Source organism: Cinclus cinclus, chromosome 1, assembly GCF_963662255.1.
Source record: "Cinclus cinclus chromosome 1, bCinCin1.1, whole genome shotgun sequence".
Lineage (NCBI taxonomy): Eukaryota > Metazoa > Chordata > Aves > Passeriformes > Cinclidae > Cinclus > Cinclus cinclus.
Window position 1 is genome coordinate 137,576,504 of NC_085046.1, and position 144,179 is coordinate 137,720,682.

At 39.7% G+C, this 144,179-nt stretch overlaps 2 protein-coding genes across 2 annotated transcripts; one reads left to right on the forward strand and one right to left on the reverse strand.

The window, feature by feature from the left end:
• Positions 1-16,911: 16,911 nt before the first annotated feature.
• Positions 16,912-102,130, reverse strand: EIF3H (eukaryotic translation initiation factor 3 subunit H). The gene is made up of 8 exons (XM_062503563.1): positions 102,005-102,130; positions 84,247-84,403; positions 33,799-33,966; positions 32,209-32,308; positions 30,640-30,789; positions 22,495-22,615; positions 19,224-19,356; positions 16,912-17,174 (listed from the first exon to the last, which is right to left on the reverse strand). Exons 1-8 carry the CDS (start codon positions 102,122-102,124, stop codon positions 17,077-17,079), a joined length of 1,047 nt encoding a protein of 348 aa, XP_062359547.1. The 5' UTR covers positions 102,125-102,130; the 3' UTR covers positions 16,912-17,076.
• Positions 102,131-115,686: 13,556 nt separating this feature from the next.
• On the forward strand, positions 115,687-119,606 carry UTP23 (UTP23 small subunit processome component). Its single transcript, XM_062503574.1, has 3 exons — positions 115,687-115,874; positions 117,948-118,122; positions 118,983-119,606. The coding sequence occupies exons 1-3, from the start codon at positions 115,687-115,689 to the stop codon at positions 119,367-119,369; spliced, it is 750 nt and encodes a 249-aa protein (XP_062359558.1). The 3' UTR covers positions 119,370-119,606.
• Positions 119,607-144,179: the final 24,573 nt, after the last annotated feature.

Below are 144,179 nucleotides of genomic sequence, written 5' to 3' on the forward strand. Positions count from 1 at the left end.
GGTCTGCACACTGTCAGCTCTGTCAGGGCAGAGGACAATTAGATCAGTGTAAGGCACATTTGTAAAAGTGTCCTGACCAAGCAGAGCAGCCTGACAAGGACCTGATGCCCTCCCAAGCTTCTGAATCCACTGACCCAGAACAGAGGCAATCAGGGAGGCAGCAGCATGGCCAGCAAGCAAGAAACATGTGCAGAAAAACATAGCCAAGCCCAGAGCAAATCAGATGATGGTGTTTCTCCTGGTGTCTCCCCTACACCAACAGCAAACACATCCAAGAAGAACCTGTTATAAAAATATCATTCACAAAATTAGAAGACAAGGGGGAGGAAGAGGAGGAAAAGAGGGAGTTACTGACAACATCAGTCAGTCCAACAGACAGATGCCCACACCACTGCCATCCACCACCAGAAACTGGGCCAGGTCTTTATTTGCTAGGTTGGTTAGTTGGTTGGCTTGCTTGTTTGTCCTGATAATAATAACCTGTGGGTTTCTTCTTGTTCACCTTTTGGGTTTTCAGCCTTGAAGTTGAAACACTCTCAAGCTTTTCCTCAATAAACTTAGAGCATTACTTAGAAAATTGCCTCCTTCTCAGAAGAGTCCCAAGATTCTTCTCTGCTCACAGAAAATGATACTTAAAGAAAATATCAGCATCAAGAGCCACACAAGAAAATTGCTGCACCATCATTTTTTCAGTCAATTACAGGAAAGAACATATTCCTACAGGGCAGGTGAAGAGGGTTCCCCTCTCATCTGCTCCTTTGACCAAAAAAATCCCAATTGCTCATCTGTGAGGGATGATTTAGTTTTCCTTAGCTATAGGACAGGTAAGGTATGGGGAGAGTACAGAGGTCCAGTGCTGTTTCCAGCAACTCTGCTGAAAGTCATTCACTTGGCAGGGCAGAAAGGTCAGAAAGGTTTGCTCTTTGAGTAGATTTGCTGTTGCTATTATGAGGAATGGACTGCAAAGTGCCTGAGGCAAAACAGCAGGATGCCTCTATTTTAAGGAAAGTGTGTGTACACTAAGTATATAAACCAGATCTGACACCCAAAGCAGCAGCAAAATTAAAAGAAAATTAAAAGAATGATTGAATTTATGATTGAAAAGAAAAATCACTTTAAGATTAGGAACAAGCAAAAGAGAGCTAGCAAACTATATAATCCTGGTGCCTTGTCTCTTCCAGTGTTTGAAACAGCAACAAAAACAGCCATGATATCAATGTTTAGAATGCAGCACATGCCCCAAATGTTTTTACAGTGGCTGTTCACAAGCAGGGCTAAGCTCTACTGCAGCATAGCCAGATTTGTCACTCAGCCAGTTTGCCCATGGAACAGGATGTATGTACTGGAGAGATCAAGTACTACAGACCATCAGCCACTCCTGAAAACACTGGCCTGACCAAACAGACCAAAAACCCTGCTACTAAGTGGTAACCTGCTTACTGATTACCCTTTTACCACGCAGTGATTGATTTACCTTTTCTTTATTGTAATCATATCACTCACCTTTCCTAGGTGGGTATCCGCAGCTCTGTTGCCCTGGGAACTGTGCAGGTGGATGCAGGAAATCATTGAACTGTCACTGCTACAGGACCAGCAGGTCTCAGCCTCAAGCCACGAGCTGTGCACTGAATATTGGCACATGACATCTTTTTGAGTCAAAAAAAAAGCATTAGCATTTGCCCAAGACCTTGATTACAGGAATTAAGAGGGTAGTAATGTCAGTCAGTCCCTTCCCGTGCTGTACCCCAGCCCTGCACTCTCCTGTCAGACACCCAGTGCACCTGACAACTCCTCCTTAGGGCAGGTCGGGATTTTCAGTTTAAGTTGTGACCACCAAATAACTACTGACCCCAGAGTCCATGAGCTGTCATTGATTTGGCACAACAGAAAACAAACATCCCTAGAAAGACCCCACTGCTGGGGTACAGGGCAGCAGCAGGAGCAGCACACAGTCCTCTGCAGGGCAAAGTCATGCTGACCAGTCTCCTGACAGTTTCATCCATCCCTAGGAAGGAGCTTGGCTTCCCTGTGAAGCAGCAAGTTCAGCAAACCAAGACCACACTGAGCTGGCCTTGAAGTCCACCTCTCATGAAACTTTTTCTTCCACTGGGCTAGAAGAAAGCATCCAACTTTCAATTTCCTGCCTGCAGCCAGTTTGAAGCTGGGCCATATAAATGAAGTGTATTTTTTTTTAATGTTAAATTAAAAAATTCCTACATTAAATACAGAAAAATTATTACAGATGCTGAAAGGTTTCTAACGTTTCACCTGAAATGCACACATTGGATTAAATCCTTGCATGCAATGTCTGAATTAATGTAGATCATTGTTAAGAAACAATTACTAAATTTAAGTCTATATGAGAAAACCAGTGAAGGTGGATAATTGCAAAACAAGGCATGTAGGACTAGATAGGAACACAAATTCTACCTCAGCCACTTATCAATATCAAAGTGCTTCAGACAGAAGTGATTATTTCAGGGAATATATGTAACAGTACATAAATCCTTCATCCATAACGCCTCTGTTACAGCCAAGTTCTTAACAGTCATCCAACTCAGCATTGCTCTGTGGGGCCCATGGGCAATCCACAATCCATAAGGCACCAGAAGGTGGTCTGGGAACTGATTGCAGAAAAATAATTAAGAAACTAAACCAAAACACACACACAGCATCCCACGCAGTTGGCAGGCGCTTATGTCAGTGCCTGCCTACAGGCACCGCTCACTCCCTGGCTGCTGGTGCTCAGATCAAAAAACCCTGTAGGTCCTTTGATTTTAAAAGATTGAGAAATGCTCATTTAGCTTCTATGAAATAGAGGAGAGCTCTGACTTGGGCTACCAAAGCCTGAGTCTTCTCCCACTGAATCAGGAATGTGCCACTTCCTCCCCACTGTTCCTCCATCCCACAGAAACTACCAGCAGAATGTTCCCTGGCCAGTCACATACAAAATATGCCTCTCAGATTTACTCAAAAGTCTTACCCTGGTCCCAGCCCCATGGTCCCAACCCTCTGTTAGTAGCATTCCAGGGGCAGGACTCGGCCCACTGTGCCCAGGTGCCAGGTGGGCAGAGCTACCAATCCAGAAGTGATGTTGTTCCATCTGCCCTTGCAGAACCACCCCACCTATGATCCCCTGCCCAGAAGCATGATGAGAAATGCCTGACCCTGAAGAGTCTACAGGACAATGGAGTTAAACCATAGCTACAACAGAGAGATGCAGCTCATCCAGTAGCTAAATAAAAGGTGAAAGGATCCCATTATTCATAAATTTGGCATCCTGGCAGCACCAAATGAAAACAAAGGTTGAAAAATAAGAACTTCTAGAAATATTTTCAGGTATGACAGACTCTGTAGTTTTCCAGTGAGCAATTTTCATGACCCTGGAGGAATTATTGGGTATGCATGTTTAGCTGAGTGATAGATTTTATTAGTAAAGCAGATTTCTCTGTTGCAAAGTCTGTTCCAGCCTCCAACTAGGAGTAAAAGAACATTGTTTCTACCCAATAAAGAAACCATCATCTTATAACTGCCCAGATATAAGAAAAATGTAGTTCAGGGATTTTTTTTTTTAATTACCCTGTATTTAAAGACTTACCAACAAGAGCCCTGTTTCTCTTGTTGGGAGCTAACATCAAAAATATTGCCTGACAATTTTTCTAAGAGCCAAGAAAGTCAGCTAGTAATCATGTGGAGTTGTGTGGCCAAAGGTACATAAACTGGCTTCACATGGGACCAGCAGTAGATCGGATTGCATTGGGCAGAATGAAATAAAAAAATCCCAGAAGTCTAGTTTCTTTGGAAATGTACCAAAACTGTCTAACTGTACCAACCTGGCACATCATATGTAAAAAAGTGACTATTTCCTAGTGCAGTATATGGGGTGTTTTATAGAAGTCAAAAAATCAGAATGGCCTTAGTCTGACATCGTAAACACAATATACTGTAATGTCATTGAGAAACTACTTGTTGCCTACTTGCCCCAAGACTAATGCTGAAACTGAGCACACAGATCTACCTGCAATTTCCCTCCGAGCACAGACATGCCTGAAAAATCTCTTCAACATACAACTTGGAAATAGTTACAATAACTATGTAATAGTAGAACCCACTTCTGTTTAATTCACATATATTATTTACATTGGCCCAGGGAGTTTACAGCACTAGGAAGCAACACTAAGGGAATGACACCTTCTTGTGCAGCAAATCTTCTTCCTATCTGCAACACAGGTACCCTCCTGCTTGCTGTGACAGCAGGACTGTTTGCAGATACAGGTTATTCTTTCTCCCTGGGTCCCTCCCTGCCTGGGGCAGCATGGCAGGGACAGAGTCCACAGCCACCAGAGTAGGGAAAGCAGTTCTGCAGTGAGGCAGCTCTTTAGCTGGGGCTGGATTATCTGCTGCCATCCAAGAAGTAATTTTTCTCCCCCCTTTTCAAGACCAGGCCTGCAAAGGCAAGTCTGTGTGTAAAGGGGTTGCAGAAGATTAACAGGTGTCTCTACGCAGTTGATAAGGTTTAGGTTTTCGTGATAATAACAGATGCAATTCTGCTGTGCTTCAGGTGCAGATGGAGGTTTGACAACAGGGAGGGAGTTGTCATTGAAGCCCATGAGCCCAGTCACAAACTGCAATTCTCAAAGTTACTACATCCTTCATCTATTCATATTTAGCATTTAGATTAGATTATCTCTTTTAACAGGCTGCACTGTGTCTTGGAGTCAGTGCATCATTATTGCTGAATTAGATATATTATCTCCAATGTAACTTACAGATCACTAGCAGCCTGGAGGCACAAATCACTTAGTTTTCAATAATAAGAAAGAAGGGTAATTAAAAGATGTGGCAGGAAAAAAAATCTAACACAGTTTTATGCAAATCAAGGTTTCTTTAAACGCAAACCAGCATTTGTTAAGATATATTAACAAATATAGCTTGTGAACTCCTAAAGGAAAACACAATGACTTCATCTCTCATGTGAGATGCCAAGACTGCCAGAGCCAGAAAATGTAAAATGAAACAACATTTAGATTTGATGACATTTGCTCTAACTCCAGATACTAATCACCAGGTGTCCAAAGGCATGCAGAAAGGATAGCAAGAAACTGTGAGAAAGCACTGGGAAATCAATATGATCAACTGACTTGTAAACAGCACAGGACCTAAACCTGGAAGTTTCTGCCCACAGCTCCTGATGCCAGCTTTCAACACAACTTTATGTAGCAGCATCCTAGCAAGGGCAAATCAGTCCTGCTTGTAGCAAGAGTGTCTCCCACAGTTAATGGTCAGTAGATCTATGTGGTGACCCTTTTCAGTCCCTTCCAACCCAGAATATTCTGTGATTCTGAATCTGGTTCTAACAAAGACGGCCTTCCTTGCAAAAGTAATCGGGAGTCTAAATTCTATTTAAGACACTTGCTCCTAAAGTGCGAAGGTATTTCTGAAAATGGGAGTCAGGCACAAAGATTTACATGCTCTTCTTTTTGCCTTGTATGGTTATTAACTTGTAGCAATTAACTCGGACGCGTTCCTGCTGGTGCCTCTCTCCCCAGCCAGTGACAGTGGCTCTCACTGTTTGCTCTCCTCACTGCATTCCTCAGCTGCACCAGACGTCAGTCCCTTCCCTTCTGTTCCCTTCAGAAGAGCTAAAAGCTCAAGCTCAGAAGGTCCACAGCTCTTTCTAGCCTTTAGATATCTGTCTTGGGGCTTTTCCCCTTCTTTTGCCATGAAAGGACAGAGCACAGAGGAACTGAACCAAGCACAAGGTTTTTCAAGTTATCTGCTTGCTATTAGGTATCACTGTACAGTACTGAATTATTTATTCCAGCTTCTTAGGCAGGTGTGTGGCAAATTTCCATACAGCTTTAATGGGAATCAGATTGCCAACTTCAAACCCAAATTCTTCATCCTCACCACAGCATGACTGTGAAGTGTTGCTGAGCAAGGGCGGGGTGAACAACTATGTAGGAACAGACCGCAGTCACAGCTGGGAGAAGTATGTGGGTCTCACTTAATAAAACTTGATAGAAAATATTTGTAGCTATTAAAAATATCGACAAAGGCACGATACACTCCAGTAACCAACATGATTGTCTCACTAGGATAGGCACGTTCTGGATTTCAGATTTTGATCATCAGTGGGGACTCACTCCTCTTTCAGAGCACATGGGAGGACACGCACCTGCTGGCAGACTCAGGGGAGGGTGATACAGCACAGCAAGAGCACTCCTTGCATGCAGACTTGCTTTATTCCCATTTCCAGGTGTATATTCAGACTACCACATGGCCAGCATGAAGAGGCAGATCTCATCCATGCACAAAAGATACTGGAGGAGCTGGGATAGATGAGGGGACACCCTCAACTCCAGTGTGATCTCAGTAGAGGTACCAGGGGGGTGTGCATTTGACTGACAGTCTGTGTGCACCTGAGCAGGTAACCCTCTGCCTCCTCTGCAGTCAGTAGAGTTCAGGGCACAAACATCCCATCCAAAAGCAGGAGTCTTCATCTGGTCCCCTGACTGTCACACACTTCACAGAGAGGCACCAGAAGACCAGGTCCAACACAGGCAGCAAAAGACAGCTGAGATGAACCACTCTGGGGGCAAGCAATACACAAGAGCCCTTGGCAGGTGGTAGCCTCTAGATCAAAGGCAGCTTGTGTGGTCTCTTCAAAGGGCTTGCGCAGGCCAGCAACCAGCAATCCAGGCAGCCAGATCTCAGTGGTACCAGTATTGCTGGATCTGCTCTGGGACTAGGTAGTGGGATGCTGCCTGGGTGGTGGCTCCCAGCAGCGCTTCCCCTGCCAAGCTGATTGCTAAATACTCATCCTACCAACCCACAATCAGGACAGGTTTGTGCGGGAACCATGGGATGGCACTTTCTGCATAGCACGCTACAGACCTAGATGACCAAAAAAAACTTTAACCAAAGAGCAAGAAACATCCCTCCACCCCCCAAAAAAACAACAAAACCCCCCTCATTTCATAAGGAAACAACAGAATGCCTTTATTTGTTCCCTGCCAAAGTCAAACACAATTCACAGATGTTAAAATAAAATGGCCTCATTTTTACTGTCACTCCTATGTTGTGCTGATTGGTCAAAAATAAAGCCTCTTAAAAATTACAAAAAACTGGACAGCTTCTGGAACAAAAAATCAGATCTGAGTGGAAGAACAAAAAGTTGGTACAAACTGATAGTGTCTGAATTTGTTTCTTTTAATAGATAAATGTCTGTGATTATCACAAAAGGGGTAGAGCCAGCAGTTTCACTGAAGAGTCCTTGAGTGAAGGGTCCTTGTGGTCTCCCTAGGCTTGCACAGATTGAATGACTGCAGTGCTGGCATAGCTGCTCACCTTCCCAGCAGGGCACCAAGGGATGGGTGGGAAATTATGGTCTCAGTTATGGATGGGGAGAGGGAGAGCTGTGCCTGGATACTGGCCATGTTTGCAGTGCTGTAGCTTGAAAGTGTGCCAAGGGCAGACATGCCTTTATCACAGTGGAGCAGACAGAAGCATTCAGTACACCTGAAATCTAAGAGTTTTAATTTGAAACATCTCTAAGGGGGATTCAGTTGCCCAGGGTAGCATGCAGCCTTGGATGAAGCACATGCTTGGGAGCAACTTCTATCCTTATTATTCACTTAAATAAATTAAAAAGTAAAATTGAAATGGAAATGGAAATAAATGTGTAAAGGAGTTCCATTTTGGTCATTGTTTTGAGTCACAACATGGAGTTCAATACTGCTGCTGTCTCATCTGGATCCACCAAATTAGATGTTTCAAACCAGAATAACTACACTTGCAAATTGGCTCAATGAGCTGAGTATTGCAAAGAGTGCAGCAGTGAAGGGGACGTTCTGCAATTCTAGTAAAGCTTATTCTGAAAGAGACTCACAGACAAACAAAAATGGCAGTCACTTGACAACAGCAAAATGGTGCTGTGGGACATGATGGGTTTGGGAATACTGGTGAAGCAGTTGGCTCTGGTTTGCAGACATAAGTGGTGAGGACACATTCAAGTTCTTCAGAATAAAGTGTCATCTGTGAACTAATACTTGAGAAAAATGTTCCTGTTCCACCAAGTCCATTTCCACTTAGCATTGCCCTACACAGACACCTACTCTGTCTTCCCAGGTCACCAGCATAGTCTCACCACTTGCAGAAGATTGCTCATCACTGACTTCAGTCTGTTCATGTTCATATTTATACCTAGTCTGAGCTGCTTCCAGGCAGAAATCTTCCCACTTGGTAATATGAAAACCCACCTTTGCGTCTTCCCTGAATGTCTTGCTCACACATGGGCATTTCCTCAAGTCAATTGATTTGTTAGGGCAGGTAAATAGCTCTGTGCCTTCCTAATTCCTCCCGTTTCCTCTCCCCCACCAAGACATTCCAAAAGTATCCCCCCTTTGCTTACCCTCTTAAAGAACACCTTCCTAACCTGTATTTTTGAAACACACCCTGTTTTAAAGCTGGTCCCAGATCCTCTGCCCTCTGACATGCCAGGCTGGACAAAGAACAGGCACTCACTTCACCCAGTCCTCCCTGTAACCTCAGTGTCCTCCTGAGAAAACCACAACACTCATACAAATCCAAACCAAGAAACATGGACCTAAAGCAGGTTTTTCAACCCTTCTGTGTCAGAAATGACACATATTCTTAATCACCATTACCCTTGTTATATCCCCTTTGGAGAGTTCAAACTTCAATTCATGTCTTTGGCAAGCCAGACATGTCAGGGCAACCTGTGATGGGCACTCAGCTGGTGAACTACTAGAGAAAGTCTTGGCCTGGAGATGACAAAGCTTTTCATGACTAGTGTGAATGAAATCATTCTTGCAAAAAAAATTTAGAAGTTCAAACCAAAGGCTATTAGAATGTAACTTTTTGTTTTGTTTTTTTTCTTTTTTTTTTTTTGCTATCCACAATTTGTGATGAATCAGAAAAGGCCCTGTTATTCCCACATATACCACCCTTCAGTGATGAACAGGATTCAGGGTGAAAAGACCACAAGAAAGCAGAAGACCGAGGTACCTACTTGTCAGAAGTGTCTCCTCCTGTGGGACTAGAGCAAACATCTCTGCCCAGCAGACCACATAGGCTGTGTGCCAACAGCACACTCCATCTGTTCACAAACCACATTTTTGTAAATTGTCACACCTGAGCCTGCTTTTGTCACTTGGGAAAATCCATCTTCTTATCCCACTAGTTGTGGACACTTGTTCTTCTCTAAAGTTAGCCCTCTTCAGCTCTGCAAACCTCAGTTCTCTCCTGGCTTTCCCACCTTCTCTTTTTATTTTACCTCAGGCTCAGATGCCAGAGCATCTCCTTCCCTGCTGCACACACACCTCTTCTCCAGCACGAGCCCTGGCACTGCTGCCCCTACTTCCACTGTGCCCTGCTCTCACCACATGCAGGGAAGTACTGAGTAGAGCTTTATTACCAAAAGCAACAGGAGACTGCACTGAGAAATGGCATAGCCTAGCAGCACCTTCCAGCACTCATAATGAAAAACAATGCAGGAATTGATGGGGCCTAAAAGATTTTTTTAAATAAATAGTTTCTCTGTATCAGAGTCTCATAGGAGGTGGGTCTGGGCTTTTTTTGCCATGCTGAGCAATAGAGATGGAGAAAAGCGTGTGGTCATCTCAGGGCACAGCACAGAAGAGGCAGTTATGATCTGGAGATGAGAAGACTTCATTCAAAGGGACAAGTAAAGCAATTAATTAAGGTAACCTGGTGGCAAAAGGGCTATTATATGCGAAATAAACAACTTTAATGAGGTTGCAATGCTGGATTTATAGTCCTATCTTCATGTGCAGGACTTCAGGTACATAATTCCATTAGCACTAATGGGATGTGCACAATTAAAGCCCCGTACAACAAGATGAGACTGCTGCTATTAAAATAAGCCATGAACAAACTTCAAAGAGGTTCTCCCATTTAGCTCAGCAGAGTGATCCGAAAGAGAGAAGCTCATTTGTAGCTGAGCTGATCACTTTGCAAGGTGGTCAAGTATGAGCACATATTGTGAATTCTCTGTATGGTGGACATGAATGGGTTGGATGCCATTCCTGCCCCTGAAGGTGCATCCAGATCTCTGCCAGGAATAGGCTTCTGCTCTCCATGAATCGTCAGTAAAAGCATTGACTTCTGTCACCATCAATTCTTGCTTTCAAACTGGGGAGGTGCTGGCACAGAGGATATCCTGAAACTTCCCTCCCACTTGATTCCTTGGCACGTTGCAAGTAATGGCCACAGGCTGGGCAGAGTGGCTCAGGTCACAGACACAGTGTGTTCCCTGAGGCTCCCAGTCTGAGGGCTCTCTGTGCTCCAGCTAGCTGGGTACCACAATCCCCTGAGGTGACTTATCTCAGGCAATGATTCATCCCTCTCAACTACCTGCTCCCCAAGACAGCTCTGGGCTGGCCCATGCCCTGGCACAGCAGGTATTTAGCTCTGAAAAAAAAAGCATTTGGGGATTCACAATCAGCATGACACAGCACTGAAGACAGTTTAGATTTTCATGGGGACAAAACATTGCCTAGCACATACAAAATACAGGACCAAATAGCTTGGTATTTTAAACCTGCAAGTGTCTCACCTGTTCTCAGGAGCAGAGCACATATTAGACACTGAAGTGACAATAAGCCAGCTGAGACCCTACTTGTTTACCTGCTATTAAATTGTGCCACCAGGCAGCCATCTCCAGTTGAAAAGGGCAGCAGTTTATAATATAAGTTTCTTAAAAAAACAATGCAGATAATACACTCAGAATTGCTTTCTTGCCAGAGAGAGGTAAAAGCTATTTAAATCTGAATAATGCCATAGCATATCTGAGGGTAATGGAATAAGGTGCAGAGGCTGAAAGCAGAACTACAATGACAAAACATTAAATACCAGTATGACTTTAGGTATTATATTATGTTCTCCCAAGAGTTGTAAACATTCAGATATATGAAGCATTCAGAAAAACTGAATTGAACCCTTCATCACACCATTTTTTCCCTACAATATTAAAAATGTAATTTTACCAGAAGCCATGAGGAGTCCTATGTTCTTAATACACTTACAGATTTTTATAAGATAACATTAAAACTGACTGAACTGTCGTACACATTCTTGTTCACACTTAAGTCTGGTCTGAAAGCTGTTCTCTTCAGTTTTGCACTGTAATGCCTATATTCTTACATTCTTAATACTCTCAGATTTCAACTATACAAAGTTTTAACATCAACACTGAAAAGTCCACATTCACACAGAATCCAATAGTTTCATCATCAGCTTTAGTGGCAGCAGGCTTAAGCCTAGAAGTCTCAAATCTGATAGACATTAAAGAATGAGCAATTTTCCTGGTTAATCTAATTTAGCTAGCACAAGAACATTCTCTACAAGGCCAAGGATATTACTGGCAACTCAAGTAGCCACACTTACGAGGAAGCTACTTAACATTTTCCATTGTAATATTCTGCTTCAGGATAACTTTGAACAATTCAGGCTAAACATTCCTGATGTTAGCTGTCTGACTAATAGGATCTTTTTTGGGAAGTTTTAGCTCAAGGGATTCAGCTATTTCAAGGCTGAGGTTACAGAAAAGGGAAAAAAAAAAAAAAAAGGAGGGGGAAAAGGAAAACTAGAACTTCATATGAAAAGCTCTGGCACTTCCATAAGGTTAAGTAAGAGTTTCAATGTTAAAATTCAAAGAATGACCAAGGATGAAGGCTGACAAAAAGCACAGAGTATGACTGAAAATAAGTAACATGATGATTTAATTACAGAATTAAGAAACATAAGAAATTAAAATCAGGTACTAAGAGAGGGGAGGCAGAACAACCTTGTCTGGCTGGTAGCATTACAAGAGCAGAAGGGTTCATCCTATCTATGCATTTTGGCCTCAACACAGCTTCCCTGTTCCACAGGTAGCAAAGCAGCTCATTAACACCTCTCTGCTGTCAGGTACACATAGAGGTAATTGCATTGTGCTGCTGCTTTCCACTCTCTTGGCTCTCAGAGAGAGTAACTGTCTCCAATACAGCTTCAAATACAGCTGGCATGGCAGTCTACACAAATTCATACAGTAATTTCTGCTTTACTAGACTCTGGAAATCTGAGCCCTCAAGAGACAGGAAAAACCTGAATTGTCAGTGCAATCTTCATCCTGTTACTCAGTACACAATCTTTTAATAGCCTAATCATGTACTATTTTCTCCATAAGATGTAATAATCAGGCAATTATACTTCGATTCTCCAAATGACATCAAGGGCCTGCTGAGCATGGGCTGGATTGAGCACATGAAGTACTTTTAATGCATATGACAGACCACAGCATCTGTCTTAAGGAGCTTACACTCAGAAAATACAAAAGAGAGAATTACTACTTATTGTACTAAGGAATGAAGCACTGGGATTCAAGGACCTTCTAAGGGTGGTTATCTGTATCTACTGTATCTGGGTTTAGATAGGATTCCTGTTGGGCTCACATCTATATTGCCAGGCAGTTGTGAATGAAGCAGCAGTTCATATGTTTCCAATCAAGAAGAGCTGCCCTCTACATAAATTATTCACCCATGTCTATCAACAGCACTACTGACACTCCAGTACTTGGAGTGGCACATTCACAGCTAGGGCCTGGTGGCAGGCAGAGCTTGTGGCTGGTGAGCCACAAGACATGGACAAGCTTCTCTCCAGGAACTGGGGCTTGCTCTTTTGGGACTGCTAAGCCCATGGCCCAGGTCCTCTTTCACCTCCTTCAGTGAGGAATGCCCTTCTATATTTTGTAGGAGAAAAGCAAAGTTCGGTTGTCCCAAGAGAGGAAGCACCAGCAGTCTTCTATGAAGGGGATGAGAGATTTCAGATAGATGCCTGATTTCTACCACTTATTTAATATAGATGAAAAATACCATATATATACAAAAGGAGTCTCTTCTAGTAACACTATGATCTAATGAAAATTCTTATGATTTAAGAAATATTCACACCCACAAATGCTGACTTTTCTGCCAGCATGTGTAATTTGTAGACAAACACACAGCAGTCACTTTACAACCATGGAAGTGGTTTGGTACTTGATTCAGAAGCCTCTCATAAATTACCTGAATTTCCTTCAACAGCTACACAAAGTTAAAATGTCTGGCTATCCCCCCTAAACAGAAAATTTCCCTTGGAGAGTGGGGATTAATTAAATACTCACAGAAGTCTTAACAAAAAATCACTTTGCAAATGGGAGCTCTTCAGTTCCAAATAGCTTGTCTGACTGCACTCCACGTTAGCCAGCCCAGGATGGATGCTGGTGGTCCCTGTGAATGCAGATCTGCACAGCCTCCCCTTCACACACACTCTGTGCTATGCACAGCTGGTGGTGTCAGCATTAATGAAGGACGACGTTGAGCTTTTCTAACGAGGCAGAGCTAAGGCAGTCATGCAGTCTCTTAGTTCATGTGATAACTTCTAAACTCATTGGCCAAGGTCCTGAGCAGACCTGCAGGACATGCAGCCCGAGGGCTGGGAGCCACAGCGGGAGCGCTGGACCAGCACTCGCTCACAAGTGAGAACTCCTAGAGAGAGCATGAACATCTAATGTGGCAGTTGTGTGTAGGAGTCATTGTGAATAGCTGTTTGTGGTTGAACTAAGACCAAAAAGCCACAAGAAACCAAGCCCATGATTGCTTGTGCTCACCCAGATAACTGTAGAAAGTGCTTTTCTATGAACTTGAAGGGTTTTTCCCCCCCCCAACAGTACTAGAAACTTAGATGTCTAAGAGCATAACTTCAGGAGTCACATTAAAAATTATTAACTTTAATATGACCTTGAAGTGCATGTAAAAAAGTCCTTAACATCGCTGATATTTGCAATTGCTAATCATTTTGGAAACCCTTATCTTCATAGCCAGTAACAACGCATTTGCCAGACTTCTGTACAGCAATTATTATGATCATGCTTTTTTGCTTCTTTTTCCCTGTGAAAAAATAAGTAACTATCTGTGTGGAAATCACACATTTGGTCCAAAACAGAAACTGCTCATGTGTTAAAATTCTTGCTAGACAGACTAGCCTTGATCTACCTACTTCTAAAATACATAAATTGGTCATTATTAGTCAAGACTTCCCTTTCAAGCACATTTATTACCCCATCTTGAAAAAGGCAACTGTACTGCAACTGGTGAGTTCCAGTTATATAATACACTTTCCAGCCTTAATGCAATCTACAAGCTAATAATTAAATTTGCTAATGTTAAAGAAGCAAAGTGAAAGATTTGGGAACAAAAAAAACCCCAAAACTCAATCAGTTCTGTGACAGAGAATCTTTAAGTGCTGTTTTCAAACATCAGGATACACAAGACAAGCAAACACTGCATGTGTTATGAGACCCCTGAATCTTTCAACCAGATTTCAACTGTCTAACCTGAGGGATGTGGCTCTCCATCAGTTTTAGTGAGAGATAAGGGATGAAATCACACACTGAAGAGTGAAAACATGACACATTTTTTTCATATAAAACTCCATTTGTACTGGTCAAATTCAGAAGGGAAAAAAAAAAAAAAACCCAAAAGATTGATGTATGTATGTATGTATTGTAAGTAACACCACCCTCCGTAATGGAGAGAGACTGAATAAACTGATCATTCAAACCAGAATGGCAATCCTTGTTGCACATATTCATCTTATAAAGTTTGGAAGGCTTCAGCTGTGTTTCTGATGGATGAAAACATTGCTACTCTTCCTTATTTATTTTACTGACACTCTAATGCCTTTTAATATCATTGTGAAATAGATCTGGCCATTTTTCTTCACATATAAATGTTTGCTTTAATTGAATAAGACATCAACTTTTCTTTGATTAAGGAGCATTTTGCTTTTCTCTCAGTAAGGAGCCTTTTGCAAAGCTGTTGTTTTCAGAGAAATTCTCCACAGTTCTGAACAGTTCGCTACTGCTCAGTATACGATGAGTTGTGTCAACAGCAATCTGTTCTGTCAATAAAAGATCAAAAATAAAACATAAGCCCAACTTCATACAAACCTCCTTCCAGCAGTAAAGTTGACATTAAAAGCTTCTGAACTTGTCCCTCTGAACTAATCCAAAGAGCAGCACCACCATCTCTTGAGCAGTGCCATGGCTTTAAGGCCCCTGCAGCTGAAGGGCAGGGGCATGAGAAAGTTGAATTTGGGACCATATCTGACACCTTAGCAACTCAAACCTCCACCATAAATGGAATGTTCAGATCACAAAATGTAAAGCATCATTCCAACTGCAGGCAAAGCTTTCCAGAAGAATTCATGGAAAAGTAAATATAATGACAGAAGGCACAGGTTTCAGAGCAGAATGCTGGTTTCACTTAAAAATCAACAAGCTGTGGGCAAAATCTGAAGAAAATTAAAAGGCATCACAAAATTCAAGGGAAGAAATGCACGGGCATGGAAAATGAGGGATGTATCTCTCACCCCAGGGCTGTCAAACCGGATGAGACGCAGTTCTACAGAGAGCAATTCAATTCCTCTTGCTGCACACACTGCATATTTTGACTGGAATGTTATTTGCATCACCAGCTCCTAATGATGTCCTAACAGAGCACTCGGAGTCCTTTGGCTGCCAAGTGAGAACCATTACATAGTGCTTGCTTCTTAAAGATGCCTCAGACTGTCACCAGGCATTTGTCATATCAGAGATTTTTCAGAAGGCAAAAAATTGAGCAATATAGACCAACAAGATGAATTAATGGGCTCAGAAATTTGCAAAGTATAAAGAGCATAAACACAAAGATGTCAAATGTTCTTTACAAGCATTATTGGTTGCCAATGCAAATCCCATCAAGCATCCTTGCTAGCACCAAAAAAGGACACCTGCAACCTCACCCAGACCTTCTCTACTCTGCCCCTCTGTAAACATGTTTACATCTGCACAAACACTACCCATCCTTACATGGCAATTCCTTATACCCACACTGGCCAGCTCTGCACCCATGCCCAGACTTTGACAGGACACACAGGAGTAGAAATTATGCTTCCTAAATGTTTAAGTATTTGTGAGAACATCATGTGGAGCTGAAAAGAAAAAAGGACATGATAACCTGGGTAGAAGTGGGGGAGCACCCTGTGTTCCCTCCATATGGGCAGTCAGCAGCAGAATGCTTTACAGCTTAAATGGAGTCTGGTCCAACTTTGAGAACACCAAACTGAGAATGGAAACAGCACATCATATCGTGATGTCAAGGCAATGTCACACCAAGTATATTCAGATTATAGAAAAGATCTCCCATTTAGTTTCACTTTCTTTAAATATTAATGTTAAGGACTAGATTCCGATAACAGCTTGGCAGTTAACTGTACCTAAATTATTTAGTTAGTTAGTTAAACCAGCAGATGATCCAAAGTTTAGCACTTTTTCCTATGGCCTGTCCTGAGAATAACTGCGGTCCAGGACAACCAGACAAATTTAGACTGTTAGAAATGCTGAGATTAACCCGTTCTACTTTGCCTTGAGCTCAGTGGAAGCATGCACTATCCATTGCTGTGACTCAGGCAGCAAGAGGAGATGGGAATACAGCAAAATATGATGGGGACCAGACTCCACATCCCACTGGTTTTGTATGTTCTGAATGTTAAGTCTAAGAAATATTTGTGATACAGAAGGACCATTACACCAGAGCATCCAGATTAAAATAAAAATTAACAACTACCCCAAGTGTCTAGTATATTGCAGTTGTAACTTCTCAATCAAAATTGGGAAATCTTAAATTTCTTCTCTAAGACAGTTATATTGAACCTTTGTAATATTTGTTTTTGTTTCCGATTCCAAGTTAAATAAAATCTGTATTATTTGCTATGACTAAACAAGCATAACTGCCAAGCATTTATAAAACCTGAGTGACCACAGAAAATTCCAATTCAATAGGGCCAACAAGTAAGAAAGTACTAAAATATCATTATAATGTGCCTTTATTTTTCTTACAAGAGAATTCTACATAAACCAAGCAGACTCTGTTTTACAAGACTTTCCTCCCAATATAATAAATTTTCAAGATGATCATGAACAGTGTAAAGATGTAAATAACTCTTCATGCTGAGGGCTACAGCAAAGTTTCTTCAGTTGTTGTAATCCTGGAGAGCCTGAGCCATGAAAAGCTTGCCCAGGTTCTGCGCATTGAACTCCTTAATATTCTGGCAGTAGGTATTAATTTGACCTGTCAAAAGGAAAGAGTAAACCCTTGTCAGTTTTGAAATTCAGAAAGACACCCCAGAACATAATTTTTCAAAAGCCAAATGTGTGTGAACCACTGAGGATTTACAGAGAAGCCACTAACTCTGCTCAATTACTCCACACTTAGGAATTTTACATTTTCAGGATGGCCAAATATGTTTGGGAAGAAGAAACTAAATTAGGGGAACAGGTAAACTAAATTAGGAGTATGCTCAAAGAAACTCTTAATTTTCCAGCAATACTACGTAAAATTTCTGAAAATACATATGACAGTAAAAAGAATAATCAATTCTTGCTACTGAACTGAAAGCTCAATCAAATTAATTCTTCAACTTAGCTGCTCTAAAAATTCTACAAGACTGAATTTCAGTTCTGTTCTTATGCATATGCTTTCTCTATTAAAATATTTGTAAGAAATATTTTTCAACAGAACACTGAAAATTGTGCTGTTCCTCTCTGACATTCTGCTATCCTTTTTTTCTACCTAACATTTTGCTTTATTTGCTATTTCAAAAATAATCAGGGTATGAAGGTTTGTCAGTGTTTTACAAATCAAACATGCCCATCAAAACATTTTTATACTCTTAGAGCTACAAGTTATTTCCCTTGTTAGCTAGGAATAGCAAAACATGAAGCCAGTTTAATCAAAATTAAGGCTGTTTAGAAGGCAAATAAACTCTCGATTTAATGCGCTATTTGAAAAGTTTTTAAATGCCTCAGAGACAAAGAGCTAAGTTTTATTCTTTATCCACAAACTTTACTTCATCTAAGTTGAAGTGGATGCTTTCAATTCTTCCCCTGACTATGGTAAAAGAACAAAGAAAGAAAGAGCTTTGGCTGAAAACTGTCTTTTCCTTTAAGTATAATAATTTTCAATTCTTTCTCTTGTAACGGGTGATTCATCCTAAGCTTTCACTTTCATAAAACACACATCTACACACATACACTCTTCCATTGCATTTATAAGCTCTGCTAGAGCTGAGTATTTAAATACTTTAATGCTGCTAGGATTGAGTAACTACTAAAATCTATAAAAACAACAGGATTTTCTATAAGACTCTATAAGGAGTAATAAATCAAGAATATTATTCCTTCTAAACACTTATTATCATGTGAAACTATTAAATATGAAAATAATGATCTCTTGGTCACTTCAAAATTAAGTAATTCAAATACAATTTTTTTAACACCAAAGCACTCTGATGTATATTACCAAGATCTTGAATTTTCTCTCAAATTTTTGTACACTATTCATTGTTTGTTTTGTACAAAACAAGGTGATAGCTATCTGATCCAAAAAGCCTGATAAACAATTTGCTTTCTCATGACATTTTCCTAACTTATTTTACTTAGCAGGGCGCCTAGTTTGCTGCTCCCTGTTGACACTGTGAGGACCCAGGTATTTTTACCCTTCCAGGAAGCACAGGAGCACTGACAGTGGCTATGCCTGCAGCCACCAGTGAACTGAAGAAATTGAGGGGTGGCATCTCTACCTATGCTTTGTTCCCAGTTACATTTTCTCTTGTCTGGCAGTGCAAGACTATGGGGATAGTTTCCCTAAATCTCTGGCCATATAAAACAAAGAAATTATCTCTACTCTATTTGAAACTAAAGCAAGACCTTCTCAGCTGCTGCAACAACCAGTTCAAACCTAGAAATGTTATCAATGACTTGGGGCTGCTGTCAACTCCTCTGAATCAGAAGTTCAAGCCCAAACAGTTTATTCCTGAGTCTTGTCCGTTCAGCTCCCGAAATTCTGGAGCTGAGGGAGGGGATGGGGCATGAGCGAAAGGAGCAGTTACACCCATTCATGCAGAAAGCCTCCCCTGTGGAGCATTTCTCCATCTCTCCTTCAAAATCTCAAATTTAAAATATCAAGGATAGGATTTGGAATGCTACCAAGCCAAAAATATCACACCATAATGGCAAAGGTAATGAAAACTTAAAATGCTTTCAAAGGATACAACAGCACTTTTTCCCAAGCAGACATTCTTATGACAAAAGCTAAGTTGAAAACACTGCTAAACATTACCTGCAATCAGGAGTGACTCCATTCTTGGAGGTGGCTGTGGTGGTTTAAATAGCTTATTGATGTCCTCCTCAGGAAGAGGGGGCTCTCCTCGGCTTTGACGCTGTATATTTTCTTGCTGACGTCTCTGCTGATACTGAAAATAAAACAACAGAATCAAAATGCAGCAGGACTTACTGCAAAAAAAATTTCTTTTCAGATGATTCCTAAAAACCAGCAAGTATGTTTTAAAAATTACATTATTTAATGCAATTCAGGTTACTACAAACAATATAAGGAAAATCACAGTTTATTTCAATTCACTGGCAACAAGGCATTCCCCATCCCACACACACTGACACTTTAAATAAGCGAGATAATGGAGAAACATATAGTAGTGAGGTAGTGGGGTTAGCTTCTGAAATTTTTCAGAGATAAATACAGTATCTGATGGAAAGAATAGAGCATAGTTGATAAAGGCCTCCACCACCCCACACAACAGAGAAAAGCAAGGTTGGAATATGTAGGAATGAGAAGCCACCACCTCAGATAGTTGCACAAACCAGAAATTCTCCATTTTATGCAAGTTAAAGGCCAAAACAATATTAATGTAAGAGGGAAAGAGAACTTGATTAAATAAGGTATTTTAAGATGAAAAATATTAACTCTAAACTGAGAACAAAGTGGTGGCTGAAACCAAGCATAATGGTTCACTCCTCCATTAATATGCTAGAATAGCAGCTTGCAAAAGTTTTTCTGACACATATATAAAAAAATTTGTTTTCCGTACTTCTCTTTGCCATAGATTACTTAAACTTTATAAAAATTGAGACAAACATTTCTGCAGCTATCAGATAAACACTTCTTCTTGGAAGCTCATAAATGCAGAACTATGTGAGATTTCATACTGTATGTGGCAGCGAGGATTTAGTTATAAAGCTTGTCTTCGAAGTCCTCATATTCAACACAACAAAAAAGTCTTTAAAATACTGAGACAAAGAGTACAGAGTGTTTTCTCTCACTTACTTAAATGTATCTGTGATCCAATGAGTTTGAAAACAGTTCTTACTTGGTGGCACAATCAAATGAGGTAATTTTTTTTCCAGTAGTAGCGACAAATACATGTTTTTGGATGATGCTAAAAATAAAATCTGAAATGCCCATATTTGTATGTGAATTGCATGTAGTTTCTTCTTTCTTTGCATTACCCCATTCACTTCTCAGCAGTCTGTCTATTATTCTTTATTGAAATGGCTCACTCTTAATCACAATTGCTCCATTCTAGAAATGAAGTTACGACCACTAAGTATGCTGCAATAAGCCACTACTAAAGCAGCTATAGTTAGCAAAGAAATTAAGTGAGACACCATGGAACCTACTCTGCTCTGCTTTTCAAAATAAATAGATCCCCTTGTTGTTAACAAAAACCTTTGAAGTAAATGCCATCTTTCTATTCGAACTAGGCAATAGAGGGGAAAAAATTTCTGAAGATAACATGCATGAAGCTTCTATGTCCTTCAGAATTCCATGGTCAGGACAGACCATCGATCATTTGCTGCTTCCCTAAAATATTCCCTAGCTACACTTTACTTATGTGAAAAAAAGCAATTTTGATTTTAACATAGTCAGTGATGAGGCATTTTACATGAACAATAGGTGCTCTTTTTAATAATCACTTACTTTGTGTGGCAATACCCACAACATTTTATCTTAAAAATGATCTGGCCCATTTTCTGCTGGCCAATATTGAATCTTGCCATATCTCTGTCTGCTAGATAAGAGTTCAAATTTATTCTTCATGCAGGTATCTCCTGAGTAAGCAAGTAATTTGTTAACTTATCACATCATGTGAATTCTGTTCACCAAAATCTTCTCTCCAGGCTTTCAAATAATTCTCATAGTGCTTTTTTCCAATTTACCACCAACCTCCTACAGTCAGATAGAGCATTGCTTTATCTGTGCATCAAGAACAAAGAACATAATGCTGTCTCCAAAAACCAGAATAGCTAAGGTTGGAAGGGACCTCTGGAAATTACCTTGTCCAATCCTTCCGCTCAAGCAGGGTCACATAGTGATGTTCTTCATACTCAAGATTCCCTCATCAATTTAATTCTAATTCACTAATGCTATGGATTTTAAAGAGGCCCTTTGGCACCAGGAATTGAAAGTCAGCATCACCCAATCAGCATCACTGTTTTTTGATACTAAAATGCCCTTTTCGATCAGAGAACAGTCCAACTTCTTCACAGTCCACTGGAGAGTGTTTCTTTATTTCTAGATGCATGACTACATGTGATGGTACTAAGACGCAGTTTGATTTGGAGCAAAACTTGTAGTTCCACCTCTTCTTATTCCAGTGTCCATGGTGTATTTATAAGTTATTTTGTTTTATCACAAATCATTAATAAACATGCAAAATAGCAAAGAAAGCTAAATCCATGCCACATGTCACTAGAAGTGAATCAATTTGGTAACTGCCCAATGACTAACCCATTTTATAAATCTTCTCGTATTGGGTTTGTGTGGCAAGACTTTGGGAACAGGGAGGCTACAGGGGTGGATTCTGTGAAAAGCTGCCAGAAGCTGCCCCCACATCCAATATGGCCAACAGCAGCTGGCTCTGAGATGGACCCACCACTAACCAAGGCCAAGCCTCACAGTGACAGCAACAGCACTTTTGGGATAAAGCATTTCAGATGGGAGGAAAAAGGGGGGAAAAATGCCAGCCAAGAGAGAAGAATGAGAGTATATGAGAGAAACAGCCCTGCAGACACCAAGGTCAGTGAGGAAGGAGATTCCCCTGCAGCCTGTGGTGCAGAACATGGTGAGGCAGCTGTGCCCCTGCAACCCATGGAGCAGGGAAGGAATGTGAGAGGACCTACCCCTGAGGAAGAAGAAGGAGAGAACATTAGGACTGAAGTTGAGTCCAAAAAGTAGTGAGGTGAAAGGAAGGTGTTTTAAGATTTGGGCTCATTTCTCATCACACTACTCTGATTTGATTGGTAATAAACTAAACTAATTGCCCAAGTCAAGCCTCTTTTGCTTGAGATGGTAATTAGTGTGTGATCTCTCCCTGCCCTTAGATCAACCCATGAGACTTCCATATTTTTCCTCCCATGCCCAGCTGGCTTTCTACAGCATTTGGAACCCAGCCAGAGTCAACCCACCACACTGCTTAAACGGTGTATTTTTTAAAGATCTTGCTTAGATCCTAATTCATCTGTCTTGGATAACGCAACCCAAACTATTTTGTGGAAAAAAAATGCTCTCGTTTAGGTTTCTCCATGTTACCAACCTGATGTTTCTGCTGCTGCTGCTTGCTTACGTTCCTCAGGTAGGTGTTGTATTTAACAATGTCTTGGCTCATCTCATCCACTCTGTCCATCAGCAGCTGCAGACTCTTCCCAAGGTGATTACTGAAATACAAAAAACATTCATGAAAGATTAAATTTACTACTAAAAATAAAGATTTAAAATTTAAAATCCATTCTGTCTCTTGATCAGTATTTCTGCACTAATGGCACCATTTGCAAAATTTTAAGTTCCTGTTTATCTTTTTTCATATATTTATTTCATTATACTTTACAAGGCATCTCCTCCTCTAGCATCTTTGCCTCACTGCAAATACCAAGTTTAAGTGTTTTGTTCTTTCCAGTAACCTCACAGTAATAAAAAAAACAATGCCCTGCATAAATTTACAGTTATTAGAGATGCAGGTCATACATCTAAAACAAAAAGCCTGATGCTTTTGTGACATGCAACCTAAGCAACACTCCGGGAGATGTGCTCAAAGTATTTTGCTTCAAATTACTTTTTAGAATTCACTACCTGAATTTGGTTTTTCACAAATTTTTAATTATCTGTCTGTTAAATATTATTCTGAATAAGAATAGTTAAATACTCTTCAGAACTCCATCTCATTAACTAGTCTATCAAACCATGCCCGGAAGTTCAGCAGACATGGTTTGATCCTAGCTGTTGAGAGGGAGTGCTGCCTCCTGTCCAGCCAGCTCCACATTCCATACCACAGGCAACATGGAAGCAGCAGGCTGGGCGCGTCCAGTTCCAGTTATGCGATCTACTGCCTTGGCCAGACAAATGCAGTCTGTTAAACAACTTTTATTGTTACCATTTTTAGTAATAGATTCAGTATTTTGCAGGAATGTTCAACTTAAGGTATACCTTCCAAGTCAAAGTTTTGGAAGTTTTTAGGTTGGTGCCCATGGAGACATCCTCCTAAATTGTAGACAGTGTAGAGCAGTGAAAGAAGGACACTTTCTGCTCCCTATTGATCCCTTTGATCAGAAGCTGGTTTGCTGGCTCTGTTGTGCTACTTGGCTGAACACCAACAACTTAAAAGCTAAACTCCATCTTTCTCTTGCTCAATTGAAATCCACTAATATTCATGAAGTTTCTTTCCAATTATAAGTTTGGTGCACTTCGGTGTCAGAATCATATCCTTCAATCACTATTTCACCATGTTATCTGAGATTATTCTCTCTTCTTTCACAACACTTTCCTATCATGCTACAGCCTATGGATGGGAGAAACTGCACCTGGAAGACACAGGCATTAAGTCAAAACAGAACCACATACGCAATACTATGCACATCCCTCCCTAAGTGTAAATTATTCCACAAATCCATAGAACTCACAGCTGGAGATGGAAGCTGGTCATGCACTTAAGAATACCTGAAGAGAAAAGAGCTGGAGACACCCTCATCTCTGAGTGCAAGGACAGCCGTTTCACTAAGCTGCTCACTGGAACAAAGGTCTGCATCAGGAACTTCAGACCACAATTTATTTACAAGCCAGAGTGTTAAATCTCACTTGCGTACAGAGGCAGATGGTGAGGAGGATTTTAGCTCCACAGCAGCAAGAAAGGCGCCACTATAATAATTATTTTTAAACTTCTTGGAGTTTTTTTTTGGTTGAACATTTTAAGCACATGATATTTAGAACTGTGGAATACTGCCATGGCTAGAGGCGTGCACGTTTTCAGTTTTTTATACAGTTTATATTGTATGGAGTTAGTGTTAGAACTGGATATTATCAGATATGCCTGTGTAGGTACACACTAATAGTCTTGTAAGCTATGTACACAACAGAAATACATAATTATTTTACAGACAGTATCCATGTGAAATATAGCTGGTTACAAAGAATGATTTTATGTGAATCTCTTTGGGACCAGCTTAGTACAACAGAGCACAGAAACAGAGAGTTATTGTCAGAAGTTGCAGTAACACAGTGTTTGCTCTCATTGCTAGGGCAACAAAAAACAGATAACTTAAACAGATGTGAACTGAGACATGAAGTGATAAGTATGCTGCAAATACACGACCAGCTTTTTCCTCAGTTCTCATGTAGCTGATACCCTCTTTTGCTCCATCTCTTAAAAAAATAGAAAGACAAATAGGAACCAGTTTGTCAAAATGTGTATGTACAATCTCTGTGCAAGTTTTATTCAGCTGAAGTTTATTCCGCTGATACTTAGGAAGTTAGACCACATTGCCCCAGCCCATAACACTCATCATACACTTAATCTGCCCAAAGGGTGCTTTAGACACTCCATACGCTGTGCATTCCCTACAGAAGATCTCAAAGATCACACCGCCAGGTACCTAAATGCCCCTTATGCATCAATACAACTAAAAAAAGAAAATTAAAAAAACCAAATATATTTCAAAATGTGGTGCCAGTAAGTGCTACTTGCATCCTTACCTAGACTCACTTCCCTACAGGGCTCTGTGACTGTCAAGCGTAGACAATGTGGAGCTCAGTACCTGTATTTGTTGTTCTGGGGGGATCAGTAATAAAGAAACTGCAATTTCAATGGCTGCATTTCAGTCAGCAGATTCAGCAAAAGAGTCAATTAAATTGAGTTTACATTTAAATTAACAAGTAATGCAGACCAACAGGAACAGCTCTATAAAGAAAAACAGCTGGTGCTGAGAAACCAATGGCCATACTACATGTGTTTGTGGGGGGTTCTTATCACTACTTCTGACATAGTCCAGTGATCTGAAAGTAGCTGAGGCACAGTAATTATCCTCCCAAAGCCTCTTTTCAGTTTAGTTTCATCTGAAACAAATCAGGTCTGAGATCAAGCAGTCGTGATCATCTGAGAGCACTCTCGAATTGAGCTAGAAGACAGCTCCACCTTTAAGATAGCACCAAGAGACCACCACTCCTCTGGTACAGTGAATCTTCATGGAAGAAAACTATCAGCTTTCATACTAAGCATCATGAAGTCCCCCCTCTCACATGGGGACTGTGTTCTTTTTTGTGAAGAAATATAGATAATAAAAGAGGGGAGAAAATTAAAAATCAGAAAAATACCTGCCATGTGGATTCTTACACATCTAATGTAGAATAATTTAATGTAAGAGCACTCCTTCAACACAATTGTGACCAGAATCATGGATCTGTAAAGAGTGACCCATAAAACTTGTGGAAATTTATCATTTGAGACTTATTTGTGTAGCTTAGATAGCTCAATTAGAAATGCCCCAAAATAACAAACACATATCAACTGCCAAAGGGAAACTGTCAAAGCCTCTTTACATCACAAAACACACTAGAAACTATAGTCTGGAAAGCAATTTCTTGAGCTGTGCATTTTTGCTGTAACCCCAGCATGTGATGGGGTATAATTGTTGACCCACAAGGGCAGATATCTGATCAGGTCATTGACTCATTGTTTACTTCCTTGTTTAACAATTATCAAATACAAGGATCAATTAATTCTGAGGGTGAGAAGTAGAAACCTCTGAGCAGAGTAGCCTAATCTGCAGATAACAGTGATGGTCTTTCCTGTCTTGTTCTTCGTGCTGGTGAGCCCTGCATTTGGCAGTGATGCAGTCCAGCCTCCAAAGAAGGAGCTACACATTAACTGAACTCACAGCCTCACTGCACAAGGGCATCCTCTGAGGATACTGGTTAAGAGATCTTAATATAAGCCTTCCTCTTCCCAAGGGAGTGCTCATACTACCAGAGCCTCCCTTTGCAGATATATTTTAAGGAGAGCAAAGGTCCAGTTCACTGTTGCCAGCAAAGGCAGTTTAAGAGAGGCCAGCATCTCCCTCTTTACCCAAAGGTTACAGCACTCTGAGCTGTATAGATTCAGCTGTTTGCGTGGGCATGCTTCAAACTTGTTCAGTGAAACAGTCTACTGCAAATGCAAAAACACCCTCTGTTGGGGTTTCTATCCTTTTTTTTTATTTATTTTCTTTTTTTTTTTTTGGGAGGAAGAGGGAAAAGCTGAAACAGAGGAGTGGGAGTCTGACTTTTTCCATCAGACTATTACACAAAAGCCATATTCTGAAACATATGAGTAAATAAAAATCTTTGAGGGTGGGAGGGATGTAGAGATGAAATGGGGCTAGTGGGGAGAAACAAGGCAAGCAGCTGGGACTGGAACCTCAAACTGGCTCCACTTCTGTAGTATTCATAATGGGGAACTGCACATGAAGCCCATATTTACTTCAGCATCTTTAATCAGAAAAGAACTCCAGACACACTTGCTAAAGGTCTGAAACACCCAAAATGAAGCTTCAAGTCAGTCACTCAAGCCTCAAAGAGAAGCAGCAATTCCTGTGGCTCCCAGTGCCCATGCCCTGCTCACTAGTTCTGCCTGTCTCTGGGTGCAGCCCCCGCGTCTCAGCTGGCACAGCCTGGCCTGGGAGACTGTGTTTGTCTGCTCCTCTGAGACCTGAGTCACGCTGCTGCAGCCAGGCACTGAATTTTGGGCTATGCCAATTCTGAAGCTGGAGATGTGCAAAAAAGACAGCCCCCTAAACTTGCCTACAATTGCCATAATTGGACCCCCCTCACTTATTTAATTTTATTTTGCTTGTACCATGGCTAAGGAAGATGAGAACAAGGAATAGCAAGAGGAAGTGTTAGAAAATGCTGTATTTGCTGCTCATTTTTTCCACTTTCCATCAGCTCCACTGAGGCCCCTCTCAGTCACTGCTTTTTGGGAAAGATGCCATCCTGTACAGAATTTTCCTCCTGGTGGGAACAGTTTTGGGTGGATTAGAGAAGTACTGCTGGGCAAAGCACATCTTTTTGATTAAAAATTTGTAAGGTATGTTCCCACCACTTAGCAGAACTTGTTTTACATCTCAGCATTTCAGCCTGAGTTCAACCTGTGCTGTTTAAGAGGATTTTGTTTGAATGAGATATGTAAGTCAAGAGTCTTGAGTTCCATTCTGTTTTCTATTCTGACTTTGATGTGTGCCTTTGGGCAACGCATTTACTCTCTCTGTGTCAGGTTCCCCCATCTGCAAATTAGAGATTTCCATAATTATCTTAATAATCCGTAAAGTACATTGAGAGTTTTGAATAAGCAGTGCAATATATAAAGTTTAATACTGTCCTTAAAAGCCAAAGCAACCCTTATGTTACTTCTGCAAAAATGCTGCATCTGATGTTTGAAAAATATAACTGCCAAGTAGATGTTAGTGCAGTAAATGTTCAGCACATGTTTGCTTCTACTGACGCACACTATTAGAAAAATTGCTTGAGACAAATTGAGATATTATAGAACAACCCTATTACGAAGCTAGACCACAAAAAAGCTTTTTTTAATTTAAACTAGATCATCAATAGAATAAGGAAGAGATGGATGAGAATGAGAAAGTTGGTTGTAATTACTTCTCTGAAGATCTGGAACATTATCTGACAGGATTTTAATTCTTGAGTCTCTATCAAAAGACTGGCAGTACTCCAAAGTCTTCAAGACATTTTGGTCCTTAAGGGCAGCAGGATAACTTTGAGTAAAAGGCCTTTACTTGCTATTACTTGCTAGCCTTGTGCTAGTCTGCTTTCAACTACTTTGCCTAGAGTAAATTCACGTTTCACAAGAGAAACACAACTTTATGTCCAAAAAAATGAATTACTATATACAATTATCACAAATATACTTCAAATGGAGAAAGATACTAAGATGTAAGTAAAGTACCTCAAATAGGTAGAGCTTTAAACTCAGACAAGGTGGGTGACTGAACATGTGAAAATCTTGAGGAAGCAAGCTCTCCAGAAGAGAGGAACTATGGGTAAGTAATTTTATTGCCAAAATCATTGCTTCAGAGAGTGTAAAAGTTCAGAGATGCTCCCAAAATCCAAAACTTCAAATAAACAAAGTAACAACAAAAACCTGAGCAAAAAAAAAATAAACTAACAAAAACCCCCAAACAAACAGAAACCCCACACAATCAAGCAAAACAAACTAAGAGAAAAACCAAAAATCAAGGCCAAACACAAAAAGTAGCTCTGAAGTTACTGTCGACAACAGCAAAGTTAAGTGATGAAGATATACACCAAAATTAAAAGTTGCTTTCTGAATGTTTTAGCCTAAACTGCTGAAAGAAAAAATTAAGGAAAATGTGAAAATAAAACTCCATAATAGTGGAGGTTTGGACTCCCTACTTCAGGTAATATATTCTTTGACAGAGTAACCTTCGTAGCTGAATTCAAATAACAACTACCTAATATTTCAGCAGGCAGTACAAGTCACCTAACCTTGACTAAACAAGCATTAAAGTGCTTTAATTTGCCACCTGCTTTGCTAGTTATACCAATACAAAATATCATTGAAAGTAACCTGCCTGATAACTAAAAGCAGCTATCAAATATTAAAAAAAGGACACATGCGAAAACTTCCAAACAACTCAGTGGAGTAATTTCCAAAACTTTATCTCTTTCAAACCAAACTAAGCATCTTAAGTTCCTCAATGAGACCACATAAGCTTGAAAAATCTACCAGGAAAGTCTGTTTTTAGTTTTTTACTTCTCTTGTTCACCTTTCATTCCCTTAACTGATACAAAGACCAATCCAAAAGCCTGTCTTGCATCAGACGTTTAATACCAGAATGGAAAGTAATTTGCAGTTCTTATCTTCTACCTTGAGTCAAGACAGTGGCACACAACAGTTATTACATAGGACATAAAGCTGTGATTTGTGATCTGTTCAAATTGCTTTCCATTTCCAGAATTGTATTGTGTCACTAGCAGCAGCCCTTACTAGATCCAGGATGCCAGGTAGTCCCAACCCTTTTTACAGGAGGAAACCCAAAGAAACAATCAAGGGCAATGCTGTCAGGTAACCTGCAAACCTTCTGTATCCTCAGCATGGTCCTCCTTTTCATGGTAAAGTGATAGAGCTCACAAGGAATCAAATCATTTTCATCTCCTACATCCAGTGCTCACCCTCTCCTCAAATGGGAAAAGCTTTGTGATCTTTAACCATGGAAAGAAAATTACTCACAGAACACCTGCAGAGTCAAACAGACTGAGTACCTTGGCAAGAATTCTTCACTTCATTAATTCCAATGTGCAAAGTAACAACTTTACTGGACAGAATTATTGACCAAGTATTACTTGTGGCATTTGTAAATACCCCAGCAGAGTTCAACCCTCTATCTGTTTTCTCTTGATCACTTTCTCTAAAAGCTATCGGATTCCCCAAAATATCCACACAAGCTCAAGAAGGTAAAGGGAAAGTAGGGAAAATCTCTGCTAACTTGGGCAACATAGGGACCACAAGAAATACATCAATTAACTTCATCCTTACCTGATGGAAGAGGGAGGGGGAGCGGGAGAAAAAAAGGAAAAAGAAAAAAGGCAACTAAGATCAGAATCTTGGCAGACAATAATACCTTGATGCCAAAGCAGTGTTTTACCCCCAAAATCTATTAATGAACACAACCCAGCTTCTACATGCAACAAGATACACAAAATAATGCAGTATCTCGTTATTTTGGTCAGACCAATAATCCAACTGTATTGTGTTGTGTAAGATTTAAGAACCACCAAATTTTTGATCATACTGCTAGAAATCATGCCTACTTTGTTATCAAAAGTGTATTTTCAGGGCAAAGTGCTACAAGAAGTTGTTCTTAGACAAAGTTATGAACAGATCATTTTATAAACTCTTAATTGCTGACATCATGAATGCTGGCTGTCATGACAGTCACTGGCATTTTTGCCAGTTTCTCAGAGCCTTTACCATTTTATTTTCAAATTCATCCTGCTACCAAAGTAAAAGAAACGCAATTTCTTTTTTATTAAAATAATTTATGTAATTACTTAAGGAATATTTAACAAAACCAATCTTTTTATAGATCTATTGACCTGAATTTTCTGAATGCCCATATTTTCTTGAAGAAACTCACTCTTCTGAAAAATTTATACATTTCAAGCACTGCATGTGTATTAGGATTAGAGACTGAATTTAGTCCTTCAATCTAATGTTACAGTTTTACCATACAGCTTTTCCTTCAGCAAAAAAACATGAAGGGTAAAGTGTTAACCCCATTAAAAATCAAGGCAAAGCTTCCATGGACTGTAATGAGACTGGGATTTCACCCAAGGTGTTAAACTGTGGTTTGGGAAAGCGAATAAAAGTACATCCATTATTGTAACAAGTACTTACCTGCTAGCCAGACTGAGCAACTCATGTCTATCGGCTACTGCGGATTTCTTTTCCAGTTCCCACAACATCACATTGATCAGGTATGAATTCTTAATTACGATAGGTACTTCTTCAAACATGTTTTCATATGCAATATTTGCTTTCTTCAAGCTGTGAAAAACGTTATGGAATATTTACTAATATAAACAGTAACTCTCTTATTCTCTTTGTTGAACTGTTCCTCCAACAAACAACAATTTTGTAAAAATTCCTGATTTTCATAGTTCCACAATTAAACAAGAGTCAAATTTTGTTAAGAAAGCATTTGCATGGCTAAAACCTCACATTTACAAAGACTAGGAAAAGCTGCTCTAGGAAAAACTCTCAGAAGACAAGCAGCTGCCTTGCTTGTTAATAGAATACCTACATGAAAAAGCCTTCAGCAAGAGACTGTACTGACAGGATTAACTCTGCCCCTTCCAAAATATTTTACTGATTTTCCTGCCACCAGTGTTTCTTAAACAGAACTGAACAGCTAGCTACCACATGAAGCTAAAATATCTTTAAATATCACAACTACTACAATTAAAAACGGTTTTCCCAACTGCTGAATAATTAAAATTTTTACTGACCAAAAAAATTACATCCACAAAATATTGTAAGTTTTGAAATAATTAAATTCTGTGGTGAATATTAAAACATAAATTTTCAGTGTGCATTTTTTACAATATACATACAAAAAACTATTGCTATTGCTTTATAATAAAGTATATAAAGTAGACAGTAATACCTTTCATAAAATCTGCATATAAAAGCATGATTTAGATGCTTCTAAGGAAATACAGCCTTAACTTCTTTATATTCATCCTGCATTTTGGAACAAAAACTTTTTTCTTTTTGCCTCCACCCCCCCCTTTTTTTTTTTGACTGATCAGATTTGTTTGTTTATCATTGGAGTTTTAGAATACATTTTTCCTCAAGGAAGGGATTTTAACAAGTGTTTGTTGATTTTGCCATTGAACACCAAGCACTTGGAGGCAAAGGATGCTAAGGGCCTACATCTGTAACAAGTAGCTAATCTTTTGAAACGGAGTAATTATCCTACTTTACTCCAGAAGATGGTGTCCCCATGGGAGAGTTAATTTGGAACAAATTAACACTAGGACAGCTATTCCAGAATACCTGTTCTATTTTAATTCTCGGGGGGGGGGGGGGGGGGGGGGGGGGGGGGAAGAGGGAAGAGCTTAAAGACAGATCAGCTATTTCCCTCTCTCCATCTCTTTTTTTATTCTTTTCTGGGCTCTGTTCCCATGTACAGCTATCTTCCCCATGGTCCTTATAGCATGCCCTCTGATTAGCCCTAAACCCAGTTCAGGTTCTCCCACTTATGGAAACGCCCAGCCAGCCTTTCACACCTTCTCAGCCCACTGTGCCACTGCACCACTACCCCTGCCCATACATGTCCATTTTCCCCAGTACACACTGTTACATGAGATTTTAAAATGCAGCATCCCATAATCCCAGGTACTGTCCTGCATCCCAGTAACTCCCAGCAAATCCTATGAGAAAACATTCTTTGAAGTTACTTACGCTTCTGGAGAGAAGTCTTTTTCCTTGCAAACTTCCATCAGTTTGGGAGTCAGCCTATATGCTTTCAGTGACAAAGACCCTTGGGCAGTCTTAATAGGATCTATTATTAAAAATAGAGGGGAGCCTATTATCACCAAACCCAGACTGCCCTTCTCTTTTTAAGTATCTGAATGACATAAATGGGAGGACAATTACTAAGCAGTCCTAGTGAAAAAAATTAAGACAACAAACACAGAAAAGACATTATAGCAGAGGCAGTCCTATTGCACTGCTATGTAAAATACAACCAACAATATACAGTGATGGCAATTAGTAAACTCAACTTGGAGAACTTGGGGGGAATCCTGATCCACTCTACTCATATTATTTCCCCATTAAAGGTCCAATTCACATTTCCTTTTTTGTATGAATTATCCACAGAATTTACGTAAGAGTGACCTCATTTAAATAGAGATTCTTCCTTCCAGACATTCTGCAGAAAATTAAAATATTCATTAAACAACATTTTATATTAAAAAATGTAATTTTAAAGTAGCAATAAGCTAACTCAGCTGCCATGCTGCTTTGTGCATGACAATGTAACTGGTGTACACAAAGATTCCTTTTGCCTTGACATACTCTGCTGAATTTAGGGTGAAATTTTCTAAACAAACTGTTACATTCCTTGGACAAAGAAGCTTAACACTTGCAGCATGATAACAGCTGAAGCATGCCAACACCAGAATAAAAGCTGTGTTAACATTCATGTTGTCTGAAACTTAACACAGTAAAACTTTTAGCAATCGGTGATAAAATGAAAACCAAAATAGACTGAAACAAGTGGAAAATTCATCAAGGTCTGATGATGCAATGTTTCCAGCCAATATAAGTATACTTTAACAACTTGTTCTTTACTGTAATCCAATTGTTAACATACTGAAACAATTTTGGGGCAGCTCATAAGATTGATCGTATTCATTAGTATTTTTTCTGACAGATACTCAGGACGTTACATTTACTTCTCAGCTGGAAACTATATGCAAGTCTGCCAGATATGGCAAACTGTGAGTGTTTGGGGAGGGGGAGGCTATAAAGCTGTTAAATTGCCTACGGTTCTGATACAGCACAGAACATCTGGTCTGGAGAGCTTGAGGAAACACCATTAAATAGGCAGAAAGAAAAAAATCTTTGTGCTAAGAAACAGTCCAGGTTTTGTATGCTTCTGTCAGAGGTATTAAAAAAACTTGGCAATTCGTGTGATGATTGGTCAGTCACGTACCGAGCCAGACACGCTAGCAAGCGGGGTTTGTTAGACATCTGGTCAGGTTCCACCAGCCCCTTCCACGAGGGAGGGGAGATGAAGGAATAAAAATGAAGCAGCTACTCCAGCATTCCAAAACGTACACATCAGGGCTCTGATAGCAAGAAAAATAAACAGAAAGAAGGAAACCCTGTCTAGACTTAGCTGCTGCTGAGGCTGCCGTAGACACAGGGTTGGTATTTACTCGAAAAGGCCTGCCAGGCTACTCTTACAGGCAAAAGACAGAATACAAAAATAGTAGTAATAATATTAAGAGGGGAAAAGAGTAATAAAGGAAACCTCATACTAACCGTAAATGAGAACTACAGACTCCTCAATTGCATGCTGGTAACTGAACTGGGAGTCCAGGAGGGCACGGGTGACAAAAGAGCCATAGTATGTGGACTGGTACCAGCCAACGTGAAGATGATCAATGTTTACGTGGCGCAGGCTTCGCATCATTTCCATCTGGTATTGAACTGGATTAAATAAAAAATATGTTCAACAGTGTACACAATCAGTACTATTTAAAGGGAAAGCTTAATATTAAATGAGTAAATTGCATTTTATTTTTATTTTTGCAACTGCCTAGAAATTTGTTTACTGACTGGACTATCTTGATTAAAATCCAGAGTTTCCTTAGAGAATGAGAATAAGACCAGCTGGAGTAAGCAGAATTTTTTTCAGCTGCAATTAATTGCTAAAGTGATCAACAAACTGTTACACATCATTTACAGTGCGTGTTACCTTCCTCATTCATGAAAAAAAAAATCTGATACTGGGTTTCATTAAGCAGTAATGTTTTACCATTTAGTAACAAAGACTTTTTGTGATTAAAGTTACAGTACTGTCTGGAATTAGGTAACTTTTGGAATCAAAAGGAGAACTATTTAATGAATATATGAAATAGATTATAAACTGTGTCTTTTTCACAACATAAAACTACATTTTCAGAGCTTGGAGAATCAGCTATAGCTGTTAGATAGTTTTGACTGCATTTATTTCCAATTTTCAACACTGTTTCTTCATTTTAGGCATATATAAATGCAAAGGATGCATGCATGCACGTATTATTATTTATAATACACATTTATCTAAATACTGCAAGTTACTTTAAACAGTTGAGAACATATTTTCTGTAAGGCTAAATTTTTACACCAACAGCTGTTAAGTTTCACTGTATCAACATAAAAATTCTATTTGTATTAAATGCTTCATTCAAACAGATCACCTTCATGAAACAGAGTTCTATTCAGGAATATGTAACATAATCCTATCAAAAAGAACAACACACTGTATCATTAACCAGACCTTTTAAAAAGACAGCCTGCTGCTTAAATTTAAGGAAAGAGGTATCAGTGTGGTTATCAGATGAAACAACAATTGGAGCCAACTCATAGGAAATCAAATGCAATAAAAAATACACAATTTTTAAGATTTGTCTGCAGCTGCAAAAATTACAAAGTAACATAAAGATCTTGCATTTCTGTTAAATTTTTTCAAGGCTTCTCCTTGTACAGATGCAAATATGATATTCATTACAAAAGAAAGAAACAAAAATTAATTAGCTGCAGAATGTGTCACATTTTCAGACCCCACTTCATATCCTTTCAAAAGGGGGAAAAAAAAATCCACACATATTATTTAAAGATACGAGGAGACATTCTTCAAGACTGGACAAATATTTTTCCAACTTATCACTCACCCTTGCAGCACAAACTACACTCTGCAGTCTTCTGGCCCTTCTCATTAAATTGCTATATCTGACCGACTGTATTTTTGAAGTAACCTATGTACACTAACAGAAAACCTTGCAGACTTCTATCAGTATATGCTAGTGATTGCATTCTATACCATAGTATCTTAACAGAAATTACTTGGAATTTGTGTTTCATCCAGGGCACCATGATAATGCAGCATCCTGAAACTAATACAGCAAAACCTCCCAGGCTTTGTTCTGAAATGCCCTAACACAGCCAGTAAAGGAGAGGCCTGCTCCACGTGCCTGTCTCTAAACCAAGGCGAATCTGGAGGTGCCTCTACACTCTTCAGGGCAGCCTGCACAATTGATCAAGCAGCTATTTCCAAGTCAGAATGAAAATCTTCCCCCCTGCCAGACCTAAGCAATTCACTGTACTACTTCCAGAAACAGAGGCCAGGCTGAAGTTCCTTACCCAGAGCTCAATGCATTTGCAGCTCAGTGTTTGGCTCAAAAGCAGAGATCTAGTTCTAAGTTCAAAGAGGTTCAGTCCCTAAACTTTAAAAGTTTCTGTGGAATTTTTTGGAGGTGAAGATGGTAAGTTTCTTAGTTTTATAATTAAAACAAAAACACAAACCTCCTCCAAAACAAACTAAAAAGACTCCTGCTGTAACCATGATTTTGAATTGAAAAAGTATATGGTCCAGTTATTAAATACAGCTAGCATAAACTCTTTCGGTTAAAATAAACATTTCAAAGGTGTATCTGTGTGGAAAGCAAGAATGACTTGTTTTTCACATGGCTTGCTACAACATGATAACAAATGAAATTACAGTTAGATACTTCGTAGCCAAATGAAGTCATAAAGAAGAAAAACTAGAAAGGATTTTCAAAAGCAGCTGAAATGGATAAAAGATTTTGTGATAATTAAATGAAATTTAATGAAAAGTGGACTTTTAGATAGCTGAGCTAGACTGCTGCTTGCAGTGGCAATTCTCTTGTAATGGTAGACACTCTCAAAGTAGAGGTGGTCATATAATGAAGGGGAAAAGATACTTAAACATAGATTCCTATGAAATCATGCGGCTGATATATCCAGAAAGATTTCCCTCTTGAGAAGTGTAATATTCAAGAGCAGGAAAACATCCAGATCTTTTACAAACTTGAATAAAGTCATATCATGCTCTCAAAAGTGCTCTTCTGAGAGCTAACTGGTAACCAGGTTCCAGGACAAGTCCTTTTCTTAAACACATTACACCCAGAAACATGTAAGAGATGTAACATGATGTAAGAGATACTGTCCAGAAAAAAAAGGACTCACTGAAAACCATCCAGATTTCATGACAGCAATTCGTCCTCTCAGGACTGTTACCAGTTAGATGATAATGAAGGCAATAGTGGAAAAAATGTCAAAGAACCAATAAAGCATCAATAGCTAACATCCTTGCCTTGGGAAAACAACTGCAGAAATTAAAACATGATGCAGTCCCCACCAGGGAGAAATGGAAACTCTTTTAACCAAACATATATATTTTATAACATGTATTAGTAGCTAGATAGCTCCAACAAGCTGCCAACTTGCACAAATGGGTAACAGCCCCCAAGCTGCTTTTGTTGATACCGTTACCACTGTTTCTTTACATCGTTTGCCCAATCTACAGAACATCATATTTCTATCTAAAGACAGGGCAAAACCTCCCTCTCTCCTTCCATTTATTACTCAATCTGCTAATATTTGGGACAGTTGTGCACTTTTTCTAATGAATTCAGTGTTTCGTGTCACAGTCCCTCCCAAGCCACTCTGCAAAGCTGACACTGAGTAAACTGCTTAGTCTAAAGAGTGCCCAGAACTGAGGTGAGCAAAGCAAAGGGCAGGGGAACAGCCAGACCAGGATGCTGCCTCCTTCTCCCTCACATTTAGACAGTGTACCTACAATTTAAAACAAGCTATTTGTTCTGGGATATCCTTAGGATGAAAGCCAACAGCTTGCACTTCCCAGCCCTGCTGCTTGCACAGAGAACTTGCAGTTTCTCTCTCCTGAGTACCTTTCTGAGGTAGATTTTTTTCAACAAAAGATTCTCTCTTTTGCTAATATTAAAATGTTGATTTTTGTTAGTTTGCAAACAAATTGGGGGGGGGGGGGGGAGAGGAATTAAGGAAGCTAGAAAGCATTATAATAATTTGTCTAAATAAAGTGCAAAACTATATAATATGGGTGACTTATTTGAAAATCACTGACTTGTATGAATTTTTATTACCAAAATGTCTTGACTGAAAAATCTTGACAGTAAACTCTACTACAGTAATAAATACTGTAAAATATATTTTTTAAATACTATAGTAACATAAAGACATTTTCCTTTTCTAGGAAGTACTGCCAATATGAGAAGCTTTATCTGGGCCTTAACATATAGGACATAAATACCCTACCTTACCAACAAAAAACAAAACAAAAAACACAACAACAACAAGACAAAAAAATCCCAAGAACAACAAAAACAAAAATGCCAAATCAAATATAAATCAAAAAACAAACAACAAAAACCACACAAATTAACAAAATCAAAACCCAAATAACAAACAAACAACCCAACAGAAACCACAAAAATTAAAAATACATAATATATCAGATACAAGACCAAGAATTGAACCCTGATGTAATGGCCCATTCAACACAGGGACAATTCAGCCATGTTTTCTACACCTTAAAATATCAGGTCAATAATTTCACTACTTGAAAACTTACTTTGAGAACAGGTGAAATCAGCTGAAGTACTGAAAAACAGATCCATCATTATTCTAAAATGCAAATAAATCTAAAACCCTGGAGGTTCAAAAACAACTGGCAAATGATGCAAGTTTACTTATTACTAAATTGTTTCTTTACCAAGAAAAATTCAGTAGAATTCACCTCTCATGGGATCACATGTTGCTGAAATTCAGTCCTTAAACAGTCATTATTACCATCAGAGGAGATGCATTTCAGCCTGGCCACATTCAGACTATCAGTAAATATTGGGACATGTGAAACCTTGATCAATGGTGGCCTGGAGACAATATATTTGATGGTGCCTCTCTTACTCAAGGCCTTAATTTCCAAAAGATAATTTATGTTGATAAACCTTAATAAACTTGATTTTAAGAGCAGCAATCTACATGCCTCCTTTTTAAAAAGCCGTGCCCCATCGAAGTGGAAGGACTTAGTACCAGTGTTAGGTGCCACAGACTGGTTTTCTGCTGCCCCTCATCCAGCTTGCTGTAGTGGACCCTGTACAAAAGAGGTAACAACCAACTCCAAGCTATCAACCACTAACACATGCACAGCCTTTGGTCTGCCCTTCACAACTAAGTGTCTCAACCCGTGGTTCCCACATTTGTCCTTTAACTCTGCTCAAACAGCAGAAATTTCATGTGCCTTCAGGAGGGCAGGTGACTGGTTCAAGACCAAGGGGGACCTTTCATCCCTCACCTTCTACAACCTCCTCATTCTCGAGGATAATTAATCTGAGGATAAAAATTGTTTCCTCAAAGAATGCTGAGCACCCAAAAGACAGATGAACTAAAACTACCTAAAATTTACTCATGATTACACATGCTATCCAAGGGCATAGAAGTTCTGTCAGAATAGACAGCAACCAGTTTCTGTGCTAACACTTTCTTGAATTTAACTAGCAACAAGAACATGGCAAATTTTGGTTAATCTGGTCAAAATATACTGAAAAGCAGCCACAATATTCCTTTTATGGCACCGCTACTAATGTGGATAGTATTTTTAATGCAATAATTTATCTGTTTTGAAGTGCTACCATGTGGTAGCATGCATACTGAACAAGTGCTATACACTTCACAGCACAAAAAATTTGGGTTTTTCTATACATATTAACTTTGCCAAACCACATGTATGGTTCAGACAGTATCTTCAATTACTAAACCAAGTTAGCAGATGCTAGTTCAAGGAACCAACATATGTATTTGAAAAGAAGAAAAATTGATTTATTTAATTTAATTTAGCACAGAGAATTATGGAGACAACAGATTAATTCATTTCCCTCCACACACACAATCTCAATTAATTGTATAAAAAACTATGAATCACAATAACTGCATCTATTGATAACTATTCCTATTGTGAAGATACAAATAAAAGGAATACCACAACCAACTTGTTATGGTTAAAAAAAATACAACTAAAAAGAATGAGAAAAGAGAAACAAGAATTAATTCCAGCAAAGGCAGTATTTCATCTGAAATAGCCTTTAGATACTGTTGAAATATATTTCTCTGTCCAAAGCATGCACCACACATGCATACAAATATTTACGTATTTTTATCTATACCCAGCCACCTCACACATACACACTTCTCCCAAGACAAATGCACAAGCTCAGTAACTAAACAATTCTCCTATTCATGGAGGGAAAAAAAAATAAAAGTAAATATTGCCTTCCTCAATAATATTAATTTCCTCCTCTGAAATATCAAGTCAGTGTTACAAAACAGTGCTCTATTTTATGCACTTTTGCTATACTGGGCTGAAAGCACCTGACCTCCTCTAAACTTGGAAGCTAAGCAGAGGGTCTGTAGGTAGCTGGATGGGAAAAAAAATCACGTGAAAATAGGCAAAAGTCCAAGAGTCATAGTCATAAGAGCATAAAACAAAAAGCAAGTCAAAAGACTTAATTCAACCCAATTTTAATTGCTAAATTAAAGAATGAAAAAAAGGGTAGAACATATCTGGCCCAATTTCTTTTTAAGGAATTTTGTGTTCTAATGAGTTAGTAACTGTGGTAGAAAAACTAAACATACACAAATCTTCCATTTTCTGCATAGGCTATGAGATTAATTGACTAAAAATCTTTAGGAGTTCCCTCCATCTATGCCACCAACACTACCACTCTAGTAAGAGCAAGCCCAACCTCTTTCGAGTTAATGCTTATTACAGTAACTGAGGCTTTGCTAGTACCTTCATGTTTTTCTCAAACAAACAAGGTCCTTGCTTTTATGAGAAAGAATGAGAGAAACAGAAGAGGAAAGACTCTTAAGTAACACGCACACTCAGTAAACTCATGCATTTTTAACCTTGATCACAACTCAATGTTAGTTTTATGACAGCACTGTGTGATATTAATTGAGCTCTATGGAAAAAAGTACAGGACACCCAGAGGAGGTATCACGACCAGTAGGTGAACAGTGAAAAATAACAGAATGTAATAAAAATAAAAAACAACATTTGGAGTGCTTCTGTCGGGAGATACTTACCCAAGTGTCAGCATGTATCTCCAGACTGTTATTTATTTATTATTGTTATTATTTATTTTATTTATTTAGTTTAGCCAGCAGTTGTCAAGAGCAGTCCCCACCAGAGCTGATGACCACAGCCCTGGTATTAGGGACAGGGATAACTGTCCTGGGACACAGGACACCCCAGCACACTCAGCAGCGACTGCCCATGACTACCTTGCTACTTTACAGAGGTGGTTCCAAGCCATGGGCAAGAACAAGGACACAGCTTCTGACAAATCAGGGCAAGGCAGGAAAGGGCAGCTCTGTCACTGCTGGGAATAAAGGATGAGGAGGAGTTTTGAGAGCAAATAAGTAAAACAAGCGAACAGGGAGCACAGGGACGTGCGTGACAGGACAACGGGAAAGTAGCAAATGGAAGCACACCACTTCCTGCACATGTGCTGGCACTTGCCCAGGGTTTTCTGACAGCGAGCTTGGGGCTTTGGTCTAAGCACACAACCACTAAATTAGGAAGCAATCAAAGTCATCAACCTATTACAGCATTTTATTAACACACGAGCACACACTCAGATAAACCTTAGGACAAGCTAAATCTCACTGACCACACAATTCTCCACACAACTCCAGATAACAGAAACTTGCTCTGTTTTTAGATAAATACATCCAAGCCTCAAGATGGCTCTAAATAAGATGGGTAGGATTGCCAAGGTAACTTGCAAAATTGTATTCTAATGTATGCAACATTATTCCAAAGGATAAAAGCATTATAACACTATCTTTCAGAAATATTAAAAACACTGAGTTTTCAAAAGGCATTTTTAATTCAGAAATCCACTTTAAACTATCATCTTGAAATTAAAGTTAAGATCAAGCAATATAATTCAACTATTTTGTTGGCAATGATTATTAAGAAGAAATGGTCAAAAGAAAAAGCAGCATATTTGAAGGCTTTCTGCCATATCTCTGGAGTATTTTTTCACAATTATCTAGAAAGATCCATCTTCACAGAATCTTACAAACACTCGCCAATTAATTCTCCATCTCCTCCTATATGGAAGGTAAATATTGTTCTTGTCTAAGCATTTGGCTTACTATGCTACTATTTCTACATCAATTGAAGACAAATTTGATATGAGATTGGAATCTTTATCAAGAGAAAGTTTTAGCCTACATTGTCATGACAGCAGTAAATGGTACTACTAAAAATAGTATCTGTGCGACCTAAATCTTACTTTCCTTGTAAGCAAGCAAGTAGATGATATCTTATTTCCTAATAAACATCACATGCCTAATGAAAGCATCAACTATTTTCTATTAGGAGTGTATTCACATGAACTTCAGCACCCTGAAATCTTTACTTACACCAATTTTGTCCAAAACAATTCTGTGTTACAGTAACCCCATCTAACAAAACACATTCTTTAAAAAAGAACTGGCTTTTTAAAGTTCCCTAAGATATCCTTAACTTCAGGCAACAGCCATTGATTATTTCTTGTTTACTTTAGTGAGGCTACATTAACAGGTAAAAGCTCTTTCTTTACAAAATATCAACATATTCTTTACAGAATATCTATCTACCTTAATGCTACAAAGCAATTAAGCACACAATAACACAAGGATGTGTGGTGGAACTAATTCCTTTCCTACATAAATGTCAATCAGATTAATGTATTTTTTATGAAATTTTATATTATATAAATACTCAGAGAGGTTACTCAATTACCTGGAAAAATTTGGAAATATTTAAAGATTAATGAATTACACAGTCACATTTACTTTCTTAACACAGATTTTCATATTCAACAATTTGAAAGCAGAACAGGAACAGACTGAAATGGAAACTCAAAAATCCCTGCATTTTGAAAACCAGAAATTTCATACAGCATGCATCACAAGAAAGACAGTCTCATTTTCTTAATAATTTTTCAGTAAGTGAAGAAAATTTATGACTTCACATAAAGGGTTTGGGGTTTTTTTTAATTCCTCATCTCCCCCAGAAACACAGAAAAAAACCCCCATTTTTCTTCTTTGTAAAGCTTCAAAGTTTGGGATTTTCTACCAATCGTTGTTTGCATTGCTGAAATTCAAAGGGCAAGTGGGAAGTGGAGGGACATCTGCCACAGCTTATTTAAAGTCAAAACACCCATCCTGTTTTACAAGATACAATGAAGCAAGTGGTTTTCTGATGCCTTGGTATTAAATATCCACAAGCCTGTTTTCAAGAATTTCTCACACTGCTCCTGAATTTCAAGGTCACAAAACACAGTCTGAACACTGAAGCACACACAGGCCCCATACAGCAATTTCCCTGAATTGTCTTTATGGCAATTCATCGATATTGCTTATTTCTTCAGTTGAAAGTTACACCAGCTATTCTTCTGTGACCTCCATCAGCCCATCATGTAGGGATAACACGACTAAACATTTAGCAGAGAGAATCGGTGAAGTTCTAATTTTTGGCAAAACAGAAGAACATGGAAGCCACCCCCATAAACTCATCATTTGAATCAAAATTACACAAATATTTTATTAAAAAATAAGAAGATGACTATCTTCAGCATTGCCCTTACTGCTTCTTCCACTGGGGGCCTACTGTGCAGGGCAAGACCTGCCCATGCACCAGAAGGCCTGATGCAGTCAGCATCTACTGCTCCTTTCAGGAAGGCTGAAGGACTCTACACAACCCCCAAAATTCCCACTAGTTTTACAAAGTCTACCACTTTTGTCTAGCCCAGGTGCTGTTTCTTGCTGAGCAAACAGCTATGAAATGCCCATATTAACTTGTTTCTTTTCAGCAAGAATAGCACTTAGCTATCACCCCTCCTTTAACACAGCAACTAGGAGCCTTGTCTAATACCTAGATGAACACAATGTCACAAGAACGTTTCAGCTCTCCTCTTCCAACACTCTTAGAACTCCACTTACATGTCCAAGTAACACATCTCATTGAGCAGTCCAGGACACAAAGAGAGACTGAGACATCCCATCTGACCAGCTGAAACCTCTAACCAAGGGCAGCCTCACACGGATCTCTGCTCTAGGATCATCTACAAGTGCTTCTCATGGCTGTCAGCCAGGTCTTCAAGCCATGAGAAACACAACTTTAATTCACGCAAGGTCACACGAGTCAGTCAGAATTCAAGCTAAGCCCTATCCAACCAACAGATGAAGTGTCTTTTCAACTACAAGATCCAGTGTCAGACTTTGCCAAGCACTGACTTACAGATAAAATGAGTCAAGTCCCATTACTTTCAATCCCTGCCACAACAGAAATCTTTGCCCTTCTTTAGCCTGCAGGTAGATCAGAGTGACAGGTTCCCTTCTGGTTTAGTTCTGGAGTTAATGATTGCCACTACACAGCAGACACACATACTCAACGCAACTTATTAGCACTAGGAAACTCTTCAAATGAGAGGGAAAACACAGCTTATAATATCCAAACTCTAACACAAAAAATTCTTTAACATTCAGGCTTACAGAAGAGTAAATAAATAACCCCTCCACCTAAAGATTTCTCTAGATGGAGTGAAAGGTTTGTATTGTACATGTGGAGGCCAAGGATCCATACAGAGATGATGCCTAATGGGAGCCAGAACTGAGTATATCAAACAACTCCATTTTTTGAGGGGCACACTTTACACTAGGATTTTATTGTAGTATGATGCCTACCAAGATCTGTTTGCAATTCTCTTCATAATAGTTTTAAGTTTGTGAAATAATATGAAGGAAACGGACTTTAGTTGGGTTCAAAAGTAGAAGACACTGACCAACATTTTCTACAGAGCTCGAGGAAAAATATTTCATTTCAGAGGAAGACCAGGACCAGCAGTTCAAATCTTGTGAAAGCATTTGCCCCAAAGACTCCTAAATTACTGCAATTAGATCACAAGATATTTTCAGCTTTTTTACTAAGTCTTCCCTGCCAACCAACAGTCACAGCAGTTATTTTGGAAGCTGTTGGCTGCACCAAGAAACAACGGATTAAATAAATTCTGATAGAGACAGCCCTTTCCTGCATGTGAAAATCAGCCTCCTTTGCTCCCTAAATATTATGTATAATATTACGTGCATTTCAACATAACAGGTGATAGCATTAGCAGGGTATTGGAGATGCAAGAAGCTATATGGTGGCCATGTACATATGCTAGCAGGCAGCAAGAGCTTGCAGTGAGACATGACACTGACCAGAAATTCAGCATCCAGAACAGATAGCATCTAAATTTTCAACACATCTCATCCCATACAGCTAAGCAACGATGTTATAAAAAAGCCAATGTTATGCTTTATTAAGTGAAACCTTTCTTTTATGCCAATTCCAAAACAGAAATATTAAAAAACATCACTAATACATCACTGTACTGTTTCCTTACATGACTGCTACCACAGCAGCTATCGATTAATTAGTGTGCACAACATTTAATTAGTAAAAGAGTATTCAAGTACTTAAGGTTTTAAAAGCATACGGTTTCAGGCATAACAGCACAGAGTTTTAAATAACTCCAATATGATGCTTTAACACAGGGTTAGGAACTCAGAACACAGATGCCATGGAAAGCCAGCAGGTACAGCTTTGAAAGGCTCAGTGGCAGCTACCGCACCACTTTAACATAAAAACCATAAAAGTTCGGGTGACACACACACCAGATCTTGTTTTAACACACAGAGATCTACTGCAGTACCTAAACAACAATGGTTCAGTTTTCAGAGGCTTTCTACACTGATGTAAAAAAGTAAAACCTGGTACACCTGCATGGTGTTTCAACTGGTCAAGACAGATCCAGACTAACTGTGCATTAACTGTATTAACATTCTCCAAATCCCCAGACTCTTTTTATACCAGACCTCCAACTTTGTCTTGGATAACCTTCATAGATGGCTACTCCATGTCCCAATTTCTTCCCAAGGAAATCACATGGATCATCATCACTTACTGTCTCCTTTATTTTCAGTCATGTGTGTGTATATATGTACACATACACACATACTGATGTGAAGGGGGTGGAAGAAGACAGATAGAGAAAGAACACATACATACACACGTGTAAATATTACACATTTGTAAATATGCATTTAACCATGAATCAAGGTATATTTCCATGGTAAATGTTAATGCACATGACCATGCTTTTATACACATAGAAGAAGTGAGGTAAAGCCAACAACAAAATAAGACACTACTGCAGTAAGGAACTACAACACTGCACAGCATCTACTGAATGGCATCACCATTGGTATTATTCAGTGGAGTTTCTAAAGCCTAAGGTGCACTAGTAATGCCTGCATCAGTATCAGTTCTTCAATGTGTCCTCAAAAAAACAGTGAATTCAGGCCAGATTCAGAAAGTCTATTCCATAGCCCAGCAAGAGGAATAATAAAAGAGGAGTGGTTAGATACTTGACATATCTGACAGTCATGCCTTCACAGGAGCACCCTTTGACAGATAACAACTTGAGATTGTGCACTATGTTCAAATATAAAGATACCTAATAATTTAAACAAAACTAAAATCCATAACAGTTTAAGAATGTTTAATTTAGAAAATAAAGCTCATGGCTTCTAGATCGAGCTACACAAGACAGAGTCAGAATGAATTCCTCTTCTTTCTAAAGCTTGTAACATCATATGGCAGGATCTTGCAAGCCAAAGCTAATATTTCAGCAATATAGCACTTGCAACTTTTATACCTAAGTGTGGCTTGTTCTTTTAAAATAGCCAAGAACTGAACTCACACCCTGTTTGAACAGGCAGAGAAAGTGCTCTGTGCCAAGAAGGAAGTTATAAACTTAAAGAAGGTTTTTTACATGGGAAACAAGTTTGGAAGAAGAGGGGCAGATTCACTGCAATCAATTCTTTAATGAATAAGAGAAAAAGCACAGTACATCAGAGCTGGAGGCAGTAGGCTGCAGTTCCACTGCTTGCTCACCTGAAGGACTCCCTGATGGGGGCTGGACAAGTCAATTCTTTCCACTCCTGGTTGTTCTCTGAAGACTATAAATCCTTGGGACAGCACTCACCATTTATTCTGAACAAAGCCTCAAAGCACAACAGTTTAATTTGAGGAAGAGATGAATCATCAAATCATTTGGTGGTACCTATTTTTCACCGACTGCAAAAATGCCTTTGTAACAATATAATATTTACAAACTCAAATTATAGTTGGAGGGGGGAAAAGAAGAATACAGCAAGATTAATACTATCCAAATAGACTTCAGAAAGAAGCCACAAAGATGATGAGCTATGCAGGGCTGTGATCAGTAGCATAAAGTCCATCCAGATAGCGGTCCCTACTTGTGTGCCCAAGGGATCAATACTGGGTCCAATACTCTTGTCATTTTCATCAATGACCTGGATGATGGACAGAGTGCACCCTCAGCTAGTTTGCCATGATAAAAACTAAAAGGAGGTTTGTGCTGACTTCAGAGTGACTTAAACAGGCTTGAAAACAGTTCAGCAAAGGCAAATGCACTATCACAGAATCACTAGGTTGGAAGAGACCTTCAAAATCATCGAGTCCAACCCATGCCCTAACACCTCCATTAGACCATGGCACCAAGTACCATATCCAGTCTTTTTTTTTAACACATCCAGGGATGGTGACTCCACCACCTCCCTGGGCAGACCATTCCAGTACTTTATCACTCTTCCCGTGAAAAACCTTTTCCTAATATCCAGTCTAATTTTCCCTTGAGACTGTGTCCTCTTGTTTTGTTGGTTGCTGCCTGGTGAAAGAGACCAACCCCCACCTGACTACAACCACCTTCCAGGAAGGTGTAGAGAGTGATAAGGTTACCCCTGAGTCTCCTTTTCTCCAGTATCTCCAATATCCTGCTCCTGGGAAGGAAGAACCCCAGGCACCAGCACATGCTAGGGCAGACTGGAAAGAAACTCAGTGGAAAAGGCTCTAGGGTCCGAAATGGACATTCAGCTGAGCCATCCATGGACCCCTGCAGCACAGGCCAGTAGACCTTGGCCATCAGGGGAAGCATTCCCAGCAGGTTGAGGGAGATGATCCTTCCCATCTGCTCAGCCCTGGTGAGACATCTGGGGTGCTGTGTCCAGTTCTGGGCTCCTCAGGATGAGACATAGACCAACTGCAGTTTAGGACAGGCCACAAAGATGGCTGGGGACTGGAGTATCTGTCATGCTGAGAGAGCTCGAGAAGACTCAGAGGGATATTACCCATGGGCATGAAGATTTTGGAAATTCAGCTTACATATATGACAAAATAGCTTTTATGTCTGCTTGCTTTCAAACTCTGAGGAAGGACAAACTTCACAACAGGCTGTCAAGAGAAGCTGTAGAGCCTCCACCCTTGGAGACAATTAAAACTCATGAGTGCAACCAGTTCTAACTGCATTGCTTTGAGCAGGAGAATTGAACCAGAGACCTCTAGATATTTCTTCCCAAGCTCAGCAATTCAATGATTCTATGACTGGAAAAGATGTCTTAATAAGTTAGAATACAGTAAAGAAAAATAACAAAAAGAAATGCCAAACATTAATTTCAGTCATATAAAACATTATTGGTCCTTTTTTTTTACAGGACCAAGATCAAAGTTCTATTAATTGCTAAAATACCAGAATATAAGTAAACCAAGTTTGGCTTGAGTAAAATACATGTTTCTAGAAACAAACAACCATAGTGTGAAATCTCACAGAAGGAGATTTTTTGTGTTTCAAAAGCATTTATTTTCATTCTGCATTCATCTTTTTGTTAGTTATTAAAAACGTTAAAAGCAATTATACAGAGGATGATATAATTCTCAAAGGATTCAGCCTAAATGCTTTTTCAAATGCAAACAAGACACGACTCACAATAGGTGCAAAATCTTTGGTTAACAGCCACAGACTATATTTATTTTAGACACACTCACTGAATGTCAAAAATGTAACAGAAATTGTTTCAAAAAAAACTAACATGGGTAAGCCAGTCTGAAAATATTTTGTTACACAAACTGTGCTTAGATTTGCATCTGCAGCTCAATATGGTAAGCAAATACAAAAATACAGAACTGTCAAAGGACAAAAAGGAAACAAAGCCAAGGACTGAATAACACTGAACTGCAATGTCAAGAGGACTTGAAAATAGAGGCCGAGAGAATTCATTTTGTTCAACACAGAAACACAGCAGAAAGAAATGCAAACTAAAAAGCACCTTAGTACTCTGACCATGAATGTCCTATTTTTAAAGTTGCATTTCAATTAAAAAAAAAAAAAAGTGCTGCAGCCATCAAGAGCAAGCTCAGTAAATTCTCCTTAATAACAATATAACCAGAATTGCATCTAGATGGACTGCTGAAGACTCCTTCTCTGCAAGATATTGCAAAGAACACTATTTCTTGAAGTATTTCCCTGAAAAACCTAAAAATTTCCATTTGCCACAGTTACACATTTATACCAGAAAACAGTTCAAAATAATACAAGTTTAATGAATGGAACAGTGGCAACTTTGAGGTAACTGTTAAGGTGACAATTCAGTAAGAGTAAGTTCAATTTATGCTTACCTAATTATTTTAAATTACCCAGTGTATTTTATGCTATGTATAACAATCACAGTATCAGGTCCCAGCAGGAAATCTGCACACTTTGTAAGAAGTTTACTCTGCCTTAGAAGGAAGATGTTTATATGATTCTCAAGAGTCTCTAAACAACTACTTAAAAACCTGCAACTTGTGTTTTAAAGACCTCCTCCATATTTTATCATTAGAATATACTCAAGGGGACTGCAAAAAAAATTATCCTTCTTTTCAAGGGAAGTCTGAGTCCACGATGCTAGAGAGCCTTAATGTATCCACACAGATACAGAGCTTGTGGTGTATATGCACAAAGTCACAAAGTCCTTAGTCATAAAACACCAACCAAATAATGTTCATTGGTAGCATAATACAACAGGTTTTTTTTACTGACCAACAGATTCAGTTAGCTAGTAGTCTAATAAACTTTTTTTACAAATAATCTTTCTTCAATTCTTACACTTAAAGAGGTCAGGAGTCTTTAAACCACGTCCCAGCCCTTCAGCAAGTAGAAGATTCCACACAAAAAAATGTTCTTGCCAAAGTCCTGAGAGTTAGAAACACTCAACAAACTGACAATTGCACTACTGAAACTTCTCAGTGGGAAAGCTGAATTCACAATGGTTTCACAAATCCAGCTCTCCACCTGGGACTCAGCATAACCCAGTTCATAGTGAATGATCCCATTTCTGTAATGGACAACCACTCCTCCAGGGAGATTTCTAGGCAGCTGGCTAAATGAGCTATATGATCACCCCAGCACAACTGAAACTTTGCCCATTCCACTGCTGTCCTTTAAAGGGGAAGGAGGCCAGGGTCTTCTCTCCTCCTCTCTCACCAAAAGGTCATGTGGAAATCCAAGTCTATTCTCACAGCCTCCTTTCTCAAGCACTGCTTTGGAAGCACGAGGAAGATCAGGGACACTACTGTGGACTTAAAGACATGCTAATTAGCTTTTAAAACAGACCTTCAAATTCCTGGATGTGTCCTCACACTATTAAATGATCTTGATAAACAAAATTCACTAAACACATATAAACATTTCACTTGCTGGCCTCTACAATTTTCCTTGGTAAAACTTTCCAAACCATAGTTTTGCTACACTTATTTTTTGTTCACAGACACCAGACACACATCAACTTTTGAACAATGCTGTAACTCAAACATGGTAAGGGTGGCACAGCACAGGAGCAGCTGTGGATGCACAGAAGCCGAGTTTCTGATGCCCTATTCTGGACAAAGGTGAAGGCCATCATGCAAGGACAAAACCTGTGAGCCACACAAGTGGCCCAAAGATCCATTTCCTTCAAAAAGTATCAATTGCATCACCCTAAGGGATCTCCTCTTGAGATTCACAATTATTACTGAAATTGCTGAGGCTTCTTCGTCCAAAAGACTAATTTATGCCATGACAAATTCTAGCAGTAAATATGTAAGATATCAAATCACATGAACTATTAATACATATAGAAGTAGACAATAAGCTTACATAAACATACAAAATCCTCTCTGTTTAGGGTTACATTATCTTTACAAGTAAGCTTCGTCTAAATCAGATTGGATCATTTTACAAAAGTATAAAATATCCTGTGAAATACAATTTAAAAGAAAAATGTATTTGAGACATTACAATGGTTCTTCAAGTTATAGAAGATTTCCTTTATCTCCAAATACTCATAACATGTTCAAAATATATTCTGAATTCTATTTCTCACAGTGTTTGATATAAAAAACAAACCAGAAGGTTGCCCTAAAGATAAATGAAACATCTGGTGAAACATGTAATAAGCTTCAGGCTCACATCTGCTACTGAAGTTAGTATTCCCGCACCATAGCTACAAGCTCTATGCAAAGCTCTACAAGAATAACTGAGAACAGGCAGGATTATAGGAACACATTCCTCAATCTAAATTGATATTTCCTCTTCCATCTGAATCAACATTATGCTTCCATATGTATGCGCTAATGCCCAGCACTAACCCTCAGTGGAAAATAATTTCTAAAAGTAAACTCATTTAAAACCTATCCTATTATTTTATATCGTAAGGGGGTTTAGGCAGTTTTAAACAGATGCAACCATTTATCTAGGCATATTTATATACATAAATATATATAAATAAAGCTGGATATATACATATATATATATATATATATATATATAGTTTCAGTAGTTTTAGAGTGCAAGCAAACTTAATTCATCCATTTGTCATTACATTTGACAGAACTTACTGTCAAAATAACAAAGAGTAGACAGTAGACGGCACAGTTACTGCAATTATATAGAAGTGAAGCCCTAAGCATTTTCAAGCAGTAACTGATAACACTGAATGTAAGATATTTCCTAAGGAACAAACTATGTGTAACTTACATTCCTGTTTCTATAAGGAGATTGCTCAATATTTATCCATTTTTACCCATTCACTCCTAAACCTTCAATTTCTTCCATAAACAATGACAGCAAAATGTTTATATTTAATGCCAACATAAATTGCTTTGTATTTGTGACATTTTAAAAAGACCTTTTTGTGCCATGGAGAGTTTAGAAAAAAGCAGATATCTGCACTGCAGGGAAAAAACGCACTTACATTTTGCAACAGCTGTGAAAGATCAGTCCTCCGGAGAAACCGAAATGAACGGCAAACTGGGAAGTGTTTAGGAAATAAAATGTTTCCATCACCTCATACTATCATTCACTTACATTAGTACTGACGAAAGAGAGACTGGATTTTATACAGTGTTATAAATGGTAGGAACATTGCAGGCAGTGGAAACAGAACTGATCACTAAACAACATTTGATGACCAACAAAATTGGTCACTAAACAATTCTAACATCAAACCTGGGACAAAAAAAGCATAAACACCCAAGCGAGCATCTGGTTAGTCAGAAGATGATGAAGTGATATCCACATCAAACTTATTTTTCTTGGATAAAAATTTCATAGTAGAACTGAAAGTGATTAAGATGTTTAATCAGAGGAACATGGAAACTCTTTCAAAAAATAGATTACTTGGTAACACCAACTGTGCTGCAGAAAACTCCCTCAGTACAGTGCACTTTTCTCCCACTTAAATTTGCAAAAATTCATTAATAATAATAATAATAATAGACAACGAGTGTGGGTTTTTTAATGCAAGACATGGGAGAAAAACAGGGAAGAGATAAATGTAATGTGATCACCCAGGGAAGAGAAATGAAGGACTGCCACAGAAAATGCACCACTAAGGTCATGATGTAAATCATGAGCAATACCAAGAATCTATCCTGCAGAAATAGAATTGGAATAGAATATGCAACCTAGCATACCAAATTATTGTTATTTGTCTCCTGCTCCTTGACACCCTGCAGAAAAGGGGTGAAAGGTTGCAAGAGAAGAATGGACAAAGAAGGACCGCTTCTGACACAAGGAGAATCAAGGCATGGAGGGGGCACTTGCATTTGTTCAGATTTAAGAAAAAACAAGCAAGCCTCAGCTTCTCTCCCAAATAACTGTTGCAAATAATCCACCTTGCAATTTAACTGTGGAATACTCTGAAGACAAGTGTGATGAAAAAGTTTTTTAGAACTCAAAGCAGCTGTAGGGAAAAAAGCCCACCCTATAACCCCAAACAAACCAAAGCAATACAACCAACCAAAATGTTAATCTGATGCAGAGAGCCCTATGAAGCTTCCCTGCTAGGGCCTAGAAATCATTATCTATTTACACTGCCTTGTACATAATAGAGCAGTTTGGATGAATCTCAAGTATCATCTAAATGCTCAAGTAACCTGTCTGTTTTTGTGAGCTCAAATTTAGTTCTTCCCTTAATGAGTCATGACAGCTGCTCAGCTTTTTTTACAAGTCTGCAGCTGTGACACAGGTAATATTTTGCTCAGGCCTATTTCAGAATCACTGTATCTGACATTATCTGCATATTTAGCCAAGAATATAACAAGTCACCACAATAATGTTTACAGCTCTTGGTAATTTTATGATAAAATAAACTATGTGCTGTGTTAACAAACAAAGTAAAGAAGCCGGGAACAAAATTAGACTGTTTCATGCCACACTCAATCCTTTACCCTTCATCTGCTGCTGAAATGGGTGGTCCATACCCAATCCTCTTCTTCCTCCAGCTACATGAGCTTGATCAATTTGGATTCACTCTCCAGCAGATCAACAAGCTGATCTGACTCGCTCTGTGGCCATGCAAGCCCTAGATTCTGAACAGGCAGCCAAATGCACAGAGGAACAGTTGGGACTGCTCCCATCCCTCAGTTGACAAATTGAATCATGCACATTATGAAAGTTCAACTACAGGAAAAAAAAAAAAAAAATCACTCCTTCTAGAATTAAGAGCACTGTAATTAGAAATACCCAATCATTTTTTTCATTTTTTTTTCCTGCAATTCATCATTTTAAAAACCTGTCCTAAAAATATCAAAGAAGGGATAAATTACATATTACAGTTAATTTACCATTCTTGAAGCCATCCAACTTAATCAATACACTGTTGCTTTCAGGTCACAATATAAATGTCTTGGTTATCTAAGATTTGCTTTGCCAGGGGTGCTAAAATTACAAAATTTAACAGCCAAGAACATATTTAAATTAAACTCTACCTAAAAAGGTCTTCCTGCAGCAATAATCATTTGCTTCAGAAACAGCAGAGCAATGAAATGGTCTGCTCCCCAGCAAAGACTGCCCTAACAAGAGCTATAACAGATTAGGAAAAACGCCAGCAAGACACATAAGTAACATTTAAATAATTTAAATATCCAGAACTTACAGAATTGATCAAATAATGCATATGTACAGCCTTACTTTGTTTCTTACAGTTGTGAAACTGAAAAAATATTGTAAAACTAAAAGCAAGAGCCCTGTGTCATTAACTGGAAACTTGAATTCACAGAATTTACAATGTGAAGGAGAAATCCACAGTCAAGAGTGCCTTACATACCCACACAGGATTTATGCAGCAAGCTATTAAAAAGGAGCATCAGAAATCCAAAACACAAATCTTCTCTTAACAAAAAAAGAAATTAACAAAACCAGCAACTAAACCACTCACTTCCACTTGGAAAGCTGTCTAAAGAGTAAGCATTTGCTTTGTCATCTAAAACAGGCATTTGAGGGGGCACCATGTATCAATACAAGAAGTATTCTAATGATTAAAGGTCCAAATCAGTTTCAAACAGGAAACCATGCAATAGAACAGTGCATTAATAGTCAAGGTCTTCAGGCTTCTGGTGTTAGAATTACTGATTTGAGTATTTTTATGTAAAATTAAATTAGGAAATAGTTTCTGAAAGTTCTATCACCAAGCAGAGTCGCAAGACTTGAAAGCGTTGACCTATCTTGCTTTAAGTCATTCTGCAGTCTTCTCTCTATCCTGCAGTTCAGGAGGGAGGGAAGGAAAGGGAGGGAAGGGAAGGAAGGGAAGGGAGGGAAGGGAGGGAAGGGATTCTATTCTTGGCAGACCAGCAAAATAGCAGACTAACTAAAAGGCTTGAATACCAGATCAAGTCCCCAAATTGAGTTTGATCCTTCAGACTGGATCTCAACAGGATGTTCCCACAGCACCAGTTAACACCTCCTCACCCTTTCTAGGCAAGTGACATGCTTAGGCACCTTCCTCTTCCATGAATTAAGGTTCATGGAACCTTCACCAGCTCAGGCTTTATACAGACCACTGAATCACCTTTTACTCATTTCGCAAAACCTCTCAACATGGTTTCTGAGTAGAACAGCTGATAAAAACTAGCCAGTGTATTTTCTTCTAATTATCCCCAGCTGCCTTTCTCCCTTGGTTTTATGTTCCCTACTGCCCATTTTCATTTCAATCCAAGCAAGCTTTACTTTGCATAGAAAATCCCACTGTGCAACACATCTGCTCTTTCTGATATGTAAAGCTCACTAAATGTACTGCTTACAATCAATGTGGGGTATCCTCCCAAGTTATCTCCTAGACACATTCTTAAAAGAAATCAACTGCAACTTGAAACAGCCATTCCTATGCACAGGATCCACAAAGCAACACATAAACAATCCAGTCTCTTTGGTATCTTCCTGTTTAAAAATCATTATAACTGGCCTTCCTTTAGCTTTGATCTGCATATTGATAATTTCTTCATATCAATTCACAAAGACAATACAGATTCAACCTCCTATTCAACTGCTTTAATACACTAATAAAGAAGGCTGGAGGGGAAAGGAAACACTGCTGTTGTCACAACAAATATAAGTTTCTCTCTACTTTTAAGCTTTTATCTACGTTTCCATTTTCTGCATGTAAATATTCCTTCAATACTAAAGGTTCATTTCCATTTTGCTATTCTCACACTTCCCATCACCTTTTGGCATAATTTCAGCTACATTTTTTACAAAAAGCACAAACACTGCCGACTTTGCTTATGAAGAGTTGTCAAAAACCAGCTGCAAATCATTCTCACTTTTCTTTGAGGAATGACTCCTCTGTCAGGATGCTCGAGAAAGCTTGATAAAAATCTATTAATTTATCAGGTCTATTTTATTGCTAACACTCAAGTTACTAACACTTCCAAGCTAGTGAGCATGGCAGTTGGTGCATTACACAAATCAACATGACCGCACTTTGGTTTACAGGTACCTTGACAGAAATAAGCAAATGTACAGCAACCCCTCTGGGGCCACTATTCTAGTGCTGGTTTTACCTGCTACACTGAATGGATGCTGCAGCGAGGACAACACTTTACTAGGAACTGAAGAACCCATTTACAACTTGAGTCACTTAAATACAATTTATGGGAAAAGACTGAGTTCCATGAAAAAGTAGTGAGTAGCTTACAAATTACTCTAAAAATCCTCTGAGATACCCAACTTCTAGGCACATTAAAAACCATCGGAGAAAACATGCTTAACAGAGACAGTTCATTAAACTGAGTATTTGAAAGGCTGAGGTACTGCAGGAATCCAAACACCAGAACGATTTTTTAAAAACTGTTTCAGCATATAGTTAAAACCAAAACAAAACACTCAGGGATATAGGCCCCTCCATCTCACCACAACACTGAGTGCAATTACAGTTTAAAATCTGCTTAAACAAAGAACTCATGAAAGGTTTTGCAAAAAATCAGACCACATTAGCTAAAGCACAAGAAAAACTTGATTAAGAGCATGTACATTTTTGTAAAACAAATGCGTTATCCTAAAAGTTTATACATTGGAAGTAGTTCCTGTGTCTAGCAAAATGGAAGATATCTCACCTTATCATCTCTTTACTTGCATATTTCTGTGAGGGTGTAACACAGTACTGCCTTATAAACTTGGAATGAAAAATATCATCTCCTCCAGTAAATACTTTCAACATTTAACAGGTTGAAACATTTAACGCAATTGAGTTTTACCATTTGTTGTTTAATTCTGATCATTGTTGCGCTTTTTTTTACGGCCAGATAACAGGTACCTTCTCATCCTAGGGGGAAATGTCAATTGAGATTTCCCCTGCCACCAAATTAGCTACTCTCTAAGAGAGAGAGAGTAAAATTACAATTTTATAAATGCAAAGTAAGAACTAGGGAGATTTGTTTCAATATAATAAATTTGGCCATTGAAATATTAAGGGACATTCTCAAGCTTCTACCCCACCCGTTTTCCACTTTGTAAACTGTTCTCTTCATCTGCAACAGCCCACACTAACACAGCTGCTACCAAGAAACTCAAAAAATCAGAAGAACCAGAAAAATCTGCATGTTACCTTCATGCTATTTAAAACAGCCATAAAAGGCATCTGAAAAACAGTAGGATTCCTTGTGCCTGTAGTGTTAAGTGTGATGAGATGATGGTCAATATTCCATTTGCCATTGTCCTTTTCCTCAATTAGGTGAGACTAGTGGAATTTTCAGAACTGGGTAAAGTAGCTGGCTTATTCTAAAGAAATGCCTAAAATCCTGCTTTAATTTGCCCATTGCATGGAACAGTGAAATTACCAGATTTCATCTTTAGTGGAATTGTATAAAAAAGTAATTGAAAATCTGTTGGGTTTGTTTGGATTTTTTCCCATTGGTAATAACTGACTGATACAAATTACATGGAAAAAAATTAGGAACCATTAATTGCACTTAGAAAAACAACATGTTAAAATATTTCTAAAGACTTTACTTTTCCTCTTTTTCAGCATCACAGTAAGAACCACAAGCTTTATTTATTTTGGAATGACTTAAAATCCATTTTTCTCTAGCTGGCTATAATATTGTCCAGTCTTCTAATAAATGTGAAGTATCTTTTTTTCAATAACAAATTACACCATCTATTAACAAGTCAGCTGTTTCTCTTTCTTTTTCAACTACCATGAAGGCCATCCAGCTATAGTAATTTACTGAAATGTATCATTTATTTACTTCTAAAGAAAACAATACACCTACGATAAGCAGCAGAGCAGATTGCATACACTGTGACTCTTGTAACTGTTCAGGTCTTGTTCCCCACTTGGTTTTACAGCAACACATTTAAAATATCTCAAAGAAAATTTTTAGAAGGCATGTTTCTGTTGGGAAGGAGGGAGAGCACTGTTTACGTGCCCAGTTTTCAGACTAATTATGTTTAAAATAAAATCTAGCCTGAAACAACAGAATACCAGTAAGTATGGTGTGCCAAAAACGTATACTACCATCTGACAGCACCTCAAACAGATTCTAGTCATTAACTTCATATGTGTCCTGACGTGACAATATTTTGTATATTTTCTTAAGCAAGTGAACTGTTTAATCTTGTTTTCTTGAGTATGTTTGAAGCAAACATCTTTCCTGGTATGCAGATAGATCACCTTTCAGAATATGTACAGAATACACTAAGTTTTTGTAATCTGTACTTTACATGTGGTTTTTGTGAAATACTGTCTACCATGATGGAATACACAATGATAAAGTACTTCTAGTAATTTATAAAAAGCATACAAACATGTTCCTCTGACAAAAAGGGAGCAATCTGATACGGTTTGGCCCCTCACATGAAGATCTACCTAAAGCTCAAATAATTATAGATTTCCTATCCAGTTCCTTCATTTTTAAAAAAGTAAAGCCATGGTTTCATATGTAGAGGATTAGTCCATGAAAGCCTGAGGAAAGAAAAAGCTTAAAAAACTTTTTTTTTTTAACAGAAGACACAAACTGAAAATAGAAATTACTATTAAAATACAAACCACCACGTTCTAGAATAGATGCCCACATTTTCATTTTGTAGTGTTTTGTAGTGTTATCAGATTAGGTGGCACAAGGCAAAGATTACTATCCTCTTTTCATAAAAAACATAGGTTATTACCAATTTATGGTGATATATATTCTTTAATGTCAGATGTTCAGCAATTGTGTGTCTGGGAGCCACAGAAAAGCCTACATGAAACACCTTATCTGCATTTCTGGCATGACTAAGGGAACATATATTAGGTTTCCATATGGAAGTTCTCTCTTACATTAACAGCAGGAGTTATTTTTAAAAATGACACATTTCCCTCAGTGTCAAAAACTTGCAGGCCTCAGGGTCTCTTGTGGAGGTAAAATAATCACTTAGCACACAGTTCATCAATTTTCTCAAACGCCGGGTTTTATACATTGAATCAAATCCTTTGATTTTTACAATGCAAAAAATAAATTTACCCATTTCAGCCTTATCTTTACAGAAAGAGACTATACTAAAAGACAACACTCTGCCTTTTAATTTCTACTTCCCATCACCACTTCACTCACAATAACATGGAATTACAACTCCCACTACAGTAAATACACTGTTTCTTCATGTATAAATTCTTTCTCCCTCCACTTTTAGCCAATTTAATGCCCTATTTCTTTCTATTGTCCCTGCTGCTTAAGCTTTGCCTGTTTACTCATGCAATTCTCACTGAGTAAACACAAAACTAGTAAATTACCATCTTATAAACATAAAAGTGGTACGCTATCATCTTCTGCATTTCTCACTGATACGTTTTTTGCCAATCCTTCTTTGCCTATTTACCACTGGGGACTAGGGCTATTTCACCTAATTTTTTCTCAAAAAAGATTATAAAGACATTATTTTCCCTGTTAAAACTGTAAATAAACACTACCTCTTAGTCCATTTAGGATTTAAAATTAGGACCCCACTTGGCTTGTTCAAGTCCCAGGATGTAATTGGCACATCTCTATTCCTTAGCAGAATGGACCTAATACTATTTCACTGTTATGATATCAATTAATTACTCCATAGTATCCATTATACAGAATCTTATGACATCCATTACATTTGTAAAAATTACTTATTACCAACAAATACAAGGACACCTATTTTCACACAGAAAAGTTTCCTAAATAATGAAAATGTATTAATTTTTACAATATAAATTAATAAAATGTAATCTTTAAATCAATATTGAGCTGCAGTGAGAATACTAGTGTTTTACTCTTCTTGGGAGTAAAGTCTAATTAACTTGCACTAAAAGTAGCCAATTCAATTTAAAAAAATAAAAATAAAATCTCTTCCTTTAGGGTTAAATCATTAAATGCTAAAAACTCCATTTCTAGCCCACTGTGAAGGGAAATAGTAAATAGCTGTTTCAATTAGGTCAGCTGGATTATTTTCTGTAAAGACAATAACCCACTGCACGTAAGAGCTACGTTTTCTTGGGCACTATTATTTTATAAACTGTTTTGCAGAAGATGCATACAAAATAGATGTATCTTTCAATGAAACACCAGGCTTTTAAAAGAAGTCTCTTCCTGTTTCTGGGATTTTCTGCATATCTTAAAAATAATTGTGTAGAACAACCAGGAGTCCCTACTACTTAGCAGGATGCCAATTTAAAGGAAGGAAACAACATGTTCTTTTGCCAGATTCCAAATCAACTTGATGTGCAGGCCAGGAACAAAGAACCACCATGCTCTAAGATAACAATTTAATAAAATTTGTGGCATCCGAAGTAGCAATCTTTACCTCAGCATGACATTTGCAGGCATCAAATTTAATAAAATGGCCCCAATAAAAGCTAATCAGAAGTGTTTAAATGGATTGGCAATAAAACAAATTTTATGGCAGCAGAGTCAGTTCTCTTCTGTGTGACAAATGAACTGAGCACTGAAAATGGGTGATGCATCAGTACCATTTCAACAATGAAAAACGCATGCTAGTCTGACAGGAGAGAAATTGCACACAGGAAGAGCACAGAAAGGAGTAAAATACCCAGAACACCATGCACTTTGTACTAACACAGAAGAGAAAAACAACCAAAGGGGTTTGCTTTCCTTCAGGACAACCATAACTTTACCTAGGCTACAGAAACAGGTATTCCAGTAACGTCTGCTCTTTAATTACATGCCAAATCCAGAACAAGTATTCAACTCTAGAAAAGCCACGGTCAGAACGCTTGCAGGTATCCTTACAAAAGACAAATTTTTCTCCACTCTCTACCACGCCAGTTTGAACACTTACCAGCATGAACCTGTGAAATTTGTAACACACAAATTGTGACCCTAATTAACTTTCTTGGAGTTGGACGATGAATTAGACTGAGCTGGTTAATGTTACGTGTATGCTTACATTACAGCAGTTTCACAGACTCTTTTTCCACAGCAGAGGGGCTGGAACTAGGTGATCTTTAAGGTCCTTTCCAACCCAGACCATCCTGTGATTCTACAATTTTTAAAAACAGCATCAGCAGCTGCACTTGGCTCAAAACCTCTCAACTTGTTATTTGAGCTTAAAACTGCTAAATTCTTTTCACAGGCAACAAGCAACAGGACAAGAGGAAACGACTCCAAGCTGTGTCACAGAAGGTTCAGGTTCAACATCAGGATGAATTTCTTCACTGCAAGGGTAGTCAGGCAGTGGAATAGGCTTCTCAGGAAAGCAGCGGAGTCACCATGCCTGGAAGCGTTCAAGGATTGCATGGATCTAGCACTACAGGCTATGGTGTTCAGTGAAAGGCTGGACTCAATGACCGTGGAGGTCTTTTCCAACCTTAATGATTCTAAGTTTTCTCCTTGGAAACAATCCATTACCCTTCTCATCACAGCAATCACCTTGCGACACCTAAAAAGTTTCTAAGATTGTCTTCTGTAACAAAGACAAGTTTTGTACATCTGTTTCAAAATACTTCTCTTTAAGAAAATAGGTAAATTACATTCAGCCCTAGCCACTCTTATTGTAAGGAAGAAATACTTTCTAAATGAGATGGAGATCAGAAACAAAAGACAAACAGCAGGTTTAGGGTAAAAAAAAGTAAGTAAAATTAATCTATTTTGAATACTTCACCTCAAGATTTTGCCTTGCAGCATAAGATGCACTACTAAGAAGTAGAAAAAATAGTAGCCTATTAAGAAGTAGGAAAAAACCCTACTTTATCTTGTGAGGCAAAGCATCTGAAGTGAAAGATTAAAGCCAATTACCAGTTCTGTCAAGTCCACAGTACCTTAAGAGAAAATCTCATTTATTTTTTCCTTTTTCTTCTACAAAGCTGAGGTCAAAAAATGTGTTCTGCTTACTGAGTACATGACGATTATATTCTTTTTTCTCACTACCTTTGACTGTCCAGTGCCTTGAAACTAGAAGAAAGTCACTACTAATAATTGGGACACGTAATATGGTAATCATGTTTCGTGATGTGGGGAGGTATGTACACAGTGTCCATTTTTATCCTTGCATACCTTAAATCAGAATCTATGTTGTCATAGTTTAAAAAAATTCTTAAGTAGTTCTCCACCTTAATAGTTACTTGAGTCGCCCTCCTGAAGATAGCTTTTCACATATACTACTACAAAGGATACAGCCTAGAGCACTATTTCCCTTAAAACACAAATTTCATTTTCATATGCCTCTTTAACCAATTACTTGAGGTATCCTTTCCTAGGACATACTTAATCTCTACATACTCCTGTTTCCATAACCAGTGTGGACAAGCAGGAATTTTACAGACATGGTTAAAATAATAAAAAAAAAAGCTCTGGTTATTTAATTCATAACATGAACAAAAAGACCAATAGGAAGGAACTAGAAGTTTACTTTGGGTAACAGAGAAGTGTGTACATGCACTAAGAGAGAAATGCAATTTTATCTAATGCTCATAAACTCTTACAGAGACAAAGCCATGCCTTCATGGCAGCATTGTTTGTTAGTTACTTTTTAATTCACCCAGAATTGCCCAACCACCACCAGCAAAATGCATATTTAGCTTCAAGCGTGGCAACTCAGGTACTACAGGATTACTGGTTTATGATTTCTCTAAGTGACAAAAACAAATGGGAACATATGAAAAATGTATTTTGACACCTGTATTTTAAAAAGAGTGGGAAGAAAGTCAAGACTTCAACTATATTCATGGTAAAACTCTGCTCTTCGGCATTTAAAAGAGACAGACAATCTGCAGTGTTTATAACTCAAGTAAAAGATCTTGATTTCCCTTTTCAACAGCAGCCACCTGTAAGACCACAGTTCAAAGGGCCACAAGGAAAAAAAAGCACAGGGAAGGAACTCACACACCTGAAGAGCGGGAGGAACAAAGAGAGCGAGAATCAATTATGGCCTTTTGTATAGGGAAATGAAGTGTTGTGATGCAAGACATTCCAAAATTAGTAGGAGATGAACTTCAAACATTTCTGCCACAATGACACAGGCATCCCAAAAAAAGTCACTTCAATTCTTCTATGCATCAGCTTCTTTAACCATAAACTAGTGATAGTTTTTACCTCACAGAGGGGTTATAAGGCAATTAACTGATCATAAAGCATGCCAAGATCGTCAAATGAAAGGTGCTATGCAAGTGTAGGGTATTAATCTCACACTCCACATACAAATCATTCTCTTATCCCACCTTTTACCTAGTGTTGGCAGCTTTACAACCATTAAAACTCTCTACTACACACATTGGCTCAATTCCTTGCAGCAGACATCTCAGACACAGTGCACTTTTGTGGTTCAGCTACCTACTCTTTCCTACATAAAACAGGGCATTTGGTTCAAGACATCTGCAGCTTCAGGTAGACTGCCCAAACACATAGCCTGCAAGCTGGATACAGAATGTGTTTTTGGCTACAGTACTACAAGAGCCATGAAACTTCTGTCAGCTGCATGTAACATGCTGCTAGATACCATCTAATGAGCATGGAAGCTGTAATGTAGAAGCAGCAAAAAGACCACCGGCCACCCTTGCAAATTTAACTTTTAACTGCATATTTTTCAAAACATGCATTAGTTCAATTACCAGTCAGAATGCTTATACTTCATTCATCATAATGTTACTTAAATAACATAGTAAATGGGGATTCCTTCTAAATTAATGAAACAATTTTGAGATTGGAACAGACAGTAACATAAGCACTGGAAAATTCATACTCAGGATCACTGGTGATACAGATCCAGCAGAGGTGGCGGAAAGGACAGTGCAGCAAAGAGATAGTGGTTTTATCAGCCTGGTCTGCAGGTCAGAAGATCAAGTAGAAAAAAGGTTTCCAAGCAGGAAGTGCAGGGGGAAAAGAGCAGCAGTGCAAGCAAGGGCAGATCTGTTCTATGTTAACAGGACAAGCTGGGGGAAGGAAAGAAAAAGATCAAGGCAAGAGACAAGAGAATTATAAATCAAATGTAACCTTAATGCCATAATCTGGACAGGGAATGGGAAAGACTTTAAAAAAGAGGTGACAGTAAAAATTGATTTACCATAGAGTGATATTCCAAACAAAAAGATGGAATAAGACACCAAACACTTCAGAAAGCTAAAGAAAATACAGTATTTGCAAGGTTTCGGATAGAACAGAAGAACAGTTTTGGAGTCTGCACGTGTGGATGACATGATGACAACACAGCCATTTCAAAGACAGCCTGGGACACTACGAAGGAAATGCAAAACAAGCCATAATGATGATCAAAGTTACACAGCACTGGCTAAATCCATTTTAGTCCTGCATTCACTATAGCTTCAAGTTATGATTTAGTAGTATAAACAAAGTCTTTTTTTTTCCCTTCCATAGCACAGAAGTGCTTTGCAGTTCCCTGAGCCTGAAACCAACATCCTTTTCTATTCTTTTCTTCCAAGTCTCTTTTGAGTAACTTTCTCTTTTCATAGAGTGAAAAAGATCAATAGCAATTTATAGCATTAGCAATAGCATTTTATAGATGTCCAGTGTGCTATACACCACTTTTCTACAAAAAGAAGCAGACATATACCTTTACATGAGTTCTCACAGGAGAAAAGCATCCTAGGAAGAAAAGTATCAACAGGATTTCTAAAGAGTTAATACTTTTTAAATTACAAGACTACTGATGTGTTTAAAAACACCTGATCAAGTATGTTCTTCATGTCATTCTATATTAATTCTGCACCTATGTAACAAAAAGTGCGGAGGCCAGGGTGGTCTTAAATTGCAAGAGTTTGAATGTATATATAGACAAAACATATTTAGTATTAGTATAAATTTCATTAAACTTCTAGTTATTCATCCATGTCTATAATTCTTTAATCGCTTTTAGGCACAACTTGATAAAATGAGAATGGTGGCCTTGTGTTAACCAAGATATGACAGTGATCTTTGAGACTGGAAGGTGTATTAATTCAACACTTTACAGAATTACAGAAGCTGAGTTGGAAAGGACCCACAAGGATCCAATTCCTGGCCTTGCACAGCACATCACCAAGAACTCCATCCTGTGACTCAGAGTATTGTCCAAACACTTCTCAAACTGTCAGTGCTGTCACCACTTCCCTGGGCAGCATGTTCAGTGCCCAAACACCTTCTGGATGAAGAACTTTTCTCCTGATATCCAACCTAAGCCTCCCCTGATACAACTTCAGGCTGTTCCCTCAGGTCCTGTCACTGGTCACCACAGAGAAAAGATCAGGGTCTGGCCCTCCTCCTCCCCTCAAGAGGAAATTGTGGCCTGCAATGAGGTCTCTCTTCAGTCTCTTCTTCCCCCAGCCAAGTGACCTCATCCACTCCTCATATGGCTTCCCCTCAAAGCCCCTCAACACTTTCTTTGCCCTCCTTCAGATGTTCTCTAATAGCTTAGTATCTTTTTCATACTGTGGAACCCAACACTGCTCCCAGCACTTGAGGTGGGGCCACCTCAGCTCAGAGCAGAGCAGGACAATCCCTCCCTTGCCTGGCTGGTGATGCTGTGCCTGATGCCCCCCAGGACAGGGTTGGCCCTCCTGGCTGCCAGGGCACTGCTAACATTTGGTCCACTTGTCATTGACTAGGACCCCCATTTCCCCTTCCATGGCACTGCTCTCCAGCCTCTCATTCCCCAGTCTTTGCATACATTCATGGATGCTCCATCCCAAGTGCAGAACTTGACACTTCCCCTTACTGAACTTCATAGTGCTTGGGATTACCCAGTCCAGTGATTTGTCAAGACCTCTCTGCAGGGTCTCCCTGCCTCTGAGGGAGTCAACAGCTCCTCCCAGTTTTGTATCATCCTGCAAACTTGCTCAATGTCCCTTGCAGTCCTGTGTCTCAGTTATTTATGAAGATGAACAGCACACAGCCCGAGATGAAGCCCTGCAGAACCCCATGAGTGACAGGTTGCCAGTCTGATGTCACCTCATTCACTATAACCCATTGTGCCTGACCCATCAGCCAGTTGCTCACCCATCCCATGTGTTTAACTAGCTGTGTGCTGTCCAGAAGGATCTTCTGAGAGACAGTACTAAAAGATTTACTGAAATCTAAAAACTCTACATTAACTTCCCTTGATCACCTAGGTGGGTTACCTTGACATGAAAGGAAATCAGGTTTGATATCAGGACTTTCCTCTCATGAAGCCATGCTGGATGTAACCTACGACTGCACTGTCTTTCAGGTGTTTTTCAGTACCTCTCAGAATATTTTCTTTAATTTTGCCAGGCACTGAAGTGAGACTGACAGGTTCTGGGCTCCTCCTTCCTGCCCTTCTTGAAAATCGGAACAATGTTTGCCAGCTTCCAGTTAGGTGGGACCTCTCTGGATTCCTAAGACAGCTCAAAACTCAAGAGAGGTTCTGCAGTGACATCAGCCAGCTCCTTGGGGATCCTTGGATGAACATCACCAGGCCCCCCAGGTTTTTAGGGACACAGCTGGAGCAGCAAATCCTGCACAGTTTCAGCGTCAAATAGGAGTTGATCATTCTCTCAGTTAACGTCCTCTAGCTCAGGGCACCCCTGGAAGCCTCCTCCATGTTGAAGACAGAAGCAAAGAATGCATTAAACACCTCTGTCACTTCACCTGTTTGTGAGGTGACCATCCTCATCCAGTAACAGGACAACTTTATTTCTACACTGCCCTTGATGCTAATGGATTTGAATTAACCGTTTATTGTGTCCCGAAGTTCTGCCCAGCTTCAACTCCAACTGAGCTTTGACCACACAAATTCTCTCCTTACAGAAGCAAGCAGCACCTCTGTATTCTTCCCATGTGCTTCCAGTGGGCATGGGCCTTCCTTTTTTACCTTATTTCCAAGAGAAGATCCCTGCTCAGCCAAGCTGGCCTTCTTCCTCCCCTGCGTGAATTCCAACATTTGAGAACTGCCCGCTCCTGTGCCCTTAGGAGGTGGTACTTAAAATGTGACCAGCAGTGATGGACCCTAGCACCTGCAAAAAAAATTTTCTCAGGGGACTTCACTCACTAATTCCCTGAGCAGCCTGAAGTCTGCTCTCCTCATGTCCAGAGCTGGGGTTTTGCTGGCACTTTTCTTCCTGTCAACAGAGATTTTAAACTTTATCACTTCTTGGTCAATGTGGCCAAGACAGCCACCAATCTCCATTCTGTTCATGAGATCCTCTCTGTTGACAAACTGCAAATGAAGGCAGGAATCTTTCCCTGTCAGCTCCCTAAGGATCTCTTCCATAAAGCTGTTATCCAGGCTTTTTAGGAATCTTCTGACACAGGTTGTACCAGCTGTGTGATGCTCCCAGTTAATTTCTGGCAAATTAAAGCCCTCCATAAGGACAAGGGCAGTTGACTTGTAAGTGTCCTTAGTTCCTCAAAGAATAAATTCATCAGCATCATCATCCTGGTTGAGAGCTCTACAGCAGAGTCCTACAATGACATCTGCATTATTTGTCTGCCCTTTGATTCTCACACAGAGACACTCAATTGTGCCACTGCCAACTGTGAGCTCCATACATTCCAACAATTGTATTATGTACAATGCCAACTCCCAGCTTCTTCTGCCCTGCCTGTCCCGCCTGAAGAGCCTGTAAGCATCCAACAGTGCACTCCAGACACAAGACTCATCCCACCAGGTTTTGCTAATACCAGTAATGTCAAATCTCTGGGACTGGGACAAAGCCTGAAGCTCCTCTTGCTTGTTCCTCATGTTGCATATATTAGTGTAGAAACATTTCAGGTGTAGTAAAGTGTAGTCATAGGCAACACCTGGTAAAGCAGATTGGGGGATCCACTAGCACTCCTTTCCTCAAGTTTCACCATAGAGCCCAATTACTCATCACTGGCAAGCCCTGTTTGTTTCTTTTTCCATTCCAAGCTAGTTAAAAGCTCTAACAATGAGCCCCATTAGCTCCTGTGCTAGAGCTCTTTTTCCTTCGGAGACAGATGCATCTTGTCAGGTATTAGACTGGGTGTTGAGTAGATCATCCCACAGTACAAAAGCCCAACATTTTTTCACTGACATCAACCTCAGAGTCACACGCTGGTCTGATGGAGCTCCTTATTCCTATCAGTATTATTTTTCATTACCAGAGGATCAAGGAAATTACTACCCACACTCCTAATCCTTCTACCATTCACCCCAGGGCCCTCAAGTCTCTTTTGATTGCCCTCAGACTTCTCTGTTATTTTGTCACCACCACCTTGAACAACTACAGTGGATAATAATCAGAGGGCTTTACTAGACTGGAGAGCTTCCCAGGACTGTCCCTCACCAGAGGCCCTGGGAGACAGCAGACTTCCCTGTGAGTGGGGTCCACTCTGCATATTGGGCCACCTGTCCCCCTTGGAAAGGAGTCTCCTATTGTAACTACCCCACTTCTTCTGTTAACAGAGATCACAATGCGGGGTGGAGGTAGTGCTGTTTTAGGAGACTCCATTATCCTGGAAAGACCTTTGCTCACCTCATCACTTGTCTGGCTTTCCAGTCCCAGAGCCTCACACCTTTGCAGAAGGTGCCAGTCCTACTTGTCAAATTCCAAGGAGGAATATTCCACCCGCTACGTGCAGAAACCTGCTTCCAACCTTCCTCGTGAACAGACCCTTGACTAACAGTCCTTTGACTAATTACCCTGCAAGGTTCTGAATGCACCTGCTTTTCCTCTACAATGGAGTTTTAAGACTCCCCAGAGTCTGGAGACTGCAGTGTCTCTGAAAAGAACCGGTCAATCTCTTGCACCTTTGCTGACATACCATGCAGCCTATTCACTTCCTCCTGTAGCTCCTTCACCTGGTGACACAGCTCTTAAACCACAGCACACCTTCTGGAAAAGAACTGCTGGCCCGAGCCTCGGGGATAAGTATCACTCCTGGCAACCTGTGATCTGGAGAGTTGCAGTAACTGTAACTGTTAGCTGTAATTTTCAGAAACACAGGAATAGGCCTTTACCTGAGCCAAGGATTTCCAATACCTTACTAGGAAGTAAAACCAAAAATGTCTACTTCAGCTAAAGGCCCAGAACATTAGCAACACCTTTCCTAAAAATGGCCTATCCAAAAAGGTGCTCTCAGAATTGACAACCACTATTTTTATCCAAATTTACAATAATTTTATCAATATGTTTCCATACTTCAAACACACATATTTGGCTGAAAGACTTAGAAGTATGGTGGAAGTAACTTAATGAGTTAATGGAGATTGGGAGTGTATATTAATATTATGCTTTGACACTTGAATGTAAGAATTGACCATTAACATTTGCTTCTTTTTCTCAATACCTTTTTAACATTAAGTAGAGTGCCACATTTGAGACCTGATCCAGAAAGAAATAAACCCACTGATGAGAGCGAGAGAGCTGAAAGTCTCTTAAACACACAGGCTAGGTCCAGACAACCCCAGGCAGTGACCATCTGTCCCCATTTATATGGCATTTCCCAGTTCACACCTGTCCAAGTGAGGGCTCGGCTACAGATCTGGCTGGAATTGCTGCTGGCATAAAGCACAGGAGCAGGACCCCAGCCCGGAGCGCACGGAGGCACCAGGTACACACCAGCTGGGCACCAGGTGCACTGACAGCACTTCAGTTCACCAAGGCAGTCCAGCATCTCCTGGGGACACATGATTAAAGAGGTTCACTTAAGCTTTAAAAGTGAGTACAAGTATAGTCACACAATGATGTTTCCTTCTGAAGCAAGGAAAAGTGAAACATGCAGGAAGGTTACAGACAGAGTGCAGGTGCATGGCCTGAAAATACAGACCTACTGCTCTTTCAACTAAGATTGAAGTACTTCCTTGAATGCAAAAAAGTCAGTGGTAAAACTTATTTAAAATTTAATTATTAAACATTATTTGTTCTGAAAGAGAAAATGTGGATGAATGAAAGTTACTTGCTCATATTTAATGAATTTCAATATTAACACTACAATTGCTAAAAAAAAAAATCAAGAAAACAACAGATTTTCCAATAAAAATATATATATATATAAGCTTTAAGTTTTGCATGCAATTTGGAAACCAAAAAACACACCAAAACCAGAAACTTAAAAATGGGGAGGATTTGGCCTATTTCCCCCAAATTTGCTCTATTTCCTACTAAAATTACTCATTCTTATTTTATAAAGTAGCAGACCTTAAAAGACATTTGGGCATAACTCTCTGTTTACCATGTTCATATCAACTACTTTCCTTTATGTTAAAAAGGAAAAAAACTGCAACACATACAACTGAGTAAAATGACAAATAATTTAAAGTAAAACATTATTTCTTCTTTATACTATTCTGACATACCTGAACTATAACCGCAGAGATGTTTTCATGCAAATGTTGGGTTTCCATTTCATAACTGTATATATTTCCAATGAAATCAAACCACCTTCACATCAACCTCTGCACAAATGAAGATTTCCACATATAGGAGGGTGTATGGAAAATATTACTAGTTGATCAAATTACAGTAGTTGAAATGCATCAGTTTCAGTAATTAAAAAGTCTCTTTCAAATTCAGGATAAATAGGATATCAAAATCATAGGGACAGAGCTACAAGTCATCTGATAGCCATTTCCTCCCATTACACAGTGTTTGTAGCAAACATCTGGCTATCGTATCCTTCATGACCTCCCCAGACTTCCACTCAACCTGCCCTACTGTACCACTTCTCTTATGGTGCTTCACCTCAGGACTCACCCTTAATACAAGTTAAACCTGCTGCTTCTTCTTGCAACCATCCCGGACACAGGAAAAATTCTTGGGCAAAACCATTTTTCTTTACAGAGATTTAATCAAATGTCTCTTCACTCTCTCTACACTGAAGAAACTAAAAGCACACAACAGAGACAGTCCTGATTAAGAACTACTGTCACCATTACTATAAATCACTAACTGTTACACAAATGTAATACTAAAAAAGCTGGGGGGGGAGGCAGGGGAGAGGGAATTTTCAGCAGCAAATAACTTGTCAAGAAAAGCAGTGTCGTTCAAGGCTCAATAATATGCTCAAGCATCCAGGACCAAACCAATACCCAGATGCCACCGAACAAGCAGCTCTCTTACCTCTGCCAATCAGCAAAGCCTCAAAGAGTTATAACCTACACAACTCCTATATAGTGATGGCCTTATTTCACATCTGCAAAACTGAATCAAAATTTTATCAACAGAAAGAATAAAAACAGATCTTTCCCCTATTCAAGTTCAGATCGATCAGATTTTATTAATTATTAGCAAGAATGAGCAGGATCAGAGGCTGGATCCAAGTGCTCCTTCTTTCATGTTGAAGTGCCATTTAAATGCAAGAAGAGAAAGCAAAGGGAAATCTTAAGGAGACACAATGTCTGCATTGTGAGTGCATGTGTGCAAAGGGCTGTGCTGGGAACCCAAGGGGGGGTCAGAAGTGCACTGCAGAGCTGTGCACCAGGCCTACAGCCATGCCTCCTTGTGACACCATCTCCTAAGGGACACAGCTGCACCACACCAACACACACCACCTTACAGACACCTCCATCCAAGGTGACAGCACCCCATTCCAGGTAAACTCTGTCTGCTGCCAGCACCCCTGAGTTATTACCACTCTGTCCATGGCATGATGTGTCCCATGTCTGCTGAAAGTCATCTACTGCTCTTTCAGATTACAGGTCTTGTTTAACAGGTGCTTTGGTTCCCAGGTTGACACACTGAACTAGCATTTCTCCCATACCAGTTTCCCATTTGAGTACCGTCTTGATTTTTGCAATTCCTCTTTGTATAGTGTCAGATTAACATCTAAATCACAGTGATGACAAGGAACATTGATGTTGTAAACAGACACCTCTTTAAATAAAGTTGTGATCAAAGCATCGAGTAGCCCAATAAAACCCAGGTGGCTCTAGCTTATCATATGCCATAGTCATTATTTCAAGTGTCCCATTTAATAGATTTCCAGGTGTCAACAAAAGGTTTGTGCCAGTTCTTTCATTTCTGGCTCTGTTTATATATCTGGTGCATTTTGATAAGAGGGTCTAACATTTAAAAAAAAAAAGGTTAAAAAAATACTAATTTTAAAATCAGGCATTTCGCCATAGTTGATCAAACCACAGAAACCAGTGTGTCTTTGTATTGTTCAACATCTACATAAAGCTTAGCTAATTACAGAGGAATACCAAATGACTCATGTTTGCCATAGTTCTCTGTGGGCCAATGTTTAGACAAAATGTCCAAAAAAAATTAAAAATTTAATGTGAACTTTAAGAGATTTAATCTGTAAGTTTCATGTAAAAACACAGTCAAAATTTTTAACTACTTATGGAATTACCTTTAAAATTACTATAAACTCTGACAGTAAGCAGGCAAAGAGAACAAAAAGCTGATTTCACATTTATTCGTCATTTAACTTTGCGCTTTATGTGTCCGAATACATCAATTAATTTTTCACTTGAAACATCATTACAAGAAAAATGCCTTGGAAGATCTGGTCAAATATACAACAGAGCCCTGTGAACAGCAGAAATCTTTTTCAAATGTCATTTTAAAAAGTAAAACTAAGTGCTTAAATTTCTGCATTTAAGGATAGAGGGATGTTTTGATTTTAATTCTACAGTATTGCATCAAAGTAGAATTTTACATGGCACTTCCTCATCCCTCACCCTCTCAGTCATCATTTTAAGTAGTTTCTTGCTTCCCCTCTATGCACGTTATTTTCTGACCCACTATTTCAACTTCTTTTCATACAAAAGGGAAAATTTTTGCATGGAAATCAGGTTTAGATGTCAAATATTTCCAAAATGCTATGACATTTCACCTTCTAAACCCTCACTTGCCTTTCGGTCATAACTGAAATTTCAGTTTCCAAATTAGCCAGGTAGAAATGCCAACAATATTACACTGAAAGCCATTAAGAACTGGACACCTAAACTCCTCTGCTGTTTCTAAAATGTTTGAGCAAGTATGTGTTTGTATAATGCTCAGGACACCCAGAGCCAGCTGACGCCTCTGGGCATGAGCACAGTAAAGCATAAATCAGGTCACGCTTCCTAGTTTGAGAGCTACACAGCTTTCAGGGTGGAAGCACTAACCTCATTCCAATTTACATCTAAACATTTCTTACTCCCACTCCTTATTCCATCTCCTCAGCATTCCTCATATCTTCAACACTCGGTGCCTATTGGAAACCATCACTGCCATCAAGTCTAGTAAAGTGACCAATCCCAAACCCATCTTCAACCATCCTTTCCTCTAGTCTTCCATCACTAACGCACCACCAAATGAATTTAACACTGAACTAATCTAAAAAGAAAGCATGACAGAATTAAACTATGTATTAAAGTATGCATGTATATATATATATATATATACACACATATATAAGCTTGCAGTCAGACGTTTCATTAATTTTTTTTTGTTTTGCAATTATTTTTTCTATATCTGAGGAGAACTGTGTTGCACCCCTGTCTCTCTTATACATGACGGGATGTATAAGATGTATGTAACTAGACAGTAACAGACCAAATCTAGAAAACCATTCTCAGCTACACGAACCACTAGGCTCAGAGGACGAAGACCTCCAGAATTTCCTCAGTAAGAGACCTCCATTTTCACAAGTGCCTGCTGTTCTACTGTGTGAGAAAGTCTTTCGAGCCCCAGTGTGTACCAGGAGTGGCACCCAGTGTCCAAACTGCATCCTTACAACAGCGTCTTCAGTTCCCTTCTCAGCCTTTCCTTGCTCCTTTCTCCCTGGCTGCAGTTACAGAAAATCAGCAGTTCTCTGTTTAAACTGCACATATATTCCAAGTAAAGTAGTTTACACACAATTTTTGCCAAACTGTTTGAATCAACTGTGCATAGATAAATGAAATTTTCAACTATTCAGTGTGGACAATTATTAAGTCAGGTAAAATACTTCAATTAAGCCATATAGATACAGATTTAAACTCTGAATGAAATCAACATTTGTGTCATCTATGGTCTTAGAACTATACTCAACAACTGACTTCACAGTCCCAGGATGATTTATTCTTGATCACTGGCACTGCTTTAATAGTCCAAACTAATCTTCCCAAACATGTTTTCTTAGAACAGAAGTAAAAATCGCTAAAAGAATTGGGAGAAAAACCCAAAACAAAAAAACAAAGAAACAACAAACAATTTTCATGTTTTGCAGCTATGTAAGATTTTAAAGATCATCTACTGTGCTTGGCTAAAATGACTGAGTAAAAATGAGAAAACAAAATTATTTTGTTCTTCCCAAAATTGATCAGAGGGATAACACTACTTACTTTTAAACAAGATTCAACACATGGAGTAAATTACAAAGAAAGCTTCTCCCAAACTGCTGCAAAAGCTACAATTTCTAGCTTTTATTTCTTTCACTATCAGAGTGGAAGAAAAAAAGATCAAGATAAAACAATTTTTATAACAGGTATCCTAAAACATTAAACAGCTCTTATTCTATCCATAGGTAAATGCACAGTGGAATAAAGGAGCAATACAAATCAGTAAAAAGGAAAAAAAAAAAAAAAACTTGGGGGAAAAAAAAATACCCAAAAAAAATTAAGGAAAGAAAGAAGACATACTTCCTTCTACATGTGGAATTCAAATTGCCAACACCCCTTTCAGTAGTTTTGCCAAACCAAACTTTACCTGGTCAGTTTTCCTGTTTCATTAATATCAAAACCAAACCCCCACCATAACATCTCTCCCTCAAACAGTGCAGTGAAGCACTATCTGCCTCAGGTGTGCAAGCTGCAAGAACATTACAAGGACCTCTTCAGGACTCAAATGCCTTGCAGCTAAGTGAAATTCTGAGTTCATTAAAACCTAGAAGATTAGATCTCAGCTCTACTGCAAATATCGCTAAAGAAGCTTTTGTTTCTCAACCAAAGACACAAACCTGGCACAATGTAACAGTTTTATGGAGAACTTCAAAATCCTGATGTTCAGTGTATGTAGTTCTTCCCTTACCCTTCTGATTTCTCTGCTGCATAAAAGAACACTACAAAATCTACAATACACACCAGATGGATCAGGTCTTTATATATAAATATATGTATACACACACACACACGGACACCGAGTAGCATGTTCAAATCCTTCAATTACATCCCTGGTAAGATTTATTTAGTTTCAACGAGACTTCTACTTGCAAAAACACACACACATTGCACAGCAAATACATCTCTTGTTAGGTGCCTAATATGGCCAGGGAAACCATTTTGATTATCCTGTGCCCGCTTATGCATTGTCCTACAAAACAATAAGATAGAACAGCAAGAAACTAGCAATTAGGAGAGTCGAAATGCACATCGGGAATCACTAAAATCCATGCTAGCCAAGTCAGGAACAATATGACTGATGAATAGGCCATATTATACTAGGATTGTTAGCAAGTGTTAAAAAATTATCCTTAGCAGATGTCCCTTATGACCTAAATATATCACACAAAGAACATGCCTGTCTTGTTTACTAAAAAAGTTTTAAGAGATCTTTCCATTTTCATTACTGACTAGAACTCCACACGTCTGCATGTGTTGGCTGTAAATACATACAGAGGATTTATCACACTAAACTTACAAAAACATGTAAGTATTTTACTGTAAACAACCTATTTTCAAATATATTTTTCTACTGCATGAATTTACGCTGAAGCATGTAATCCAATAAAAGAAATCAAACTGTGTATTCAGCACAGTGAAACAAAAGAAAGGTGCATACTACTGCAACATATCAACTGATACACCACAAACCAAAACAGAGTACATTTCTTCAGTTAGATGGGTGAGAGCCTTATCTGCAATAAATAGATTTTGTGGTTGCAGTCAGTAAGGAATTACATAAATTTAAGCTACTATACACTATTACACGTGCAAATATGCACACCCTGCTTATCTTCACCAGAGCTTTAAAGAAGTTTTTACTTTCTTAAATTTTGCTGATATCAAGATTCTATGCACTGGCTTACTTTCGAACTACAGAGATAAGCATGATTTGCTCAGCTTGAGCTTTCTTAGCTTCTCCATATATTTTTGACTGCACCACTCGATTTCACAACACATATTAACCATAAACAACTAATGTTAACATAAAGATACAAACGTAAAATCCATTAAGGATTTTTCTCCTTTTTTTATCAAAGACTAATATTTTTAGAACACCTTTAAAGTTCCGTAATTTTATGAAAAAATTCTTGTAGCTCTTTAACTCCGCTTCTGCAGTGGGTTTCCCGCCAGCAAAATGGATTTCGAGCCTGTTCCTCAAGTATTTAATTCCAAATTCAGTCCTGAACCTTGGGCCAGCTTCTTGTCTCTACTTTTACATCAGTAAAATAAATGTGAACACCATGAACAAAAGAGGTGCAACTAAGGTTTCGTGTGTACTATACCTTGAGTATGGAACATTTTCTTAGAGAATAATGATATGTAATTTTTCCACATTATGCAGTTGATAAATCCATAAAACATTATTGAACAAGAAATAAGAATGAAAATGATTTTTCACCATTTACTGCTACTATTTATTCCAATCAGCTTATATTACCTTACACACAGATGTATTGATTTGAACTGCTTTTCAATAGAACTATAGGCATTTCCTTAATTTTAGCTCTCCAAAAAAAAAAAAAAAAAAAAAAGAGGATTTTTCTCATTTTGCTGTGCTTTCCTTCAGCTCCCTCAAGTTTATTACAGCATTCTTTGGGAAAGGAAATGGCTAAATACTTGCATTAGCAAAAAAGGAAAGGAGGGGGAATGGAAAGAGGTAATAAGAAGGTGTTAAAAGAACTCTCTTTTCCTCTTGGTCCAGTCCCACTGGGAAAAGAACAGATGAGCACAGAGTCCAACTGTATGGCCAAGGCTGAGGGGAACCACAAGGTCCACAAACAATTGGTCCCTTAAGAAAGGACATGCTACAGACTGAAACAAGACATGCAAAAAGCACAGAGTGTGATCCAGGCAGTCCATCTGAAACAGCCACTCCTGTACCACATTGTCCAAGACCATGGAATAATAATCAAGGATGAAGAAGTAGAAAGTTTTTAGAAGGAACTGACAATGCTATCTTCACAAGGTTTGGGCCTCCTTCTGGATGAAGCTTTAGTTCCTCCACACACAGAGGTAGATACAAGGGGAGATATTTAGTATATATATATATATATAGACATACACACATACACCCACACTTTCATTGTTTCATTACTTATCTGCTTCTGTGCTCTTTTGTCTTTAGTCAAAGTCGAGCTGATTATATTAGCACCAAAAAAGTTAAATTCAGAATGGCTCATTTGTAATATTTTACCAAAATCGAAGGTAAAAGAAACTGGGCTTTCATATTGTTGAAAATATAAAAATTAATGAGTTTCTGCAAGTCTTATAAAATTATAATATGAAATATCCACATAAAAAACTATATTACTGTATATCATGATTTGAAATAAAGAATACGGCTAAGATAGAGCACCAGCTATGAAGCAAAAACTCCTGGCTTCAAGATGAAATCTGCCATATTATGAAATGTTTAAATGCATAGCTGAGTTGGATACAATCTCCCAGCTAATTCTAATGCTGCTAAAAAACGGTTACATACATCTAACTTACCTACCTCTTAAAACATGTTTCTCTAACCTCATTTTCAGGCTAAGTAAGTGAATATCATTAAACACAATTTTCAGTAAAGTACAGCATAGAAGTTTATTAAGTATGGTAACAATATCCCTGCAACTGCAAATTATGGGAAAAAAAAATCAAGAAACCTACAACAGATTTTAGGCTAGGTTTTTCTGTTTAAAATTGCTCAAGGAAAAATGCCATTAAATATGTTTTCTCTTAAAAAAAAAAGCTAAGAGCTAGTAGAACATTTTGCATTTTAAAACAAATTACACTAACTTCTTTTGCAGCAAAATTTTAATGGAAACAGATTTAAATAAAACGTTAATATGCATGATACTATAAACAGCAAAATTATTTCTCTTTTTTGATACAAAATTAGATGCTGAACAAAAGGATTAACCTACCACTTTACAGCACTGCCCCTACAGTAAAAATCAACTTGAAAATCCAGAAATGCAGTAAACAAAGCATTTCAGGCAGTTTATGCAATATTGTCAGAAGAGGGATAGTTGATATGCAATTTTTAAGTCTGCACAGTCCAGTAGTATAAATCCCCTTAGATAAGCCAAGGAGTTCCATCACAAGTGCTGCCTCCTCTTTCTTAGTTATGCGTGGTAGAATTGAGAAGCAGAGAAGCAAACCCGCAGAACAAGCAAGCTCCGGTGCTGCTCTTAGGATACACACACACCGAAGTGTGAATCAAATTCTCCCCATCTGCACTGAGCCTTAGAGCACACAGCATATTCAGGCTGACTGAAGAACCGAAAAAAAAAAAAAAAAACAACCTTGAGTCAGGACAGTCAACGCACTTTGTAACATATTTTCTGGATTCGTTTCTGTAGGATTACAAGCACTTTATCCGATGAAGGTACCGGGCACCCCTGCGCTGCCGCGGGCCCCGGCCGGGAGGGCGGCGTGGGCCAGGGCCGCTCGCTGGTCACGGGCGCCCTCTGATGGCGGCTCCGCGGGCACGGGGGAGAACACACGAGGGGACACGGGACGGGGGAGAACACACGAGGGGACACGGGACGGGGGAGAACACACGAGGGGACACACGGGAGGACAGAGGGCGGGGACACCCGGACAATTCACTTGCCTCGGGCAAGAGAATAAAAAGTACTCTGTCAGCACTTGTGATTACAAAACCATCCTGTGGCATACACAGCCGCATCCGATAGAGACAAGTACCCGCATCCGCACACCCAAGGCACGCTTCAGCCCGCACCCGGTAAAAGCAGCCTTTTATTGGGATTTCTTCCTTCTTATCCATTAAAGACAAAAACCTCCAGTCATTACAGGCAAGTCTGTACAGTATGATAACTTAGGCAAAATATTTAACAGGGTGCATTGCCTGCTACTCCACTGAACCATCACAATTACACAAACCATGCCAATATTGGCTTCCTTTCAGGAAACAAATCAATGGCTTGCACTAAGGACAGGTAAAGTACAAAATAATTCAGGTGTCATTAGAGATTTTATTAAAGAACCTTGAATATGTGAAACATCTTGTTAGATAACAACTAAGCACATAATAAATAACATCTTTGTCCATCAGTAAGTATATTACAATACCAGGTCTGGCAATCCACAAAAAAACCATCAAAGATCAGATAAAATAATTTGAGTGCTTAACTGACCTTCGACCCTCTGTCATAATCATCTGAATTCTTTATATAAATTAAACCTTAGTGAGCCTATGGGTTACTTCACACATTCATTACACCCAAATTATTTTAAAAACAAAAACAAAAACAAAACAAAACCCTTAAAATTCTGTATCCTTTTTTACATGGAGAACAAACTGTAACTTCATAAATGCATGGACAAACCTGACAGGCTTTCTTTCACCAGCACTAATTGAAAAGTCAACATATATATAGTATGGCTTTCTTTCTAAATTACAACAGGCCTAACAAAAACATGGATGAGGTAGATAAATGGATTACAACTGGAACCAGAACCAAGGCTGTGATTTACAAGTTTTTGGGTCATCTGGTTCTGTCCTCAGTGAAATAAAACTCAAATTTAATGTAACCTGATTTCTTCATTTCATAAACATTCCATTTTCTTACAGTAGAAGACAACAGACATGAGCTACGACTATTATACCTAGAGAGAATAAACCTATACAAACAAAAAAACAAAGACCAAGAAAACAGCTAAAATTGCAGCTGGCTATTCAGAACATAGTTACAGTCACTGCTTGTTCAAAGTCTGTCATGCAACAATACAAGTGAAATACAAGACAATAAATACAATGATAAAACCTTTGATCTAAAATGGGAATAAAACAAGAAACACTGACAAAATCTAGCCTGGACAGAAAAGGAGATGAACCAACACTGCTGGGGGGCTGTGATTTAATGACACCATGACTTCTATAGCAATACTAGCAAAAGAAATCAAGCTTCAGAGTCCATTTAGACCCTATAGCATCTAACAAGGCTTATGAAAGGTGCAGAAAATGTCTTAAGGGAGTAGCTGATGGAGCTGTTTGTTCAGTCTCAAGTAGAGGAGGCTCAGAAGGGACCTCATTGCTCTCAACAGCCATCTGAAAGGAGGGTGCAGTGAGGTGGAGGCCAGACTGTTCTGCTGTACCTGCAGTGAGAGGATCAGAGGTAAAAGGCCTTAAACTGAGACAGGGGAGATGAAGATTAGGTATCAGAATTTATTTTTTTTTCAGTGTTAGGATAGTCAGGCACTGGAATAGGTTGCTCAGGGAGGTGGCAGGGTTACCAGCCCTGGAGGTGTTTAAGAGGTATCTGGTGCTGGGTGATGTGGTTCAGTCGTTACAGTGGTAGTACTGGGCAATGGCTGGACTTGATGATCTTGTAGTTTTCTTCCAACCATGATGATTCTGTGATCCTACCTGAAGCCCTCTGCTTCTGCAAGGACCACATGTTGCAGGTGAGTGAAAGGGCAGCACTGTAGGTTAGGTTGAGCAGTTCAAACTGCTGCTATCCCTGGCCAAGTAAAACACTGAATAAGCACTATCTATCTATGAGCTGTGACACCTTTGTCCACATGCAACTGCACACATTTGAGGCTAAAAAACCAGTGAGTTTGTGGAAACATTGCACTACGTCATTTCTAGTTGTTACTGAATGATTACACAACTAAACACTACCTAAAGCACAGAAAACCAAAGGTAATAGAATCTTTAATCATCTAGCTAACTTTGAACCTGACTACCAATATGAATCTTCTGAAGCAACAAAGAAAAAATCATGTTGGGAGATAGGGGGAGAAGGTATCAGCTTTCCTTCTGGAGCATTTCAGAGGGAATCTAATAAAAGAAGAAAAAACTACAACCTTATAGAACTTCTTCTGATGTATAATTATATAACTGTCTCAAAGTTTCAATTGGCATACTTACCACAGGACTTATTATCTTAGCTTTGTAATAACTAAGTTACTAAAATACATCAGACTAAAATAAATCCGTTTTGAAATAATGTCTCACAACATCTATAATGAGTGACAAAATGTATACTTCAGTTTTAACTCTTGGATTTCCAAGAAGGGAGTATAAATTTCCTTTAAATGGGGAGAAAAGCTACTCAGTGAAAAGGACCAAAGATAAAATCAATAAAGTCCAAAGGATTAAACTTAATATGTTGCTTATAAATAAAATTTATAGACATGAAAAATACATTTATTTATCAGGAGGAACATATAGAAAATAAGGTTTTTAGCAAACCTTAACTGAAAGACAGCAGAACTATGCTCAGACAAAGGCTTGGAACTGCCCTAAAGTGAAAAGACTTTTCAGAAAACTACCCTCATTAAGACAAGCTGGAATACTGCATCATTTCACAGAAGTACCAAAGCCAAAAACCTTTAGAGCAGAAACCTGATTTTTCCTAAACAAGAGTTGAATCTATGGGGTGGACGACGTGAAGAAGGGGAGTCAGGCAGCACAGGAATAGGGGGCTGTATGTGTAAATCACTGAAAGTATCTTAATGAAATTAAAGATCAGTGCTTTGAAAAATAAAGTCAATGCCTATGAGGATTTAAGTGAACCAGCATCAAGGAAACACAACTATGTGAAAAGTACGTGCCTAATCAAAAGCCCAAAGTGCAGCCCTAAAATACTGAACATTCACATTGAAGCATCTTTTGCTCAGGACTCAACAATTATTCTGCAATTTTCCTCCATTAGCTCACACATCATCAACCAAACTTCACCTACAGATTTCTAACAGAGAGCTGGGTCGAACCCTCTCACCCCCACTAAAAATCTCATGCTGCAACAGGCCAACCTAAGTGTTCAAGAATTCCCTGACAGGAAATCTTACCCAAAAAATTGCACTTTGTTAAAAGAATCCTAGGAAGACAACACTGCAGGAGTAACTTTGTAAGATGAAAAACACCTGTGGATTCATACACGGCAGACAGCCTGCCCATATTTGCAGTAAGAATTACTTGAAGCTAAAAAACCTCTCACGTTTTCTATAGCTTCAGAAATAGTCCAATACAAGCTACATTAAAAATGTTCTTGCACTAAAAGAACAAGTTCAGATATGTTCTTTAAAAATAATTTTTAAGTAATTCTGTTACAGCAAATAGTCAAAAATTGATATTATCTCAGGCACTAGCAGCAAGAGACAAAATGGCACAATAACAAAAGCAGAACTATGCATATCTGAATAAATGGCTTTTGTAAGCAAGTTTAAATGCATCTTTATCAAGCTGATTTTAAATATCATGCATACCTATTTCAAGTTCAATTTAAGGATATTTTCTTAGCACTCTCAAAAATGTGTTTTGTATTAGATTTGCACAGCTTAAAAGAGGAAAACATTCACGTAAATGTGTCTTGCCAATTACCCAACAGTTTACTTGCTCAAATATTACCCTCCTGGACAAAAGCTCAAATTCTCTTAACAACAATCACGTCAAGACCACTAAGGCCTACACTACAGCAGAAGACGATGCAACACCATCCTGACAAAAGAGCACAATGTTATCATTCTGTGTGACAGCAGTGCTGAAGTGCCAAAGCCCTTGTATTTTCTCTCCATTTGTATGGGCCTGAATTTGTGCAAATATATAAAGCCAGATAGGGTACTGAAGTAACACACAAATCTTAGGGGGAAGGAGGTGCCTTGTTTTCTTTGGTTTTAAGCATGCTGAATTTTAACATTCTGGCACTTAACAAGAGATTTCTCTACTTGAATTATCTGCATCTAGAAGAAAAAAGAATCTTTTGAAAATCTGGCAGGGTGCTTGCACAGGGAAACACAGCTCCAGTGAAAACAAACAAGGGGCATTTATAAAACATTATTGTTTTTCACGCAAGACAGAAGACAAGTCTGAAGAGCCTAAAAAGATAACAAAGGCTCAAGCTAGCAACCTCAACAGATATTTTGTTTAGGTTTTCATCTTCCCGAGGCTCTACCACATAGGTTAAAGAGCTCAACAGACCCCTAGTAAAGCAGAATGAACACGAGCACTTTGCATTTCCTAAATGGTTCCGTCTATTTAACTGTATTTTACTGAGAAGAATACAGAGGCAACATCTCTGTGATCCATGTAGTACAGGCTAGAGAAGATGGAAACCAACAGGAAATTCTCCTGAATTGGCTTACAGTGTTCAGCATAGCTAGCTCCCCTGACCTGGCTGCAGACTGCCCACCACTGCCAGAGGCAGCAGCAGCCTCACTGCCACAGGCTCACTCTGGACAGAGCCTGCTCTGCTTTCTGTGCCCACAGCATAGGAACAGAAAGCTGAAAAGCTAATGGGTCCCAGGTGAGGGAAGCTTTGCCTTTGGACCTTAGTTAATGCCAGAATTATTGCTTACTTGCTAAAAAAAATACTTGTATACCAAAAATCACTTTCCTGGAATGAAGTTTCTCCCAAATAAGAAGAGCTGAATCCTGCATACCAGATCACAGGCTTACAGCTCAGCATAGGAACCATCCTATGGTGAGCTGAATCCATCTCCGACACTGAGAAATTAGTTCCAATTCTTGCTCTCCTATCAGCTACATGGAAATAATTCAGCTATTTTCTACAGAAAAAATGAAGCATGGCGTCCAATTAAGAATTTAGATTACTTCGATCCTTTGAAGAGCTCCAGAACAGAAGGAATCTTTAAAACTTTTTTTAGGCTTTAGTAAAATATAGTTCTGACTCAAGCACCATGTTATTGTAGGACAATTAAGATTCCTTTTGGCTCCACACTCTTTTTTTCTTTGAGCTAACGCTATAATCCCACAAAGGAAGCAATAAACAGCTACAAAACCTTACCAAATTGCAAAGAATTCTTAATATTATCTCTGCTATAAAAGCAGGGTCCAAGATTCTTTTGTTATATTAATTTAATAATATATAATCTCATTAGCAAGAAAAAGGAGTTTATACTTACAGATTAAGTGATCTTGCTCAAACTGAATCATCAAAACAGAATCAACTGCAAGTACTTTGACTATATTGCCTCTTTAGTTACTCTTGAAGTTAAACTGACTCTTTATGCCCTAATAAAGTTTTTCTACTAGTATCATTAAATGCACACATGCATACTTACAATATCAAGATCAGAACTGCAAGTCTTTTAAGTTTGATGTCATTCAGTGCCAAGCCAATCATACTAACTTACAGTGTCAGCAACAAAACATCACGAGGACCAGCAAAAAGCACTGAGACAAACAGAAACCACCCATGATATTAACCATTCTAGCTCACTTGGAAAACAAAATGATCACCCAGACTTCAAGTTAGCCAAAGCCTCTTAAAACTTACAAAGCTCTGCTCTCCAGGCTTTCAGTGAGTACTTAACATACAAGTAAATCCACAGAGAAGCAATCTATGTGCTGAGCTACATCCAGATGTGTATGCATGCACACACATACACAGCCATCTCCACAGAAAGCTTTAAAGTGATTATGAATTACAGACAGGAAACTAATGTAATTTCCTGTGTGGACAGCCTTATCCTAAAATAAATGTCCATATAATACAGTATTCATCCCCTATACCTTCCCTTATACAGACAAACTTTAAATTGGATATTCAGGATGGCACTTCAATTAACCCGCTCACACCTCAAGCCACACTAAAATACCACTCTGAGTACATACAAGCTTCTACTCACTGTGAAGGAAAAAAGTCCTTTTTAGCCCATACAGACTTTCTTTTTAGCCTAAGTTTTGCAAAACTGCAACTATTACCTTCATCGAAGTCTGCATCGTCTTCTGTATGCTGAGGGAAAGGGAAGCAATTTGTGATTTCAAGTCTGTCATCCACCACAAGACCAAGCAGCACTCCTTGGACCACTTCATTTCCCTGTCCTTCTTCTTGGTAATGTTTAATGATCTTCAACACAACCTACAACACAAAACAATAAAATCATAATATGCAATGCATTATTTTTGTCCTCAAAACTATGTATCTGGAATTTTAAATTTGTTGCACGGATTAGAGCTGGAAACCAAGTGAGCCATTGGCTTAAGCACCAGCAATTTTAATACAAGTTGAGGAACAGACAGCCATCCTACTATGACAGGGAAAAAACAAGACTGTTAAATGAACCATCAAAATGCAGTTCTAAACCAATTTTCTGAAACACACCCTAAAATGAAATATTGATCTTTTTTACTTTAGCTTGTTGATTTTAACTGTGAGCTTTTAACAGTATCTTACAGGCCCAATAAGCCCTCTCTTGAGGGAAACAATGCACAAGAAACTAACAAGCCATCTTAAAAAACTATGCAGAAACAGGTAGGAATATTTTTAAAGATGCAGATCACATAAAATTTCAATTGCATTAATGTTGCAAAATACATCTCACTGCAGTTTTATTTCAGATGATAGTTCAAGTTATAAAATGTGAGTGGTGTGTCACAGGGTATTCAAGAAAAATCAGTGATAAAAGAAAAAAATACACAAATTACTCATAATATTTTTAAGAACGTAATTCCCACTTCCTTCCTTAAATCTGAACTCTACAATGAATAATTCTGACGAGATGATACTGTAAATTGGAACAGTATGAACAAAACCACTCAAAAACAGTCAGCCATTTGCTAGCAACACTTCACACTTAAATAACATTTTATACTCAAGAATAAGAACTACAGTAAGGTAAGACACTAACCACAAACATTGACTTGAAAGAATTTATGCTTTGTCCAGTGTAAGAGAGGCTTATTTTGCTAAACCCTAATCCATCCATTCAAAATTCAAAAGAAAGTGTCTGATGATTATGTTTGCCTTAAAGCAATACCACTTAAACATCTGCTGGCAAACAGAATAGTTTAGTAAATTTCAGTTCAACTGCCCTTGGAACAGATTTGGTACAAGTACTGGCTCTTAGTGAACATTCTACAGGAGAGAGAATAAAAAAAGAAGTTAAACTCATACATCAGGAACAGGTATCTGGCCCTAGCTTTCTCCTTTGTGGATTAGCAGATGTCACTTTTTTTAAAGCACCATTAATGTATTAAAGTACCACAATACAGATTAAATGAAAGAAAAATGAGACTAGAATATAAATTATTTACAAATATGCCACCTTCTTGGGCTGAAATGGGAAGAAAACAAGCTTCATACACAGCCTACTTGGAGGCAGGGCAGAGAGGGTAAAACTGAAAAGAAACATCTATTTCCAACTGAGTTGGATTTAAGTATCAAACTGGACTAACAGCCATTGATTCCTTGTTTATTTACAGGATCACTCGTGCTTCCTCTTGCATCTTAAGATATACGTGCATTGAAGCTTCTCAGTCATAGGCAGAAAACAACATTTTACTCCAAGAGACATTCACATCTGTCACTCAAGTCCTTTGAAGCCACATCTTTTTAGCCAATTTGCTAATAAGGTCTACAGAGCAGAGAGACAGAGATGAGATGTACGTAGCCGAAGTATTTCAAGGGAAAACAGTAAGGAAATCAGGATCAACAGTCAGTTAAGCAGTATTTAATATTGATGGAAGAAGTACAGCAACCACCAGTCTGAGATCACCCGGATGTAGAAGATGAATGTACCACAGTCAGCACATAATATTCAACTTGCATTTAGCATAAAGCTAACGTTTACCATATATTTGCCATAAGCCCTGTCTTCCACAGTCACAGAATCCATAACTACTATAAAACTATTCTCAGCATCTTTACAGTCTTGTAAGCTTCACCTTTTCCAGTATTTTTCTCATTTTCTCTTGAGCTGTCTATGCACACTGACTATCCCTGTTAATGTGAGGACTGTTTGCCTGTTTGATTTCATTCCAGGAGCATTTGTGATACGATGCCAATTTGCTGCAGCGTTTCTGATGATAATTGCTCACAGAAAGCAGCCACAAATGAAACAAGCATGGGCTGTCACAGAGTATCAATGATTTTTCAGAGAAAGAAAACTAGGAGTTCAAAGCTCTTAAATGTTAACCAAATACCCCAGTACACAATGAAGTTATAACACAAGCCTGCACTTTTCAATCTCCAGCCTGAAGACCAGAGCAGACATTATCCAGGGAGATACAGACCCCAGGGATTTAACCCTACCTGTAACCTTGTTTTCCAACAGAGTCTGAAAAAGGGAGCTGAGTTCATGAACTCAATACTCCAAATTTCACAACCATTAGGACACCGCAGAAGTTTGTGTTTATGACTGCACTGGAAAATACATTAGCTACTGAAATCACTTATAAAAAGATGCATCCAATGACACAGGATTCTTGTTTTCATTTTGTTCTTTGTTCTGGACAGTTTATTTAGCACAAAAGACAGCAGTCTCTTGTACAGCAGACTCTTCAACTCAAGTTTGAAAAACCTGCCACCAAAATACTACCATATGATCAAGCAGGAAATGTGCTCTGAAACTTGTGTTTCAGTACTAAAAACAGACCTTCATGCGTAAAGCAGAACTATTTCTCTAGTAATAACATCACCTACAAGACTAAAAATGTCATTTCCATTTGTTTGCTAGTCTAGATGCAGCAGGAAGAGCTAACCACTATGCTAACACCAATGCCACGACATTTCTGACTGAATGCACAAACCAATACTTCATACTGAATAAACCACATATATCCAAGAAAAATGAGCACTAACTTGTATCTAGATACTTCCTAAAAGATGTTGTTTGTGAAGCATCAGAACAGAATCAAAGTAGTTATATTGGTCTGAAAATAAATGTAGTAAGTGTTAGTATAAATAATGCAAGCAACACAGAACACTGAAAAACACCAATTTCTCCAAATAACACTTAAAAAAATCACAAAGAAATCTAAATGCCATAAGCATCTTTCAGTCAATGCTGATTCATTTGCCAAACACCATTTATAATTCCCCTCCAACCATTCCCCTAATAGAAGATATTGCCCTCTGTACAAACTATGATTGTTGTTAAATACCCAGAGACCCTTCATTGCTATGCCACAGCTACATAAAACTAACAGTACCAAAACCAAGCCACATTTTAGCTGTCACTTAAGTGATGCAATTGTTTTTAAGGAGAAAATGTAACAAATAACAAAAAATTCCTCAGATTTCTAAACTCTAATACCCTGAACACAAGTCAATAATTATATGCAGCATGATTTAGCAAATCAGCATGTAAGAAATATTTAGGTACACAACAACTCTTTAGAAAAGAATATACAAGTAACTCCCAAATAAAACTCAAGAGTCCCCCAGCCTTGTAAATTTAGTGTTCAAAACACCAAAGTAATTTCATCACTTGGATGTAGCCACTTGTCAGATTTTAATGATCATTAATCCTCAATTAAAAAAAAAAAACAACCTTGCAGTTCTGCAGTGTTCCTCATCTTCAAATCTTCAAAACATTGCTCAAACATTAAGAATAAAATCATACTAAAAAAAAATAAAATAATTTTAAAAGCCATTCTGAAACTATTAAGAACATCAAAGATACATATTTTAACTGCATACTGCCAGATTTTAAATTGGGCTACATCCCAACATCATAGCTGTTAATTTCAAAAATTTGTACCTCACTACAGAAATACGTGTAAGATGAACCCGCAACTGAAGTATCGTGAGATTTTGGGGGGGGTCTGTGAAGATCCCACTGTAGGGATGTGAATATACCAAGATGCACATTTCTGCATTTATCTAAAGAGAAACAACAGCAAATCAAAGCACTGAGGATTCATTTATGGCAGCGTTCCAGAGAGCTGAACGTCACCACACTGACACCAGATTTCCAGTACCTGTGCTGTGTCTTGCACATGTGAAATCAAACAAGAGAGAGCTTCTGTTAGCCCACCGCATACATGATATATGTAGCACACTGATCTACAGCCTTAAATTAAGTATTTATATCTTTTTAAATGCTTAACATTTTTTGCTACCCAAGAAAGCTTTGTGGTCACAACCACTAGCATCAATTGCCAGCATCTGGTGAAGAGGATAGGGAGAGAGACTAAATAACTGTGTTATGTAGCTGGTTTCAGCATTAATGTGGAAGGTGCCATGACACTCACATCCTCTCAGTACTTAACACTACTGCAATGGAGATCAATATTTAGCTTGGCAAAAGGGTCTTGAAAGCTGTGACTGCTTATAATGTGTGATCCATTTTGAATACATCCATATCACATATGTAGCCTTCTCCATACAAATTCTTAAAACTCAAACCATTAACTTTTATATTCTATATTATTTTATATTATTACTGACTCAGCATGAGCAATTTTACTTAAACTCATAGCATAAACAAAATTCAAGAGAGAACTGATAGTGCAGTTTTGTAAATGGATAGATCACAATGTTAGTCATTACTAACAATGACTCAGGCAACTGCGTTAACCTCAAAGATGCCTAGAATCAAATTCTTCTTAACAAGTTGAACTCTTCAGCAATTTATATCCACATGAAGACATACCACATTTTACTCTAATTTAGTGGCCATGTCTCCTTCCCCAGGTAACCCTACACCAAAAGCAAATCTACAGCTGGTGTTGTGCTGAAACAACCAATTAGCTACGTAAAAATGAAATTTAATTAAACAGTTCTGAAATCCTCAAGTAAGCATGGAATAGCTTTGTTTTTAAACAAAGACTTGGTAGAAAATATTTTAAAAAGCCAGATATCATGAAACACAAGCAATGTTAACATTTTAATAGTTCCAGATGAGGTTTTTACACACTACAGATAAGTGCTTATCCTACACTTACAAAAGACAAGTTCTGGAAGCTGACCAAGCAAAAATTTTTGCCTCAAGCTGATTTGTCTCCTGGCTACAGCACCACTTGATAAGACAATAACAGAGACTCTCAAACTTTCCTGCCAGGAGAAAAGGAACACTGAAGTAAATTAAAGATATCATTGTAACGATTAAGAGTAAGAAAACATATGTCTGATACATGACATGCTCTTCCAGATGATTAAGGAGACAGATGTTTATAGACACACATAAAAAATTCCACCTTAATCAGTGCAGTCCACAGAAATGCGTTCTGTGGAAAGAAAGCACTGTGATAGATAACATGTCAGAAGCACAGAACCAACAGGTTGATACCCTGGTCTCACAGCTGTTGGATATGAACCTTCATGGCACAAGAGTCACCACCACATCAAGTCATGGCATGAGTTCAACACTAAGCTGAGTTGTATGGTTGACAGTCCTGAAGGATAGGATGCCACACAGAGGAACCTGGACAAGCTCGAGAAGCAGCCATGGAAACCACATGAGGATTAGTAAGAGCAAGGACAAGGTGCTGCATCTGGCTCAGGGCAACCCCAGTGCCAACACAGGCTGGGGGAAGATCAGATGGAGAGCAGCCCTGCCCAGAAGGACTGGGAGGTGCTGCTGGATTTGAGGCTGGACATGAGCTGGAAATGCACACTCACAGGCCAGAAAGCCAAAAGTGTCCTGGGCTGCATCCAAAGCATTGTGGGCAGCAGGTTGAGCAGGTAATTCTGCCCCTTCTATTCTGCTCTCATGAGATCCCACCTGCAGTGCTGCATCCAGCTCCGGAGCCCTCAACACAAGAAGATCAGAGACCTGTTGGAATGAATCCAGAGGAGGCCACCAAGTTGATCAGAGGGATGGAATACCTCTCCTGTGAGGAAAAGCTGAGATCTAGGCTTATTCAGCCTGGAAAAAAAAGGCATTGGGGTGACCAGACTGTAGCCTTCCAGCACATGAAGGGGAGCCTACAAGGATAATGGAGACGATTTACAAGAACATGTAGTGACAGGAAAAGGGGGAACGGCTTCAAACTCAAAGAGAGTGGTTCTAGATAAGATATTAGGAAAAAAAATCCTTAAATGTGAGGGTGGTGAAGCACTGGAACAGGTTGCCCAGAGAGGCTGTAGATGCCCCATCACTGAAGGTGTTCAAGGCCAGACTGGATGGAGCTCTGATCAACCTGGTGTTGTGAAAAGTGTCCCTGCCCATGACAGGGGGGCTGGTGATGATTCTTAAGGTCCCTTCCAACCCAAACCATTCTATGAAACTAAATATTAGGGTGAAACTGAATTTTATATATTATACTAATCTCAAGAAATAAGACAATTGCCACTGATAAGCACAGAATTCACTTAAATGAATACTCCACCTTCTCTGCAGAGATCTTTGAATTTTTCTAGATTCTCTTATTGAATAGGACTGCATTTTTGACCATTCCTAACACGATAGATTTTTTGTTTTCTTCTGCATACTTAACTTTAGAATAAAAGCTCTTAAAGCTGTCAAACCAATTTTATCTCAGAAGAAGTAAAGGAAAATAAATTAAAAACAGTTTTCCATTAAGACCTTCAACATCTTAAAGTAATTGTTTTGGCAGATATCTTCAGTCATAACTATGTTTGGTGGCCAAAAAAAAAAAAATTAATTCCCTGAGAAGTAATCAAAAAGATACTTAATCTAAACAGAGGCCAAGACTGAGTAGACTTTAAAAGCAAGGTAACTTCAGAAAAATGTTTTGAACACCAACTTCAGAAATAACAAGCCCTAGCCTTCACTGCTTTATCAAGCAAGTGTAGCAGTCATTCTTTGGACAGAAGACCTCAAACGCCCCGCAATAATTTACTTTTATCTTGACTTGCTAGAGCCTAAGCACCAACATTTATAAAGTCTTTGTAAATACAGTTCTCTGAATAGTAAGCTTACATTTTATGTCACTCAACAGCTAATTCAACACCAGATGTTAAAATCTTATTTCTGAACTTGACAGAAATTTGGGGCTTACAAACAACAATTATATAGGAAGCATAACAGAATGATGCATGCCTTTTCATACCATCTCAATTGGGTACAAATATCAAAATATCCTTTCAACAACAGATGTTTCTTGGAGCTGAGCCAAAATTCACCAACAATGAACAATATCTATTGATCTGAGGTGGTCCTCAAGCAGAGGATGCTACATATATTTTCACAGTGAAATTACACATTATAGGAGCCTGTCGATTTTGTCTCATGCAGGTCCTGAGCACCAAACCATTGTGGAAATCCATGTTAAATTGAATGGAAAACAGGCTATCTTGAACTATGGGTGGACTGATGTTACATGCTTTTGTACTATATTACTATTTTTGAGTATTAGGAAGCACATGAGAAGCATCCAAAGCTTTTTGTTCCCCGAGTGTCTTATTACATCCTTCAGTAAGATAACGCTCATTTTGTAAACATCAAGTCTTCAGATGACTTAACTGCATGAGGCAACATCAATAGCCTTTCTGCTTCACAATATGTACATGAGGCTAAAGAAAACTACCCAAATCATAGCATTATTGATTTAACAAGTCTTTTTTGTCACTTGTCCTTGATTTAGGAACCATTTCCCCCCTGTAATTACAGGAATCTAGATGGTTTTCCAGATTACCTCTTGCTTATAGCCATCTCATTTTCCTTCACCATTTGGTTGGGGCTTTTTCCCAACAGGACAAAGAAGGTGGTAACATACATACACAGCAATAAGCCAGACAGAGCATCCCTTGTCACTTTATCCTAGTAAGTGGTTGATTCAAAGTACAATTTTGAGTCAGTGACAGGCCAAGAAGCATTTTATCATGTCTTCCTGAACACTGACTACTTATGTGCACTGCTTGGGGCACGGCTGAAAAAGCTGTACCTTGCTTACCCTGAAGCTTAGTCTAGAAAAAGTAGACATTCCGTTCATTTTTTCACTTTCTGGGCAAGAATAATCTTGCACAGATTATGTGTAGCTCAGTAGCATGCTCAACACAAACTGAAAGAAAAGCTTCAACCATCACCAAAAATGCCCTAGAGAAAATACTTCTGAAATACCTGCTCTTTCAGTTGCTTTATTTCTCATTTTAAGAAGAACTGCTTCCAAACTGCTGCAATTCAAGAGCTCTAGAATCTCCCTAAAAGCAAGAGAGAAAACCATTCCAACAAGAAGGAGCCCTCCCTTCAGTGACATAGCCTGGCTGCACCTTCCAACAGCTCCTGCTTCCAGCCAAGGTGCTTGTTCCCACAGTGCAAGCCCAGACTCCTACAGAGACTGCCAAGTGATTGACACACATTCTGTTCACTCACTGGAAGCAAGCTCAGCTGCTGCAAACATGGGTTAGCTGCTCACTCATTCTATTACTGGGATACTTTCAAAGTCACAAAGATTTAAAAAAAAAAAAATCACAGCCTATAAAAAAAGCTACTTCAAATTACAAAAATCGCTGATTTCATGTAAAACCAGAGACACAGAACATGAAAGAGACCATTTCTCAACACCTAGAACTAAAACTGGTTAATATCCAAAATATGAAATGGAAAAGACAAACTGAGACAAGACTCCACAGGTATGTGGAGTTCAGATTGAAGAACTGAAATAGTACGGACACAAAGCCTGCTTCTGCACAAGTACAACATTAGAAGGAAAGATTACTGGGTTTTGGCTAGGGGCATGTTGGGTTTTCTTAGGCTGTGGTTTTCCTTGACTCTGCCAGGAATTTATGTTCATCAGCTAATGTCTGGTAGATACCATGAAATATCTGTTTAAGTCATTTATTTACTCATGTCCAAGTGAGCTGCTCGTTCTTGCAAAAGGAAGCAGTAAAACATAAACTGCAGTACATCAAAGGAAAAACTAATTAAACAGTGGAGAAAAGCAAAGGTTATTAAAACACAGAAAAATACTAAATGTTAATCAAGGTGGGTGTAACCAGACAGACCAATCTCTTCTTCATTTTTGTCCCACTACAATTGAGTTTTACAGCAGTTCAGGTTAACAGCCATCTCCAGGTTAATCACAAGTCATTAGCACACTGCAATATTGCCCGGGTGTAAGCAAAAACGCACCATTACACGTGTATTGAAACTCCCCATTGCTGTGTTCACGCGCTGCTAAAATGTAGTTCTCTGCAATACAAGGTTTCATAACACATTTCACAGTACATGGATTCATGCACATTCCCATGGAAACCATCAAGGCCACAGGCACTGCAGAATCACTTCCTTATAGGAACACTTCCATAAGACAGCCCCAGGACCTCAATCATGAGTGAGCAAGGGCATTAGACATTATTAGCACACAGTAAGGAGGCAGTGATAGGGATGTAATGAGATTAACAGCCAAAATTCTGCTGGTTGCAAGTGGGAAGGAACATTTCCCCAGGACTAATTAGTATATTATTTCTTCTATTTCCTAAATCTCACTGAATAAAAAACTTTTGAAAACATTCAGTATTTCAGGCAGTTTTTGCAAATTGCCAATACAATTCATATTTAATATTTCTAATGAATTCTATATCTAGCCATTATTTCAAGAGCAAAAGCTGATAAATAAACTGCTTCAGAGCACAACATATGGAAATTATATAGAAGCAGTAGAGACAGACAGTTTCAATATTTTCTGCTCAAAATACTAGAGCTTTACATTTATACTTCAACATACATACGTTCTGTGTATTAGTGAATCACCACTGTTCAAAATTCATGGTGCTCACCAAGCAAGGAATGTATTTCAATTATAAGGTTTTCTTCAGCATCAACTTCTAGCAGCTTCCTATAAAAAGATATAAAGATGACAGCAAAAAGCAGCAGCAGGAATTTTACTTAACAGCCTATTCTTTAATCAGATTGTGCCTGACTGCTACCATTTTGAAGCTGAAGAAAAACTTCAAGACAGTTACCTTAAACTATTTGACCTTCAAAAATTAGCAAAGTAAAGCAGACTTAGATGGGGAGGAGGGAATGGGGGCTCATCTGAGACTACTGATCATTTCCAAAAATCATACCCTGCACAATGAAAGTGGAATATGCTATTTAAGGGTGTGGCCTTAAAGCATGACTTCCATATGCATTCAACAGATGCTTACAAGTAACCAGTAAAATCCCCACCAGACATGACTTCCATATCATTTTAATGATTTATAACTTTTTGCACAACAACTTTTTCCACATTGAAACACTCAACCTTTCTGGCAAACACTTGCTTATGTGCTAAGGGGCTGCAACAGAGACAGATCCTCATACTAACAGCTAGTGCAATCCAGAGAACCAAGCCTACGTGGAGTCTCAGTTTTCCTGCTGACTTAGAAGTATAAAATTGAGGGGAAAAAAAGCCCAAACCATAAGTGTCAGTTATTGTTTCAGCTTTCCCATCTTTCAAACAGAAATTTGCCTTTGTATCATCATGTGAACACTGTCACATGAAAATCACTTCCAGAAGAGTTCCATATCTAATAACAGCTACTGTGACAATGAGATTAAGAACAACCATTCTAATTTTAACACTGACAGTGCCAATGGAGAGGGCAGTATGACTTTCAAATTGCTTCCAAGGAGAAATGACAGCTCCAGTAAATATCCTATGTCTCATCTAAAGTTTTAAAAGCTTAAAAAGAGTTTTTGCATTTATAATAATGTAACAGTAAAAAACCCCAACACCTAAGTATTCAAAACTCAGCCATACATTGATGAAGAATTTTGTCAGACTGCACACTTTTCTCAGGTATGCATGAAAATACCCCCAAATATCGGTAAGTGACTCACACTTCCAAGTTCCTAAACACCAAAGAACTTGCAGAACAGGAAGGGGTATGCACATTCCTTCTTGCACAGATACAGGCTCCAAGGAACAGGAAGGATGTGCAGCAAACACACTGCAAAGCAGGATACAGTGTGTGAGCAGAACAAATGCAAAGACCAAGAAGCCTTACATGCTCAAAGCAACATCCTAACACTCATTTTCCAGAAAAAAAATCCAAATATTTACAAAAGAGAATTAGCCTGCTATTGCATGCATAAAGCAAAATTCAGGTATACCTCCAAATTCCAGTGAGTAAATAAGCCCATTAACTTTAAAATTTGATTAAGCCAAATGAAATTAATAGAATGCTTATCTGAAATAATTATCCGTATACAAGTCATTCAAAAACATTCCCACACCTATGCTGAAGTAACTTTGTGTATGCACATTACAAAAGACATCATGAAAGTTAAGATCTATTGTCTTGGGTTTACATTACTGAATAATCATACAAAATACTAACAAGAATATTTATTATACGAGCCTGAATTTTTTAGATTTGGTACATTAACAATTTACTTTCTTTTATGTTGATATGATTCTGTTATGTGGTAACCTAATTAAACTGCTACACACTGTTGGTAAAGCCAGTATCACATCTCTGCAATCTTAATCCTGATGGAAGATTAAAATAGTATTTAAAAAAGTATGCTCAAAACTGTATCATCACTGAGAAGGTATTTTGAGCTTGTCTAAATACGGAAAAACAACACCCAAAGTGACCATATCTAAAAAAATATCTCTGGCAAAGAAAGATTAATAATAAAATACTATAGTAACAATAAATTGAAGATACCTTACCCTTTTTCAAAGACTAGGGGTCAAAGAAAAAAAAAAAATCTTTTGCTCCTCTTCCTACAAGGCTTTTCATATGGTCTGTGAGATTTATTTAAAAGGTGGAAGAAAAAGTCCTAAGACCGAATATGGGAGTTGCTCATTTCATACACACCACCAAGGGCCTTTCAGTATCTGCATCTGCTGGGTTTCTCCACGGGGCCTGCAGTTGGCTGTACATTTCCCTCACCTACATCACACTGAACGTCAGCTGCAAAGCTCTAATTCTCTTCGAATAAACTGAAAACCAAAGGAGAACATTTAGCAACATTCAGTGCGAAAGCAGACATAAGGCACTGCCTCGGCAACAAAGCCATCACTGGTCACCTCCCAGCACGTGGAGTCAAAGTTAACATCAACCAGGAAAAAGGTAATTATTATCATCTGCTGCATTTTAGATGTAGACTAAAAGGTAGGAAGTTATTTGAAAGATACCTGGTGGAAATACTCTTGTCCTCAGTACCAACACAATCAAATGGGAATCACAAGAGCACGATCACAGTTTTCACAGGAGTTATGAATACACAATTACCACACCAGACACCAGCTCAATATGCACAGAAGAGGGACAAAACACCTGAGAACTTCAGCTGCTAATGACAGCAGTGTAGAGGGCAACACATTATTTCTCTTTGCACGCAGCAAAAGAAAAGCCTGTTTTGAAATAAGATTTCCCCCTTAAAAGTCTTGAAGTGTAACACTGCTCAAGACATTTAAGCCACCTCCACATTTAGATTAACTCCTTTTGTCAGCACACTAGTTTCATGGTATGAAGCGATACCAGATGTTCCTTTCTAAATGCCTCACTAGGGTACACTTACCATGACACTTCGGAGATGCTGAGTGCACCACTGCACTCTTACAAATCATTTAAAGTTTGTGCTCTGTTAGCACATTTGCACTGCTATCCACTGACAAAACGCACTGAAATTTGCATTCTCAGACTCACTGCAGTCTAAGATATTTCACTAAGCCTGAAAATTGTGATATTCCAAGGAGGCTCCCATCCTTTGAACTTGCCAGCACACATAATGCTTTCTTTTCTGAATTTAAGCACAGACTATATGTCAAAAGCTCCCTTCTGGCTTAGATTCATGCAACTCATTGCTAACACATGAAGATTAACAGAATATAAAACAAAGTCCTTCTGTCTTCTCCATGGTTCAAGGTATCCATGAATACATCAAGCCAGTATTCAATTCACATACCAACTCTCAGAGCCAGCATAATGTGATCTAATTTTTTAGGGAAGTCGGTCAAGGAAAAGTTAACGAGATTAAGCTTCAACTTAAAATTCCATTTTAATGCTTTTGGAAGACACACAAAATACAATACAGCCTGAAGGACCTTATATCGTAAAATACAGCTCTGCAATGTCAAGAAACTCTACAAGTAACAGCAGGCAGAACCCACCACTGTGCATTCTTGCAAAGTCTTCAGAAACGGTAAAGAAGGGATTAAAAAAAAAAACACAAACCACAAGAAATGCTAGGAAAAGCACAATACTCACAACTTAAGAAATGTCAGAGATTTCAGCCAGTTCAATAAAGGCTTCACTGGTACTACAAAATTACTCAAACACTGTGGAAATTGGTTGCTTTCTTTCAAGAGTGTAAAAAGTTATCATTTTAAAAAGCGCTTACACAAACATTTGCCAGAAAAGTCTTAGAAACTGATCTTCAGTAACCATGGTACCTTATTTCATTTACTGTGATCTAACATATCATTCTGAAGTGCTCCTCCCTACGAACAGCTGAGGATACAGTCCAATGTACCCAACCCCTCCATGGCAAAAATGGATGGAAATAAAAAAACAAGGTACAAGCAACTTCAATATCATAACTATGAATAGAGTAGTTACTGAAGAAGAATCCAGTAATGATGAGGTTATTTTTAAAAATGTAGTCTCACATATTCTTATCTATGCTTTTATAAATCAATCAATCAATCAATCCTCTAGATACACTTACCATAGATAAGAATACAAACCACTAGGCACATTACACCGTCACCAAATCATGGATAATGTAATGAAGCTTAGAGTGACAATCTTTGATTAAATCAGTGGTATCTGACACAAGAGAATGTGACACTATAACCACACTGGTGATGGTGGTGCACAAATGCAGACAAGGCCTCCAACTTTTAACTATCTTCTTGACATAATGATGTTTTGGCCAACATATGTTTGTATTTACTATAAACAAACTTACAAAGATATCTAAGGTTTAATGGCAATTTGTTACTAGTATTAAGGCTTCTGCACATCAGCAGTTTTGAAGATAGAAGAATGGAAACCAATAGGCATTTTGAGAAGCCTACATAACACTTTTGCTACTTCCTACAATATGTAAATATTTTGTGCAATGGACGTAAGTGTAAAAAGAAATCATATGCAGTGGTTGAGTAAAAAAGAAACCTTAATTCCCATTAACGGAATTATAAAAGCAATGCACATATCAATGTTTTAGCATTAGTCAAGAATCTAGTTATATTACTATGCAAGAGATGTATAAGCAAACCTTTTTCAGTCAGCTAACTTTCTGAATCTGTAAATAAATGCAAGGGTGAGATTTAAAAAGAAAAAATAATTTTGGAGCTTAAAAATTGAGAAGAATTTAGTGACTTTTACCTTCCTTCCTAGAATAACCTCATGCAAAGATTTGCAGAGAATGAAACACTTTCCCAGTAAAAACACAGTGCCTTGTAACTACTCTGAAGGCAAATGTGATTAATAAAAACACTTACTGGCCTAGCAGCACACTTGCCTCGCTAAGAGCTCCCCATCTCCCATCTCACAGCTGCTATTTTCCAAAAGAAAGTTTCCATACATCCATCACCAAGATATTGGCAGTCTGACACAACCCACAATCCACCACATGTTATCTGGCTTTGGATATTAATTCAATCTCTGAATGACAGACTTTGATCCTGATCTTGTAAAAATGCTACTTACCCTACCAGATCTTATGCCTTTGAATAATACACCAGTTCACTTCTGCCTTCACAGTTTTCTATGTTGCCTGATAACACTACTAAAATCATGAGAAATGCATAAATGTGCCAAGGAAGTCCTCCATAAGTGTAATTTTAGACAGTGTAGTAGGGTCAGAAGTTTCACTAGGAAAGTATTTTAGAGAAGTCTCCAAGATCTGACAGAGATCTAGAATCTTCCCTTACCCTAAAAATCATTCAAAGGAATAGTTATTTCTTATGTTCTAATATCCATCAACTTATAGTTAGAAATTTATCACACCTTACTGAAAGAAAAGACTACAACATCAGTGAACCAAATCTGATTAATTTCAGCAGCTGGATTACAAAAAATTTGGCTCCCACTGAAGAACTCCTAAAATACAAAAAAACTGAGTCCAAAAAATGGGTAAGCAAATTATGGCATTGCTGTACAATTATTTCTGACAGCTTGTGATAATCACAGAATCAGAGAATTGTTTACACTGGAAAAGATCTCTAAGATCATCAGGTGCCACCATCAACCTAACCCCACCACGGTATTCACAGTGAAACCATGTCTTTCTTTAAGTGCCATGTCTTCATGTTTTTTCAAACATTTTTAAGGAATGGTGATTTCACCACCCTGGGCTGCCTGTTCCAATAGTTAACCACCCTTTCAGTAAAGAATTTTTTCCTAATACCCAATCTAAACCTCCCCTCCACCAACCTGAGGCGATTTCCTCTTGTCCTAACTATCACTTGTTATCTTGGAGAAGAGACCAACCCCACTTGGCTACATCCTCCTTTCAGGGGGTTGTAGAGAGTGATAAGGTCTCCCCTGGGCCTCAGCGACCTTCCTGTAGCAAAGAGACCGAACCTGAACACAGGATTTGAGGTGCAGCCTCACCAGTGTTGCATACAGGGACAATCACTGCCCTGGACTATCACTGCTGGCCACACTACTCCTGGTCCAGAATAGGATGCCACTGGTCTTTTTCAACACCTGGCTCACGTTTGGCTGCTGTCAACCAGCATCCCCAGGATCTTTCCCAGTGGTTCTCTACTGTAAACCCAAGCTTTCTTTGGGCTACTTGACTGGAGAAAACATCATGGAATTTCTATTCAAATTTCTATAACAGGAAGCAAATATAACAGGATGCCAGTATGTGGCACTTAGTCTGATCTTTTTGTCAGGATGGCCAAAAACAAATATGCGAATTCTTACATCTCATCTGAAGAAAAAAAACATTTTATAATCTGCTTCTGGAGGGTTATTTTGTACCCTGCATTTTCTTATTTCTTAGAAAGACTAGACCACCCACACTGGACCCATTTTCAACCTAAGTTTATTTATTAAGAAACTGAACAGATTAAAATAAAAACGCCAATGCCAGGATGCTCTATCTGTACCAGATTTTTTAAAATGGCCCAAAAAGTAGATATTGATGCATCATTACATATTTATGTTTTAAGGTAACATCCTGACATTCAGAATTTCTTTTCATTACAAACACTGGGGTCTTTTTTACTTGACTATTCCTCTGAAATACCAAGCTTTTGAAACATATTTTCACATTCTCACACAGAGAGATGACTGATGCATCTTCTATTTTGCAGACTCAAAAGCAACCTACCTAAACATGCTTCTGCTTTCAAAGCAGACACATTTTAAGGATTAACTGTGACACTGCCAAGAGATGAGACACCAGTGAAGAGAAAGAGAACACCAACTCCCTTGATGCCCACCAAAATTCAGAATTCTTGGCATGTAATCACTCTGGTCTTCATCGAGATGATTGATGAAGTCTTGCTACTTTGTGAGACCAGACAAGAAATTTTATCCAGTGAGGTATCAGAAACACTTCAGAAGAATTTCGGTAAGACTTTTGAAGGACTTATAACAAAAGCCACTTTGTTTGCAAAGCAAGCAAATTTATATCAACATTTCTCTCCATCACAGATGTCACAGAAGTTTATGAACCAATGCCAATGTCCTGAGAACATTTTGTCTAGGAGACATCTTCAGGCTGAAATCTTTCAGTTTCCAGTAAATCACCTCCCTCTCTACTGACTCCATGTGAGAGGCACCACTGTGCTGTACCAGAAGAAAACACAAGGAAAAAAAAAAAAAGAAAAAAACAATTGTAAGCATTTGCTGGACTGTCAGAAGCAGAGCATCAGGGCCACTCACAACTGAGCTGAATCAACAGCAGCTCACAAAGCAGATTGTACATCTGATACAGAAAGATCAGGAGCAAAATAAATCAAATTTTCCAGTTGTTATCAAAGTGTATGGCACCAGACTGCAGCAGGAGCAGCCTGCTATCCATGCTGGGTTTTTGGGAACATTTCACAACTGGTCAGTTTTCACCATTCCTTGAAAATGCTCCATGCACCAAAGCCACAGGCACACAGATAACTGGACAGAACAGCGCAGAAAAAATGTGACTCAAATTTTCTCTTTCACACAAGCTACTATACACAAATTTTTCTTCCTCTTCCTAAATATTTAGTATATTGTATATCTCCAGGATAAAAGCTGAAGACTACCACTAATAATACCAAGCAGGCTTCAAAGCTTGTCTCAAAACTATGATCTTCTTTCTCATAACAAGGGTAACAACTCTCTTCTTCACACTTCAGCTGTACAGTGTTCTGTTGGCACTTGGCAAAGATACTGAAGTAACAATGTTTCTATTCTTAAGAAGTATGGGTCATTAATAGCATTACCAGCTCTCTAAGACCTGAACCAACACAAAAAGAAAAGCAGCAAAGCCAAGAAACAACTTTCAGTAGATATTCTTCCACTTTAGGCCTTCATTGACTGTCATGTGGTATATGAACGTGAGGTATGAAAGCCGAAAATAGGAAGTCCGGGCACAGGGGCGGCGGACCTGAAAGCTGAAATGGGACATTTAAAGACAATTCACCCTGCCCTGCTCCGGGCTTTGCTTACATAGGGCGGGAGCCGTTCCCCTCACCAGGGGCGAGCACGGGAGGTCTGGCCACAGCCGGGAAGCCGGGCAAGGGTATGAAAGCGTTCTCGCCCCACGGGGAGCGCCGGTCCCGGCAGAACACGAGGCTCCGCCGCAGCACCGCCCCACGGACAGGCTCCGCCGGCGGCTCCACGAGGCCACCCCGCCCATCCCCCGCCCGCGGAGGCCCCTGGCCCTGTGCTCACCAGCCCGTCGATCTGCACTTGCTTGACGGCCGAGTCTCCCGCGGCAGCGGCTTTGCCTTTGCCCTTGGCGGCGCCGAAGCCGCCGCCGGCAGCGCCTGAGCCTTCCTTGCGCGACGCCATGGCTGCCCTCGCACCGCCGGAAAAGGAAACGAACCCCACCGGAAGCGGCGGCGCGGACGGGACGGTGCGCGACTAAACGGCCCCGGGTGGAACGCGGCGGTGCGCGGGTGGAGTCCGGCATTGCGCGGTGCTGCCTCAGGGTTCCGGGCCGGGGTCGGCTCGGTCTCACGGGCCCGGGTGTGCCTGAAGAGGCTGCGCCCTGTGCCCGGTCCCTTGTGTTCTGTACCCTCTCCCTTGTGCTCTGCACCCTGTCCCTTGTGCTCTGTCCCTTGTGTTCTGTACCCTGTCCCTTGTGTCCTGCACCCTGTGCCTTGTCCCAGCTCACCTGGCATGGGACAAACCGAGACAGCCTTCCCTGACAGCTTTCCTCCCCACAGAATCGCAGAACCATTTACTTGGGAAAAACCTCCAAGATCTTCGAGTCCAACTTATGACCAAACACCACCTTGTCACCTAAGCCACGGCACTAAGTGCCACGTCCAGGCGTTTCTTGAACACTTCCATCGATGCTGACTCCACTCCCTGGGCAGCCCGTTCCACTTTTCAATCGCCCTCTCTGTGAAGAAATTCTTCCTGATGTCCAACCTAAACCTCCCCTGGTACAGCGTGAGGCTGTGTCCTCTGTTCTAGTCACTTCTTCCCTGGGAGATGAGGCCAACTTCCATCTGGCTACAGCTTTCTTTGGTTCCAAAACATGGAATAAGTAAAAAAAAAAAAAAAAAAAACTTTTAAGAAAGGATGTTCTTTGACATCTGATCTTTGTATACCTTCAAGTCTAATCAACAAGAAAGGAGATTTAATCTATGAATTAGATAGCAGCTAACAAGGTCTAAGCGATGTCCAGGTGTTAGAAAGAAAAAATATTTGTTGCCTTGTTAAGGTTTAGTGCTGAATATGCTTCAGTGATCTGAGACCTAGGGGAAAGTTAACAAAGAGCTTGGGAAGAAGGATGTGCCACTGACAGTGGACACAAAGAATGCAGAATTTATGGGCCACAAGGACATTTGGCAGAACTAAACAAAACTAATAAGGACAACTCAGCAACTGTGCTGAAGCAGCTCCCATGGGGTAAAAGTTAATTTCAGCAGGGGAAAATCATTACTCAAGAAGCCCACCAACTCAAAGGAAGAGAATGCAGACTAATTAACATGAGAAGCAAAAGAATCATTAACCAACAGAAGACAGAACACAATAAGAGAACTAAGTGACTTCTAATGAATAAACCTTAGTGCCTTTGCTAAAATGCATAAATAGTGAAAAGTTTTGGTAGTCATGCTGGCTTTGTGGATTTGCCATCCAGCACCTCTTTCTGCACAGAACTGTAAATAAATCAAGTACCTCAACTCTGTGTGGATTGGCTTCTTGCACACTCTTGCGCACCGCTGAAAGAACCTGTTTGGGCAAGAATTTCAGGGAGATGTAGAAAGCAATAAGGACCCCCTTGAGCCTCCTTTTCCTCATGCCACACACCCCCAGCTCTCTCAGCTGCTCATCAGAGCTGTGTTCCAGACCCTTCACCAGATCCATTGCCCATCTCTGGACTCACTCCAGCTCCTGAATATCCTTCATGTACTGAAGGGCCTAAAACTGAGTACAAGATTTGAGGTGTGGCCTCACCAGTGCCAAGTGGAGGGGAAGGATCACTGCCCTGGTCCAGGTGCCAGCTGGCCCCTGGCAAACCACTTCTGACAGCCCAGGAACCTCCATCTGTGCACTTCCGTGGCCACCTTGGGCAGTTCTGATGCCACAGGGGTACGAATTCCCAGCCCTGTTGCTGGGCCAGCCCTGGGCTGCAGTGAGAGCTCCCCCACATGGTTGACGAGACTCTAGTCTTGAGGGAGGATTTACACCGAATAAACCTGCATGTGTTGAGGAAGATGTACTTCTAATAAATTTAAAACTTTGTGTATTATCTTTACAAAAAGCAAACTGCTGTGGAGTGACGCAAATATCTGTCCTGAGCCTGAATAATGAGGCATCAGTGTAAAATCTTAGCATTACGCAAATCACTGAATTATCAACTTCTCATGCAATTCTCAGGAACAAGTTCGTGTTGCATTAAAACAGTTGGTTTTGCTTTGCTGCTCTATTTTGTTTGAGGTAGGGTTTTTTTGTGTGCTTTTTAAATTTAATTTCAAATTTTACTCTTCAAATTCCTTCTGAAAAACGCAACAGGCGGTGAAAGGCAGCCCTACAAACCCCCCAAATCTGTTCAGACACTATGCCAAATATGTAACTTCATAAAATACATCTTTTCAACAATGTAGTTAACAGTAATTTCCAATTAAGGGTGAAGAACATATTTATCAACACCAGTATTAAAAGTATCTGTATTTGCCTGCAGACACAGACCAAACATTTGCCTGTTCCTATAAAATTATTCTAACATCACTTAAAACTGTCCCTAGCAGTTGCTTGTGTTGGTGCTGGAACAAATTCAGGCAAAGAATCTAGTATAATAATCATCCCATCAAGGCAAAACCTATCCTAAATGCCATGATATCACTGACTAGAATCGCATTGACTCTAACAAGAAATCTGGACACCCAGCTCTGCTAAGGACACCTTGTGATCGATGGAGGGAACCCATCAGGATCATCGAGTCCAGCTCACAGGGCATCCCCAAGACTCACACCACATGCATGTGTTGTCCCAATGCCCCTTGAGCTCTGTCATGCTGTGACACTTCCATGGGGGGCTGTTCCAGTGCCCAACCACCCTCTGGGTGAAGAACCTTTTCCTGATATCCAACCTAAGCCTCCCCTGACTCAGCTTCATGCTGTTTCCTCAAGTGCTGTCACAGGTCATGAGGGTGAAGAGATCTGTACCTGCGCCTCCGCTTCCCCTCCTGAGGAAGCTGTAAACTGCATTGAGGTCTCCCCTCAGTCTCCAGGCTGAACAGACCAAGTGACCTTAACTGCCCCTTGTACAGCATCTCCTCAAAGCCCTTCATCACCTTGGTTGCTCTTCTTTGGATGCTCTTTAATGGTTAAATATCTTTTTTATATTGTGGCACCCAAAATTGCACTCAGCACTTGAGGTGAGGCCGCCCCACCGCAAAGCAGGACAATCCCCTGCCCTGCCTGGCTGGTGATGCTGTTCCTGATGTCCCCAGGACAGGGTTGGCCCTCCTGGCTGCCAGGGCACTGCTGGCTCATGGTCAATTTGACATCAACCCCCAGGTCCTTTCCTTGGAACTGCTCTTCAGCCTCTCATTCTCCAGTCTACACACACAGCCAGGGTTGCCCTGTCCCAGGTGCAGAATCCAGCACTTGCCCTTGTTAAAGTAAATCTGATCAAATAGTTCTAATTAAAGAAAACAAAGAGTACAAAACAGTAGTATGGCAATACAGTGATTTTCAACTCCGATCCATGGATTGCTGGAGACCCTGTGGAATACTTCAAAGATGTTGTTGAAGGGTATTTAAATAGAAAAGCATACCTCCTGACAGTAGACGCACAGTACTTTACCACTGGCAAATTCTTAGGGATCTGAAAAAGGATGAAAACTCCTTGATAATACTAATGTGATGTATTATCCTGGGCTATGAAGTTTTTGAACAGCAAGTCATTGTAATTTTTTTTAAAAAAACAACAAAAAAAACCCCCAAACAAACAGAAAACCAAAACCAAACCAAACAAAAAACCAACTAGCCAACAAAAAAAAAAAAAAGAAAAGAAAAAAAAAAACACAAACAAAAAAAAGCCCCACCAAAAAACCCAAACAAGTAGCTACAGCACAGAACATCACCATGTTTAGAGATATTGCTGTGGGCACACAAAATATCCCTATTCAAGGGACTGGCATAGGACTCACTACTTAATGCACTGCCAGAATAATTGAGTCAATGTTGTTAATTATGATTAACATGAAAAATGAAAAACAAATATCAACTTTCGACTTTATAAAACTCACAAAATCACTGCAGGCAAGAGGCCATAAAAAATTTCACCATTGAAAATTCTGAATTCTTGAAAAGGAGGCCACAAAAAGGATGTCAGTCTGAAGAATTTAGAAACATTGCCTAAGCTACTAAGGAAAACCACAAAACAGAAGAATTTAATCACAAAATACTTTAGAAAATTCAAGTAGTGCACAATCTCCATTAATAATTTTTAAATTATACTCTAAATCAAAAAACAGCTGGAACCAACCAAAACCCTTTAATTCCTCAGTCCTGTTTAAGTTAAAACTTTGGTGAAACTGAGGTGTGTCATATCCCCCAAAGCACCTCTGCACCATAATAGGGCTATGAGCAGAACTAGAGTTGCTAAATAGAAATTATCTGATTAGGGTTCAAAGATATAATCCTTTCCAAATCGTCAGACTGACTTTACCTTAAGGGCTAAACCAACCTGAGTTTCATTTGTGTATGCTGCAGGCTAACACCATGCACCAGAGATGGGCTAGCCTGCAATGACTTGTTACCACTTGGTAAACAGGTCATGTCTGAATTCTGTGTTTTTCTTCCTTGCCCTCTCAGCAATTCCAAGTATTTATAAGCATAATGAATACTTTAATTTCATTATCACAAAATGTAGAGGGATAGGGAAGAATCACTTAGGATACACATAGCAGTCTGTACTTGCACTGAGACATAACAACACCCAAATACAAACTTGCACAAATAACTAGACTGGTTGCCTAAACCAACATTAATTATGTTAAGAAAATAAATAATTGTTTTCAGCAAAATAATCACCTAAACTCACTGGCAAAACATTCTCCGAACACAATTAAAATTGCCTTGTAATATCTTGCAGTTTACAGAGGTTGCAAATTCAGAAAATCTCGGTATTTTGAAAGAGGTGATGTACTCAGGCTCAATATTTCAAACATGGAGAAACACAGACTTGTGGCACATCTCTCTATGAATACATTGGTGACCTTTTTCACTGTGCTACAAAGGGAACGTGCCTACGCTGCCTCGGCAGGCCAGTGCACTGCTTATAAATGAAGAAAGAACCCAACATTTTTCTGAGTAAACTAAAGCTTGTATTTGGGAGGAGTGTTAAGGCTGTAATTAATCCTCCTGTTCAAGTATAAAGCTATTCCACATAATTCTATGCTTGGCATGGCCTTTGCTCCTTTTGAAATCCCTTTCTGACTCACAGGACACCTTTTGATAGGAGCCTCTCCTTTACATACCCCTCTCATACCCCTTCAGAAGAGTGAAAATCCTAATGACAAGAGGTCCTTCTGTATCTGTGAAGGTATCTGTGGTGGGTTGACCCTGGCCAACAGCCAAACACCTACTCAGCTCTCATCCCCCAGCATGAGGGGAAAACAGAAGGATGGCAAGAAGATTTGTGAACAACATTTCCGAAGCCATGGAACAGACAAGATCTCTTAAATGTTTGTTCTTTTCTTTCCTTTGTTTCCCCCCTCAGAAAGATTTAACAGGGACCCTCATGTCTCACCAGCAGAGCAGTTTTGCCAGGTGCATGCCTCTGTAACAGCATAGAACCTATAACTGTAGTTATGTTCAGCAGCACTGTCTGCCACATGCAGGGCAATTCCAAATCCCAACTCCAGCCTCAGGAAGCAGCCTTGTCTATAAGCCTTGTGTAATTCAAGAGTTTCAGCTATTTGTGTCCTGCTGACCACAGCAATTTAAGACTCAGAGAAATAAAATATCCCCAGGCATACCAACCCATGTTAAGGTAGGTTCTCCCTGATAAATGAGACAGCACTCCATTCTCAATTTGTTCAGGTATCACTGATCACCAGCTGCAACTCACTGAAGTCAGGACTTTTGCATACTTATTTCTACAGCCTCTACAACATTCTGTTTCACTGACAAATAATCACCTTCTGAAGTGTCAGGTATTCATCTAATGTTTACTACATTCCACAGAGGAGCTCAATGGGAAAATTTAAGATCAGGCTACAGAAATGCATAGGCATTTTGTGCAGATGGATTTTTAATTATTATTATTTCTCACGAGGCTAGTTGTGATTTTAGATGTTAATGATACCGATGCTGAGGTCTAGTCCACTTTTTTTGTCTAATTTTCTTCAAGACAATCAAAGTGAAGGAATTGGTTTTATTTTTGCTGGTTGGTTTTTGGTTGTTTTGTTCTGTTTGTTTTTTTTTTTTAATTTGAAGTGGGAAACTGAAAGTAATAAGGTGCAGGAATGATAGAAAAATGGTAAAAGTGGGAGGTGCAACAACATAGAACCCCTGAGGGACAAATACCAAATACAATAAGGAACTACGGGACTAGAATATAAACTTGGAAAATTCAATTACTTTTCTGTAAGAATGGAGGTTTCAGAGGCCATGGAAGGCTTCAGCCATTCTGTTACACAGGCAACCTTTTAGCATTTACTGGACTAGAGGTATAAGCATTATATTAAAAAAAAATGGACAGCAGCATAATAAGGTATTTCTGCATGTGAAAGAAATATTTAAAAATGTAAGCTCTTTCCTTGGGAAATTTGGGGATTTTTTCAACACTCAGTTTTTTTTCTCTGCTTTCTTCAATAGATGTTTTCCAATAAGTGTTTTTATTCTTGATAACTTTTTGTTTCAGGTGTTTATAGGTATTTTTTATTATTAAAAAAATAATTACTACAGAACTTACTTACTTACAGCACTTACTACAGAACCTCAAATCCATTAGCATACAGCTAACAGGAACAAAAAAATGACAAAGGAATTAATGATAAAATTGCCTAATTGAAAATGCATTTGATAAAACAAACTCAGACATTTTAAGTGCTAATTTTGGCCTGTAAAACAAGGACAAGGTGTTTCACAAAGTTACTGTGTGTTTCTAAGCAGAGCTAGACTCTTTCTAGAGAAAATTATGTACATGTAGGGAGCATATGTGATTTATTGCCATGCTGTAAAAATGCCACTTTTCTGTTCCCAGTAAACTGATTTCTCCCTGAAATCAATGAAAAGGTGAAAAGATACATATAGCTTCTCAGGCAACTGAATTGAGTTTTCTGGCATAGATCAGAATTTTGGTCATAAGTTAATTTCTTGTAGGTAGGCTTCCCACGTAATTTCTCTTTTGATGTCAATTTGTTCAGCCTTCTCTTCATAATCAATTAATCAATTAATTGACCCTTCTGATTCTTGATTACACACAAGCCAACCCATGATGAATATAACATACCTTCTCTAAGGAGAACAAGAACTGAGGAAATGGAAATAAGCATATCAAAAATCCAAATTATTTTATGTCTTCTGAGCTTCCTGTCATGTCCAAGGTAAGATCATGTAGGTGTTTAAGAAAACCAAAATGGACTTACATTTACTTTGTATCAGAAATAGTAAAATGGGGAGAGGGATGTTCTGTTCAAAATGAAGCAATAGGCACAAGAGGAGGTGCAAAGCATCACTGTTCTTCCCCTCTCCCTACCTTGCACGTCAGGTATAGGATAGTCAGGATTTCATAAGGTATCTTCCTCTCTCCTGTGTCTTTCACAACTGACAAACTGAAGTTACAATTCCAATCCTGGGAACTCCATGAAGACATCACATTTTTCTACATTATGGCACTTTTACATCCTTCAAGGGCTTCTACAAGTGAGTTCAGAGCAGCAGTACTGCAGTATGTCACACGTGGTGCAGAATGGCAGCTGACTGGTGCAGATCTTGAGGAACAGTGCAGGGAGGGAAGGCTGCTCCAAAACAATGTCCTTGTGTGTCCTTACAAGAGCATGAAACCAGCTGTTTAACATGTACATCTTAAAGTGCAGCATCAACCAGAAATGCTGCATAAACTAAAAGACGTGCATCAGAGATGTGAATCTATTCAGAAAGTTTAGTTACATTGGATAAGATCTGATTTTGTTCATCTTTCATGTGAATTTAGCTCAAGGTCAAAAGAAAATGGCAAAGCTGGTTTAACATCTGAGGAACTGTCAAGAATCCTACTGGTTATTTTCATCCCTATAATTTCTTTCAGCTTAATAAGAAAGGTAAAATTGCCTGCAAAACCTTTATTCTCCAGAGCATTGTCATAATACATGCTACTATAAGCAGTCACTTAAAACTTGCATTGATATTCTCTGTATTTTATTTCTTACCCTTGTGAAACTAAATATGATGGTCTCTACATTAAATGTGTGTTTCCTATGATAAATTCAAAGTTTTAAAATTTAAAAGACAGTTAATGTGGGACGTACAGTGATTGGTACTTACAGTATTTAAGCCAGAAATCATTTTCTAGCTACAATAATGGTAGAGTCAGAAAAGCAGAAAGCTTTGTCATACACAAAATTCTCATCTGCTGAAATCATATCAATCCATGAAGGAAAAACAGAACTTGTCACAGCCATGGTTACTATAAATCCAGATACTGCATTCCGATGAAATATCAGAAAAATAGGCACTGTAAAAGAAGAATGCACATGATGAAAACTAAAATTCAAAAGCTCAATACCAGCTCCAAGGCAATGAAAGGAGGGGCCAGCAATGAATAATATATACATTCTCACAAATATGATTTAGCAGTAAATGCATCTGAATCTTCTTCTGTGGCCTATACATAGCCCAGAAAAATAAGTAAAAAATACACCTAGGAAAATATTTTCAGATAAACTCCAATAATGTTTTATGGCCTGTGTTTATTACAGTTTGGGTTTTTTTTAATGTTGAAATTGAAACCTTACCCTTTTCTTTTTTGTAAATCAGTTCATTTCTCATATTTAAGCATGGTGCTAAGGCTTACTGCAGATAACCACTCAGCACATTTGCCCAAAGCAACACATTCAGATTAAAAAGGTCTGACACAGGAGACAAATTCGGGAGAACCAGAAGCTATTTTCTCAACAAGCTACAAACATTTAACAAGTGCCAGCTATTAAGGGAAATCCTTGTAACTAGGCCTACATCAAAGCTCCTTTGATAAAGAACAGCTTTCACTTCAAGTAATCCATGTTACAGCAATTTTGTTATTTAATTCTACTACTGCATTACCTAGCACTCAAAACCAGAGCTGAACTCATTTATAAGAGATAGTCTGCTCTGCAAAGAGCTAATTTTCTGTTGGAGCACATTTTGTGTGCAGTGTGCCTGGTGAAGTCCAGTTTCCTGTGATGCTTTTTCTTGGAAGTTCAGCATGATCTCCTCCCACTTTGGATAAAGAAAGAAGGTCTTCTTCAGTGACACCTTTTTTCATAAATGCTGTCTATTTACCTACTAAGTATTAATATTATTGATAAAGACAAAGGAACAGTTTTGTCAGATCAGAACTGTACCCAGAAACCTATATCCTGTCTAGCAGAAAACAAGGACTTGTATTTCAGAATAAGAAGTTCCCCATTCAAATTCTGTCTCCTGTCTTTGGACAAAGCAAGTCACATTCATAAGGCAATGTTAAAACAACCTCCACATTTCTCCTCAGGCTCACTTCCACAATGACACTGCTGGTAGGTAGGCTACTGAAGATGCAAGTGGTTTGTTAGTTCTTCAATAAAATGCTCACTTAAAAGCAAATAAACAAACCCCCAAAGAACAAACTAAAAGAAATCCAAAACAAAAACAAACAAAATCCAAAACCAAACAAAAGACAAACAAACAAAATCCAAAACCACCAAACCTCCCAAAACACTAGAACACTCAAAACCCCAAATTCAAAGTATTTTGGTGGTGCAGCCAGATAACTGATGAAACTTTTTAATTAAAAATACATTGGCTAGAAAATTCTAAAACAGAACGTTCCCCTGAGGTTTATGACAAGCTTGCTGTGCTACTTACACTCTTTGTAAGGGTATGTGGAATGCTAAAGTATCTGGTTCAGTGCATTTGTTCAGTATAAAAGACAAGAGGGCAAGTGATATATGAAACACACACAGGTGCAAAAAAATTGCTGAGTAAGTAGATGGTAACAAAGACAAGAGTGGGGAGCAGAAGTTTTGAGGCCGTTAAAGTAGCTGCCCAGAAAGACACTCCGAAGAGGGTCTGTCTGAGCTTTATCTCTGGTAAAAATAGGAAAACATGATTATCCATGAGTACCACAAGATATTTCATGGAGTGTGTAGGACTGGGTAAAATTTCTTATGGGATATCAGCAGGAGTCTGCAAAATTTTCTATGGGATGTTCACAAAACTGGCCAAAGGCAGGGAGAGGAAGGATCAGGGAGAGGAAGGATCAGGGAGGATCTAGGAGGACACATAGGAAAATGAGATGCAAGGGGACTCACATGTGAGCTGGCAGCATTCAGTATGCTTGTCTTTCTGAGCTCTCTGCCTGATCACAGCCACCAGTCCTATCTTTTTTTGAAGCTAGCTTCTAACTTTTTTTTTTTTGCACCTAAGTATCCTGTCCCAGTGAATTTAATCCTGTGGATGTGTGATCTGCTATCAGATTTAAACTGGATTATCCAGTGAGCAGGAGACACACATACATGCCAGGGTCCAGGCACAGGCATTAGATGGACAGAGGGACCATGGGGATTTGTGACTGAGGGTGTTCTGGTGAGTACAGGGAGTGAGGGTGTGTGAGTGATCACCTGGCCATTTCAGTCCTGTTCAGCTGGAGAGGGGGAGCAGGACTTCACTTTCTGAACTTGCATTATGTGTCACTTCTGGTAGAGCTCTGTGGCTGTCTCTGTTAGTCTCCTCTGTGTGTGCCACGCTTGTCCAGGACACATGGGAGCATGAGAATCCTGCTGGATCCAGAGAGTGTACGTGGATGGATTTCAGCAGCCAGAAGCAACAAACCCCAGGTACCAGAGATATCTGGATTCAACACATCTCATAAGATCCCTAGGTTTATTTTTTTAAAAAATATGCTTTACAGATGGCTCATGGGAATAGTAAAAGAGCTGAACTTGAAAGAAATATGGTGAATTTTAGTTGATGCAAAATCCTGTCAAAATATGAAAGAAAATGATGAAAGAACTGTACTTCTCTGTACTGCTATACTAGTCTTATAGACATTATTTTGAATATTTAAAATTAAAATATATATTTTAATTGCATAAATATGAAATACAATTTACATAGTTGTACTGGAAGTAGTTTATCATCCAATTAATGCCATCTTCTGACCAGTGAAGAAGGAGAAATCTGTGCTGTGTTCTGCCTGCTAACCAGCCTTCTGAGCCTGAAAGTTTCTGCTTTCCTATTTTCCACATTCTCTACTGCATTAGTGTGTGTCTCTGAACTTCATATAAAGTGTTAGCAAATTCTCTTCACAGAGAGAGGCAAAACAATCCTTTTCCAGCCCAAGAACCAAGGACAACATTGCAGCTTCAGTCCCAAAAAGTATAAACAAGAACAAATTGGGGAGAGCAATCTGTGAGAATGGGACTTCATAACCCGAAGCTGTAATTGGACAATTAACCCCAATATGTAAATTGACCAAAACTTATAAAAGTGTGAAAACTCGTGACACACCATCCATCTTGGGTGGAGCCACAGCCAGGCTCTTGTACTGCCCAAGGTGTATCATTTGAAGGCCTTTTTAATGAATAACTACTTTATTCCTTTAACACTTTCTTTTATTCAAGGCATCAAACATATTCCACTATACCAACTGCATTACAACTTATCTATGATGATACTATTTACCAGGGGAACAGTATCTCATCACAATGGTATTTAACACCCTACTCTGGACTATATCTTACTTTGCACTTAGTTAAAAAACTAGTTCAAGCCTTAGTTATTTGTTTTGCATTTTTATCTCCATTCTGTAATAGCAGCTGTTATCACTGGAGATTCCTCATTCTAGCTGTGAGAAATGAGATTCCTCATTTCCACCTAGGGTGTGGAAAGTGTTCTTAACATATAAGTGCTTGTCTTGGGGCAGTTACTTAGTTATCATCACACACACACACTTACACACACACACACACACACACACACACACACACGGAATGCAAAAACAAACAAGCAAAAACCTACTTGAAGAAAAATTAATTCCTCTAGTAAGGTTTTACTAATGAAACTGTGCAGTTAAACACGGGAACTGGATCATCATGGCATTATGGAAACACATCAGCTACGGGACTGAAGTTTAATGAAAACCTTTATATATGACTATGTCTAATAATGAATTCAATATATCACTTAGCTCATAATACGGCATATATCCATGTATGTCCATGATACTGAGGAACACACAGAACTGTCCCCTGAAGACAGCTGGAAAGGAGGATTTAATGGTAGAAAATACTGTCAACAGCACAACTGGATCCATGGAAGACATTCTCAATCACCTGTTCTTTGCACTTTTCATCCTAAGCGCTTTAAAATATTTTCCAACATAAACATTTAAATTTCTAGAATAGTAATCAAATCCTTTATTTTTCACTTTCTCTTGGCACTAATTAACTTGCTTAGAAACACTTATTTTCCACATCTATTTGCTAGCAAAAAGGCCAATATGACAGCTGGGTATTTGCTTAAATGACCTTAGAGCAGCCTGACTGATTATGACAAACTGGGAGGTGCTTGCCATACTTTTGCTTGCAGTACAGTTGTCCCAGGCAGAAAGATGTCTCCTGTGGAACCTGCACAACAAGACAGATGTCTCCAATCATAATTTTAATGGTGTTAAGGTATCACATCCTCTTGCCTGCCTAAGACATGTATATTAAGTTTGGTTTCTTAATGCCAGATGCCTGGTGTGTTCATGTTTTGTGTTGGACAGGGAGGAATTTTTGCACTTTTGCAATGACAGCTGCATCCCCAGATTGCAGTGCAATTAAACTGTTACGGAAAAAAATTATTAAAATGTAGAATATGTACTTTTCAATTTCGGTTTTGTGCACATTGAACACAGATTGATGTAGCCAATACAGGCAAACAATATAAACAGGCACTGACTAAGCCTTCCTAAGTACTTCTAAGCCTTCCAGGTAACAAGTGTCAGGATGAGAGGATGTAGTGTTAAGCTGTGCCAGGAGAGGTTTAGATTGGACATTAGGTGAAATTTCGTCACAGAAAGGGCGATTAGACATTGGAATGGACTCCCCAGGGAAGAGGAGGAATCACCTCTGGAGATGCTTGAGACTGAGCATGGTACTCAGTGCCATAGTCTGGTTGACAGAGCGGTGTCAGATCCTAAGGTGGTCTCGATAACCTCAAAGTGCTTTTCCAGCCGAATTGATTCTGTGATTATGTATGCTGATGTGTGATTAAACTACAGTCTCTCGACAGCAACTGTAATTTTATCAGTACAGTGAACTAGCAAAAACCAGAAAACTCGGCATTTCTGATCTTAGCAAGCAGCAGGAGCCAGCACAGCACCGCAGAACAAGGGGCAATGAACCAGCACTGAGGTTACCCGTGCGCAGAGCTGGAAGGGCAGGCGGGACCCTCCGGGGACGGGACAGAGACGGCACGGCCGGTCCCGGCTCCCCGGGGCAGACCCCGGCACGGCCGGGCCGGTCCCGGCTCCCCGGGGCAGACCCCGGCACGGCCGGGCCGGTCCCGGCTCCCCGGGGCAGACCCCGGCACGGCCGGGCCGGTCCCGGCTCCCCGGGGCAGACCCCGGCACGGCCGGGCCGGTTCCCGCTCTCCGCTGAGGCCCCGCCCGGGCCCGGCGCAGCTTCCGGGGCAGCCGCGGCCGTTCCGGGCTGCAGCGCGGGCGCCATGGGGGTGACGAGACAAAAACACGCTAAGAAGATCATGGGCTTCTACAAGCACAACTTCCAGTTCCGCGAGCCCTTCCAGGTGCTGCTGGACGGCACCTTCTGCCAGGCCGCGCTTCGCAACAAGATCCAGATCCGGGAGCAGCTGCCCGGGTACCTGGACGGCGCCGCGCAGCTCTGCACCACGCGGTACGGCGGGGAGCGCGCTCCGGCCTGCGGGCCCGGGGGAGCAGGGGGCGCTGGGGGCTCAGGGTAACTTGCAGGAGGTTGGGAGCATCCCTCACACCCAGCTGCCTTTCCGAAAGTGGCAAGAACTGCGGGGCCAGCGGTAGCCCCGCTGTGTGAGGGAGGGAGGGACGGGTGAGTCTCTCCCCACCCGCAGCGTCTGCTTGGCGAAATGATAAGAGCAGGGGCAAGCTGGGGGTCTCCTGGGCCTGGGGGTAGTTCCTGCCTGGCTGGAGCTGCAGCCTGCCAGTGCCGGGTTGTTTCCAAAGGGAACAAGTTCGCAAGGGAGGACAAGGATGGGCTAAACAAAGACATGGAAATAAAGCATGCACACTACATACTGAAGTTGCTTTAAGCTGCTTTTGTTATTACTTGATTATGTATATTGTATATGTTAAAATACAAAAATACCGTTACAGTGTATATCTGCAATAACAGAATAGCTCACTGCCCAGTATGGAGGCAAGTAGTGAAAATACCAAGATATATACAAACACACTGAGCCTTCTTGTACAGCATATGGAACTGGACTGCTCTTGTAAATAGTAAAAAGTATTGAGTCATATCCTTACCTGTGAAAGGCTTGGGAATTGCTTTGATCCAAACTCTTCCTATCATGTTGAAATAGCACTTCTTGCTGCTTTTTTCAGCAATATCTGTTGGTCATTTTGACCAGCTTCCACATAGGCCAGCTTAATGGATGTATTTTCCCTGCTGTCAGAACACTGAGTTGCTGAGACAGCACCTGTTATGAAAAGAGCCTCGCAGGGGCTCGGAGGAAAAATGAGCTGGCTCACTGTGACCCCCAGGTCGGGTCAATAGGGAGAAGAATAGGAAGAATAGGGAGAAGAATCCCCTCCCTCACCTTGCCTGTGCTGCTTTTGATGAAGCCCAGGACACAGCTGGCTTTCACATTGCCAGCTCATGTTGAGCTTCCTGTCCACCAGCACACCTCCCAAGTCACTCTTGTCAGGGCTGCTCTCAATCCATTCTCTTCCCAGTATTTGTGCTTGGGTTGCAGTGACCCATATACAGGACCTTTTGCACTTGGCATTGTTGAACTTCATCAGGATTACACAAGCCCATCTGAAGCGTGTCCAGGCCTCTCTGGATGGCATCCCTTCCCTTCAGAGCGTCAGCAGCACCACACAGCTTGGTGTCTATGGTAATCTTGCTGAGGGTGCACTGGGTCCCACTGTCCATGTCACTGACAAAGATGTCAAACAGTGCCAGTCCCAACGCCAAGCCATGATGAATGACACTTGTCACTCCATTTGGACATGGAGCTGTTTACTGCAACTCTTCCAAATGCAACCCTCCAGTCAATCCATATCCACCAAGTGATCCATCTGGCAAATCCATGCCTCCAATGTAAAGACAAGGATGTTGTGTGGAGCAGTGTGAAAAGCTTTTGTTTAAATCCAATTGGGTGGCGTCTGCTGCCCTTCCTTATCCATCAGCATTGTAACTCTGTCACAGAAGGCCACCATATTTTTCTTGATTTCCCCTTGGTGAAGCCATTATGGCTGTCACCAGTCAACTCCTGGTTTTCCTCATGCCTTATACACTTTCCAGGAGGATCCTGGAAATCTTGCCAGACACAGAGGTGAGACTGACTGGCCTGTTGTTCCCCAGATCTTTTATTTTCATTTTTAAAAAATTAAATTTTCTAGTTTTATAATATGTTGATTTAAAAATAAATTAAGTTTAAAAAATAATTTTATTTGTTAAGTAGTGGTTCATATGCTTGGTGGTATCCGAACATGAACTAAAGGACTCAGCACTGTCACTGATGTGAATTATTTTTAAATAATTTCATATATCGTAATTTTATTACTGGTTAATCATGTTTACAGCCAAGGAAACCTTGCTGATGTCTTGAGATGGGCTTTCAGAGTTCTGGATACCATTTACCGATCATAGAGCCTGAACAACTGGGCACTACTCATTCCTAAGTAACTCACATCAGCCTTTTGCTGTTGTAAAAAAATATGAGGGTTTTTTTGTTTAAAAATTATTGTCTCTTTTGATTTTCAGATGTGTTATAAAAGAACTTGAATCACTGGGAAAAGCACTGTATGGAGCAAAATTAATTGCCCAGAGATTTCAAGTTCGAAACTGTTCTCACCATAAGAATCCTGTGAGTGGTTCAACCTGTTTACTCTCCATGATTGAAGGTGGCAACCCTCATCACTTCTTTATTGCTACACAGGTAAAAGCTCATGAGAAATGTAGTTCCATTTCTTTTGAAGGGATGCTTTGAGACCTAAGGAAAAAGAAGCCTACAGTAATCTCGATTATGAGGTTTTTAAATAGTTTGTGGGAATTAATCATGTAAAGCCTTACTTGCTCTTTAATGTATTTCCCAGTTACAAAGCAGAGAATCTTTTCTCTTATTTGAACAACTAGATTTTTTTGACTTTGTAATGATAGTGTTTAGTTTAGCTGAAAGTGTATAAACATACTGACTACCTACTGACATGTAAAAAACAACTCATTAATTTGCATATTGCTTGTGTGTGCTTCCCCTTCCCTGAACTGTGCTTTGCACAGTAGTCTGAAGAAATTAAATTAAATGTTAACATCCATATAACTTCAATTTTAAGAAATTTTGAACTAAAGAATAAATGACTATACAAATAAAACAGGTTATTGGGACTGCATGTATAAATGCTATACAATACATATAAAATAGTTTATAGTAGAATTCTTCATAGTTATGTAAGTTACAGGAGTTTAAAAATTATTTATTACAGAAAAAATTATGTTACTTCTTGTGGTGTGGTGGTCTACATAAAAGTGAGTGAAACTTCTTCCCTCTAAAAATGTATGTATGCATATATACGCAAGAAAAAATAAATGGGTAAATTTTGCATCAGAAGTACAGCTAATCAGGAAAGAAATTGAAATTTAGTTGCTCTGAAAGGTACTGCTATGTAGATCTGCTAGATTAAGTTTCTTATCTTTTTCATAATGTAATTTATCTTCATAGTTTTATATTAAAAGTGGGTGCATTTGAATTGCAAATACAATTTAATCTGAAAATATTGACTAAAGTATTTAATTTTGCAGGACCAGGACTTATCAAACAAAGTGAAAAGGCAGCCTGGCATTCCTCTCCTCTTTATTATTCAGAACACTATGGTGCTAGACAAACCTTCTCCTAAATCCTTGGCATTTGTTCAAAAGTTGCAAACAAATCAGCTTGTTCCAGAGTACCAAAAACAAAGTATTGTGGAGCTTAAAGAAAAAGAAGGACTAGTAAAGCAAGAAGGTGAAAAGAGAAGAAAACGCAAAAGGGCAGGCGGCCCCAATCCTCTCAGCTGTCTGAAGAAGAAAAAGAAGAAAACCCAGGAGGGGCAGGAGCCTTCTGCTGAAAAGAAGAAAAGAAGAAAAAGAAAACGAAGTAGAGTTAAAGCAGAAACCATGCAGTCAGTGCAGAAGAATGAAGGAGAATAAACCTATCTTTGTAGACAACACAGAACTTGGACATTGTTTGAACTTTTTTTAAAAAAAGATAGATTAATATGCAGTCATATGAAATTGAGTTGTTAATATTAAAATTTATTTTTATGAGGTGGTACTGCTTATTACTGTATCACAGTATTTGCAGGTTATTGTCCTAATAATTTATTCTGCTATTTAGTATTGGGTTTGTGATGAAATATTTAGGAAACCTCATATTTCATTATTCTCTCCAGCATCATGGTCTGTGTTAAAATTCACATGCTATGGAGCAGTTTTTTAGAAATACTTCTTGGCTTTCATATGGATTTTGGTGGGATATTAGATTTCTTTCTAAATCAAGGTTGCTGATCTTAATAAAACTAGTTTTTACAACTGGCCCGTTAGCAATTATGAAACTGACCTAAAATAACACAATAGCTTGCCCTCAAAAGCCCTGTCCAGCCTAAACTTCTCTGTAAGTACCATGTGAACCAATACGTCTCTTGGTGTTGATCTTTATTTATTAAGAAAATCTCACAGGGTATGCAATTGTGTTGGTATTCCTGATATTGTAATGGCATCTCTAGTCTTGCCTATTTCACCTGTGGTTTATTATTTATTTTTAATAGGAAAAATGCAGCTTAAAAATGCTGAATCAAAGCACTGGTAGCACCCAATGCCATCTCAGTGTAGCAGAGCTGTGCCAGACTCCTGGAATACGAACAGCTGAGGGTGATGGGCCTTGGGCCCTGATGACTGTTCTGTAAGGTTAGGAACAGAACAGAGCTGGGTTGGAGGAGAGTTGTGGTTTAACCCCAGCTGGCAACTCAGCCCCAGGTAATCATTCACTCAACTTCCCCTGCCTTGGGATAAAGAAATCAGAAGGGTGAAGTGAGAGAATTCGTGGGTTAAGATAAAGGCAGTTTAATAAGGAAAGTAAAAAGCCATGCAAAACACAAGCAATGCAGAAAAAGGAATTCTTTCGCAGCTTCCCATGGACAGTCAGGTGTTCAGCCACTCCCAGGAAAGCAGAGTTCCATCAGGTGTAATGGTGACTTCAGAAGACAAACATGACTCCAAACATCCCACCTTCTTTCCCAGCTTTATATACTGAGCATGATGCCATATGCTGTGGAATATCTTGGGTCACTTGGGATCAGCTGCCCTGGCTGTGTCACCTCCCCACTTCTTGTGTTCCCCCTGCCTACCTACTGGTGGGGAGAGAAGCAGAAAATACCTCGACTCTGTAAGCACTGCTCAACAATAATGAAAACATCCTGACATGTAAACACAAATCAAAAAACACAGCTACTGAAGAAAACTAACTACCCCAGCCTAAAGCAGCACAAGGAGAGAGTTTCCAAAATTATTTAAAGTCTCTGATTTTCTATAATAACTATTGCTTCCTATGCCTCCTTAAATGTTTGGTGGCATTAGAGACTGAAGTGAGTGACCGAAATGACAGGTATGCGGCATAGCATGTGCTGTGGCATTAGTGTGCTCTCTCAGTGTTCCCAGTCATGTCTTGCCAGATTTTTAACTTTTCTCAATGCATTTATTCTCAACTGAGATGTTCTTAAAAGGAAAGCTTTCTGCTTCTTGACCTACATGGGTTTAAGCTGTGTGTTCTAAACAATTCTTCAGCCTGCGTATCATGCATTTGCAAAGTGGTTCTCATGCATTGTCTGCACAGATTCTTGAATGTCTTGAGTACATAGCTATAATGTATGATGTTTTCTGTTGGCTTTTCAAATTTTACAGATGTTTCATGGAGTTTGAGAAATCAGCTCAAGCGATGGGAGTTGGCCAGTCCTAGCAGACTGTGCGGGATCATGTCTGCAGAGGGTTCCCTCTGGCCAGAACAGGGAGATGCATGGTGTGCTCTGCTCACAGCACAGGACACTGCTGCTGCAGAGCCCCAGCCCAGGCCTTCCTTGCAACACAGCTGCTAGGAGCAGACTGTGCCTGCATTGTTCTGTATGAGAGACCAAAAGCATCTTTGGAACAGACTGTTGGAGACACAAGCAGGGAAGGAAAGTGCTACAGTCAAGATGAAAGCTTTAACTGAAATTTAAAACAGTCACGCTCATCATGGTGTTGTTCCCACATTGATTACTGAAGTGAGTCCTGAGTAATTAGTAAAATTTAGTAACTCCTAGAAATACCTTAATGCAGTATATTTGTTTGATGTATATTATCTTTCTCAAGCTGTCATAGTCCCTATACCTTCACTTCTTTGGGCACAGTCCCATACTAAAGTAGTTTTGCTTTCCATTCCTCCATAAATACTGCTTATATTTCTTCCCCTCCTGAAAATCACCTGCAGATATCATTGCTGTAAGACAGCAGAGTTGGTTCACCATCAAAATCTCATTCTGAGTCAAAAAGTATATTAAAACCAAGTAACTTTACTAAAAATACTGGGTTTAAAAATAGAGCAGAAAACACCCCAATTATTTACAGTAGTCCCTTTCAGTGTCATTGAAACACAAAACTTAAATACACCTTTTTTAAAGACTGTGAACAAACACAAATATAATCTCTGTAAAAAAAGTGAATATTTTAACAGTCCTCTAATGACTCCCACCTTAAGGAATTTAAAACAGCATTTATCTATTCCTTAGCATTTGAACACAAACTGGCTCCTGGTATTACCATTGGGAAGCACTGGAGTACAAAGGGAGTGAGCTCTAAAGAGAAAAACTAAACTTTATCTGCTGCATACCTGCAACTCTCCTGCTGAGCGGTAAGTAATTTGTGTGTGAGCTTTGGGAGAGAGCTCCTGCCCAGGCAGCAAGCAGAGGCAATCAGACCATGTGTTTCACCGCTTTGAAATTTGAAAGAGAAGCCCACCTAGTTTCCAAGTGAAGTGAGTTCTGCAGGCCAAAGCTGTCTGGCTGTGTTTACACCATTACATCGGTAACCCTGGGAGCAGGAGGTAACACTGAGCCCAGCTGGCAGGGCTGGCTCTGGCTCTGGCTCTAGGCCTGTGAGAAACGCCACTGTGGGAGTACCCACAGAGCCAACTCTGTTGTCATAGATCTTCACGGACTGCCCAAAAAGCCACTGTCTTTATTTATCAGTACAAAGTCTGGAGTTGTGGCCACTACTCTGCCATAGACAGTGTTCCCAATTTAACTTTTCTTATGAAGTTTAGGATTATTTTGCACTAGGTTGTTAGAGCATCTGGTTTCAGTTTTGAAACTACAGAAGCCAGAGGTAAATTCAAAGGTGCTTGACCAAAAACTTCTTCGGGGTTATTGATTTCTTTTGATTTTCTCTTTTCTCAGACAGTATAAAAATATGTCCCAAATCCTAGGCAGAAGCTCACTAAATCTTTTTTTGTTTGTTTGTTTGTTTTGTTTGTTTTTTGTTGTGTTGGTTTTTTTGGGGGGGGGTGTTTTGGTTTTTGGCGTTTTTTTAAGACAGGGAAATAACCAGTGTTGTACAATACAATGTGTGCTGCATATGCAGAGTAATGGAGGAAGAAAACAATAATACATCAGCCACAGTCTGCAGGGCATTAATGCTGAATTTAGGATGGAGTCTCATCTACCAGCAGCAGAAGATATTTACCTAGACTGCCTGCCAATTCAATTGGCTGGATTTATATGTTAACATGACCCGGTACTGTACAATAAATCACTCCCTGGGCATCAGTTAATGACACTAAATAAATGAGTTAATTAGAAGCTTCTGGAACCTGGGATGTTTATGAATCATTAAAGTAAATATGAATATGGTATGACTTACGGAATAAATACATTCTAGTGGTGAAAGGAAAATAGGATGTCCAGATCAGTCCTGCTCATTTGTTTTCAGCTACACTGATACAGTGTGAATGACTTCTCCATCAGCTTTATAGTGTTCCTGGAGTTTCCTGAACATGTTCTGTCAGATACAAGATGAAAAACATCAGAACAATACCATTATTTATATTCATTGCATCTTTCATACAGAAGTTTCACAAACAGCTACTGTATATTTCATGCCTCTGTGCGGGTGTAATATCTCACACAGGGAGCAGCCAGAGATACGGGAATGAACAAATAAGAGCCCCAGCAGGTGTTATCATTTACAATTTAAGGGAGAAAAATTGCAGTGTTCTGAGAGAGAATGACAGAAAGCAAAAGTTTTTTGTACCCAGAGAGTCAGAAGTGAGAGAGAGACTGCACCTTGTGATTTAGGAATGGCCTAACTAATGCCAGGAAAGGAGCTTGTGATGTATTTCTGGTAATTATTATGTCTGTGCAGTCCAAGCCCCAGATTTGTCTCAGAGAGCTCAGCTGTCTGTGCACAGAGGCAGGCATTTTGTAAAAGTTGCTACAGCTTGTTATAGAAGAGAGAGACTGGGTTCCCTTGGGGGGACTTTGTTTTCTGATTTCTTCTCCTGCAGTTGAGAGGGAGAGCGTGCAGCTGTGCTCTGTGTATGGATACAGGGAAACAACGAACCTGTTAACAAGGGTCCAATTAAAAACAACCCAGAGCCGAGAGCTGGAAGGAAGAAAAAAGACAATATATTAGTCACTGAGATTTAAAGAAACCAAGAAAGAGAGAAAAAAAAATATATACGAGGAGGAAAGAATTGATCAGCAGTGAAAGGTGAACTAGAAATGGCTCAGCAGTCAAGGAGAGTAGGGAACAAAATAATAAACCATAAACAAGTGTTCTAAAAAATCTTTCTAATTACCTTAAGCAAACCTCATTACCCTTTGTGGCTCAGTTTCTGCTTTTTCAAACCAGCGAGCTGAACTGACTAAACTGCTCACAGATCCTGTGCTGATAGCCCAAGAAGTCCTGCAGAATGTCAGTCTTATGCCACCACTTTGTCTCTATGGTTTTTCAATATCACTCACTGCAGTACTGCAGGTTTGAAGCCAAATCATTCTGGTATAAAGTTTGCCTGACCTTGCACATGGCTCACTGCCCAGCATGCAGATATTACATCCAGGAGCAACCCTACTCATGCCATTACTGATAGGGTTAATTGCTCCTGAGGGAACTCAGAGCAACACTCTGGGATAGCCAGCCAGCAGTTCTGGCATGGTATGGCTTCTTTTTAAAGTCTGATCTCCTTCCAAAAACTTAGTAGGGGACCTCAAAAGTTTCTTGCTGCAGTCTTGACTTCTGGTTGATCCAGAAAGATCTTGTTGCCATGTTAATTCCTCTGGGGCCAAAGATGCTACTGATTTGACTCTTCAGGGTGGATACTCTTTCAGACTGTCTTGGAGAAACACAGGAAATTTCTCGCTTAGTAAATTGGCACACTAAGGCAGGCAGGTTTTCAGAAAAAAATGAAGAAAATACTTTCCTACAATTTCTGTCTCCCCCTTTCCACCATGACCTCTCTTTCAGCTTCGAAGAATACAAGCACGGCTGTTCTGAGATGGTCCAAAAATCTGTCTCAGCCAGCATTATGCTTCCAATAATGGCTGAATGTTGTTCTCAGGAGCAGAATGAAAATTGACAAAACATCTTCTTGGTGCTTCCCCAAATGACTTTCCAACTTTCTTACAATTTATTACAGAGCTCCTGACCCAAGAAAAATATTTTGTTTTTAACAGCAGACAGTGAATTTCTGTTTCACTTATTTGTTCAATCTCTCCTTGAAACCATGTAAACTTTAAGCCTCTAATTTTCTATGGCAAGCAGTTGCATAACTTGAACACATCTTATGAAAAATACTTTCATGTATGTGTCAGTTAAGAATCTACTGGCTACCAGCTGGCCCTTATAACAGGTAAAAGTTTAAGCAGTCATTCCTTAGTCACTCTTCCCATGCCACTTGTGACTGAATAGACATCTGTGATATTTCCCCTCATCATTTCTCTTCCCCTCATTTCTCTTTTCCAAGTTGAAGTGTCTTCTGCATCACAAACAGCAGTACCTAAAAGGAAATCAGATTTCAGCTTGGTCAGGCACACTTGAGAAAACCACAGTCTCTGCCTTCTGATGGATGTTCTTCAAGGAAGAGTGTGGACAGGAAGAGTCTTGTGAGAAAAGGTGCAGGACAGGAACTCTGCATTCAGCTCTTTCTTTGTCACAGACTCCATGGGTGCATGAGCTGAATGCCACTGCTCTTGAACATACCTTGGTTTCTTGCCAGTGGAATGATGGTGTATGTGCTTCCCTGAGCTCCCAAGCTCTCCAGAGACTGGCATCACTAGCATTCACAACTCAACTGCCTACTGTGCTTGTACTATTCGAAGAGCCCAGTCTTCACCCAATACTCAATAAATTGTAAATATAACTCTGCTGCACACTAGGCTTAGGATTGTATCCCTATAGAATAAGGTAGAATCATAGAACAGCCCAGGTTGAAAGGGACCTTGAAAGATCCTTTGGTACAACCTTTTACAGAACAGGGAGCCTAAATTAGATTATCTAGCACCCTGTTCAATGATGTCTGAAAAACCTCCAGTAACTGGGAATCCACCAGATCCCTGGCGAGGTTGTTTTACTGAATGATTGCTCTTTGTGTAAATAATGCCTTTTTTATGTTGATATGAAGCCTCTGTCAATGCCACTTGTTCATGTTGCCTCTTGTATTCTCCATGTAGCTTTTTGTGAAGAGGCAGTGTCCTCTTGTAGCCACCCTTTCAACACAGTGATGAGCTCTCCCTAAGCCCTCTCCAGGGAAAAAAGACCTAACTCTTTCAGTCTTCCCTCACAGAGCAGGTTCTGCAGCTGATAATCTTCATGGCCCCTCTTTGGACCTTCCACAGTCATATCCTTCTTGAATTGTGGGGGCCAGAACAAGACACACTACTCCAAGAGCAGCCTGACAAGCACTGAGTGAGATGGTGAAGATCACTGCCAAGTTAAACCCCTGCAGATGCAGTCTAGGATCCAATTTACCTTTGTGGCTGAAGCCACACACTGCTGACTGGCCAGCTTGTCATCCACCAAGACTCCCAGGTCCCTTTCAGTGACGTTGCTCCCCAAGCACAGGTCCTGGCCTGTTCTGGGCTCTTTGGTTATGTTGTCCCAGGTGCAGGACCTTGCACTTGTCAAACTTCATGCAGTTCTTGCTCTCCCTCTCTCCCAGCCTGCCCAGGTCTCTTGTGGGATATCTCTCCCTTCTGACATGTCCACCTCACCATCTAGTTAGGTGTCATCAGTAAACTTGCTGAGGCTGCTTTCAGTCCCATCATTCAGAACATCTACGGAGATGTTCAGTATCATGGGGCTCCGTGTCAATCCCCAGGGGATCCACCCCTGATTTCCATGACTTTTCAAATATTATGGACAGTGGCCTTTCTCTGAGAAGTAGCTAATTTTCCTGCCATGTTTAGCAATGGTCCTATGTCTTATCTGTGATTCTGCTCATTAATCGTGTCTGAAGACTCACTTCTTGTTGTTCTTGACATCTCTGGCTAATCTCAGATCTAGCCAAGCCTTAGCTTTTTTGACTGACACTTTGCATGCCCTGCCATGGTTCTTATAGTCCTCAAAGGCTATGTGGCTGTATGTCCATAGCCAGAATCTTCCCCCAAACACCGTGTTTGTATTTTTATCCCATTTGTAGGCTTTGCCTTTCAGTATCTATAATGACTTTCCAGAATATGAGTTGCCTGCTCATATTAGATTAATTAAACTAGATATTAAAAAAAAAAGAGTTCTGCATCATTGTTAGAATTCCCACAGAACTGCAGTGTTTAGTTTTTCTTTGTGTAGTAAAGAAGTCAGATTTATTGTTGCCCTAAACACAAACAACACCACTGGTGTCAAGCTTGAGTCAGAGATAAATTTGCACAAAGATTGGTACTATCAGAACCCAGGCAGGTCTGCCAAGCTTCTGAGAAGAAGATAGTAAAATTAAAATGGGGATATGGCATTCATACAAATAACTGCATTATGTCAGACAGTGGAATTTTCTTCCATCTACCTGGCCTTTTGTGATTTCCGGGGGGACTTGTTTCCAAGTCTGTATTTATGTCTTAATGATAGTGAGAACTAGAACATTGTTATTATGTATGCTTGACAATATAAAAATGGTAGACAATTGGCTTCAGTTATGTAGAGTATCTGAGGGCTGTTAAATTTATTATATTTCTTCTTGGTCTTTGAGTGTAATGGACTAGGAAAAGGTAAGAAATAAGGCTGCATAATTAATCTGAAAAAATCTTGGTTCCTCCCCCTACTCCCTCCTTTTCAACTAATGAGATCTTTTATTATTATTTTTGGGGTTGTTGTTGCTGCTGTTGTTATTTATAACTTATTTAATTATGTACTTTAGAATAATTTTTAGTGGGCACTTGCCAGTTTTCTAATATTCACTGCCCACTACCTGATGGTGTCACAAACACACCATCTGTTCACTTGTGCCTTCCGAAAGTCTCTGAAGTAACTAGCTGACTCAAGCTACCAGTGGTAGGATTGCTCAAAATATATAATTACTAAGCTCCTAAGTAACAAAACTTTTTTTCCACATAAACTTTTATAAAATCATATTTGATTAAGGCTTTCTCAACTACTCTCCAGTTATACACAAGCTTACCTCTACCACAAACATATCTGATGGCATTATGCTGAAGAAGAAGGCTAATGCCCTGCTTTCACTTTTTTTTTTCAGAAGGATTTCTCAGCATGTTTTTTTTTTTTCCAGGCCAAAACTGTATATCCCAGTCCCTGGACACATTTCTCTTGACACTGTACTCATCTGCCTAGTGATAAGCACCACTCTTTTGGTATATTTGAGTGTGTCTCATCTTGGCTCATCCTTCTACCAGACTGTGGGTAGGAGACTGGATCTCAAAGCCAGGAGCCCTCATGCAGGACAGTGCTTGAGACTCAGCTGTTTTGTGGCTGCTGTGCCCTTACCCTTGGTTACTAATGAATTAATCTCTGTTAAAACATGTTCCAAACAGAAACCTCAGCAGGTTACAATAATAATATTCTATCAGAATAACAATATTCTATCAAAAGGGAAAATAAAGCAATATTCCCGATAGTGGATATCTCTACAGGATTTTTCTTGAATTTTCTGAAACAGCCAGTGTTATTTCTGTGACTGAAGATTAATTTCCGTGCCATTATCCATGTATCCCTTGAGGAATTAATTGCATATGTATCTCATATCGAAGTCCTATTTATATGATCAAGCAATCTGGAATAGATAAGCCCTTTCTTGGGAAACCTCTGCTGCCTGACAATATTTGCCTTTGCCTCAGACAGGTTATGCCCCCCGGGACTCCAGGAGCTCACTAAAGCACCATTTGTAATGCAGCGTGACAAATCCCGGAGCCAGGGCGATAATCTCTGCAAACTCTGTACAAACAGTCCCTGTGCCTCAGCATAAGTGATTAATGGGCTCCGCGGAATCAGCATACGGCCCTCTGCATTAATTACTTGTGAAGGACGCTAACTGGGAAGCCGGAGGTCTGCGCAGGATGAGGGGAGGCCGCGGGCAGGCTCCGCACCGCTCCGCTGGGCTGGGGAAGGGCAGGGGACAGCCCTGAGGGACAGCCCGAGCTCCCCGGGCCCCGGGGATGGCCGAAGGGCAGGGTTAGGGGTAGGGTTAGGGGTAGGATTAGGGTTAGGGTTAACTAACTCCGCCGGCAGCCGAGACAGCTTGGCTAGGGCGGGCCCGGGACGGGCAGGGAGCCGCAGCTCGGCTCCACACGCGCTTCTTGTGCCCTGCTCACACTGGGTGCTGTGGATGAGACAGAACCTCCGGCGAGCCCGGCTTTGGAGTGGGGTCAGGGAGAGCAGCCGGGGATGCCTGGGCTGGAGGGGATGTGCTCCTTCAGGAGTGACCGCGGTTTGCGATATTCCCTCTCTCTCTCTGCCGTAACTGCCGTGGTTTAAAATGCATAGGAGCTTTGTAAATTATTGCAGCTCTGCTGCAACGACTGAAACTGTGCCAGTTTATCTCCAGGGAAGATCTAAGCTGAAACGTTTTACAGAGAAAGAAGAGATGAGGAGAGAAGCATGTATTTATCTTTCCAGTATGTTCTCTGGGCCTCATCCAAGGGGAGAACTTCTACATCTTGTCTCAAGTCCTTCAAATCCCAGCTAGGAGATTCTGGTTACAGACCCCCACAGAAGAGTCTTAATGAATTTACCATGCGTTTTTTCTGATTCATTAAAAATATATCAAATCCAGTAAAGCACACTAACCTGCCTGTGTATTTTCCCCTTCTCCCACAGAGGTCTGTGACAATAATACCGTGTCCTACCCAGCCCTCTGGAGTTACTCAGTGGTGGCACAGCCCCAGCTGCTCTGCCAGATGTGATGAGTTTGTGCCCAGCTGGCTGAACCCTCAGTCCTTAGACCATAACAGTGATTTCAGCTGAAGGAAATAATTTGTTTATTCTGACTGTTTGGTGTGATCCAGTGACCATAGAGGACTTCACTGCACTTGGACAGGAGCAGTCTTGATAATACTACATCGTGGGGGGAGCCACCTTGACTAGGATTTGACCCTCCATCCTGTAATAGCCTGTGCTGATGAACAGGAGGAGGCAAACCTTTCCTGACCCTATGTTATACACAAGAAAAAAAAAAAAAAGCAGAAGTATCTTTTCCACTTTACATGTGAGTATCTTTTCCACTTTACAGCATTTTGGTTTCTTTATCCTGTGTTGATCATAATGTCCTAATTCATTCTTAAAGAATGTGTTCATCTGACAGTCACCCTCCTAACTGAAGCAATACACCAAAATGGATAAACATTGGAAAAGATAACTGCTGGGACACTTCACAGTAGAGTGCTTAAGTAACAGAGGGGTTTAAAACATACGTAAATTAGTGGGACAATTCTACGTTTTCTCAAAACACCCACCACCCATCAGGTGTAATTTGGCATTACACCTGATTTATGAAGGAGCTCATCTGAGTGAGAATTAGAAACTTAAAAGCTTAGAAATCCGATGGAAATATTGTACTAAAAATCCTGCAAGGAAGTATCTTTAAAAATGTGTCTCTCAAAACTTTACCAGTGAAGCCTGGACTAAATCTCTGCAGGTAAAAATTCACTTTTTTCCTTGCACTACCCTGTATTGACAAAGTGCATGAAATAGTTGGAAAATAGCACGGCATCTAGTTTTACAGAATATAGCCTCCTGAAGTTACCTGGATAAAGACAGGAGACAGGGCAGTAAGAAAGTCACAGACACACTAAGGAGGCTTAGGTCTCTCTTCTGAGAAATAAGCTTGAGTTTTAAAGGGACTTTAAATAAAACAAGCAATGAATCAAAGTCCTTATTTCAAATTGTTCTGAAGTTTTGCCACTTATTTGGCTAATCAGTGGGCACAGAGGACAGGGACAGCAGGGAGGCTGGTCTGTGTAGGGGCACTTAGTCCAGGTCTGGAGGGAGGATGTTCTGTGACATCCATATGAGTGGCTTTCTATGTGCCATAGACAATTATATAGACATTTAGTACTGGAATAGCAAATTCAGAGTCATGGATAAAATCAAAGGAAAAGTGTCTTTCTTTAATCACAGGTAACTTTTCTACTTCCAAAGCCACTTGGCTGGAGCTACAGGACATGCTTAGCTCTGGGCTGGAATAACCTTTCCACAAAGCAGATGGGTCATGAGAGCAGTGCCTGGCAATTCACTGGTGGGAAGAACTGCTTGGGGAGGGGAAAGAGCAGATAGCCTGGGGGCAATGGGTCCTCTGTGTAACATTTATTTTGCAACTCATGAAATTAGTCTTTTTTCATCTTAGGGAAATTTATAGCTTTTGTGGTATTTGAAGAGAGCAGTTAACCCAAAAACACTGGCAGCAGCTGGCATGAAGAGGCCATGTTAAAGAGGGACTTCTGAGAACTCTCTAAATCAGATTTCCTCAAAATGAAACAGGATGGGATTGCAATGTCTCCTTGGTGTGGCCCTGAAACCAAAATGATTCTTCACTGACTAAACAGTTTCACGAGCTGGTTAAACTACAGGCTGCAGCCAGAGTTGGAAAGGAAGCTGCCTTTTCCTTGAATCCTGCTCCTTTTTCTCATGAGAGCTGGAAACAGGACTAACACAGAGTAATTCCTTTCACTGCCAACTCGGACTCCAGTTTGATTACTCACTGCATTAATTTACCGATTCCATGATTCAAACCCATTGGTTTATTGATTTAGTCTTAATAGGAACACTGATGCAATCATGAGATTGTTCCATTTTTAATTAACTTTGCAAAATTGTAGCAGATTTACCCTTGTTGCCTTAAAAATTAACTCCCTTGCTTATTCTTTTCAATAAAACCCATTTCAGTAAAATCCACCATGCTGGTTTATTCTGTCAGGCACCTCCAGGCGACTAGCAATAGGACAAGAGGACACAGGATGCATCAGAGGACGTTTAGATTGGACATTAGGAAGAAGTTATTCTCAGAAGGGGTGATTGGGCATTGGAATAGGCTGCATAGGGAGGTGGTGGAGTCACCATCCCTGGAGGTGTTTAAGAAAAGATTGGATGTGGTACTCAGTGCCGTGGTCTAGTAGGCATGATGATGTTTGGTCATAGGTAGAACTTGATGAGGTCTCAAAGGTCTTTTCCAACCTAGCTGAATCTGTGATTCTGTGATTCTACGGATCAGAAATGCATATATAGAATAAAGTGTTTCCAGGCACTGGACTCTTCCTTCAGATATGGATGAATCCATCTTATACATAGCAAGTGGGAAAGGCACAGAAGGCAGCATAGAAAACAAAGCTGAATACTTCAGATATGGATGAATCCATCTTATACATAGCAAGTGGGAAAGGCACAGAAGGCAGCATAGAAAACAAAGCTGAATACAGGAAAATTACCTTTTTTGCCTCATAACACTTACTTTTCCAGTAACCCACTATTCAATCTCGTAATTATTTCTAACTTAATGACTGACAGATAGAAAAGGTTCAGAAATATGACTTAGGCGTGGACAATGCTTTAGGCATAGTATCTCACTGGTAGGTGAATTTCCAAGTGTCAGACTTGTGTTCAGTAGGGTGACTTTAAGTAATGGCTATAGGTCTTATTTGCACAGTACCTTACAGTCTTCTCTCCCATCTGTCACATTTGATAAGGAAACAGTCCACTTAGTGTATTGAGATTTCAACTGCAAGTCTCTGCAGAGAGTAGTCATACATTCTTAGGGCATTTTCCATCCTGACTATCTGATGCTATTATTGAACTTTGCAATTTGTTGCCCATGTTTTTTGCAGAGTGATCATACCTTTTTTTCTTTTTCAGCACTCCTTCTGTTCAGCATTGCTCACGGAAATCTCCCAAGGCTGGTGTCCAGGCACAAAGTAAGACTGCACAGTCCAGACCTGTGGATTTCATATCTTAGACTGGAAGCTCCTACACTTACTGTGTGCAATCTCAGAAAAAACTCTGGTTTTCTCTTTCAGTTTCGCAGGCCCTACAAGTGTCATATTTACATCTGTTACTCTTTTTTATTTGAAACCAGAGCCAAAACAACTAACCACAGGCTGAATATTTGTACTAGTAGATGAAAAGGCCTATGAATTGGTTCTCCAGTTTGATTTTCTGAATGAAAAAATGCATAAAAAAGGGGGATAAAGGGTGTATTATCAGCCTAGAAAAAGTAGGGTGTCTCTAAATGAAAAGATGGATAGGAAAGAAACAGAAATTAAGGGAATGTTGATGCATCTCAATTTCAGTGTCCAAAGCTACAAGCAAGAAAATGAACTGCATCTCAGTGACCTGTAAAAGAAACTGGAGTATTGACCACTATGAGCTTGAAGCTGATCTAATGGAATCATTCCAAGAGATATGAGCAAACAGCTGGAAGAGGGAAACTGACAGTGAAAAGACCCTGGGATAAATTGCTCATCAAAGTAACAGCAGCTGCAGAAATATGTCAAACTTATTCAAGTTTCAACAAGAATAGACAACTGCTGACCACTGTGGTGCAAAGGAAAATGTGGCTGCCAAAAACAGTCATAGGTTATTAGCCATGAAACATCCAAAGTATCAACAAAGCAGATCTTTGCATTGGGACTTTCACCATTTCTGGGAGCTTGTGGAATGGAGAAGAAAACAGTTTTGCTGATCTGCACATTCGCACAGAAGGAACCCTCAACTGATGACAAAGCTGCTCCAAGCAAGACCCTGCTAGTCCTGTTGTCACAGCTGAGATGCACTGGGGAACTTCTGAGACCTGCCCCAGGACTGTGCTGGTTCAACAGATGATGGGGAAGTGTCATGGTTTAACCCCAGCTGGCAGCTCAGCCCCACACAGCCACACAATCAACCCCTCCCCAGTGGGAAGGTGGAAAGGATAGGAAGTGTTAAAGTGAATTGAGACAAAGATGGTTTAATAGGTAAAGCAAAAGCCATGCATACAAGCAAAGCAAAACAAGGAATTGATTCACCACTTCCCATGGGTAGGTGGGTGTTCAGATATTCCCAGGAAAGCAGAGCTCCATCACACATAACAATGACTTGATAAATTCACCACTCTGAATGTTCCCTCCTTCCTTTCCCCCCGTCCCCCCCCCAGCTTTATACACTGACAGTGATATGTTATGGAATATCACTTTGGTCAGTTGAGGTCAGCTATCCCAGCTTTGTCCCCTCCCAAATTCTTCTGCAACCCCAGCCTCCTTGCTGAGTTTTGTTTTCCTATCTTTGATGTATTACTATAATGTTGTCAATAACTGAGATAATTTTTGATGCAAAATACATGCCTACTAATGGAAATAATTCATTTTTCGTCATTATCATGCTTTTTTCAGTTTTCAAACTTATCCTGCTGAGAGAGTTCCAAGGCAATCCTTTCTATCTTGAGAGTGGGACAGAGAAAACAGAAAGACCACAGAAAGGTACTTGCTCACCCACTTGTCCCTCCTCAAATCCATGCTTTTCCTGATAAAGTGCTTTACAAAGTAAAACTTTAGACCAAAAAGATTAAGCTTTTGAAACTAAGGAAACAGCTGAATTACAGCTTGGTGAGCGGGGGTGAACAGTAACAGGGGACAAAGCAACATGTTTAATATCACATACAACACAGGATATTGTAGGAGACACTTGCATGTTTGAAATATTGTACAGTGGACCACCAACAGCCTATTCACATATACACACAAGTAAATTAGATGATAGTTTATTATCTCTCACAGAAGAGTAAGAGACTGAATCAACTCATTCAGAAGAATCATGATTCCCATGAGTACCCAGAGCTTCAGTTCAAAGCTCAGATCAATAAAGTATTCCTGTGCCCTAGAATAAAGACTTGTAAATATGTACTTGCCACCTGATTCTCTTTGTAATATAACCAGGGGGTATGTCTCAACAAGTGATAATTGGAAAACACCACATGTGAGAAAGCACCTCACTTCAGAAAGGAGACAGCCAAAAATAGAACTGAGCAGATCACAGCCCGGGGCACTCCAGGATCTTTCCACGTGAATGAGAGCAAGTGAAAATGAAATGGGAGAATCAGAGCTGATGACAGCCTGTCTGCCTGCTAGATGTACCTGAAAATGGATTTTACAACATTTACAACTATCAGAATTCAGGCTACGTATCTTTTATTACCTGCGCACAAACATTTTAGAGGGAAATGGGTGGATCTTCTTCTAGCCATGCCTTTTAGCAGGTTTGAGATATCCCCAAACCCTTTGGCTTTATCTGAAGTATCTGCTGTGCATGTTTCTGTGCCAAGCACTCCCATTTCACATTGAGCAAATCATTTTAGAAGTAATGAAATTGCCATTTCCATCTGACATGAATGCTGTGCTAGCCCTGGCTTGCTGCTGGAAAGCAGAGTCCACTATGCAGGTTGGAGCTTGACTGGAAGAGTGGGCACAATGGGTTTCAAGAAAGCAGTGGGGTTTAAAGAGCAGGAGACCAAACCCTCTCTTTGGTTTGGTACCCACCTTTCAACAAGCATAAGGGCTGGATGCCTGAAGGTTTGGGTTGGACAAAATATGTCAGGTCTTTTACCAGGAATGTGTCTGGACATCGGACTGACCACTACACAGGAGTCTGTACATCAGGGTAACTTATTTCAGCATCAAGAGCATTTTTGTTTTGCTTCTGATAAAGTGTGAGGAGAATCATTAGAGATGCATCAGAGACCTCCACCATACCTCGCTTACTTGCATGTCTGGATGGAAGCATAGTCCAAGGAAGCTGCAGCTTTGTCTAAGGTTATTTTAAAGAATGAACAAACATCTCATCCAATCTCCTGCTCTTTGACAGATCCATTTCTCACTGGAGTTTTTCAATGTACCTGTTGAGCAGGACAGCACTACTACAAGAAATCTGAAGTGCAGGATTAGAGGACAGGCTTCTGTTACAACACATGCCCAACTCACCTGCCTTCACCACACCAATCACCTTGAGAGGAGAGTGACCATGGAGATTTCAACTGGATGTGGAGACAATAGATGGACAGCAGCTGCAATAGGACAACAAAAATGAAAAGAAAATAGCAAACCAGTGATCAGTGCTGAACCATAATATTCACCAAGCAGCCAATTGTCTGCCTAAGTCTCTTCAGACAGCAGGTGGCTTCTGACTGCAACAGGCAATTTGTTCTGTCCTTTATAAGCCCTGAGAGCTACCACCACTTTTTTCTATCTTATTCAACATGCAAAAATAAGTCAAGGGATGGTCTTCCTTCTCTGTTCTAGGGCTTTTAACTATAATTTGGAATTTTTAGTGTTTGGTAGGTTTGTATTCCTGAGGAAAGAGATGATTTTCCGTGCTCCTTTCTCCAGCAGTGGTCATGGTGTGGGTTGTGGGTCAGTTGAGGAGCTCCCTGCTTGGACTCCCTCTTTCTGTGCCAGCTAAAGTGAAATGGCAGCACGTAAGTCTTAGAAAGGCAGGAGGTCAAAACTGCACATTAAATTTATCACCAGGCTGATATTTTTGTATAGTTGGGTCATCCATCACAGGGATCTTTTCTCTAAATGAGTGAAGTGTGTGGCAAGCTGCCCTTCCTGTTTAGGGCATATACAGAAGAAAAACACCTTGTCCTAATTTTTGCCAGAAATCTTCAAGTATGTTAAGTACACAAGGAGATTTTTTTCTGACTCCACTTACTGTAGCTCCCTCTGTTTTATAATAATACTGCATTGAAGGTGGGACATCAATTCAATTCATTGCACATCATTTATCAAGTTTGCAGAGATACACAGAAGCCATCCCTTTAGGGATGGAAGTTCTGGTACTCAGAGAAATGAAAGTTAATATCTACTTTGCTGGTGTAATGGAAAATGTTATTACTTTCAGAAGCATATTTCAAGTTGGGAGACAAGGGTTTTAGGCAGATCTTTTGGAGAAAATTGTGGTTTATTGAAAATGGATATAAAAGTATATTAAGCCTCTTCCCATACATTAATGCAATATATTTTGGAGTGTTCCAAGAGGTCTTGCCAGCTTATGAAAAATCTGAGCTTGTATAACTAATAGTCAAGTTTACTGGAGGACATCCTACAGGTAAGCCCAGTGTTTGTGTTAAAGCAGCCTGAACACTGGGAAGTGTCTGTAAAACCAAGCAAAAGAAAATGAAACTAGATAATTTGAAAATCCATTCTGACTGCAGAAAAACACATATGAAGAACACCCTGGCAAAAAATCTCAAATAGTGTAAAATGTTACAGCAGCAGTAACTTCAGCAGACAAACCGGAGATGATCTTGGAGACATAAGCACATTTTTGTCTCTTCTGGTCTTCTGGCAGTGCCTAGATAAGCAGGTAAGATTTGAAACCATTGGCTGATAGGTGATGTCTCAGAGAAAAACACTGTCCTCTGCTGTTAATGCTCTGCTTACTTGCCAAGGGACTTGCAAAGCAGAGAGGGCAGGACATCACCAGTGAACTTCAGCTGTGGTGAGTCTCCTTGTTAGACAGGATTCTCATCACCAAGAGGGTCTGAGATATCATTCTCAGTGCCATGAAAGGATGCAGAGGTAGGTCCAGCAGATCTCTTGAGTTGGGCTGCAGTTGGCACCACTGCTGAGGGAGTTGAGTCTCCTGGATGCTGCTCTGGGATGGTGCAAAGTGCATCAGACCTGCATGAGCCACCAGTAACAAACAGGCTGAGAAATGACGGCTTCCAAAACGTAAATAGTGCCTTTCCAAGAAATATCAGGGAGAGTTGCTGGTTTTAATCTACTACCATAAATAATAAAGTCCTTCACTATAGAAAAGCTGTTACTTGTCCCCAGTGTTATTCTAAACAAATCTTTTCTGACACATGTTCCCAATGCTCACCAATATGAACTCCTCTACACAATTGTCCCAGCTCCAGTGCACATCAATGCCACTGTCCTTCCTTCCATCCTGCAGGTCAATCAGCATCTTCCTATTCTTCACATATGCCAGTACATGAACAGCTCCCTCCCAGAAAGATTCCTGACACAGATGTATTGGAATGAGATGTTCTCCTTCTTGCTGCTCCTAAGACCAAAAGCACCAGGTTCTTGCATGTGTCACTGTGTTCCAGACAACAGATAGTGTTTTGTACCAGAGAACAGGCTGTGCAAAGAGCACACATGGACAGATAATCAGAAAAACCAGGATGTCATTTGAACACTACTTCCATTGAATCTAAAAGAGAAAATGAGAGACAGTGTTTTATATAAGGAAAATGCAGGAAAGAATTATTTTGTACTGCTGGAACTGGAATTGTGATGCTTCACTAGGCTAAGCATTGGTGTGAATAACAGATTTGTGGCAGAAGTTACCTGGAATGGGAATTTATGGGCATGGAGAGAGAAATTGCCATACATGGTGGGAATCATAGTAATAGAATGGCTTATATTGGGAAGGAACTTAAAGCCAACTCCATGGCCAGGAACACGTTCCACTCAACGCCTTGTCCAGTTTGGCTTTGAATGCTTCCAAGGATGGGGTCTCCACAACTTCTCTGGGCAACCTGTCTCACCACCCTCACAGTAAAGAATTTATTCCTTTTATATTTATTCCCTTTAATTCTGTCACCCTTAGAAGCACAGCTCCTTCAGTAGGAATTTGGTGCCTCCTGAGCTGGGAGTTGCCACCACATTCTTATAGTGTGTGGATGATCTTGGCTTCTGGGATTTCAAATGAGGCATCCAGAAAAGCTAGTTAACCTAAATGTAAATCAAGCAACTGGACAATTACTTTCAAAGTTTTGTCACCTATCTAAATTACATGGGAGCATTGTTTAGATGTGGCCTAACTAGCCGGGTGAAAAGACCTGAGAAAACTCTTTTGCCTAGAAGACCTTTCAGATATGAGGATAGAAGAGAAAGGGAATAGAAAAAGTCCCAAAATCTGTTTTGTATACAACTAAACCTCTCCGTGGCAAAGAAAGCATATGGTACGAATGCAGAAACTCATTAGAGCAGACCTTTGGGAGACACTATGATTAAACAAAACAGAGCCAGATGAACATTTGAGAGAAACAACAAATTGCCAGTGCTGGAGAAAAATAGCTGAAAACCAAATGACTGCAGTTGCAAACTCACAAAAAGGATATTCAGGAATGTGATTTCTGGGAATTACTTTTTCTGAGAAAGGTTTCTGACTTTTTGAAGCCAATCCAGACATGGAGGGAGTAGGTTAACTCAGTCCTCAGTGGTGAAGCAGGGAGATATTTAGGTTGTTAGCAAGGACCTGATGATATTTTTTCTGTGGACTGTTTCCACCTCATAGTACTTTAAATATTTCAAGAATTTAAGAGCCTTCCCTGGGTTGCTCAGATTCTTGGTCCTTTTTTACAGTGAGATCTTCTAAAATTAAAATATCCTAGCAGAAATGTCATGAAGACAATTATCCTTCCCCTTCCAGAAGGGAATATGAGTCACAACAAAAGATTTGACCTCACACACATCCTTCAGGCATCAGGAAATTAACTGCTTTAAATCTTTTCTTGGGTTTTTGCCCACTGTTGCATGGCTTTCATCAAGAACTCATACCTACCAGACAAGGGAGCTTCTATACCCTAAACCTGAGAAAGCTCTAATTTAGCTGATTGAAGGAAAAAAAATGATGGAGAAAATACCATTTGTATGGGACTATTTTAAATGCTAGCTGCTTCTACATTTAACTGGGATCTGTGACCTGGTTATAGGAGGATATGTTTTAAACATTTGCAGACTACATTATGGTGACAATTTATCAAATTATACATTCTGCAATCAAATGTCGTTCTTCTTTGCTATTTATACCTTTTGGTTAAACTGGATTTCTCTATCCTGTGTTTGGAATGGAATTGTGTTGAACAACATTAATTAGAAGCTGAAGTTTTCAAATAATATATGGGTTTTATAGTAGGTTTGTTCAGTGACCTCAAACACTTTATTTTCTTTAAGTGTCAGACCCAAGTTTACTGTAGCATTTTAAGTTATGTTGTTGGATTTAAAACTTGGTGCCAAACTTGATATTTCTCTATTGGAGTGGGTGGAAAAGAATAAAGGATGAGCATTCATTGCTCACATCTGTGTAACATTCAGGTGAAACCAGCTTGATTTTTGCTTAGAAGTATCTTGTCCTGGTACTCTAGTCTGAGTCTTTCCCAAGTGATGAAGACCTCATTGTGCATGGATGACTTTGGTGCAAGGACTCTGTCCTAACTGTAAGGGTCCTGGTGAGAGATGTTATCTCCACCCTGCTCTTCACCTCTGCCACTGGCAGGTTGTACTCTGATGGGGAACAGAGTAGTGGCTTTCCTCTGCAGCTGTTATGTGCTTGAGGTGATGGAATGTAGTGGAGGAATGTCAGGGCACACAGCTCAGTTGTCTTCACAGGTTTCTCTCATGTGGGCTTCACCCTGGGTAGGCATAATTGGGCTTTCTAGTAGGACAGGCTGGGAAATTCCTCTGCTGGAGGGGAGGGAAGAGAGTGGAACTTCGCAGTCCAGGTGGCTTGCCAAGCACTGTTCATGGAAGAGTGTTTACTCCTGTGTCCTTGCACAGTACGTCTCTAAGGAAAATGTCTGCTTCTCTGGAGCTGACAAACCCTGAGCCCAAGGCTGCCAGGGAGCTCTTGGCAGCTCACAGCTGACTACAAGACTTGGGGCCACTGCATAACAGCATCCATTTTTCCTTTGGGCAGAAGAACACTCAGGCCAAGGTTTTGACCTGTGTAGGCAGGAATGGTGTGTTTTATCCAGTCGCTACACTACTGCAATCCAGCAGCTGTGGTTCTCTTCTCATACAGTGCTACCTGCCTCAAAAAGGCACAACCACTGATAGCATGTCCTATTTTCTTCACAGATCACAAGTACTGCTTTGCCATGCGACGGCCCCCTGGAACTTCCTTTGAGATAAGAAAAACTACTTGCTTAGAATGACTCATGTTAGAAAAATGTAAGCTTTTCTTATCTTTTTAGAATATTATTGGTTAGGTTTGATTCTTTATAAGTGGTTGTCCCAAAGAAAGAAAGATAATGTAGTTGGCCAAGATGTGTTAACCCTGTTTTCCATTGGTTTATTTGTGATCCCCCCAAACCCTATAAAATTACATATGTGACCCCTATCTTTGGATTTGTGGCCTGACCCCTTCACGGACGATAATAAAGCCTGTGGAAAAAGTCTGAGCTGCTCTCCCGGTCTTTTTATGCCGGCTGGAAACTGCAGGTTTCTGTGAGAAACCATGAAGCTGAGTGCCCCAAAGGCCAGCACTCACAAACCTTGGAACTTTCCCCTGCCCAACAACAACAGGGCAGGGGACACAACAAAAAGTTACATATGACCAAACACCACCATGTCAACTAGACCATGGCACGAAGTGCCACATCCAGTCTTTTCTTAAATACCTCCAGTGACTGTGACTTCGTCACCTCCCTGGGCAACCCATTCCGATGTTTAATTATCCTTTCTGTCCTTCAATTGAAAATGTCTTGGCCCTCAAATTAGTCAGAAAACTTTGTTACTGCTGAAAAACTGGGCCTTAGGGACAATAGAAACAGAGAGGGGTATTGAGGAAAGACCACAGAGACAGCAGTAGCATGTTCATGTTTTAACTTGTGACCTCTTGAGCAGGTATAACTTTCTCATATCCTTGTCCCAGCAGCCAGACTGCAGGCCCTGTCTCATCCTGCTGAATCCACCTCCACAGCTGGCAGACCTTATGTCTCCACCTTGTTTGCAATGAAAACTCAACAGTTCTCTCATTTTCAGTCCAGTCTTAGGGATTCAGAGTCCTATTCCTCCATTACACACATGCCCAGCACATCTGGCTGGATTTGGTACCTGGTGCATTTCCCTCAGGGCATGAATGAACTGCACATCACACTGAGACAGAAGGGTCCTTTCCTAACAGAAACAGTCATACTAGGTGTACTGGTTTGAAAGATAGGTGTCTGCTAAGAAAGGCAGGAGCCTCTTCTTGAAATGGAGAATGTAAACCCCCTCCCTCCAATTATAATTTTGAAATTAAGGGGCTCTCAGGCAAAGATATGGGGATAGAAATAACAGTTCTTTACTAGGAAAATTAAAACAGAAATACAGTATTACAAAGAGCAAACCCCAAACACTGACAGAGTCAGAATACAACTTGACACCCCATCAGTCAGTCAGGGTGTTGGTAGCAGTTCCATTAAATGGTGGCTGCAGTCCTCCTGGAGTGACAGATGCGGTTCTGTTGAAGCAGTGCTCCTGTAGAAGGGTACAGTTGTCCTCCAAAGGTCCAGTGATGATGTGGAAAGGTCCAGTTTTCCTCTGGACTTTAGTGGAAAAAAGGCTGCTTTGGTGTTCTAAATCTCAGTTTTTATCTAGGTAGGAAAGGCTTGGCTCCTCACCCTGCGTGGAGCATCTCCCAATGGGATGATGTAATTTTATCAGTCATGCAGTGGGACTCAATAGCCCATTAACAGAAGATATCTCCCTGGAGGAAGTATGGGTTGCGGAAAAGATAAAGATGACTGCCCCACCTGGTTTCAACAGAAAGTGATAGAATACACACTTTTGGTCACATCCTGTAGTGCAACCTAAGACACTAAATCATAAGAATAAAGTGCCATACATGTAAAATAATTTCATGTAAGGCTATATGTGCACCCCTCTTGCTGGACTTAACACTGTTCTCTGGGGAAGGCTCATCCTCCTCCTCCTCCCCAGCTCTGTCAGTTGAAAGTAACCTGCATCAGCCTCCAGGGAACAGCTCTGGGCAATCCGGTCAGGAGTACAAGTGAAATCTTCCTGCTCAGCTGTGTGCACTGGGGCCTGAGCTGCTTGCTCAGCTGTGCCTTACCAAAAGCAGCTCATTGGTGATCAGCAAACCCTGCCCAACACCTGCAACACTAATGGTCACATCACCCTGCCCAGGGAATAGTTCAAGAGAGATGGGAATGAGAGGCTTTGTTGATGACATGAGGATGATTTAAATATTCCTGATAGATTCCTCTTGCATGTGGTGGATCTGGTCTTTTTGGGCTTGGATTTTAAACTTTTTTTTAATCAGAGAACCTTGATATAATTCCACAGGCTCAGTGGCAAAGGCAAGAGATCCCAGAGGTCCCAGCCCCAATTCACACCCCGGGGGGTGGGGTGGGGGGGGGGGGGGCAGGGAGCAGCCTGTCACAGTTAATGAACTGGAACTGCTTCTCGCAGATGTGGAGGTGAAACTTAGCACTGGAAGCACTGGTGTCTCCTGCACTTATTTCAGTCTCGAGACATAAGCAAACCTGCAGCTTACGTTGCTAAGTAGCTGCCACCATAACAAATCTCTGTGTGCCTTTTCTAGCTCATTGCTGCCTCCCTCAGCATCAGCAAGACTAGGTACAAGTTTGCATTCGTGTAATTACAAAATGCAAAATGGTACCATTAGTTTATTTTCAGGGTATTTCATTAGTTACTTGACCAGAGAAACATTCCTAAGCATCAAATTTGGCTTAGAAGTCCAGATGCTAAGCTGCTTCTCCTTCTATTTTTTCTTGTAACATTGACTGTGGTTTCTTATTCCTTACACATCAGCATTTCTTTTGTTTTGGAGATTAGTCCCATAGTCAAGAAATATGAGAAGCAGCTTAATTTGTACAAAGACAAATTTAGCTGAACTTTTCTGCAAAAATGCTCAGCAGTGGAACGTTTTATGGTAATCTGATTCCTTCATTTCAGAGTTTGCAATCCAGTGCAATGTGTGGTACATGCTGCCTGTGAATTGACTCCAATTCTGGCTTCCTCTCCAGTAACGTGAGGACTGGATATATTAACTTTCACAAAATGAACAGAAAATTAGTGCGGACACATCTGCTGGCAGAGGGTGGGCTGGGGCTCTGTCATAGAAATACCTGATTTCTGGGAGAACTTTCAATGTCTGCCTTGGAAAAAAAGAGATTATTAATAAGTGGTGTGCAAGTTGATGATGAACAGGCCAGTACACAGTTTTAGCCAGGGCTAGGACTCCTGAATTCAAACTGCAACTCTGTGAGTAATTTTCTTAGACTGATTTAACACACATGCAAAGTTGGCATAGCCCTACAAAGAAAGAAATCCTCACTCCTTCCTTTCTCTATTCTCCAGCCTGGTGCTTCTTGTGCTATGCTGGCATAAGTTTCTGTGTGGCTGCCCAGTGTGAAGGATGTAGAAATTGATCCAGCTGGGAAAAAAACCCCGTATTTCTTTTGGTAGGTTTTACCCTGAATCAGTTCCCAGTATCCCCAAACCTAGAACACTAAATTGTACAAATAATTGCCAGCACTACCTGGGCACTGAAAGGCAGGGAAGGAGAAAGTGTTTCAAGAACATAGCAGGACAGTTTAATTTAGAGGAGTCCCCACATGGAGACACTACTGGTTTTAAACCTCCATCTGCTCTAGAAGGAAGCCAAGTGTCATGAGCAACTCTGTGTTTCTCATCACATGTATTCCTGATCAGTGTCAAACATCTATAAACATCCATGATTAAAGGTCAACCACACATCCTCAGTTAT

Coding starts and splice junctions, on each gene's coding strand:
- UTP23 (XM_062503574.1), top strand. CDS start 115,687: ATGGGGGTGACGAGACAAAAACACGCTAAGAAGATCATGGGCTTCTAC. Junction 115,875..117,947: donor GCGCAGCTCTGCACCACGCG/GTACGGCGGGGA, acceptor TTTGATTTTCAG/ATGTGTTATAAAAGAACTTG. Junction 118,123..118,982: donor ACTTCTTTATTGCTACACAG/GTAAAAGCTCAT, acceptor TTAATTTTGCAG/GACCAGGACTTATCAAACAA.
- EIF3H (XM_062503563.1), bottom strand. CDS start 102,124: ATGGCGTCGCGCAAGGAAGGCTCAGGCGCTGCCGGCGGCGGCTTCGGC. Junction 22,616..30,639: donor TTGCTCAGTCTGGCTAGCAG/GTAAGTACTTGT, acceptor TTTGTATTTCAG/TAATCACCTTGGGAAGAGTC. Junction 17,175..19,223: donor GGAGTCACTCCTGATTGCAG/GTAATGTTTAGC, acceptor TCCTTTTGACAG/GTCAAATTAATACCTACTGC.